At 45.8% G+C, this 121,896-nt stretch overlaps 4 protein-coding genes across 9 annotated transcripts; 3 read left to right on the top strand and 1 right to left on the bottom strand.

Annotated features, from left to right (window-relative positions):
* The first annotated feature begins 252 nt into the window (after positions 1-252).
* On the top strand, positions 253-12,987 carry NEXN (nexilin F-actin binding protein). The gene is made up of 14 exons (XM_086463068.1): positions 253-279; positions 1,340-1,531; positions 1,671-1,752; positions 1,839-1,987; positions 3,306-3,347; positions 4,471-4,665; positions 4,746-4,919; positions 7,219-7,404; positions 8,030-8,227; positions 9,478-9,699; positions 10,793-10,978; positions 11,423-11,783; positions 12,374-12,438; positions 12,889-12,987. Exons 1-14 carry the CDS (start codon positions 253-255, stop codon positions 12,985-12,987), a joined length of 2,178 nt encoding a protein of 725 aa, XP_086319194.1.
* Positions 12,988-13,132: 145 nt separating this feature from the next.
* On the bottom strand, positions 13,133-37,470 carry FUBP1 (far upstream element binding protein 1). Of its 6 annotated transcripts, none has more exons than XM_086463556.1 (22): positions 37,357-37,470; positions 36,216-36,306; positions 35,192-35,254; positions 34,315-34,353; positions 33,948-33,987; positions 33,068-33,117; positions 32,904-32,975; positions 32,561-32,618; positions 30,787-30,949; positions 30,606-30,704; positions 30,421-30,522; positions 29,658-29,760; positions 29,473-29,573; positions 28,850-28,991; positions 27,503-27,663; positions 26,572-26,726; positions 26,399-26,478; positions 23,501-23,629; positions 22,794-22,868; positions 18,183-18,328; positions 15,630-15,677; positions 13,133-13,342 (listed from the first exon to the last, which is right to left on the bottom strand). In XM_086463556.1, exons 1-22 carry the CDS (start codon positions 37,468-37,470, stop codon positions 13,295-13,297), a joined length of 2,079 nt encoding a protein of 692 aa, XP_086319682.1. In that variant the 3' UTR covers positions 13,133-13,294. The 6 variants fall into 6 exon arrangements, with proteins under 6 accessions (XP_086319682.1, XP_086319683.1, XP_086319685.1 ...); XM_086463557.1 differs by lacking the exon at positions 13,133-13,342 and adding an exon at positions 14,237-14,721 and having other exon boundaries at positions 15,639-15,677; XM_086463559.1 differs by lacking the exons at positions 13,133-13,342; positions 35,192-35,254 and adding an exon at positions 14,237-14,721 and having other exon boundaries at positions 15,639-15,677.
* A 408-nt stretch (positions 37,471-37,878) lies between these two features.
* On the top strand, positions 37,879-61,055 carry DNAJB4 (DnaJ heat shock protein family (Hsp40) member B4). Its single transcript, XM_086463563.1, has 4 exons — positions 37,879-37,919; positions 55,383-55,668; positions 58,431-59,005; positions 60,599-61,055. Exons 2-4 carry the CDS (start codon positions 55,458-55,460, stop codon positions 60,830-60,832), a joined length of 1,020 nt encoding a protein of 339 aa, XP_086319689.1. The 5' UTR covers positions 37,879-37,919; positions 55,383-55,457; the 3' UTR covers positions 60,833-61,055.
* A 10,710-nt stretch (positions 61,056-71,765) lies between these two features.
* Positions 71,766-96,289, top strand: GIPC2 (GIPC PDZ domain containing family member 2). Its single transcript, XM_086463072.1, has 6 exons — positions 71,766-72,002; positions 79,882-80,067; positions 83,595-83,775; positions 87,039-87,148; positions 87,867-87,948; positions 96,135-96,289. The coding sequence occupies exons 1-6, from the start codon at positions 71,766-71,768 to the stop codon at positions 96,287-96,289; spliced, it is 951 nt and encodes a 316-aa protein (XP_086319198.1).
* Positions 96,290-121,896: the final 25,607 nt, after the last annotated feature.

Genomic DNA, 121,896 nt, shown 5'->3' with positions numbered 1-121,896 from the left:
CATGAATAGTGAATCATAAGCTTGTTCTTTTAATTACTGTTGCACACTTAGAGCCTATTCATGTCTTCGGAAGCCTCAAAGGACCAGATGAAATTGTGATACGTCGACTTCAGCCTCTGGAAACTTATTTACAGGAAGATGGTTAAAGCATCGTTCAAAAGGAAAGAAAGGAATTTAACTACAACTGTTTCTTTCAGGTAGAAACTGAAAGCAATCTTAAACATACCGGGTGCAGAGCACAGTTCAGCAGCCATGAATGACATTGCACAGAAAACCGAGGTATGTACCGATTTTTAAAGTAATCAAAGTAATTTCCTTTTTCTGCAAGCATCAGTCGTAATTACAGACAATCGTAAAAGACAGACAGTTATACTGGAAGTCTACTGGGATTGCTGCATTTTAAGACAATGGAAGGGCACTTGAAAGTAGCTTAAGGAAACTGATTTGATGGAGACTGTGAAATGTGTTCTTACTGCTATCAAAAAACATGAAGGAGGAAGGCAAAATAAAGGTGACAAAATATGAAGAAACTTTAAATGCTGGGGGGAAATTCAGGGCAAACAGGAACGTAAGCAGGAACAAAACCCCTTGCTTTAGGTAGAAAATATGAAACATGGAATGTTTTCAGCCAGTTTTCTCAGCATTCCTGTATTGAGAGCATTCCTGTAGTCGTTACAGTAAAAGAGAGAAAACTGCACAGTCGTTCTGAGAAGCGAGAACTTCTCCAACTGTTTGGGCACAGCCAGAGTAAGCGTTGGCAAAGAGGTACCCGTGCATCAGCATCAGGCCTGCAAGCCCACTGGTCTTGGCACGTTATAGCATAAAACCCCCGGACTTGAGTTTCTCTAAATATTTGAAATGTAAGTATATCATGTGTTGGAAGTTCTAAATGAACCAATATTACTATTAATTTAAAAGCCATATAGGCTGTTGAAGCGTGGCAGAAGAAGACGTACACCTTGTCTTTTATCCGTTTAAATGCCGGGGGCAGAGGGGCTCTGTGGTGCCCGCTGGGGATGGAAAGCAGCGGCATAAATCTGCACCTAACTTGTAAAGCCGCAGTAACTGAAAAGGGGTGTTCACAGTTTTGTAGCTATCCATTGCACGCACTTACAGCCTAAGTTTAACACGGTGCTAAATGTTGGTTTGCACAGTTTAGTAGTCGTTGCTGTTTACGAGCAAATGCGGTGATGGCTGGTGGCCAGCGGCCCCGGGCTCCTAGTCCCACACGCGCTTCTGTGTTATGTTCTGATGTTCTTTCTGACCCAGTCTTCCAGGATGTTTCCATCTGTTTCAACCTTCTCTTTCTTATCTTCATTTCTCCTATATCTTCACCAAGATTCTGCTTTCTTCATCTAAACCCGTCCAAAAATCCTATGTGCCCAAGCTTCACAAGGGTGATGTGAAGGATAAATTTGAAGCTATGCAGAAAGCAAGGGAAGAAAGAAATCAAAGGAGATCTAGAGATGAAAAGCAAAGAAGAAAAGAACAATATGTTAGAGAGAGAGAATGGAACAGGAGAAAGCAGGAGGTTATTTTCTTTGCAAATATTTTGCGTTATTTTAATATTCAATTATTACATGTGAAAATCTTTTCACATTATTTTAAGACAGTAATACTGGAATTTTATTTATGGAAATTTATATTACTTTCTGTGTTTCATCAACTAGATGAAAGAACTGCTTGGATCCGATGAAGACGATGACGCAAAATCCTGTAAAACAGAAAAAGGCTATGTTCCAAAGCTGATAGGTAAGAGGGGGCCACATCTGGAGGCCCCACGCCTCACTAGGCGAGTGCTGGGTGTCACCGCTGAACTGCGTGCCTCCTCTTCACAGGAACCGTTAAGGGCAAGTTTGCCGAGATGGAGAAGCAAAGGCAAGAAGAAGAAAGAAAAAGAATGGAAGAAGAAAGAAAGCGCAGGATTGAACAAGATATGATTGAGAAAAGAAAAATTCAACGGGAATTGGCGAAAAAGGCGCAGGAGGTATGTTCAGCTGATCAGTGGTCAGGAGGTAGCGGTAAACAAGCCGCGCAAGGAAAAGGCTTTGTACCGCTCAGACCGATTCGCGCTCGAGATGGCTGATAGTGGTGACTCACATGGGAGATGCTCGATGGGGTGGAAGTGGGGAGGCTGTTCAGAGAAGCTTCAGCTTCGCTTCTTTGCAGTATCCGTTTTTTTAAGCACTTGAGTTACAGATGAAACTGGGCAGGCATAGCGCTGGTAGGAATGGGGGTCGGGCACAGGCGTTGGCGTACGAGAGCGTGCAGCACGTACTAAGCTAACTTGAAATTGTTTCTATTTTACCAGCCCTTACTGTAGATGATTTTTGCTTATTCATTAGCAGATGCAGTTCAGTGATAGGTGAACTAAGGCAAGGAGGAAGAAATAAGAAAAGGCCATCAGCAGGTGAAAGTGAGAAGGCACTAATGCAGTAAAAATAGCAAATCATGAAGATCCAGATCATGTTTTATTCCTTTGCCACTTTATGAGTCTTTATTGCATCTGTTTGTGAACAGATTCCCATTTTTGCAGATGCCAATAAGGCAAACTTTGTCTTTTGTAGAATCTTGGGTTAGGTATTGTATTTAATTCCTTTTGTAAGTTTTCTTCAGCGCTGCCCATACTGCAGTGGGAGTGAGCATCTGAATGATAGACGAGAAGCGTAAGCGAATTTTCACTTAACCGAAAGACAGTGGTACTTGAGGCTTGGTTTTGTTGTAAGGAAAGGAAACCAGCGCTCTCGGAAAAGTCAGCTTTCCACAAGGGCTTGGACAGTATTTTCTTCTGAGGCTTCTAACGTTGTTAAAACTGCCCTTTTAACTGGAAATGGATCTGGCACGTGTTTCGCCTGCTGACCGGCAGAAGTACACGCGCTGCAGAGCTTTAGAAGGTGCGTTGGTTTTGGACAGCCGATGAAGCAAGTACCGCAGTCGGCTTTTTGCAGGAGCTGGGGGAAGACAGTGTCACTTGAATTGGAAATGATCAGTGAGCTGGCATTAACGTTTTTCTTTCTGCACAATTCTGGAGTGCTTGACTGAAGAACGGACACCTCAAGTACTTGGTTCCTGGCCGAAGGGCCAGGACCGCTTTAGCAGGCTTTGTGTGGGACATTTGATGGCCCGGCCCCTCTTCCTCCACCAGCGACCCTGTCGGGGTGTTCCAGCAAGGCTCACTCGCTAGCATCTCTGTCGATTTAAGTGCTGCGTACCTGTCACTGATACAAAAAGTTTCCAGTTCTGTGTTTGCAAATCTAAGGCAAAGAGCCAAAGTAATGTAATCATATGAAATTCTCATTTAATAGATTGATGACTTTAACAATACGGGAACTGAATCAGCAGCTGAGGTAATCAGATTTTTTTTTTTTAAAGAAATGTTCACCTGCATTTTTATTCACTTTGTTTGTTGTAATTTGGGCTGGGAAAAGCGAGAAAACAGCACACCAGTACCTAATCAAACCTCAGCCAAGGTGCTAACAGATTTTTAAAGTATACGGATCTGTCTGTCTGTCTGTACTTGAAGTCAATTCACTGAAGTTTGGAACAGAGTCTGCACTGTGAATACTTTGGGGTTAGTTAAAAACGTCTGAAGTGTAAATATTCAAAGCCACCGGAATGATTCGAGGCACACTGACAATGATACTGTAAGTCCTCTGGCTTTGGAACGTATCATCTCAAAAGCTCTTTGCCTTAAGCCTGAAATTAGACGGGGGTTCTGTCAGTGCACGGGTGTGGAACACTTGCCTGCAACTGTTGTGGCTCTTTAAATTGACTGTTTTACCGTACGGGTTTGGATTTTAAGTCTTGCAGATGGATGTTTGCTGCCCCAAAGCTAGGTCCGGAGGCCCTGTTGCCTTCCACTGACACAAGAAAGTCACGCTCCTGCTGCGGTTTTAAAAAGAAAAGAAAAACCGCAACAAAACCCGTTAGTTTTAAGTTATTTGACAGTATCCCTGTTAATCACGGTATTTTGTGAAAACACCTGGGTAAAATCTGTTTTGGGAAGTAAGTTGTGAAAATCGCTTTGTAGCAGCAACATCCTTCAAAAGAACGACTCTGCCTGACGAGCCCCGCGCTGCTGCCCAGAGCCGCCAGCTCGCCGCGGCGCGGCCGGTCCCGCGCACGGCAGCGTGGGGCTGGGAGCAGAGCCCGGCTGCGGGCGCTGGGGCTTGGTTCCACCCGCCCTTCTCCACACCGTGACGGTTTGTAACGGCAGTCGGACGTGTGGAGGACGACGGCAGGCGTTGGCCAGCAGCTGCGGGCGAGGGGTAACTGAGTCGCAAGGCGCTCGGCTGGTAAAGCAGCTCGTGGCTGCCGCAGGCAGGAGGGCTCGTCTCGGGGCGGAGGCTCAGCCCGAGTCATTCTTCCGGCAGCTTTGGTGCACACGGGTGAAACCAGCAGTTTCAGTAAGAAATGAGTCTGTCTAGAAGTCAAGCGTTATGAAAACATGATCGATATCTTTTTGGACAGGAAGGGGACGATTCACTGCTAGTTACAGTAGTGCCTGTAAAGCCCGCCAAAACAGCCGGGAAGATGAAAATAAACTTTGAGAACGCAGGAAAGGAGAGAGCTGAACCCAGAGAGAGACAGGATGAAGAAATGAAGCTAAAATACGAGGAACAAAACCAATTCCTTAAGGAAACCAAGTGCCTTTCATTTGCCATGGTAAACCACTCCTCTGAAAATACCCAAGAAATAGGTAATCTCTTTTTTTAAGATGTAAGTATTTCGTTTTCCTTACACAGGCTGCAAGTGAAGACCGTGAAGCACAAGAGCCTCTGTCTCCTGGCAAGCTGAAAGTAACATTTGAAGAACTTGAAAGGCAGAGGCAGGAAAACCAAAGGCGGCAAGCGGAGGAGGAGGCAAGACAGCGCTTAGAAGAGGAGAAGCGTGCCTTTGAGGAAGCTAGGCAGCGGATGGTAAATACACGTTTGGTTGGGGCTGCTGCAGAGTCCTCACGCAGGACGTGCTTTTACATTCTTTCCTGTGTCCCATTCATCTTTTTTCTTACTCCTTAACTACATTTCAAGCTGTTAAGAGTCTGAAAATTAATTTTTGAAAGATGTATTTTTGACCTTGGCTCTAACTCTGTAACCACACTGGCACAATGCTTTAGACATTCTTTGAGTAAACCCAGGAAATTTATGTGTTAAATTTGCCAGCAATGTTAGCAGGCTTTATAGCTACACTTCGTAGTGCCCTAAGCTGTTAAGTCCTCAGGAAGATAATTAGTTGTCTTAATTTTGTTCTTAAATAGTGCTTCAGATGTTTCAGTAACCAGTTTTTGATGAAAATATTCTGTAGTAACAGAATGCTATTTGTTATTCCCATATTTATTTATAAATATGATAGATAAATACACCAATTGCAACTTTCCCCTTATGAAGAAAGGGCAGGGGGAGAGACAGGTCAGCTCTCTGGTACAACAATATACTAGAAATTACTAGATTAAGCCCCAAACTGTCAGCGATGTAGCTCACAATTCCGATTTTATATTACTCGCAAACCTGGCTCCGTATGTGCTGTCATCAGCCAACCTTATTTCAGACCAGCTGTAGGCAGACCCCGCCATAGCCTGTTCTTTGATCCCACTGAAGGAATTGCACGCTCGGTGTAAACAGAAGACACGCAGCTAGCTTAGCTCTACGTTCCCTCCCTGGACCATACTCCATTTCCAGAAGCATTTTTAAGTTCTGTATTTAAATATTGTCCTGTATGTTAATTCACATACAAAGAAGATTAATGAGAAATGAGATTTTAATCCTCCATGAAATCTTTGAAAATATTATTTCTAGGAATTCGCTGACTTTAATTTAAATGGAGTACCATTATGAACGAACATTCGTGGACAAACAGCTCAAGATCACTGTATTGACTGTATTTCAGAAACATTCAATAAATTTACGTTCTCCAGAAAAACAAACGAACGAAACCCCAAAACCCACAGAACCTCCAGAAAGCTGCAACACTGAAGTTCCCCACTGGTCCAGTGGAGAGGGTTCTAGGGTTAGGCAGACACTCAACCTGTAGTTAGCTCCTCTACCCCAACCTCCAGTTCATCACTTAACCTCTCCGCACCAGTAACCTTGATTTAATTATTGTCAATAACGCACTCTCTTCTTTTGAGTTGGGCTGGGGCAGGGGATACGAGGGAAGGAATGAAGCAGAGAGAACTTCACGGAGCCACCAGCTGCTCTGACTGAAGTTTTGTTCACGTCTCCCACCCTTATGTATTTACTAACCAAGTAATATGAAGGAATTTACAAATTCTCTGCTTCGAAAGAAGTTTTCTAACGCCTGGTTTTATCCGGTATCAGCGGCTGTCGAGATTTGAAGTCAAAAGCTTTCTTCAAGGCAGAGTTCAGCAGTTGGCTTCCTTCAGTTCGTTCTTCTTTCACCCTGAATTCCAAACAAAAGGTTTCTGTAGCTGCCCGAACTGGCTGCCCACGTACGAGCCCAGGGCAGGATGCAGGATCTGGGTTGTCGGTGCTCTGACAGCTCCTGGGCCGTTAGTGCCATGAACGAGTACGGGGCGGCGGGGGGGCCTCTGGAGGTGGTTCGTTCTGTTGCTCTGGGCTGCGGTTTGCAAACCACAGGCTGCTCTGAGCAGACGAGTGGTCACTGGAGACGAGTGATAGCGAAAAGACCAGGGTATCTCGGTTCCCTTTCTTCAGTGTTGATTAAATGTCTAGAAGAAAAGAAACAAAGGTCTCGTTCTGGAGTAATCGCAAAGCGTTATTGACTCAGTTTTGCTATAAAACTCTACGGCATTTTTAACTGGCAAGTGCATCAGTGAAAGACATTTATACGCAAACAAAAAGGCTTGGTGGTATAAAGGTCTATGAAAGTGATGTAAAGAAAGTGAATAGGGAGTGATTTGCAGCAAAGGATCCCACCCCGAGACCGTAAAATATGTACTTGGTGTTCAGCCGTCTCCTGATAACATGTTGGTCTTTGAAGGACACACTCAACAGATTTTTTTTAAAATTATAGAAGCTACGTACAGGGTACTGAGATACGTCTCTCTTCTCCCTCCCCTGGCTAAAACCAAGACGAAAATGTTTCTTACAGGGACCAAACTACTTCCCCCCCGGGAGGAAAAAAAAAAAAAAATTTTCTAAAGATCAGAAAGGAATTAACAGAATATTTATTTACTATAAGGAATATTTTGTGTTTGCATAAGTAATTTCTGTTTTTTCCTCTCCCTCTTCTCTGAAGATAAACGAAGGTGGAGATGAAGAATCTGAAAGTTCTGTTAAAGAATTTCGTCCTGGCAAACTCAGACTCAGTTTTGAGGAGATGGAAAGACAGAGGAGAGAAGAGGAAAAGCGGAAAGCAGAGGAAGATGCAAGACGACGCATAGAAGAGGAGAAGAGAGCATTTGCTGAAGCGAGGAAGAACATGGTAGGGCACTCTTGTTTTGCATATAGTTTAACTTTTACCTGAGCCTCACATGAACCACAAAGGAGGAGCTTGGGGAAAAAGCCTTAAATACAGTTAGCGCAGGAGCTGCAGCAGGCTTCACCTCGCTGCTTACTGGACGGTGGTGGGGTAAACTAACCCAGCTCGCTTGCCAGGAATCATCACAGAAGAATCCCTCCTCGCAGCGAGGCTCGGAAGGGTTTCAAATGATTTACTGACAACCAGGTGCTGTGTCTGAGGGGTGTTACTACACCAGATGCAACCAACTCGGGGAGCAAAATGTTGTCCCGAGGGGGTTTGTTGGGTTTCCGGGGGCAGAGCAATTCCTTCTGCTTCTCCAGGTTTATCTCCCCTCCCCGCAGGGTGTCCACCAGTCAGCTCCTACCGGCTAAGGCACAAGTAGTGGTGTACTCGGACAATGATCGCTGCAAGTACGAACTGTAGTCATCTGCGGCCCTCTAGGAAGGCTGAACTCGGCTAATGGGTGTTTTATTGTGTTTCGTTGCTTGCTCAGAGAAACAGAACAGACTCAGCTCGCTCTGTGCGGAGGTGCCTGTGCAGCACTGCCGCCTCGGCCCCGGGGCCTTAACGCTCTGGTTTCCAGCAGGTGCTGGATGACGAATCGCCGGAGATGTTCAAAACGGTTTCTCAAGAATCTCTCGTCCCTGGTAAACTGGAAATTAATTTTGAGGAGCTGCTGAGACAAAAGATGGAAGAAGAAAAGAGACGCACGGAAGAGGAGCGTCGGCAGAAGCTGGAAATGGAAAAGCAAGAATTTCAGCAGCTGAGACAAGAAATGGGAGAGGTTTGTACACCAGAGATGGTAAGCGTGGTCTGAATAGATCACTTCCGCTAATTACTAAAATCTCAAAGTTTAAGACTGTAATTGAAAATGACTTTAAAGGAATTTTAGGTCAATACTTTCAGTATTAAGTGAAAAGAATGGAAAGTAGGAAAAAAAATGTATTTTTAAAAAATAACATTGTATATAATGTCACATATTTTTATCACTAATCTACCAGGAAAATGCTTTTATCCCTTGGCACCCTTAAATGTGAAATAGTTTTGACTTTGCAGTTTTATCTTGCAGTCACTTCTGAAAACCCTACAGCATTACTAAATCGGCTGTGGCGTATTTATTGTATCGGGGGAACAGAAACGTCTACTTCTCACATGAAAATACTGACTTAGAAGTAGGAAAGAGCAAAATTCCTGTTTTTCCTCAAGGGAAAGCCATGTTAACTAAGTAGGGAAGAACTCAGTGGCCTCAGCTTAGCTCCAGCCGGTGTGTCCAGGGTTTGAAGACCATCACCATTGACTTGCTTTGCGTACCGAGTGCCCGAGACCGCTCCTGAGCGTTGCCTCCAGCTCCAGCTGGCTGCGGGCGGCAGACCTCTGCCCCCTTCTGAGCGCTGGAGCACCGCCTTGATTTATTAGTTATTATGTCGAGCGAGTACTGAGGGCTCAAGCTTGCCAACTGCTGGAGTGACCGTAGTGTCACACCCCGGGGAGCGGGGCGAGACGGGGACACGCAGCTGGAGCGAGCGCCCGCGCAGCGTCACAGCCCCAGCCATGACCGACGGCCGGGTCCAGCACGGCCCGTTCTGTTCCAGGTCTCATTTGCTTTTTACTTCACTCAACAAAAAGTAGTCATTTCCTGTTTAACCGTGTAGCTGTACTTTAAAGAAATTCTCTCCTGGCATAGTGCAAGTGAGGCAGAGGGAGATGATGGCTCCGGGATAACAGGTTTTTGGTGCTGCCAGGCGTCTGGTTCCCGAGCCTGCGAAGGGCCGTTTGTCGACAGCACTCCCCAAACAAAGGGTCGAGTCAAGCAAGATACTGAACAACCTGTTCCTAGTTTAGGTGCCGTGCAGACAGGAATCCTGAGAACTGCCAGGGAAAAAAAAGGAATGGGAGGGAAGAGGTGTCTGTGCTGATGTCAGGTAACCAAGAGAACTGTTCAAGGGTATGAAGTCACACCTACCTGCGGGAGAACAGGCAGTAAAAATAACGAGGGTGTTTTCAGTCTTAATGTGTTCTGTAATTTCTGAACAGCTGGAAGAAGAGTCTGAAACTTTTGAGCTGAGCAAAGAATATGAAGAATTAATAAAGCTGAAAAGGAGTGGTTCTATCCAGGCAAAGAACTTAAAAAGCAAATTTGAAAAAATAGGACAATTGTCTCAAGAAGAAATACAGAAGAAGATTGAAGAGGAGCGAGCCAAGAGAAGGGCAATGGATGAAGAAATAAGAGAAAGGGAAGCTGAAAAATTTCAAGAGGTAAGTTGCGCTCTGTGTTCGTTAACGATACCCTTAACTAGCACGCTAGCGATCCTGCAGCGGGCAATGCTGCTGCTCTGCCCAAAGGCTGCCATATTCAGAAAGCGTCTGCCTGCCTTCTGCCCGTCCCCTCCTTTGGATGCACGAGGAAGTCTCACCTCAGCACCCCCAGGGGAAATGGCACCATTTCCTTATCCGTCACCTGGTCAAGCGAAGAGCTGGTTTTCTGCTCAAAGTCCTCAATTCAGCATCTGAACAACCTGAAACCTGCCAGCCTGAGGGTTTGAAATGTTCCTATTTGAGGTTTGAGCTATCAGTCATCACACAAATTGCTTCTCCTTCTGAGCTGTAATTCATCCCCCCCGTATGGATTAAGGGCAAAACCCCCAACCAGCCCAGCAGTACCAGTTGAAGACCAAGCCCTTTTGTTGTCCTCACCCGTTTCTCAGGGGGGAGCAGGGAAGGGTGCCTGCTTAGCTGTCCTTCAGACCGGAACCCCTCACGGGTTTTCGGAAGGCAAAAGCAAACGAAGCTACCGGTCCAGCCACTGAACCACCACTGTGCTCTGTGACGCACAGCACCGCCGTGAGCGCTCAGGGCACCGTGGTGTGGCAGGGCTGGAAACTCCCAACAGCAGCAAGGCTGGTCCGAGCCTCACGCCGAGGTTCCTGCCCACAGTGGTCAGTCGCTTCAGGATCGGCTCAAAGCCTGTCTTTAATTTTGGGGCTTTTAATTTAATGACTGAAGCTGTACTTCTGTTTCTGGGGGTGGGGGGGTGGGTGTGTGTCAGCCTGTGTCAGGTGCTGAAGCTACCGTAACGTCACAGCTTGAAAGTCAAGCCACTAAGGCTGCACCCCTGCCCCGAGACAGCATCCAACACGACAGTAAGGCTGTAGTACTCTTCTGCCTACTCTTTTTGGCAGTTACTTTTGCAAGTATTTTGCCCTGTCCCTGGGATAAACTATGGTGAGACTTGTCACTGAACAAACCTCTGAGAAAGGAACAGGACTCTGCATGGCTTTGCTCAACATTAAGAATTACTGCTCCACACAAAGTAACAAATGAGTTAAGTGCTGTTTTTCTTCCCCCCAAGGATGATCAGGTGGATGTGAGACCAGCCACGAAGTCCGAGGCTCCCTTTACTCATAAAGTCAACATGAAGGCCCGTTTTGAGCAAATGGCAAGGGCCAGGCAGGAAGAGGAGCAGAGGAGAATTGAAGAACAGAAGTTACTACGCATGCAGTTCGAACAAAAAGAAATCGATGCGGCGCTGCAGAAGGTAGGCGTTACAGAGTACCTTTGCTCCAGCCCTGGGTCGGTTCACTTGGCTTCCGCTCACCGCCACCGGCAGCACTGCCAGCGGTCTAAAAGGACCACTGCGCTTCTCGGCTGCTGGGAATTGCTGTGATGATGTGAAAGTGCTTTTGGTTGTCACACGTTCTTGAAGAACAGGAGGGAGACACTGTGAAGAGCTTTCAGAGTAGTCTGAAAAAGGAACCTGCCTTCATGGCTGTATTTTACCCCAAGATTCATTCCAGCCTCCTCCGAATCCCTTTCACTGCCTGTTCCGTATCCGGGCTCAGGGCACGGGTTACCTAGTGGGGGTGGGGGTGGCTGGTCCCTCCTCAGAAACATGGCACAATTCTGCCATCACATGCCTGTCACTAGCAGTCGTCCTGCTATTGCCCCTTCTAACGTTCTAAACCGACTTGTTTTGAAACAGAAACGGGAAGAGGAGGAGGAAGAGGAGGGAAGCGTTGTTAATGGTTCTACTTGCGAGGATGAGGAGGATCAAGCTCGATCCGGCGCCCCCTGGTTCAAGAGGTCACTGAAGAACACCTCCGTGGTGGACGGCGAGCCCATGAGATTTACTGTTAAAATTACGGGAGAACCAAAACCTGAAGTCACGTGGTGGTTTGAGGGGGACATGCTGCAGGATTCCGAGGACTACCAATATATTGAAAGAGGAGAAACCTACTGCCTTTACTTGCCAGAGACCTTCCCCGAGGACGAAGGGGAATATATGTGTAAAGCTGTCAACAGCAGGGGCACAGCTGCCAGCACCTGCATTCTCACCATTGAAAGTAAGAGATAGCCCTTCCGCTGGCTCCACACTCAGGTGCTCTGCTGCCCTCTCTCCTGTCACACAAACCTAACTGTCTCTTTCTCTCGACCCTTTTCTTTTCTTTTCTAGCTGATGACTACTAATGCTCTGCTTTAGCTGGAACCTTTCTTCCCCTCAAAACTTTCTTACTGCATCATCTCTTTCTCTGACGGGGCCAACTGAAGACAGCAAGGGGTCGCAGTGGTTGTCGTTCCCGTGTCAGACAGAGTACCCTTCCCCCTGCGAGTGGCCAGGTTCCTGGCTCAACACAGAAGCCAGCCGTGAAGGCTCAGCAGAAGGAACCACCGTGTGAGATCAGCTAAAGGAAAATGCCACATCACAGCAGTGCCCCCACGGTGAAGACCAACTGTTGTGCAGCAGCGCAAAGCCGAACAGGCCACCTGGAAACAGGGGCAGCGGTGTCCAGCTGTGGGGGCTCCGGCATGAAGTAGATCAGCTCTTCTACTCTGTCCCAGAGGCAATACTTCCTGACGACTCTCGAACCCCCAGTGTACTGTCTGTAACAAATAAAGGATTACTAACGGCTCCCAGTGTCATTCCCTTTCACAGAGCCCCTCAGAAGGGGCTTGCAGCAGACGGTCACGCTGTTACACCTGCGCAGCAGAACCACCTCAGTAAGGTTGGCAGGCGTCCTTGTAGTGCCAGCCTTTGCTTGTAAGGGGTCTGGTTTTTTCATTGCTTAAATGACCGAGGAACCGTTGGTGACAAAACACGAGCCTGTCGTAGCTAAGCTGGCAGGAAGCAAGCTTTAGGTGATGGGTGTTTTCAGAACGCGCCTCGCTTCATCTTTGTGCTCTCTTGATGCAATAAATCACTGCATCTCCAGCTCCGCCGTCTTAAGGCGACCGTACGACTTTTCTCTCAGACCTCTCGATACCAACAGTGCCGCTACCTGCATGGCACAGCCTCTGTAGGAGTTATACAAACAACAGTCACGTTTTACACGTGACAGAGCACGGGTGTAAGCGCTGGTGTAAAGACAAGCTGCAGCAAATCACGCGTGCTGCAGTCGTTTCAAAAAGCCCTTTTCCCGGGGCTGAATGTGCCGACTGCTCTTTGTACAGCTACCTGCTGAGGTCGCACTTCTGCCCGAGTACGACAACTGCACTTCAGAACCACGTCAGAAGAAAGGCAGGGAGCTGCACGGCGCTGTGAATCTTTAGCCCCACAGCCCTGTAAAGAGGTTCTACTCCCTTTCATGGGGATGAGGTTGCACTGGCTGCACTGTCTTTCCTCTGAAGCTGTTACTTCAAACTAACGAAGGCAGGGATAGGAGCATAAAAAAAGACAAGAACAGTGCTATTATTATCCATCAGTTTACATTTATTGAGAAAAACCATACAAAAGCCATGACACAGTTAACGTGTACCCATGTTACATACAATGTCAATGCAAGCTCAAACCCACAGTGTTGTAAAGCATTCAATTTACCTCAAGTCCAAGCTGCATCTCCCTAAGACACTGTTCCCATCACAGTTGCCTTTTAAAGCCAATCTTCTGTTTACACACGGGTAGTTTCTGCAGAGAACACTTTTCTCAGGACGAAAAGGCATTTCACATGCACGCAAGAGAAAGAGTTGTGCACACGTAGGAGTTTTATCAGCTATTGCTAGGGAAGAGGGAATCCTGTCAACTCTATGCTTTCTGAAAAGCCCAGGCTTCCCTTCCTCCCCCCACTTCCAGAAAAAAAAAGCGCAACAAAAAGCTTTTAGCATGCAATGGAAAACTTAACAGTTCCTTTGGGAGGTAACAGGGAAGCAACAGTTTCTACCATCCAGTGAGACACCCCTAGAGAAAAGAGGGAAAGTCTCCCGCCAGGCTGTGCGAGGCACGGTCGCGTCTGCCGGGACAGCCCAAGCAGATGGATGACCCGGGGCCAGGCTAGACCAAGGATCATCCCCCTGACCTAGGGCAGCACAGGCCGCCAAAAGCCGTACGGAAACGCTTCTCCTGTCTGACCACTATGCTGCTGGTTTAAACCCCTCGCAGGCCTCACCTGCTACTGAACCTGCGGGACTGAGGGGTGCGGGGGGAAGAGCAGGAACCGTTTAAAGGCACCTTTTGGGCAGGTTCGTTACCTTTCTAAGCTCCAATTATCGTTTTGGCTCAGGGCAACTCCAATCATCTGTTTCCTGTTCTCCTAAGTCAGAACTACGCGTTTGGAGACAGAGTTGAACAGCAAGCGCTACGCTGAGCCCCGCCGGCGCAGCGGGAGGCTGGCACACCTCCCGGGCCACACACCCAAACATCCCACCCCCACGCACTAGCGCTGTTCCAACACCCCGGCTTTCTCTGCTCTGCCTCCTCCCACGGGCTGCACTTCCGACTAAAGGCTGCTAAGACAGCTGGAGGCAAGAAGGGCCAGGCCGGAGCAGTGACCGCCTGCCTCGCCGCAGGCCAGGCACGCAGGGCCGAGCCCCGGTACGCGCCTGACCGCCTCTCCTGTCAAACCCCAGTTACACAGGCAGCTACAGAGAAGTATGAAGCGGCTTGAGAACCTGAAGCACAACTACCAATTTACTTCAAAAACTCAGTATAGCTCTAAGCTCGGCTGTTTAGGAGAACAGAAATTAAAATAGATTGTTTATATTATTAAATCACAGTTTAAAAAACTTAACAGATTATGGAACATTTATGGTCAAATAAATAATACTTTAAAAGAATGAAAAGTGAGAAAAACAAAAATTATACCCTACACCGTTAACGTATGGGATACATTTCATATCTGTTACGTTTTTGCCAATTTTACCTTCCACATGGAGCCCCTCTACGGTCCATGCTCATCGGCTCACCAATGGCATACACTCAAAGGATTCCTCTTTACTGGCAGTAACTATCTCAGGACCTGATTCTATGAGCTATGATTTGGTGCTTGCAGCATCTTCAGCACTGTGTGTGAAAATGAAGGCAGTATTTTTGAATATTGTTCTTTGATGTACAGATAAGCAGGACTTTTGAAAGAGGAGCAGCACAGTTTAGAAACAAGATCATCAACAAAAAACCAAACAGATGCTGCTTTACTTTAAGCTAAAAAAACCAAAAAACAACCAACAAAAACCAGAAACAGAAACCTGTACCAGACCATCTGTAAGACATACAAACATTTCAAACTATCAAAATATACAGCAATTCAGTTGGAAGTTCAAGGAACAGGATACACTGACTGCTATACAGGTGACCACGCAGCGCTTGCTGGGCTGTTAACGTGTCAGTGGTGCACACGCTTCTTCAGTTCAAAGGGACTGGGCTCTGAAACGCCAGAATCTGCTCCCCTACCACGGCAAGTACGAATGGGCAAACTAAGTCATCTCAAAGCGCCACTAACGGGTTGTAACTGTAAGACAAGTTATCGAGTTCAGTGGTAACAACGAGAGGTCGTGTTCCTCCTACTCGGGTCTTAGGGGCCTGAGGGGAGTAGCGCCCTATCACAGAGAACATGGGTGAAGGCTGTTGACGTTTCTAACCAAAGCAATTCCTGCATATTTTAAAGGTCTTGATTCTCTAATTGCAACAATTAGCTATTTGAGGAAAAATAACAAAAATTACTTATTCTGATCAAGTTTAATTACGGCAATCTACTCATCTTTTCTTAAAAAAAAAAAGTAATAAAAAATACATATTTACCTAGAAATAGAAACAGTTGTTTAAAAACTTAAAAGACTTTCCACTGAAATGGAACCGTGAGTAACAAAGCATTTGGGGAAGCAGCGGATTGCCCTTCAATACACAACCACAAAGATCTCACAGGGACAACATTAATGTACTGAAATATATTACTTTATATACTTCCTTAGGTTGTGCTTACCTGTTGCTTTTTTGCAGCAGAACCTAAGGTGGAAGGTCTGGGAAGGCACTGTGAAGTATAAATAATTGCACTGTTTGCAATTAATAAAGATTTTATACCTTAAATGAATAAAAATCAACAGCCTCCATTTTGTGAATGATAAAAGAATCCAGTGAATTTAATTTTGCTCAGTTTAGTACATAATAAACGCACCATTCTATAAGGTTATCTACAAAATACCATGCAAAATATCTGAACTATTAAACTTCATACCCTACACTAAAGATAGCAAGTACTGTCCTAGCTTTTTTAAACTACCAGAATAATTCCTAATTTTAAAAGGGATAAAAATAATTCCTTCTATTTCTACAGCGCAATACATACATTGCTAGTTACCTGGATAAACTACTTCAATTTTCAAGCCTTAACTTTTACTCCTCTGTGCAGCCTCCCTAAAAAAAGGTACTCTCAAAGCAACACCGTGGTGTTCCAGGAGATAAAGCAGGTCAGGGTTACAGCATCATTTCCGACATACCACATGGCTAGGGATCTGCGGGCTGTCTGAAGACACAACTAGCTGTCTAACAAGCGGTTCCAAAGGCTTCAATGTTACGATATGCATACGTTAAAACACGCAACGGTACAGCTGTCTCAGGAGTACTAGTGAAAAAAAGCTATTACTCAGATAAACAGAAACACTGTTGTCTTTAGCTATTGCTAAACGTTTCAGGAATACTTACCCACAAAGCTCATGTTATGCGTACGTATAGATCGTACACGCAAACCTGTGTTTCTGAATTGAGAAGCAATCACGATTCCTAAGATATCAGCACTGTATTCCAACATAATAGTCACACAAGTACGGCATTTTCATTATGTGGAACATTGACAAAAAGATACTGTTGCAGTTCATCGATTTGTCATTCTGATGTACTTACAGTGCAATGCTCCTTGAAGGAACAATCAAGGGTGAAACACAGCACAGTCCTCCTCACCCCTACAGAGCTAGCGCTATACTGGCTGGATCAAACCTGCACTTCAACAGACAATGGCAAGACAGACTGTATTGCATGTAGTCTAATATATGCAAAGAGCCAATAAATATGCAAAGAGCAAACACAGGATTTCAAGAGAATCAGGTTTTTAGCATGAGCATCAGAGCAATAAGAAGTTTCAAGTATATAGAAAAAAAAAAATCATCAATTGATTCAAATACTGGAGTATGCACAAGACCAACGTTATCTGCTCTGCAGGAATTCCCCCCACTCCAACAAAACAGCGCTTTAAGGACAGATGCAGGGTTTGTAACTACTATGCATATACCACAGCGACTTTTCTACCCTGCATGCTGGACTACTTCCAGCCGAAGGCTTAAGCACATTACGCTTCAAATGAACTTTGTAACTAGTCTGAAAAAAGCCGTCAGAGAGTTATGCAGGAGCAGTCCTGAAGTACTCAATTAAGAACACAAGTTATCTGTTACAGCAGCTGCACAGGTCTGAAACAGTGGTCACGTGTAAAAGGAAATGTCACTGTTAATGCAATGGAAGTATGCCGAAAGATCACCTTCTTAAACACATGCAGGTTTAATCAAATAGAAAGAAAATTAAGGTATCAAGATTACTGGTGCTAGGCAGCAAAATACAACGAAGGAAAGAGATCCTCCATCTACAACTATTCTGCAAGAGGGGAAAAACATGCTAACGACAAGTTTTTAAACTCAACAAGTTTCATGGGGGAAAAAAAATATCTTATTTGTGTACAGGTACCTTGATTCAGCGTTGCAAATCAATCCTATAATTAATTCTTTCTATACCAACATATCCAACTTACCGACACAGGAGGTTTCATATTATTTATTGTAAAGCACAAAACAGGCATTTTAAAAGTGATAAAGTATACATTGAAAAAGTACATTTATATCACAAAGCATTGACCACATAATTGCAAATACATTTGCTGGAATGTGTACATCTACACTAATACTAAAAACAAACCATTTTTCATTTCTACACAGAAATATTACCTCCTATCAGTAGTGATAGATATTTTGTACATTTTCAAAAACACTATTTTTTTAACCAAACAAAATTAAGATCTTCATCAAGGCGTCTGCATCCATACATTTAACAAAGGTTTTTTCCCCCACACAATGAAGCAAATACTGTATTGTCCACTTCTTATTATTGGCCCTGTGCAGAAGAGATACATAAGAGATACACAAAAAGTTAAAGAAAATCCTTCAAATCGAGCTAACTCAGGAGTGAAGCCTTTAAGAAAGAAAAATTGGTTAATGTAAATGGTGGTGGCTTCTTTCATGGTTTTCAAAACCCTGGGAGGAGAAAGTTTTTCTTTTTTCTTTTTTTTTTTTTAAAAAAAACCATAATCACCAAACATATGGATAGATACAGAACTCAAGTTACCAAGTAAGCAAAGTCATCTATTAATTACTCTGATAGTTATCTCGCTAGAAAAAAGATGCATACTCCAAAGGTAACGAGAAGCAGGAGACATGCAAAAAAATATCTGTAGCCACTGAAAGGGAAGCCAGCCAAAACCACGTAAACTTTATACCTGTGGTGCTGGAGGGTGCTGCGGCATCCCCTGGGGACTCGTCTGGGCGTAGTACGCTGCCTGCTGCCGGTAGTACTCGGCCCACGCCGCGCTGTAATCCGGCTGGCCACCCGGCGGAGCCCCGGTGGGGGCAGGAACCGCTTGACCTACGGGAGGTAAACGGCATCGCTCTGCTGCGGCAGCCAGGGAGGCGACGGCCCAGCCTCGCTGCCAACGATCACACCCGGCTGCTCCTCCCCACTGTTCCTCCCGGGCTTCCGAAGGACCCCGCCGCTGCCCTTCCAACCTCACCTCTGCCCTGCTGTCTGACCGCAGCCATGCCCACGTGGAGCAAAGCTGGGGGACCCCAAGGGCAGTTCCCCACCTCTCCCACCACGCCCCAGAGCAAGGCTGCAGAGCCTGCCGACCCCAACAACTGGTAGCACTGGAACTACAACGCAGGGCAGCAGGCGAGATTCCCGTCCGTAACCCGCCCAGGGCGACCCGCCCGTCACAGACTGCATCTGCTAATGCACCAGCTGCCCGCTCACCCAGCCCCCCATGCTGCCCTCCTCCACCCAACGGCGAGGCTGCTGCAGGCTGCGTCTCTCAAAAGGAGCATTAATTGTTGTCAATGTCTACTCCACCACAGAATACTGTCCTTTTTCAGGACCTTGGTCAGGCAACACGTTCTTCCAAGGAAGGTCTGCCACAGACACCTTAACTTTTTCCCTTATTTCGTTTCAGAAAGATCAAGCACACTCATCGCCCCCATCTCCTTCAACATTCTTTATCTGAAAGGTGCTGCTGCAGCTACCACCACAGGATGGACCTGACTGAGCAGAACGACACTATCCTCTGTCCGACCATCTGTCCTCACGCTTGCACGCACCCAGACAGAAGGGGTTTATATGGAGTGCTTCATTTTAAATTCCTTGAACTTCCAAAGCAGAATAACTGTTACCAATGGGATATGACATTTTTGTGATTTACTTTCTTAAAGGGTTATTTGTGCAAATCAAAGTTCTACAGTCAGAATTAGGATACTACTGAAAACCCACTACCTCAAGTTTCTTCTAGGATACTAGAAAAAAACCCCGAAAACAGAACACCACATCCAATCTCACTACGCCAAATAAATCCAAGCAAAAGGCAAGCCTGCACCCTGTACAATTCCACGTGCGTGCACCTGATCTCCAGAAAAAGGTGCAGCTTCCACAAGATGAGGGCTGGAACTTTTCAGTCCTACCTGAAACCACCTCACCTTTTCTTTGCACACCAGACCTCTGAGCAACCCTCCGGGGAACAAAAGTATCAGACACCCTAAGGAACTGTCTTCTAGGCTATCAAATAGGTTGGGTTTATTTGTTTGTTTTCTACATACTTTTACACATAAAATTCACGTCAACACTAGCTATCCACACTCCTCTACCATGTGTGTATGTTCTCCCCGTCCTCTCAGAAACACTTGGTGTGAGCAGCGAATCTGGTTATCTGGCGAAGCACTATCCCGAGCGTCTTCAGAACAGAATCTTCCATTTTCCAACCCTCTACACAACTTATACAGTTCTTCCACTTACACTGTACATCTATTAAAAACCCCTCCCCATCACTTCTTGGGTTATACAGTAACGCAACTGTTTTCCTAAAAAAAAAACCCAACTTACATTTCTTCAAATCTTAAGAGCCGAAATCACTTTTTAAAATTTCTACTTAAAATTTACCACAATTTCTGATCAATTACTTTAACCAAGATGACCTTTAATATGGTTACAAATTATCCCAGGATACACTTTTTGCAACTCCACTATTAATGTATGAGATAATACTTCTACTTACAAATTATGTAGCTATGTCATAGCTGCCAGCACAGCTGAATTGCAAAGCTAAGGCATTTTTGTGCGTTATGACCCAAGAATCTTCTGGCATTCAGCCAGCTATCCCTGGGCCTAGGAAATGTATCATCTACTCTGAGATGTCAAACTGGACTCCTGTCCTGAAACGGGTCAGTAAAAATTCAAAACATTTTAGCTGTGTCAGTCCCCTACTAAGCACTGGAAGCAATTCTGAACCTGCACGCGGAACCCAGCCATTTAGCCAGCACTTCCCTTCAGTGTACAGAACAGCACTGGAACATGCCCAGTAATGCCGGGATTCAACTGGAACGCTAACAAACAAGCCTGATAAACCACATACAAGGGCAATAAAGGAAACACAGAACACCTCCCCATGAAGGAAGGCTAAGAAAGAAACTGCCAGGTGATTCTACAGTTCCCCTGCTGCTCAAATCACCAAGGGTGACTCTAGGAAGAGAAAACTGTTCTTTGCCCTCTTTCCCACTGCGAAGCCGAGGAATCATTAAAGAACTGTTCCACTGGTTTACTATGGAACCCCTCCCCTGTAAATCAAGCCCACAATATATTAGAAGGACTTAAAACGATAAATTTACAAACTCCTATGGTGACATACACATCACCTCCTAAAATACGACTTTGGGTTAAGAGGAAACTGTTGTCCTTGGGAGATTCTTGGGGCTCAGTTACGCAAATCTTTATTTCAGCTCTTGTAGCGAAAAATAAAAATACTATGTCTCCAACTCAAGGTAATCTGTACGTCTTCAAAAGCTACACTGCTGTCTTGACACCCAGTAATACTAGAGGGAAATGTAAAACAAATTTTCTCAAGTGTGGTACCAAGCAAATAAATGACCTGGGTCACCCACAAGAGCCACGTACAGTAACTTCCCAGTGTGCCCGAGTAATTTTACTGGCTGTTCAGTCTTATTTTTAATTGTATTTGCTACACAAAGCAGTAGTCCCTGGCCAAAACAAGAGTCTGAAAAAGGAGATGGACTCTGCCACTGCATTTGTGAGGTGGAAAACAGGTGGTTTTCAAGTCACTGTGAAAAAAAGGGGCAAGTGTTCCCTGTGACGTGACGAGCCGAGCCATACTGCACCAGTGGGAAGTCACTCTGGAGAACAGCAGTATGGTTTTGATGGGACCATTCAGGAGAGCTTTAGAGTTTTCAGATCACTCTTACTCAAAATACGAAAAAATCCAGAGCCCCAGTGGCAGTATCACACCAGATACTTTGTTTTATTTTTTTAATTTTGCATTTAAAAAGCAATTCTTTACATCTCCCAATGTCTATCTTTTTTGGGTTCACACTCCTCTTCGGACTGCACCCAGAAACACTATCCCAACACCTTGTAACTAGCTATTATTTCGTCAGAGAAAATCCAAGACTAGTGCACCCTAGACTCTGCCTTCCAGATTAGCACTTTGGAAAGACGGCAGAGCCCCTGCCAACAAGTTACACTGTTCTTACACAGGTGGTGGAAAACCCCTGCCATTTTGCACTGAAGGTGAGTTGAACTAAGAGGCAGTACACTGAAAAAAAAAAAAAAAAAGTGAAATGAAACAGGACAAGAAAAAACAGAAAGGCCCATCACATCTTAAAAATCATATGTTTGGGAGTTCTACTGCAGTTTTCTTAGTCTGGTACACAATTCTTGAAGTAAAGCCACATCATTATATATTTTCCATTTCATTTCATCATTTATGCTGTGCCAAAATAAAGAAGAATCAAGCTAGTTATGCCTTGACAAGTAACTGGAGATCAACTGGCAGAAGGCTGGTAAGAGGCACTAAGCATGCTATTAATTTTAACTCCAAATGCTTTTTAATAGGCCATGAAAAAATGGGGTGCAGCAGGAAGAGGGCAAAAAACTCACCCCACCATCCCACCCACCCACCCAAACAGGAACCGCAAACTAGGTGCTGCTCTGTGTCTGGTCAGCCAGAGAAAGCACTGGCACTCCTGAGCCCACTAGTCCTCAGGATACACATCTACAGCAACTCCCACATCCACGGGAGGACACTGTGGACAAAACACTGACCTCCAAGACATTCCCATGATTTAAAAGACAACAGCACCTTCTGCCACTGCATTGAGACCACATATTCTTTCCTTATTCAGTAAATGATGAAATCAAAGTAACAAGCAAATACATTCCAGTTTTATGAGTCAACTCAAGCAAGATTATTCTGAAAAAGCTAGCAACAACGTGTAACCTGCAGTTTAAAAACAGCTCTGCAGTGCTGCGAAGCAAGTACTATGTAAAAAAAGGCATGACCTGAACGAAAGCCAGTTATGATGCTTTAATAACCTGGAACACAGAAAGCAGGTTATGAGGAAAAAAAAATAAATCTGAAATCTTAAGAGCATTAGGAAACAACTACTGACAAGGCAAACAGCAGCTTCACAAAACGATCAAAGTCAAACTCCAAAATTTATGAAATACACTTTAAGGACATACTTAAAGACACCCAGATTGAAGTATTTAAAAGCTGTTGTTTCCCAATGATCAAAACCAGACCCCTCATTAGCGGTGAAGTGTTTCTGCAAAGCTAAGTACTAGCATGAGTACAAGTGAACGCCTTGAACACAACACAAATGCTTAAGTCTGCTTTTCTGCAGGGTTCGGGGCCTCTAGCGGGACATGATTCAGAGGCACATGGATTGTGTGTTTTTATTTTTTGGGGGTAAAAACCCCATCTCATCAAACGCGATCTGTAAGTCTCCTAAAACATTCCACTATGCCACAGCAAAAAAACCCCATGCACACGTACCCATTTTTTTGTAGTACTCCTCCCAGGCCTTGGTATAGTCAACCTGCCCTGCTGGTGCTGGATTTGGCTGATCTCCTGAAGGACATTAAAAACAGTCAAAATAAACCCACTGGGTTTTGTTTCATACATAGAACTATTTATAAATAATCAGCTGAATTTTTCAGTGACAATCCCAAATAACATCACGGAGTCTGACACTATAAACCTATGTGGTACAAGCTACTACAAACATAAAGTTAGTAAATGACGCCAGGAATAAAGAAGGAGCTGTTTAAAGTGTTCAGCATGTTCTCAAGGCTCAGAAACCCACACCATCGCAGTACAAATGCCACCTACACCTGAAGTGGTAAGCCTCACCCAGTCACAACAATTACATTAATACACTCACCACTACAACTGTAATTGTCCCAAAACCACTGAAGTGATGCAACTGCTTAAGCAAATGGCAATCAGCAGTTTGGCTCATACCATTTGACTTCTGACTGGCTGCACTATGTAGACGTAATTACGTCAGCCCAAGCTGCAGCAACGTTCTTTGTGGAGCGTATCACGAGATAAATACATTACCCTTATCACCGCTGAAAGCAAGAAAAACAATCTCGAAGCAAGTTTCCCAGGAAAACCTTACAATAAGTTTACCCACTACACGAAGACAACAACAAAAACCACTGGGGCACCTATGCCCCCAGTGTTTCCGAGGCAGCTACCTTGTCCGTTAGTTTGGGTGGTGGCTGGTCCACCAGGAGGGGCTGCGGGTGGTGGCTGTGCTTGCTGCTGATAGTAGTGAGCATAGTAAGCTGCCCACGCCGCTGAGTTGGGATCCGTTCCTGGCTTACCTATGGAAACAAAGCACAGGCGTTTACAAGAGTACTACGAACAGAACGCTGTCCTCAATTAACCCTGCCCTAATCACTCGTATTTTCCTCCATGGAAAAATCCATCTAAAGCAAATCCCCACGTACGTCCTGTATCTCTTCTATCTCGCAGAAACTTTTGGTCATGTTTCAGACAGGTGTGTTGTACAAAGTATACTTTCATAGGACTGACAAGATAAAATCATTCCAGTACCCACACTACTACAATGTCATTTACTATGTTTTAAATATGATAAACAGAAATAGATTTTCAAGTTTATTTAAACAGTCACGTTACTAAATAGTAGCAGCAACGAATCGTTCTAGCACCAAACAATGTCGGTGGTTTTACTGGTGTTATAACCTCACACTAACGACACTGGCACAGGCGGAGGGATGATGCCAAATACATATTTCTGAAACAGAAGAATACAAGTCTTACTAGGTATTTGCAGCACTTGTCAGTTAAACTTCAAGTTAACAGTAAAACACAGAAACATAGTATTTTAAGAACCTGAATCCCCACATACAGTGTAACAAATGATAGCAACATCTGTGTCTTCCTGAAGCTATCTCCACGCTTCCCTTATTTTTAACTCCACCTAGGCAGGCCAACAGTGCTGCTTCCTAGAGCTTATTTCTCTGTTTTTCACATAGAGCCTTTAGGAATGGCTTATTCTCGCTAAATCAGAGATTGATTACGTTACCAGATTGGCAATCCACAAAACCTGCAAACCTACTGTTAGAGAGCGTAACATTCTACAACACACCCAGCATCCTTAAAGAATAAAAGTGGCTGCAAAGACACGTGGCCAGCTCAGGAGAGAACTTCACAGACACACCTGAGGGAAGTATACCCCCCCAACACAAAATAGGTAAGGCAGAGCCTAACGGGAGAGGAAGCAGCAGTCCCCTGAAGAAGGCGCTCGGGGAGAGGCATCCACACCACAACAGATGCCTTGCAGTGTTTCGTTTAGCATCACAGCCAGGTGTAACCACTGCAAACGCACACAGAAGCATCAGCCTACACACAACAACGTTAACACGCTGCTTCCTTTTCAAATTGCGCTGTTCCAGCAACCACAGTGGATTTAAACTGACATGGGCAGTACTCTAAGGTTACCTGCAAGTATCAAATAAGCCATTGCTTGGTTCCCCCCCTTTCCCCTTAGTAGCTACTTCTCTAGAACAGAAGAACACAGAGCAGGATTCATTAAACCTCCAAACAAATCTGACTGTAGTATCTAGCTCCACTTTCATGTGACAAGAGGCAAGCATGGTTCTGGAGAAAGCACCTCTGAAAAAAATACTAAAATAATCCATTTGTTACACTGAAAAAAGCAACTCAGTAGAAAACTGTACAAAACTCATCCAAGTAAGTGTCAGTCAAAAGAAACACCAACTTCAACTGCACACAGAAAAAATTCATTAAGAGCATTTATCAAGAAAATGGTTATAAAATCATCATCAAGATGACGTCAAGGTGAGCATTTGCCATTTTTCTTGCAGATCTTTATGTAGATACATGACTTTATAAAAGGAAAAGGTGGTGTGAAAAAGGCTGTAACATTATGGCAGCCGTTTTGGATTAAATGACACTTTTGGGATATGCTGAGACTTCCAAGTCACTCTGAATCACTGTAGTTTTAACCAACGACACGAGGCATTTTTAAACACTCCACGGAATGCATGCACAGCTACCATTTACGGCAGCTTGGGAACTGAAACCAGAGGTGGCTCTTTGCCGAGAAAGGATATATAGAAGGACACTGTGGACTGTAGCATCCTCCAAAGCCCTCCCTTTTCACGAAGGGAGCTTGTGTTGGGACCAGTGGCTATCAGAAAATATTTATTCTACTTATAACAAAAATGAAACTGAGATGTTTTGGGTGAAGTTCTGAAGAAGCTCTACCTCACACAAACGAGGTACAAGTGACTCAAGCATCTAGCCTTACCATGCCTTCTGCGACTGCAGTTCCGTTTCCCCATATGCTCTAGTCCAACCAAGGGATGGAACTTAAAGAAAAGCAGGATACTAAAACTTCGGGAAGTTGTCATTAAGTAAAAACTCCCGGTCTTGACAAAGATAAACAGAAATAGAAGAAACATTCTACAAAGACGGGTTTCAGAGGAAAATACAAAACTATCATAAACAAAAGCTCAAAGTACACAATCCTAACTAGTTTTACTGTATTAACAGCAGTTCAATAGAAGTTTTCTCTTTTCTCAAAAAGGACTGAACAAAATACATTCGTATCAGACTCTGAGAAGCAATCCTCATATAGGTCAAAAAAAGCTAGAAATATATGATAGCATAAACTGTGCCAAGTCAGGATCAGTGAGGTTGTTTAAAATAAAATACAAAGTCACTGACTGTTAGAGAAAGAAAACACATCTGCAATAAAGAACTTTATGTAACAACATCCATTATTTAAGAAAAATGAGCTGATTCGCACAATATCATTTAACAAAGAGTCTTGCAAAAAGCATCAGAAATCGGGATGCAGTACCAGCAATGTTCAGGAAAGAAGCATACTCCAACATAACAACGGAATTTCAACATCTCGCAAGCCACACGTGGGAAGCACGACACGGACAAACTGACAGGGGCACAGAAAAGCCTGAAGAGTAGGAGCTCCGTCAGATGTAGCAGCACAACAGGAGGGAACTGCGACAGGCGCCGCCTTCTAAGGACAACATGGATGTCCTCAAGGCACATCCACGCCACAGCACAACAGCAACACTTCTTACCTGGGTCTGGGGGATTTGGTGGCTGCCAGTGCGGGTAGGCGTTCCCCCACCCTTGTGGGGCATACGGGGCTGGAGGACCGCTGCAAAAGACCAAGTCACACACACAGAGTGAACGGCGATGCCAGGCCCGCCCCCCCCGCCCCGAGAAGACAGCTAGCTGAAGCAGTACTTACTGAGGCGCAGGGCCCGGAGGCCCTGGGTTGTAAGGAGCTGGGTTATAGGGTCCCATGGGAGCACCAGGACCTGGTGGCCCAGGAGGTCCATGCGGGCCAGGAACGACACCGTGGGGTCCATGGGGAACAGGGGGACCCAACGGATTTACTGGACCCTGTAACAAGAGCAGCACACAGAGGAAAATAAACCTTGACGTTCTCCAGTTTCCAGCAGTAACTCTGAACACTTTTAAGAATATAATCTAAAAGGTTTGATTGTTTTGTTTTTTTAAAAACAACCCAACAAACACTTCCCTGGAGAAAAGTCTTTTTGAAGATTAGTTAGGCTTATGGCTAGTTAAAGAGAGGGAAAAGCAGCCGTGGCAGCAGTAGCAACCAAAAAGCTGCATTTCTTTCAGTTCTTTCTTGAGGAAATAAAGAATTCTACAAATAAACACAGATTTTTCTGCAAATTGCATTAAAAAAACCCCCCTACAAACTAAAACAAGACTACCAGCGCTTTAAAACTAACCTGATGCATCTACATCTGGCTAATCTGGCTACTTACATCCGTTGGCAAGAGCAGGTATAAAAAACGGGTAGTAAATTTGATTTCACGCATACGTGTGCAAACAGGAAGTGCAGTGAAATCAAGGACTGTAAACTGGGATTAAAATTCCACCTAAACATACTGAAACACCAAACAGTTTAGCAACTTCAAGAATATCAAGGATATATCTGAAGTCGCTCAACTCCATTTCAAGGTTTTGCTTCTTTTGGTGCATCAAGTTATGTTTATATTACTTTAGACCCAGATTTCCATTTATTATTATCAATTTATTATCTGATTAAATAATTTGTAAGTGAAATAGAAGCAAAGTCTCCAAAAAGGAGACTTGCTTCCTATTCTGTTTAGTTGTAACAGTAAACCAAAATATAGTTATACACTCACTCCAATCTTTTCTTCTATAAGTTGTCGTGCATAATCGATTTGCTGGGGTGTTCCACGGATAGTAAACATCTTCATGTTTGGATCCGCGTTAGGTGGAGGATTTCTTTGAAGTTCTATCCTAGCACCAGACTGCTGGCTTATGCTTTTAATAGTTTCACCACCTACAATGCAACACACCACTTTTATGACATGCGCCGAAGGGAAAACACCAAGATGCAAATCAGAGACAGTCAACCCCGCGGAAGCTGCAGACAGAGAAGTGAAGAGGTACCTATCCCTGCGGGCCACACCAGAACGCTGCAACAACCATTTTAAAAACCCCTCTTCAGTGTAGCAGAGACCTCGGATTGCAATAAACTAGTAAAAATAAATCACTTCTCAAATTCGAGACCGCGATATTGTTACTTAGAAAGAACAGCAAACAATTCCTACAATGCTGTCTGCTTCTTGACATTCATGTGAAGGTGTAAGACTAGACATGAGCAACAACTGACACCCACGGCTAACCGAACGTGGCCTTGAAGCCTAACCTCCCGAGAAAGCAGCAGGCAAGCACACATGACAAAAAACCCCAGGAGCTGATCAGGTGGTGAAGTCCCCATGTTTTGCAGTGCACTAAAACCAGAAAGTTAAATTCTCTAACCTAGTTCCTCCTCTTACAGGATCCTTACTTGTATTACTAGTAAGCATAAGCTTTTCAAAACAGAAGTCATTTGGCATTTAAAAGAAAACAAAAATCAAGCAACCTTCCCGGTCAAGAACTGAACTATGTCAGCCTACTTGTTGTGTCTGGAAAACACATCACAAGCAAAAGATTAAGATAACTCAAGCGTTTCATTTAGAAGCATACAGTAAGTTGATTTTTAAAACAAAACTCTTTGAGAAGCAATTATTTTAATAAAACACACAGGTTAAGAAACTGTTACAGAATTCCACTGTAAAAGATCTTCACTGAAATACGTGAAAATCAGTTGTAAGAGTTACAGATGCAGTAACTCTTAGCTAATCAAGCAGTATCAAATGCAAGTTAATTATAAGATACATCATGTAAGAATTTCCCAGATGCTACCAACGTAGCAGCACTTATATTACTTTAAAATAGATGGGTTAGATAAATGGGTTGGTTCTCGACTTTTAACTATCGGGGTTTGTGGTTTGGTGAGGAAAACCTGAGAAAAGTACTAGGAGTGTTATGATTTAGCAGTATGATGGTGCTTCACCATATGTGACACTACTTGCAAAGGCTTCTCTGGAGACACCTCTCTAGTACGGCTCTTTGTACAAACAGGAAAGCTGAGAGGTTTTTTAGCTACGTACAGATATTCATATATATATAAGATACATTGCCTTTGCCAATGATTAATCCAGTTTTGCCAGTAGGAACAATAAAATTGAATTCCTGTAATCCACCAGGAGGCCCCATGTTCCAGTTCCCTTGGCCTCTACCCCTTCCTCGACCACCAGGTCCTGGTCCACCAGGGTTACCAGCCTAGAAGAAAAAGCAACAATTAGCATGTTCTATAAAAATCACTGCAAACACGGTAACTGGTTACACCACATCATGTGTTAAGAAAGGATACAGAAGAAAGCAGGAAGTTTCACACGTACAGAGAGGTAATTATCTGTCTGCCTTTTGCAAATGCAGCAGTGGGGCTCATGTCACAACAAACATGTAAGTCAAACACCAGTTACAGCCAAAAGCAACAGCATCCCAGCTACCAATACAAGACAACAGAAGAAGCAGCTCTAAAATCAGACACATCAAAAACTGCCTCGACTTTGAATCAGTATCATCATCCTGACACTTGCAGAACTGCAACAGCAAACATTCACACTCCAGACTGAACTCTGAAATAAGTTCAAATGGCACCATTAAATTACTTTCTTTAGTTACACACTCATTTTTAGTTTTTAAGCCTTTCCAAAAGTCAGGCAGTAGATTTTAAATTGTAAACAACGTATTACCCAACCTGAACACTTCGAAGGAGATCTGTAATAATTTCTGCAGCATGCTGACATCTGTCAGGAGGCCCTGTGATTTGGGCTATTCTATCTGGAGTTGTCCCATCATCTGGAATAAAAATGAACTATTCCAGTATATGTAATCCAGCAAATTTGCACTTAATTCGCAGAAACTTACGGACATATTACCAACCTGGCTTAAATTGGATCCTAACACCAGCATCGTTCTGTATCTTTTTTATCATCTCTCCGTTTCTTCCAATTACAATACCTACAGCAAATCGTGGTATTGGAACCTTAAAGAGAAAAGAAACATTTCCAGTTATCAATGATGCAAATATTCCTACCAAATTACAGGGTCACATATTAGAATTGTAAACTAGGGCCAGCCCTATGCCATTTCAGGCTTTCTGAAGTACAGATTTTTTAGTATCAAGTCACAAGCCTAGCAAATACTGGACTACAGTATCAAAAAGAGAGAGACCCTAAGCACTACCAGTTCCCACAGTGGCGGCAGTTCCAGTGGGCATTATCCTTCTCACAATCAAAGAACAACAGCTCTAACGGGCCTAAAACGCACATTCTAGCAGACAAACCCTTCAGCATAACCTCCGATGAATAGGTACAAGCTCATGACTTTCGCAACAGGTGGACTTAAATACCCTCCTGTAAAGGCCAAACGCCAATTTCTACGATGACGTTACATACTCAGCCATCAAACTTACTTGCTTGTTTGATGAAAACCTCCAGCTGGCTGACACTGCTCAGAACTGCTGGCAGGGCAAAGCGAATGCCGCACACCGTTTGAAGTCGTAATTTCAGCAAGGATCGAGTAATACTTACATGCCACAACCACTTCTGGGATCTGGTTAAGAGCTTTTGGTAGTGTTACCCAACTCAACATTTTAATGTTAACATCTCAAAATACAGTGAATAATTTTTTCAACCATGCTTACGTCTATCCCTTCATTTCCTCCTATTCTCGAACCATATTCGTTGCGCACCTCTCTAAAGCCACCTTGATCACGAATTAACTCCAGCACCATTTCCTTGGCTTGCTGAAAGAAGGAGGAAAGTTCATTCAGGCACTGCAACATCAGAACAGATGTACGAACGCTCCACGTTCTGAAGGCCTCCTCACCTGAACTTTGTAAGGGTCTCCAGTTATCCTAAGGGGCTTGTCTGCACCAGTGTTCTGTGGACCGTCCTGGATCATGACCATTTTGACACCTGCCCGCTCCTGTTCGGCAAAAGGGAGGTCAACACCCACTCAAATCCAGGTTCGATAGCATCGTGGGTTTAAAAAGAAGATGCACGCATACCTGCAATTGTTTAATTGTCTCTCCACCTTTTCCAATGACTAACCCTGCTTTACTTGCTGGGATCATAATTTCTTGGACTGCATTGCCAGGTCCATCACCGTGATGAAAGCCAGGTGCAGGTCTTCCCTTTTCGACTATCTGATCAAGTAACCTTTTTGCTGATCTGTGAAGGAACACATACCTTTATAAATACACCTATTCCTACAAGGATCACTAGCCCACATGCACTCTGCTTGGAAATTTTTATCTTTTTAAAGTTTCTGCAGAAGAAACATAATTACTATCACCAAGAAGTAAATGTGTAACAGTAGCTGAAGGAACGAACTGAATGTTAATGTGGTAGGCCTAAAACCACCTCAACGTCAGACTACAAAAGGTGGCTCTCTACCAAACACACCTAAGTAAAAGTTACCTCCTCAAACATGACCATCATCCCTGAATACAGCGACATTGATCAAACCTTAATTCAGAACAAAAGATGGAAACCTTGTCCTTTAAAATATTCAAAAAAACAACTCATGTTTATGAGAAGATTTGCAATTGTTACAATTTACCTTTTTTATGGCATTAAACACTCACCAGCCAGAAAGCTTTTTCTAACTTCGCTTAATTTCAGTCGTAATTTAGGTAACCTCTCATTGGACAGTATTTTTTCTTTACTAACAGCCAATCTTAAGGCAGACCTACTTTCTGTTAAGTTCTATAAAAATGCAAAAAAACCCCAGACTGCAAAACAAACCTAGCTCTAATGTCAAGTACCACAGCAGCTGCTACTTCATTTAGCGTGCCAAGTAAGGACATTTGTACCTGTTGCCATCACCAGCGCAGGGGACAAAAGCAGCAGGTAGTCACCACACACCTGAGTCACGTGCCATCAGAATAAACCGCGAATACAGCGCTAACATTGGTGAAACACTCCTCCCTCCAACACGTGAGCAGAACAAAGGGTAATTAGAAAGAAAATTCCCAGGAAGGAACGACTTCAGGGACAGCAGCCTGCTGGGCTGCACCGTAGGAGAATGCCACGCTGCTTCCCAAAGGACATGGCACAGCCACAGGCAGGCCTGGCCTGCAACCAGGGAGTGGGAGCAGCCACGCGAACACGGCGATGCCAAACACGCTACGACACCCAGGACCTTTCCCAGCACAGCCAGGGCAAGCTGGCCTTCAAGCGGTTACAGAGCCTCTGCGCCAGGAACAAAACCCAACACACTGTCACGGCTGTCACCCTCCTCCTGGCACACAGGCTGGCAGAAGCTGACGGTGCTGACAGGTGTTGCCTACAGCCATGTCCGTAACCTCTGGTACACGTCAATTTACAGCACAGACATTGAAGAACTCCGATGCACTGTGCTTTGAGCAACTCCTGCTCTTACACATTAAGGATCTTCCACATTTTCCCTGGGATCTTCCAATTTATGGTTAATAAGGAGTTTCTTTTCAGCACACATTTCTTTTCAGTACACATCCACACATTTCACTCTCAAGCTGAAATCAGTCAATGGTGAGGTAAGTACTCTCTACAAGATTTGGACTTAAAAAAGTTGCAGTTCCATGTTTTTAATCTCAAAATTCCAAGTATGCTGAGGGATCTGACTGCAGGTTCAGGGCCTTTTTTTTTTTTTAATGTATACATTTAATTGTCACCAGACTGCCTCTTCCACAGAAAAAAAACAGAATACTATAAACCTACTATCTAGATATTATATTTAGATCTAAAAAATGAAGTGTATTGCACAGTTAAAGATGAACACACGGAATTTGTTTTACTTACTGAACAGACTCTGGTGTTCCAGTCAGCATACATGACCTTTCAGGCAGGCCTCCACTATCTACGGTCACAAAATAAAACCAATTTAGCAGTAGTGCTAAGTCAGAAAGAGATTCTGAAATTAAACATAGTATGCAAACTACTGGAACTTCATTGAAGTAGAACATTCAAGTGTATCACAATATTTTGCACTTCTTTATAGACAGTGATAACTGCAATTAGCACAAAATATTAAAATATACCTTAAATGAAGCTTCAGGCAGTTAGAAGCCATGATCAGCCTTCGCAACTTTCCACCAAAAAACCCCACCAAAATAAGCGAAGAAAAACCCCCACAAATAGTTACCAGGTGCAATCTGTATTTTACAGCCAGACTCCTGCTGTATGCGTGAGATCTGCTCTCCACCTCTGCCAATTACTTGGAGAAAGAAAATACAGAAATATTACTTGTATTAACAGCCTCTGCTAACATCCCTCGCTATACTACACCACCACATCCATACTACTTACTGAATCCAACCATCCCATCTGGAACTTTGTACTCCTCTGTCATCACAGACCTACAGAGAATGTTAAATCAAACAGAAGGCAACAACCATTCAGAGACCAAACTGGCATTAAATTTACACATAGCCTCCCACTACACTGAAGAAACCTAGTGCCCCCACCATCCTCCCGGCTTACCGGCCTCCCACTAAAGGTCACTACACAAGCACAGTACTAAGTAAACTGGCAACACACAAAAGTGACCACCACAAGTTCAAGTGTAGCATGAATCCAGCTAAGTTTTCCTTCATCCTCTTCACTATTAACAGATGTGGGTTACAGAAAAGGCCAGTGCAGCATTTTAAGTTTCACCTGCACATCCACCAAAGTATGCTGAAAACAGACAAATTTCAGAATCTCATCTACCAAAACCAGCCAAAGCCTAATAGTCGGATGTGGCTGTTCAGGGAAGGAGCGAGCAGAGAAAACCACTAAGTGGGAGCAAACGTAGCTGACGCAGCAATATGCTGTGCTAAGTCTGAATTGTTTTTTCTTTCTTTTTTTAAAACCCACGAGCTTTCTTTTTTTTGTTTACAAGATAGTATCAACTGCTTCCCCTCCAGACCTGCCCCCCGCCCCTGGGCAGCTACCGACGCTCCAGCAGCGACGCATTTCCTCTCGCCAAGCCCGACGCACAGCCTGGGCTGCAAGAGGAAGGACGGGACAGCAGTGCAGGTGCGTGGTAAGCGTGGGCTCGGGGCTGGCGGAAGCTCAGTTCCACCAGAGCACACAAACACACAGCAAGTGCTTTGTGCATTGATACCGCTTCTTCAGCAATATTCCTTGAGACTGCTTGCTTTCAGTGAAAAGGGGAACTCGACGGAAGAGGCAGTGTGGCGCTCACCTTTGCTGCTGATGCATCGGTGGTAGCTGGTTGCCAAAAGCTATAAACAAATATTGTTAAAATTAAATTCAAACAAGCAATGCAAGTTATAACTAAGCTTCTCCTTTGATAATAAAACTTAACCATATCAATTTCTGTGACTTTTTGAGAAGTGTTATCAAGACATTTGAGAACAGCTGGAGAGATTCTCAACTGTTGCTCGCAACAGGGTCAGTTTTACAAAGCAGAGTCGCACTGCTTCAAGAAAATAAGACATAAACCCCCGCCATCCTTTCGTACCACCTACCAGAACACTGTTTCAAATTCTTGTTCTGACAATGTTAACACTGGGTTAGGTTTTTTTGGCAACAAAATAAGAACTACTTACAGTCATTCTGAGGAGCAACTTTCTTAGCATCTGGTTGATCTGCAAAATTAAGATTTTTTAAATTTTTTTTGCCAGGAAATTCAAGAAGCGTTTACACCTTTTACTGTGAATTGTAACTTTCCAGTGTATTTTAGTCCCCCTTTCCTTTTCTTTCTTTTTTTTTCCTCCAATTTCAGGGAGTTGATCATCTGAATAAAAGAAAGAATCTCACGAACACTCAGCACTCGGTTAGTACAGCCGAAAAGATGTTAGGTTTTTCCATGTGTCTATTCAGCAGTTTAACAAAAGGCAGTTTTCAGAACACACTGTAGATTGCTCATAGATACCCAGTCACTGAAACTGAACTAAGACAAGGAACAAAGTTTAGCTGTGTTGGTTGCTCAAGCTAATGATGCTTCTATAGTCAAAAAGAAAAAAAAAAAAAAAAATCAAATTCATACAAAAATCAACAATGACTTAAAGTAAAAAAAAAAATTCTGACAGTGACCACAAATCTAGATCAAACGTCTGAAAATACAACAGTACCACATGGCAATGCAATCTCTATCTGAATGTTGGTATGAAATTCCTACCCAAATATCAAGCATTTCATAGCATAAAACTTCAAAAAAAAGCAGATTCAAAGCAACTACATCACTACTATCCAAATCCTTTCCGTACAGTAAAGGAATAAAAGGCATAATTAACCTATATCCGAACAGATAGACTTCAGATGCTTCCTTCCCACCCCAAAATAAAGGTTATATGAACCACCATAATTTATGTGCAGCAAAAACTCAGACACGTATTCCAAGAAATATTTGTGTCAATCCAGAAAGATCCACTAGTTTATGTCATGTTTACATACTAAACACAGGTAATAAATAAAAATTCCTGCCTTTAAAAGGAGAGGGCATTCCCTCCCAGTGTGTTGTACTGCTCGGACTTGTCCAAGAGCCATCTACACATAAAATAAAAAGAATACATTACATATATCATCTGAAGCATCATTAGCTCATTTTTGTATATTAAAAACCTCACCGTTAATAGAAAAAAAAAAACTTTATTACAGGACACGAGAACTCCTGATATAAAGCCTTAGTTACATTCTGTAGACTGAGTTTCAATCCTCTTACAGAAAAAAAAAGCATTGCTCTTTTGTGAGACCTATGAGAACATTTCAACAAGTTCAGAGATTTCTTTCCACAATTTAGCCAGGATTTTGTGTGTACATTAAATGTATCAAACCCTGTTAAGTTCAAACTGGCTGCTTAGTAAGAGACAGAAGACGACACACACACATTTCAGGAGAAAACTTTACTGCGGTATAAGGCAAATCCAAAAAGCTGCAACAAGTTAGAAGATTTAAGAACGATCATATCAGGCTTAAATATTGACTAACTACAAGTGTCTATGAGGTAGAAAATTCACTTTCCTGTCTTTTTTTAAAGTCCTATGCTTTTACAATGAAATGCATTAATACTTTTATTTGAAACTGTGCAGTAATAAAGTATATAAAACAATCAAATTTAAGGAGTGATCACTTCCTACTCTAACTGTAATTTACAAACTACACAACAACAACAGACTTAGATGACATACCTGTACAAGCGTTTCTCAATCATGAATTTATCTGTCCCCCCCTCCCTGGAACACATTTTTGTCTTCACAGCATTTAAACCTCATTTAAAAAATTTTAAAACAGGCTTACATTCACTTCAGGTTAGAGCACAATGGTTTAAAACAGATTTCCCCATTAAACCGAAAATGAAAAAGCATGTCATGATCTATAAGGGAACAAAACGTTGTCATGCTGCTATGGGGGGAAAAAACACACCCACAAACAAAAAAAAACACCTGCAATCTTTCTGGCACCGTGGCCACACTCAACAAAAACAAATGCAGCAGTAACGAGCGCATACCTCCATCCTCAAGAGGTCTTTTTTGTCCTCCATAACCGTAGTCGTTTGAATTCATTGATGTGCCAGCATCTCCTCCAATTTTTGCTGCAATCTAAACAAAAGGCAGATATTATGACTTGGGGGGGGGGGGGGAAGGGGGAAATCAGTCAGCCCTCATTTATTCCAGGTCTTGTAAACGATTTTGACAATGCATATTAAAACGACCTCAAACAAGTAAACGGAAGATCGCTGCTAGAAACACTTCTGCTCACAGAAATTCTATTTTTTAATGTCTTCAGGGAGACTTCAGCTCCTCCTTCAACGGCAAAGCTTCCTGTATTTTCCTCATCGGCTGAAAAAAAGACCCTGCCCTTCAAACACGAGAAACTTTTTCCTAAAAGGGGCTTTTCCTTTTCTACCCATTCTTCACGAAACACTGCAGTATCTCACAGAGGGCCTGACCGCGAAAACGATTTCAAACCTTAACAGTCCCCACTACACGGGGGTCTTCAAATATTGCCGAAACCGCGACCGGTTATTGTCAGACGAGTCGAAAATGCTGCCCGAGAAATAAGGAAAGCATCGCCCGTGGGGCAAAAGCTACAAATAAAACTTGGGGATAAAGAAGCCCCAAGCGGACAGCCATCGCTCCGCCGGCCGCAGCACGACCCAACCGGTCTGAGCAGGTTAGCGGGCACCGAGGCCGCCCGGGGCAGCACAATACGGGCCGCGGGGCCGCCCGCCCGCCCTCTCTCCCGCCCGAGCGGCCGCCAGTGGCCGGCCGAGATTCCGCCTCCCGCCGCCGGCCGGGCCGGGCCAGGCCCCGCCGCGCCGCTCGCCTCGCCCCCGCGGGTCCCTTGGGGCCGCGCCGCGGCACGGCCAGCGGGCAATGGCGGAGCGGCGGGAGCCGGGGACCGACTGGAAACACCCTGCGCCGCCCGGGCGGCCGCCACGGCGTGCGCGGAGCGGGGGACCAGGGGACGGGACGGAGCTCCCCCGTCGCCACCACACACCGGCGGAGGGAACCCCCTCCTCGGGCCTCCCCGCAGCTCCTCTAACTCCTCCCGCGGCTCAGGCGCCGCGGCCCGGCCAGCGGCTGCCCTCAGGCCGCGGAGCCCGAGGGCCCATTGATTCGGCGGAGCCGCGTTCCGGGCGCACACACCTGCCTAGCCCGCTGCAGCGCGTCTTTAAAGGCATCGTTCACTCCTCCGCCTCCCCCGCCACCTCCCCCGGGCGCGCCCGAGGCAGGAGGGGGCACCGTGGAATAGTCCGCCATGCTCGCTCGGCCGCCGCTTCCTGCCCCGCTCGCTGCCTGCCAAGAAAGAAAGAAAATGGCGGCGGGCGGGAGCCTTTCACATTCCTGCGCGGCATCGTGCTCGGGGGGGGGGGGGGGGGGGGGGCGCGAGCGGCCCAGCCTCGCGAGACCTCGGGCGAGATTTCCCTGCCGCGACGAGGAACGACGGAGAAACCTCGCGGCGTTTCTCTCAGCCCCGCCCACTCGAGGAGAGCGGGGGGGGGGGTGTGCTCTCTGCGGGGGCGGTGCGCTCGCGACGCTTCCGCAGTGGCACGGAGCGGTTAGAGAGGCGCGCTGATAGGGCTGGGGGGCGTCACGTGGTGCGAGGAGGTCAGCGCGGCGGGTGGGTCTCGCGTGGTTTGTTGCGCAGGCGCGGGGGCGCGAGTGGGAGAGAGGTCGGCGCGGGAGGCGCCTGAGGCGGCGTCGGGCGGGTGAGTGCTGAGGGCGGCGGTGGCGGCCCGCGGGCAGCGCTGCGGCTTGGCCGCCCGCCCGCCTCGCCCTGCGCCCGGGGAGGCGTTGGCGGCTCTGTGCCTTCCCGGCCGGTTCCCGGGCTGGTTGAGGGTAGGGCGGTCGGGGTGACAGCGGTAGCGGTTCTGTCCTGAGGGGAGGCTGGGGGCGGGGGGGAGCCGGGCCTTTTCCCGCCTTGGCGGGGCGGTGCCCTGCGGGGGGGCTCCTCGTCGTGTCGTGCTGCTGGGGCGGCCAGGGAACGTAACGGAGGCTCCGTTACCGGGGTGGAAACCGTAGCGTCCGGCGGTAGGCCTGCCCCCGAGCCCCGGGAGAGGCGGAGCTGAGCTCCCCGCCGCACTCTGCCCGTCGGGCCCCTCTAGGCCCGGCCCGCCGCCTCTTCGGGGCGGCTTCTCGGCTGTTCTACTGCCCCGCGGAACGCGGCGGGCTTTTGCCTTTGGCCTTCCAGAGAGCTGCGTTCGCCGCTCCTTAGTTGGAAATGGCCCGCGCTGCTGTACAGCTGTTACAGCTGGGGGCATTTTTTTCTTGGTTGCGCAAGCACGAGCTTGGGTGAAAAACTGGAGCTAGTAATGCTTTATTCTGGGCCCTGTTTAGGTCCTGTGACCTAGTGGGGATGAACTGTCGTGCTGGATGTGGGTGACGGTGTTGCAAAGGCTTCACGTCTAGATAAGGGCATGGAATATCTGCTTAGCTAGGAGAGCAGTGGGCTGGGTAATGCTGAAGGGCAGCTGAGCTCCACAACTGCTTTCTCTACTGTTCTGAGGGGATACTTTGCAATTTTTAAAAAAACTTATTTATGTGGATCGATCAGTAGCTTCTTCATGGGCTCCTTTATTACATAAATATCATGGGTTTTTTTAAACATACATGCTTTTAAACTGAAGTATGGGAATTCTGTTCCAGCCTAAATGAGTCTGTGTTTCTCTGTGGTCTGTACTTTTAATTAAGGAACTGTTGGTTTGTGCTTTGCCTAGCTTTGGGCTATATGCAGGGAGGGAGCAACTCTGTTGAAGTTGTGTAAGAAAACGTATCTTCCTGTCTTTCAGCTAGCCTTGTCGTTCTGCCTTAAGGAGTGCCTGGTTTCTCATCGATCCCTTCAGTTCTGGCTGTTTGTAAATGGGATCATTTTAGTAGGCCTTAAGACACGCTGCTGCTGCTGAGGTCAGGTTAGCCTGCAGCTCCAGATAACACTGCTAAAGGAAGCTGAAAACATGCTAGATTTTTTTTTCCTTCTGTGAAACTTTTGAAGTAGTATAGCTCAAAAGGGTTTTAAGATGAATATATTCCACTAAATTGAAATTACTACATGCTTTTAGGCAGATTGCAGTCTATCATTAGAGCTAGGTGGAACTCGCTTGCTGAGATACTTCTGTGGAAAAAGCCTGTTCAGAAGAATCAGCATATATTCTCCGTTGATATAGCTGTGTTAGCTGGGGGGGAGCGGTGCAGCAAAAAGAGGTTTGGCAAGTGGGAACTTCATTTTTGTACTTGACTCTCTGCTCTTTCTAAACAGTAATTTGACCTTGAACTGTTCTCTTGTTGCCTGTATTTGGGCCGTGCGTGCCGGCCGTGCTGTGCACCTAGAGCAGTGGAGCAGGGGTGGCTGGCTTGTGCCTCGCTGGGAGCTGCGGAGCGCCTGTGCGCTTGCTTGCGGTTGTTAGGAAGTGGGCTAAGGATTCTCTGTGAGGTTCGGAGACGAGCCGGTAGTTGTGCAACACTGATGGTATTTTTAAGGAGTTATAATGCCTTGGGCTAGTGACAACACTCTTGTCTGGTACTGTAAGTGTTCTAGTTGCATTCATAAACAGCTTGGGATAAGTGAATGTTAATTTTGGAACTTTTATCAGCTTTTTGCTACTGTTTAAGGCGGTGCTTCATTTGAAAGCTGAGAGAGATGTTTGAGTATATATGTGATCCCTCAATCTTCCAAATTCTTGAAGTCACTGTCTTTCTTAGGCCTTTCAGATAGTTAGGAGATGAAATTTAGCAAATTACAGAGGGGTAAGATCTTAAATACTATATGCTGTGTAAGTATTACGCTCTTATTTTCCCCATTCCTAAGTTGATCGAATGACCTTTATCAGCAATTACAGTTGCTTCTCGCTATATTTCCCGTGGTGGCACTTAGAACCTGTCGGCTAGAAACCCGTGTCTCTTAAGCACTCTAGCCCCATTTCCCTTTATTAAATGGTACTTTGTGGAGAAAATTATCCTGATGGGATTAATTCCTTCTCTTTAATCTGTTAATGGAGTGGAGCGAGGCTCTAACCCATAACAGTGCTAACTGCGATTTTCTTTCAATGCTTTGCTGCCTTGTGACAGCAGAGTACACTGGGTTGTCCCGCTTTCCCACTTGTAAAAAGTACTTGTTGCCTGTTTTCTCTGATCTGCCATCTAAGAAATTCAATGTAGCAGACTGGTAAGCAAGTGTTTGTGCTGCTGGAGCATGAGAACTTTGGCTTTGCCCTGTAAAATCAGCCTCACTTCTACAGTAACTCATCCTTATGAAAGAAGGATGGATAGTAGAGAAACCGACTGCTTCCGTGCCATCTAATTATTAAAAATCTGAAAGATAACAGAAGAGGAAACAGAATATGGGATTTTAAAATGTCTTTCAGTATTTCTTCTGGAGATTGGAGGAAGGTGTCCCCCTTAACTAAACTTACTAGATAATGACGTCTCTCATGGTTTTCAGGCCATAGTTGTTGGGTTTTTTTCAGTAATCATCAAACTAGAACATTCTGGTAGATGTAGTTACTGAGAAACAGCTAGTTTAAGTGAAAAATCTGACAAATCAGAAAACTTCTGTGTATAGTGTGGATTGTCACAGGCTTAAGTAATGGAGAGTTCTGGGGAAAAAAATCCCCAAACCACATTTGAATACTTTTTTTTTTTTTACCTCAAATACTGTGTATAAGAAGGAATCCTTACCTCTACCAAGAGGTGCTCAGGGTATTTCTAAATTAGGTAGTCCAGCTTTTGCAAACGTGTGGAATGGACCCAGCTCCTCTGCGTAAGCTGAGACCCTTCAGTGCATGCTCGGGCCGAGTTCTGTTCTGCTGTGGGTTGTCTGGGGCTTTTTGCCCTGCAACTTTTCACTTCAGGTTTGGTCTGTGGTGAGCAGACCAAAGGAAAGGGTAAGACAGAAGGAGTTGGCTAGTGCTGGTGAGGAGACCTCCCAGGGTCGTTAACCGAAGGGTTACATTTCTCAGGAGGGCTCTCTGGGGAGTCTGTTTTGTTTGGCTTGGCCCGGGTCACTGCACACCTGTACTGCACACCTGTACGGGAGGGGGATTGCTGTTGGGGAAGGGCAGTCCCTATGACTGCTTTGCATCCGCCCGCTATGCTTTCTGCAAGTCATTGCTGGGGTGGAGATGTTTGCAGTTGGTTTTCGATGATTTCATCACTTTGGGAGATTTAGATCAACTGGTTCAGATTGAGCTGTCAGCTGGTGCTGCTGCACTGGCAAAGGGCGGCCAGGATCTGCAACGCTGCCGGTAGACAGCTCCCTTTGGGAGCTCCTGAGAGGAGGTTCGGCATGTGCTCTGTAACCAACAACTGTCCCCGTGTCGTGAGCTTTCGTACTTACTGCCTGTGCACTGCAGTAGTAACTATGAATTTGGATCTGACAGAGGGTGTATTGGTGGAAAGCCTGTGATATTAAAGCATAACTTAACTGTCTGCACAAAATCTGTGCAATGCTCGTCATTAAGTTGTCTCTTGGGAGAGGTGAGGGTCAAGGGGACCAGTTTTTAGGTTTGAAATAGTGAGATTACTGTGCAGAGTTCACCTGCCCGGGATGATCCAAGTGATAGCCAGCAGCTATCCCTGTTAGCTTGGTTCCAGACAAATGCAAAGGCATGGGTTGCTGCTGAGGAGTTGGAGGGGGTAGGAAGAAGTATTTGTGGGAGAGGACGGGAGTGTTGAAGAGGAAGGGCAGCCTGCTCTGCTGCGGCTGCTGTCACGGCTGCGTCACCCAGTGATGACAACACAGCTCTTGGCTCCTGGGGGAAGGGCAAGAGAGAATTTGCTCCCTAAGCCCCTTTCTGGTTCCCTGTGTGCCAACTTTGAGATAGTAAGGCTCAAAAAACCCGAATCTTTGCCATGCTGCTTTTCTTAACAGAAAAGTTTTACTATATTAAGTATTTGAAGAAAAGCTGTGTAAATATTTTAGATTCTTTAGAGCATGTGTCTTGCGCATTTCACTCCTGGAATCTTACTTCATATGTGTTTGATTTAAAACTTAAAGTGGGTTGGAGCTGCTGAAAGGAAATTTAATAGCAAAACTGAAAAGGGAAGAAGTGGTCTTTGCCCCAGGGTTTCTGTTGAGGTCTACCAGCAGATTTGATTCTGGGCTTAAGGACAGTTGAGCAGCAGAAGACTAGTTAATATGATCTAGCCTCTCAAATTTTGACTAGTTAACAGAAAGCTGTCACATCTCATTAGGCCACCGTTGCGTTAGGGGTGTCACAAATGCAGGAGGAAGAATGGGAGAACGTGCACCTCTGCCTTAAATACAGCTGAAGCGTGCAGTGAGGCAGTGGGGCTTACCCTGCAGAAAGGACGTGGTGCGAAAAGGCAGCTGGGTCGTGTCAGTTGGCGTGGTAGTGTGGTCATCAGCCTTCAGCGTCCAACTTCTCAAGGGGTTGGATGTTTTTTTGCGGGTGTCATGGGAAGGAAAGCTTTGAGAGCCCAGAGAACTTGTTTGCTGTTAACATCTGCAAATCTCCTCCCAGGTGGGGGAGAATGAGGGGAGAGAAGTAGTGTGAAAGGCCTCTCTTGGTTGGTGGAGGTCAGTGTGGAAGTTGCGTATGAATGGGGATTAAGAAAGGCAGAGGTGGGGACCAAGGGACTTTGAAAGGGAGAACAAATAGTTAATGCAGTAGTAGCCGTAGAGGATAGAAGTGTCTGCTGTGTCCCTCTGTCACCAGAGTGCTGAAGAATGTGTGTTCAAGTCCGGTTAACAAGTGTGTAAATGTGTATCTTGTTGAATGAAGGCAGTAACATTCAGAATTCTCATCTCAAAGTGGGAAAAGCTCGATTACTTTGAAGAGATTGGTGTACTTCCCTGTTACATAGGCCTGATGCCCGGTATTCTTTCTAATACTGTTTAATTATAGCTAATTTGTGAGTCAGAGCACCTTATTTTTAAGCAAATTGTGCATATATCATAGTGTTGATTTAAAAAAAACAACAACTGGTATAGAAAGGTAAATCTCTTCTGAGAGTGAGGAAGGAAAAATGGAAGAGATGGTTTGGAAGCTCTAGATAATTAATCCCTTCAGTCCATAAAACCATGATTATGACCAGCTTATTTAAACTGAAAATCCTCTTAAACTTTATTGTAAGGGTTACATGCATGTTTTGGGGAAAAATAGATGTTGGCAGTGAAGTTTGTGAATGTGTAAGGCTATTTTTTCTTTAATACATCAGTGTCCAAAGGCACTGTAGAGAAAACTGTAGTCTTAACTGCTCCTTCAGTGTCTGCTGGTGGTTAAAAGTATCTTGGTGTCGTCATGAAAAACCCAGTGTATTTAAAAATGAGCCCTCAGTAGCAATGCTGCATGGACTTGGAAAGGGATGGATGTTGCTGGGTTAATGTCAGATATCACTCAAAAAAAATCTGTGATGTGGGTGTCGCAGTAGGACTTGATGTGCTGAGCAAGAAAACAGGAGATTCTGTAAGTTTAGCTTAAACAAAACCCAATACACCTGTAAACCTTTTGAGGCTGAAGTGAGGTTTTCTGCAGAGGACACAAAGAGGGGGTGTCTCACTTCCTTTGCACAGGTGGTTGTCTGTGAGGATCCTGTCCTGTGAGCGAACGGATTCTGCGTAACATTGGCATTCCGTGGTCATGGAAGCCATGGATTTTGTTTGCAGGTGTCCTCTAATGCCTCACTGGTTTTTGTTCTGCACTTTTCAGAAGGGGCAGGGAAAAGATTAAAAAGAAAATGTATTGCTTTCTACAGCAAAATGTCTTTTTAGGACTTTCTACCATGCAAAGTTTGAACTTTTACTATGGGTTTGAGGGAAAATTTTGATGAAACTATAGAATTTGTATAGTCTGTTAGTAGAATAGATGCTGAACTTTGCTATCACTTGAAAACATCATTGCTTTAGAACACCTAGGCATTTTTCTGTTTCGTTGTTCATCTTTCCCGTTTGTACCTCCTTTACCTCTTGGCTAGGCATGCACCGTTAGAACTAGAGGAATAAAGTCACTGAAGAGATTAACTGCGAGGTAGGTCTGTTAAACCCCCGTCATCTTTCCCCGGAACTCTTCTAGGATGACTAAGGGGGGGGGGAAACAGTTAAGAAACCTGACTTGAGCTGTGGGATGTGGTTGAAACGTTTGAAAGACTAATGAGCAACTATTTTGACTCCTGTTAGGTTCTGATCTGTATCACATTCTGATAGCTATGACCAGGGCTGCCTGCATTTCTGTCTTCTGTAGGTGAGCAGAAGTACATTCTTAGCGACATCTGTTCTCCTGTCAGGTTAAACAGAGTTGTGCTGGCATCTCCTTTGCCAGTTCCTGCCCTTACACAACAGCTCGGTGCGTGTGTTTCAGCCTCGCACGTAAGTGGAGCAGCGTGAATCAGCGTGGCTGGGTGGGATTCTGACGAGCGCTCTCTGGAAAAAGCAGCTCGTGTGACCGTCTCCTCGTGCTTATGTAAGAGCGGCAGGATCACATGTCCGCAGCAAAAATGTGCATGGTTCCTTGTTTGGGAAGGCTTTAACAACCCCCTGGTCTGAGGGGAGCAGTGGTTAGAGACGACACGGTGTGGCTGAGGCGCTCTTCCGAGTGGATTTATTTGTTTTGCAGTTCCTCTTTTCGAGACTGAGGAAATAGTTAATTTTCTACTGGAAACTGTTAATTTCTGTCACTATGACGGGAAAGAAATAAGATTACAGTGTGGATAGGGATTGTGCAGGCATCTTCCAGCTACCCTTCCCCCTCTTACATGTGACCCATCACTATGCTAAGTGTCATGTTTATTCTGTTTTTTTTTCTCTTAGCTGTTGTGTTTACTGATAGCTTTTTAATTGTCAGGAAAAAAAAATACTTTTGCAAGAAGAAAAAATAACTTGCAGACATGACTTCTGTCTTCCTTAATTATGGAGCATGACTGACGTGGTGATAAAACTGCAGATGAGCCTATCGGTCTTCAGTATAAACTCGTAGAGCGTATGCACCATTAGGAAAACATTTCTATAATGTGTTGTGTTCCTCTAGTGAATGTTCCGAACTGGCAGTGTGGTGGGGCTGTTTTTTTTTTTTTTTTTTTAAATAGAATGAATCTAAATACTTTGTGATATGCTGAGAAACATTGGAAGGAGAGACTTCAGGTTCAGATCAGGTCAAATCTGAGTCATGCTGGTGCCAGCTTCCCAGAGATTTTTAGCAAGGGCTAATCTGTAAGGACTGTCTTTATTCTACAGGTGCCCTGAATTCTCTGCTGCTACCTCTTTGCTGAGACAACAGGTTGTTAATTATATTGTTTGGTGGAAGAAACCCCTTAGGATTCCTTTGCTGTGAATGAAGGAATTGCTGCCGTAGTTACGGTGAACACCAATAAACTGTCACAGTTGGTGGATGCCCTCCCTTTTCTACAGGTGAAAGGCTGTTGCATGTAGGAGGAGCTGTCGTATGCTACTTCGATTGAAATCAGCGTTAGGTGACACAGTCTGTCCATTGTAATGTTTCCTGGGTGATAAGGTAGTTGTGATAACTAACTTTATGTAGGATATTAAAATAAATGCATTTACAAAACCACTTTTTCCGTTCCAGTTTCTTGAAGGAAAGTCAGCAAGGGTTATTGCGGAAACTAGCACAAATTTTCCATTGCCTTTTCCTGTTACTCAGTACCTAGCACTGCTGCTAGGTCATGGAAGTTCTCCTCCACCAGAATTCATTTGGTGGAAGAACTGGTAGGGAGCCAGTCACGGTTCCCAGGGTCTGTGCTGGCTGGCCTGGTGTCCAGTCGCAGCTATCCCAGAGCAAATGTTACTGTGGCTTGTGCCAGCTGGCCCTGGTCCATGGGGTGGAGAATGCTGGACTGCAGAAGGAGCTGGCTATTCTGCCTCTGTGCTTTTAGGGAGATTTCTGCCCCTTCTGTGCTGCAAGCGTGGGGCTGAATCCATTGAATGTTTTTGTAGAATTAAGCCTCACTTCTACTGAAAATAGGAATATTGGAAACATCTTTTCAGGTGTTACTAAATAACTGTTTTAAAAAAGTCTGTTTGTTGTGAACAACACCCCTCAGTTTCACTTATAGATGGAAGACAATACAGGTATGCTTAATATTCCTTGCTTGTTTTCCAAGGTTTGTATAATAAACAGTTCTGCAGGCAGGAAGATGAGGGTAGAGGTCTATGCACCTCTTCCATTTTGTTTTCGGTGCGAGTTGTCTGAGAGCCTGTAGACAGCTGGGACGTTGTTACATAGGAACAGGCGGAGAGGTGGCAGGAGAGAGAGGCAGCAGTGCGGTTGCAGGGGGTACCTTGGGTTGCGACTCCAAGTCAGGTTCAATAACGTGCCTCTAGCGTATGTATCTTTAAAAAAAACAAACCAAACACCCCAACAAAATGCCAACCCCCTGAAAACCCAAACCAAAAGAGCTCCCGCCAGCCCTCCTTGGCAGTACTAATGAATCAGTCGAATGGTTTTTTGAAAATGTACAGAACATGCTTCAGTTAACGACAAGGCAGCTTGCTGGAATAAAGAGTACTCAAACACTTTGCTTCTGTTGGTTGAAGCAGACTGCTAGCACTTGGGGGGACCCTTAGGTTTGGACAGTATTTGGGTGTCGCTGAGGTGGGTTTCTAGTGCCAATGCTCACATTTTAAGCTTCTGTGTTAGAAAGTGTTTGGCCTTTAGAACGGGGAAGTGGCTGAATTGCGTTATATTGAGATTTTAATGAATCTAATGAGGGTTGAGGGTGCTCATCTAGAGAATGCTGAACTGGTTGTCCTTTGAGTAATCTGTTTAGCCTAGTAGTTTGTATTCAAAAGTGGCCACAAGTAGATGCTTCAGGGAAAGTCAGAATAAAGCAAACACTTGGTCCCCTTTTCCGCCTTCGTGGCTTCCAAATGCTGGCAGTTCAGGGAATTCCTGCTCTTGCTTCTATGTCGAGAAACTTGCAGTGGGTCTCTTCTGTAGTATTTTTTTCAGCATCCCATGAAACCATCTTTGAGTTTCCAATGTCCTTTGGCAGGGAGTTACATCTATCACTTGTAGAACTTCTTAATTTTATTGTTGAAACTGTCTTCTGCAAGTTTCATGTTGTGGCTCTGGCTTAGATGGGAGTAAGCCATGAACAGTTCATGCCACCCCCTCCTTTCTCCATCATTTGTAGACCTCTGTGACTGAAGAACTCGAGCATCCTCAGTTGTTTCTCATGCGGAAGCATTTGTATATCTTTGATTGTCTTTCGTGGTCTTTCTATGAATGCTTCTTTAAAAAAAAAATTACACCTAGATGTGGGGAGTTGCAGGGAACACAGCTGCACGTGTATGGTTGGTACTGTCCTGGCCATACGATACTATAGTCATGTTTTCTGGTTTGTTCTCTGTTTCTTTCCTAGTATCTCCTAACACTTCATTTGCTTTTTTCCTGGCTATCGAGCAATCTTGTATTCTTTTTGACATTGATCAGAATTAATTAGTACTTGTGTACCTGGTATAAATGATATCTGTTTTGTTACGTGGTGTACTAGTCATGCTGCGGAAACGGTGTGAGGTGGCATTTGTGTGACCGATAAAATACTCCTGTGTGACGATACTGAAAACGTATTCAGGGTCTGAGCATGTTAGTACTTGAGAATCCGAAAGACTTGCATTGCAGCAGTGTGTTGTTTCTTTAAGCAATTTCTGGAAAGGCTGTAAAACTTTATATAATCAAACAAAAAGCAACTAGCGTTGGAGGGAACCAGTGAACAGTTGCGAAGCCTTAAGCTGCTCGTCATGTTTAGTGTCTTTACTCGTTACATAACCAGCACGGGAGGGCTGGTGGCACGGGAGTCAGAAACCTGACTGGTACAGCGTGATACATGTGTGATTGAGTTTTCACTCCTTGTTTGCGTGTATTTCAGGACAGATTTCCTTGAGTTGTGGAAAAATTCCTGAGTGACAGCAGTGAGAGCCGCAAGTAGCTAGGACAAGAATCCAGGCTTATATGTAAAATTGAAAGGAGAAACCTTAACTACAGTGTTTTTCTGCTTTCTTTGCCCCAGACAGGTAACTTACTAGTAAATTGTGCAGAAGCTGTCAAAACAGAATGTTTTCTTAGCGGAAGCAGAACTTCAGCTTCCTTATGAATTTGTTTTTTTTGGTGGCAGCAGTGGGAAGATCTCTCTCCTTACCAACACAGTATGCTGCTTGGGCAGGTGCTTACAAAAGTGCGTATGGCAGCGGTGGGGTGAACTGCCGGAAGCCTGCAGCAGGGACTGGGGTAAGCAGGCGCAGTCAGTGATGCGAGGGAACCCCTTCAAGGGTTTGCACCATCGGCATTTTTCTTGGCTGACCAGTTGACTTGTTTGGAAGAGTCCTTTTACAGAAATTTATGTGGGTGGGGATTGAAATGGGCACAGAACGGAGGTAAGGAGCTGAAGAGCACTTGTGGAATCTATGCTCTCTCAGAAGAGGGAAGCCTGAATGCGCAGGTGAAAATACTTGGGGTGCGTGCTGCTTCGCTTTGCTTGACTGTGCTTTGCTGCTTCCGTTTCTTTTCCAAAGTGACATCTGCTACTTGGCTGAAGGAGTTAACTCACCGTCCTGAAGTCGGGGGTGTTGGTTGCATTTCCACCAGTGCCATGCCTAGAACTTTGCCAGCTTGAGACAAGATGTTCATTCCCTCTCAGTGGTGGAAAGTTAAATTTGGAAAATTCTCCCAAGCTTATTTTTGCTCTTCAGCTATAGTAGAAGTTGTGACTTGGTAGACAGGAATCAGGTGTGAGAAAGCAGTTCTTTCTGTTAATGACACGTACGTTTGCTATGCTGTGACGCGGGGTCACTGCGGGTGTTACTAGTGCCCTAGTCATGGTTTTGGAGAGTTTAATATAAAACCCGCTTGAGATGTAGATCAGTTTATTTTCTTTTTCTTTTCCCAGTATTGTATGTACTTCTACGTAGATCATAACATGTATAGTGGGAGTGACCATTTTCTGAAGAGAACCACCCAACCTTAAAACTTAATATATAGGAAGTGATAGTGAGTTTGAACGTGAAAATATGCTTGACATTTTTAGTCGTGCGTAACATTTCTAGCTTTTGGTCTATTGTTACAAAAGTAACAACGAAAATGAAACTGATTACAAAAACCCCATAAACTGAAAACAGCACCTGCTGTCTTGGGGTGTAGATTTTCCAAATAAACTCGACGGCTGCATGAATCACAGACTTAAAAACTCATTTTGAAAGTTCAGCAGTGGTAACGGTCTGTCTGGGTGACAGCAGCATGCGTTTTGAGATTTAACATTGGAACTTGAGCTGGAAGTTCATGTCGACTGTGGAATGTGTGTTTAAAGTAAGCTTTCCCACAGAAGACCTTAAAAACATGTCCTTTGGCCTGTTGGCAGAGGTATAACTTCATGTCTATTCCGGTAATATTATGAACATTATTATGATACTGACAATATAAAATAGAAAATATTTTTGTTTGGTGCTAGGGCTGGTGTAGCTTAAATATAATTAATTTAATTTAATTGTCTTGGATCACTTTGTGTCCTGAGGTTTCATTTAATATCTCTTCTTGAAACAAAAATAATCAGCCCAGATCTTTCCGGACAGTACTGTCGGCTTTTAAATATAGAAAGTACAGTAGGTGTGTGTCCTGTAAAGTACTGCTTCACAGGGACTTAGTGGCGTCTCTCATGGAAGCAGATCTGTTTGTAAAGCGTGACTTACAAGTAGGGTGTCTCAAAGACACAATGCATGCAATATGACAACAGAAAATAAGCGTGCCTAGTTAATCAAGTATGCCCTTCAACAGAGTTAGTGTCACTGCCTGTTGTAACTTTATAATTTTATTTTTTAAAAGTTTATTTCACTTTTTATGATCATTTTTTTAGAGGTAAAATCAGCCTCAGAATCCTTATGTACAGTAGTAGCAAGTTTCTGCAGAGAACCGAGGTAGAAATTTGATAAAAGTGTGTAGTTGGGTATGAAGTGTGCAACTAAGTAAAGCTCTGCTTTTAGGGCCATTGCCTGATAAAGAGCTGTTATGCTCTGCAGGTTTCTGTTAGATATAGAAAACAATTTCAACTATTTTGTTGCTTCTGTTGTCAACTCTAAAATTTATTTTAGAGACCACCTACTGAACGTTTCTGTAGTGAACCTCTAATGAATGGCGTTCGCATGCACAAGGTCTTTTTCAGAGCCCGAAAGTATAACCGTAGCTCAGTCAGCAGCTACATACACTTAAAGATGGAGGGGGAGAAAAGCCATTCTCAAAATTTTTCTCCCTCTGAGAATGGGTGATCTTGTAGGAGATTTCACCATTGTATATGGATGTGCTTTCTTCAAAGCACTGTAGACAAATGTCAGTTTATTCCGTTCATTAATGTGGGTTTGCAAATATTATGAAACTTAAATGTGAAAGCTTTTTCTGGGGAGGGATTTGGCTCCTCTGCCTTGACATTTACGTGCACATGTGTATTTATAGTGGTGATCTGTCTGGAATTTGCCTTTGTGGTTTTGTTTGCTCTTCAACTCGTTCTGCGATCCAGCCCTGTCCTTTTCAGTTTTGTTTCTGAGGTTTGATAGTTGAGGGATGCAGAAGAAATGGCTTAATTTAAAGTTAATAACGAGCATTTTTATTCAACTTCAGGTACTCCAGGGAATAACAACACTGTTCTGCTTAGAAGCTTTTCCTTAAAATAGCCTTACACTGGTGCTAATTTGTGATTAATCTAGAATTTGAGTTCAGGGTAACTATTATTGTGAATCTTCCCTTAATTTATTTCAGTTGTTCTTATGACGGCTTCTTTAAAAAAAGCAACTAATTCAAAGTTAATGTCATCAGTGCAGCTATTCTAAGGCCTGGAAGTGATACGACCTTGCTCCCACTGCTCTGCCAAACTTACCATGTGTAGCGCTCATCTCTGTGTGAGTTTGACTGTGGTTGTTCAGAGAGCATGGTGGGGAAGATACTTTAAAGCAACAATAATCTCACTGAAATACTGACTCAAGCTCATGCTGAATACGAGTGGTCCAGCTCAGGCTCAGAAGTGAAGTCTTGGATGATGGCCTTACTGATTTACAGACCCATGGTTCAGTGCCTTGCTCCTGGGAGGCAGCAGTAAGTCGCAGGGTGCACGACTGTTGGCTTGTCCCAGCGAGGCCAGCCGTGGCCACAGAGAGGGTTGCGTGCTGTCAGTGCCCCTAAAGTCACGACACGGCAGCCACCCCTCCCTGCAGGAAAAGGGGACAGGCCAGAGGTGGCCCGGGACATGGCACTGGGAACGGTGCGTGCAGTGCGGGCGCCTCGCGGCACTGGGATGCGAGGTTCCTCTCTGAAGGAAGAGGTGACGGAGGTGCAGGGCTCGGGGATCCCTGACAAAACGCCCCGTGGTGTTTCTGAGCTCTGCTGCGAGAGAGGAAGAGCTCAAGGCAGAGATGGAGAAACTTGCAAAGTACAAAATGATCCCATAACGAGTTCGTCTGTCGCACACTAGGTGATGACTTACCTGGTTTTGCAGGGATGCTTTTTCAGGCTTTTAAACAAAACCCAAGAATCTTATTCAAACATATTGGAAGCAGAATCTTTTCACAGTCTAGAAGAGTTTCTTAAACGCTTCTGCTTCTAGGTGTGTGTGGTAACAGGAAAGATAAGACTAGAGCAGTAAAGTTAAATATGTGCTTCTCTCTTTTTTTTTTTTTTTTTTTAAAGCTGTTTTGCTCTCTGTTTATCTGTGCTTATTTGAAGGGGCAGCAATGCCAGAAGTCCATGTTGTGGAGAGTACATGAAAGATTTTTGTTTCTTTGGGTTTGTTAACTCTGAAGAGGAATGTGGGATAAAATGACAAAATTAATGATAAAGAGTTGCAAAGGTCAGATATTCAGTTATGACAATGAAGCAGCTGTGATTTATTACTTGTCCTTGAAACTGCTCTAAAACTAGAAGACTGGAAGATGTAAAAGCTTAGCACACTTGCCAGATGGATTTCGCTGTCTGAAGAAGTGCTGGTATGATCAGATATGCCCAAGTGATCATTAGCACGATTTCCAGATGTTCATCTTGTGCATGCTAGTCTTTTAATAATAATAATTAAAATGTTTTCACTAATTCTAAGAGAGTCGTATCTCTCGATCTATTACACATTGCTACAGAGCTCAATAAGCATGTGAGAGGATCTGCAGCCTGCTCGTATTGCCAAAAGATCTCTGATTATGTGATGAAAGGAAGTTCTCAGTGTGGAGAAAAAGAAGGAACAAGCGTTGTGGAAGGAGGTGCTCCAGTTATCCCGTGGGCTCCGAGAAGGCAGGAGATTGCAGACTGCAAATGGTAAATTGGTTCTGACATGAAGATCTCATGCAGGGCAGGAAGTCGAAGGAATGTAATCGTTGCTGTACATCTCGCTCAGAATCTCATGAAACTTCATTTTTAGGGAATAACTTCCCTAATTAGGGTATAACTTGGCATTTAGGCCAGAATAGCATGTTCCCCTCTGCAGGGAGAGAAAGGATGCCTGAACACTTACTCACTGTGATTGTCAGCAGAAAGTCCCAGTGTAACTTTTGGTGTTAACAAAATTTGTTCTGTAAGTTTGAGGAGAATAAACTTTTGATTTAAGAAGAAATCCTGACTATTGAGTCTCTTAATGAAACCTGAGAGATTAATTACTGTGCTTTACAAAAGGGGGGGTGGGGTGGGGGAATGCTAACTAAGCCTTGCTAGTTGCAGCTCCTTGAGTGTTCTTTTGATATTTAAAAGGAGAGGTAACTGTTTAATATAATCTTCTCAACAGGAAGAACTTCTTACACCTTGTTTTTTTAAACTAGCATGTATACCTTCTGCCACTTCGATCGACCAGAGGTTTTGAAAAACATGATGAAAAATACAGTCCTGAGACTGGTCTGAGCTATTGCTGTTGTGACCGTTCTGTTGTGTGACAGCACAGTGACATAGCTGTCGAGGGGCCCTGCTCGGACACTCACCGCTGGGAATACTTGAGGGCTGTGGCTGTGACCCTGGCAGAGGTTGCTTGCACCGCTCCGGGAACACAGCTGAGCAGAACAGCTCCTTGTGCTGCTGGTTTTGGTTTTGCAGGAGAATGTCAGGCTGCTCTCAATGTGACTCTGTCACTAGTGATGAAGGTTGTTTGCTGTTATAGTTCAGAGTGGTGTAACTGCTGCATTTGGATGGGGGCTTGTCGTGTTTGCAACCTTTGCTTGAGCGTAGTGAGGTTAAAACTGCCCACTGAAACAGGGCAGGGAAGTAGCTTCTTAGGGAGTGGTGTTACATCTTACGTGAAATCAGTTGAAGCCCTGTTTTAACTCGAAGTATTGTACCTGCTGCTTTCAGGACTCCATAGTGGAGAAAATGCCGGATTTAAGATATGGATCTGCAATAATGTATCTGAAATACTAACTGTAAATTAACAACAGTAGCACTTTTTAAAGAAAGATAGGTAGAAAAGGGTGATAAGTAAGAGACTAGCTTTGTTCCACATGGAGGTCAGCAACAACTTCCTCCTTCAGCTGTAAAGTTCATTGTAACCTTGTGGCTCCCTGTGTTCCAAAAATGCGAGTAAGTCCTGAGGTATTTGCTGGCCAGGGGAGCTGATTCCTACTTGCAATACTCTTTGGCCTCTGTTGCGTTGAAAGAGTAGCTACAGATATGCAAAGGTGGTTCCTGCTTTCTCAAATATTGTGATGAAAGCTCGTCTTTATTCTGTAATGATCTTTCCCACCCTATTCTAAGGGGACTGTGAAAAAAATAGAGCAAATCCTGGATACATTGAGGGAATCTGGTATATTCCATTGCAGAAATTGGAAAAGAATAGATATGATGTGAGGGATAGGGGGATGACACATGTTTTAAACCCACACACACAAAAAAAGTCCTACATCTTTTTCTGGTGCTCTCCGGTTTGGGAGAAATTTTCTATCTCTTCTGATCAGCCCCCTTTTAAGTTAGAGCAGGTTCTGGAAAACAGATATGATGCTTCCTGAATCAGACAGTTGGTGTTCTCCCCTCGGGTTTGGTGGCTCCTTGACTGCTGTATGCCGCCTTTCCTAAACTTTTTTAATCACTAGAAGGAAGGCAGTTGAGCCTAATTGTCTTTGTACAAGCATAATTGAGCCTAGAAATGTCTTCATACAGGCAACTTCTAGAGGTGACCAAAACTGGTGTATTTTAATACTTGGTTCCAGGGAGGAGTTACTTTTCAAGTGATGCTAATCACTGTTGAAGTTTGTGGTTGTACTGAGGAGTAGGGATAATTTCATGACCTATAGCTCTGAACTATGACCTGAAAGAAATCTTGCAGTCTGAAACTTGGTACCGTTCCCTCTGCAGAGCACGAGAAATCCTTCAAAAGCAAAACTTGCACTGTGTGTTGTAAAACAAACACGTAGGAACCAGGTATTTTTCTGTTATTAACATCTCCCCAGATGAAAGCCATGATGTGTTGCCATACTTGTATAATAGTCTTGATGTATCTCCTGGTAGGAGGAGGCCAGGGCAGGGGGTGACAGTTTTGGTCTGCCTTGAGTGGCTCGAGTGGTGGCAAATGGAGTGGTACTTCTTGCTCAGATTTGATTTCTTAATGCTTAATAGTGCAAGGCTGCAGTCAACTGTGGTTGAGGGTGGCTTAATTTTATTTTTAATTATGCTTTCTGAAGCTTTGTAGTTAACTTGGGTGTAAGATACTTCATAGTCTTTGCTGGAAAGAGTGCAAATCTGTGTTGATATATTTGGAAAACGGTTGTGTGTGCAGCTGTCTCTATAGAAACTGTGAAGTAAAACGCTATAATTACTGCTCAGGGGCTGCTGCGTTTCTGTTGGGGCAGTTCTGCCTTCAGAGCTGAGGGGTTCAGCCCTGGTGGGGATAGGCACCGCATCACACTGCCAAACCTTTAACCCTCCTGGTTGCTTGAGAAGGGGGAAGCGGCAGCTCGGCGGGCTCTGCGTGAGTGCACGCAGGCGTGCGGGAGCGAGGGGCAGCGGCGCGGGCTGGGCAGCCGGGGAAGTGACGTCCAGGCTGCTGGTCGTTCTAGAAAGAGCGGAGACACGTCGCGTAGTGGGAGGGCTCTGCAGAGGGCTGTGTCTTGTCCCGTGTGTGTAATTATTTATAAATGAGCAGCGGGGGAGGAATGGAAGACGGAGAAGCTGTCTAGTGTTGCTTTAACGTAGCGGTGTTTGTTGATTCGTAACAGTTCCTTGTTTCGATTCCAAATTTGATTTTTATTTTTCCTTCTCTAGCATCTCTGCGTTGCTAAGACACTGGACACTGCTTTCTTTATAGCGAGGAAGATCTGAATTCCTCCAGCACTCAGGATGGGGAAAGATTACTATTCTATCCTGGGAATTGAAAAGGGGGCTTCCGACGAGGATATCAAAAAGGCTTACAGGAAACAAGCGCTTAAATGGCATCCGGATAAGAACAAATCTCCCCATGCAGAGGAGAAATTCAAAGAGGTTGCAGAAGCCTATGAAGTGCTGAGTGATCCCAAAAAGAGAGACATCTATGATCAGTTTGGGGAGGAAGGTATGTATGTCTCTATTGTACTCCGATCGGGCACTTTCGTTGTGTCGCATGAAGCAAAATAAGCAGAGATGGTGCATGAAATCATGGCATGTGTTGATTTTTAGGCAAGGTATTTGTACGGCTTGGAAGTTTGGCTCATCAGCTTTTTTAATGTAAAGTGTATTGCAGAGTTTTAGTGCTTTTCTAGTTTTAATGTTTTATTTTAACGTGGTTTTATGTTTTTTTTTAAAATCGCAAATACTTGACAGGCAAAAAGTTACTGAATTGAAAAAGTTTGTGTGACCCATAAATAGCTTTCTGGGATCTGTTGCTGCTGTCTTCCCCTGCCGTAGCACCTTTTGGGGTGCAGCTGAAGAGAGATATATTCTTTTCTTAAATCTTTGCTAAAGGGCAGTCTGCTTGATCTAGGCCGGGCAGTTCTTCTGAGCAGAAGCCCAGGTGTCCAGCCTGTAGTTGTCCTTGGCTTCTTGCCTGGAGAGGAAAGAATTTGGCTGATGTCATGAAATACCAGAACAATTTTTTAGCTTTAATTGTAAGCAGTGATAACATGCCAAGAGAATGAGGCCTCAGAAATGTCATATTTATCCTAAAATGGTTATCTGGAGAGGATGACTTTTTTTTATTTTTGACCAATGTGACTTTCAGCCGTATGATTGAGCAACAGAGGAAGTCATTAACATCCCTCCCCTTAATGTATGGTATCAGAAATTCAATGTGAAATAATTACTTCCGTCATGACAAGTAGGTCCATTCACTCATTGCTGTTCTCTCAGGGCCCTGTTTTTTACTGATATAAAGGAGGACACTTAAATAGCAGCAGTTTGGGGAAAATTGTGGGTTCTTATGAATGCATAATAAAATTTGGTCCGTTGTCACCCATAGGACTTAATACGGTTGTTAAAATCTGTAAATTAAGGTAGAAGATCTTCAGCTTCTACAGAGGATGCAGGGCTTTTGGCCTTGTGTTCCAGTGCATGTGTTCAAGGCTTTAGTGCTGTTACTGAAGCATTCTAGGAAAAAAGCGTGTGTGGGGATACCGGAGGCCTTGGGTCTGTTGCCTTCTTGCACTTCTTCCTCCTCCTCCCCCCCCCCCCCCCCCCCACACACACACACTTTGTGTATGTCATTATAAACCTATTTGCTCTGTGGATTCACCTGCGGTTTAGATTCCTGTGTAGCAGCTCATCCTCACTACTTTCCCAAAATAATCATTGTAGTCACTTTTACCAAAGAGCTTCAAGTAGAGCTCATAAAGCAATGCAGCCTTTGGCAGCCTAGTATTGATTACTTGAAGGCAGAGGTTCAAAACAAGGATTTCTGTTCGTTTGGGGCATAATATTAAATGAAAGTGTGAATTTTTAGAATGGTGAATCTGGAAATACCTCCTGATGCTTCTGTGGCTGAGTTCCTCAGTTGTGCTGGAGAGTGTGACTAGTAGTTGTGAGGGAAAGGCAGGGAGTGGGGTGGGAGGAAGGAGAACACCTCGGTGTTTTTACAGCCAAGAGCTTGATATACCTTCAGTAACTTTTGGCTAGCTGTTGCAGGAGGTGTCCTTCTGCTATCACAGATCTGCTTGTTTGACATTGACAGTTCTGTGACAGAAGGATGTGCTACATGCTGCTAAGTACTTGTAATATGGTCCGGTACTGAGATGGGGAAAGCCTTCTCATTCTAGCATCTTGCTTGGTTACTGTTGAAACCAGTGTTAAGCTTGCGTATAGAAGGTCTAAAACGCCGAGACAAAAAAATCCCCAAAACAACCCTCTTTCAAATTTAGGGAATGCGTGCTTTATTAATGTAAGCCTTCACATTCTCCTGGCTATGGAATTTGGATAGCAGCTGTAGTGCTGAGCTGCTCTAAGACTGAAAAAGATAAAATAAAATAACTAAACATCATAAGTTTAGAAATAAAAGTCTCTTAAGAAGACTTTCAGCCTTTCATCTTAAAGGTTTGAGAAGGTATTCTGAAATGGTCAGTGCAGGAGAGCACTAACTGTTAGGAGGAAACACTTGGAGATCACCTGTTGGGAAAGAGGCGTTTAAGAAGTTGATTTTAGCTGGGTTTGGAACAAGAGAGCAGGAAGTATAAGGGGCTGTCCAGTGGGAATTGTAAGTGAAATCATATTAGGGAGAAATGAGATGTAGGTCTCTCCTTGTGGAAGGCAGGAGAGAAAGAACAAAGCTGTTTGAGAACATTCTGACTGTGCACAGAGTCAGTGACAGCCTGTACCAATGGGTCTTAGGAACTTCCAAACTATTTTTATTTGTGGCTGCCTTGAAAAGAGTCCCCAGGATTCTTACCTGCTGTGTGTCATAGCACCACTAGCTGTGGTGAGTTTGGGGTTCTAAACTGAACGTTAAGGAGGCATACGGCTGCTTGACTATTGGCACATTACCTTTTACTCAGACTGAATTGCAGGAAGACAGAGGTAAAGCTAATTAATGCTGAGTTAAAGCTGAGCTATGGCGACCATGAAAAACGCTGCATGTGATACAGCATAATTTTCCCCAGAAGTGATCTTGAAGAGTGATGCAACTCCTGACAGCCTTTGCAGAACAAGAAAAGATCGAATCCAGCAGACCTGTCCTCTAAGATGCTAATTCTGGCTTCATCACATGAAACAAACTTGTCAGAATACTTGTTCTCCTGAAGTAGAAGTCATTCTGGAGCTTCAGAAACTTTGTTGCTGTTTGAGCTATTGAATTACTAGTTGGTAAGAATTTTCAGTCTGGTTTTAACTTGGCTTATTTGCCTTATTTAGGTCTCAAAGGAGGGGCTGGAGGACCTGATGGACAGGGCGGTACCTTCCGGTACTCCTTCCATGGCGACCCACACGCTACGTTTGCAGCTTTCTTTGGCGGCACGAATCCTTTTGAGATCTTCTTTGGAAGGAGGATGCCTGGTGGCAGAGACACTGAAGACATGGAGGTGGATGGTGATCCGTTTGGATCCTTCACCAGTTTCAGTATGAACGGTTTTCCAAGGGAAAGGAATACAGTTGGTAGCCAGTTACGTCGTAAACAAGATCCCCCTGTAATCCATGAACTGAAAGTGTCGTTGGAAGAGATCTATCATGGCTGCACAAAAAGGATGAGGATTTCACGTAAAAGGCTTAACCCAGATGGTAGAAGTGTCCGAACAGAGGACAAAATTCTTACTATCGAGATAAAAAGAGGATGGAAAGAAGGCACCAAAATCACCTTTCCAAAAGAAGGCGACGAAACGCCCAACACAATTCCAGCTGATATTGTTTTTATCATTAAAGATAAACCTCACTCTCACTTCAAGAGAGATGGATCAAATATTATCTATCCTGTTAAGATCAGCTTAAGGGAGGTAAGTTTCTCTTTTGGTATGACTCTAAACGTTTAAACCTGTTACAACATGATAGGATAGCTGCACTGCACAAGCGGTATGGCAGCAGTAAAGCTTTGAGGTTTTTCTTTAAAAATAGTTTCACTCGTGTAAAGTCAACGTGCAGCTGTAGAGCACAGTTCTTTATAGTGCAGGCAATAGCTGCTTTGATAAAAATGGAATGTTTCAGGCTGTTTGCTATAGAGGCAGAAGAGTAAGAGTAAGGGTTGGTATATCTTAAATGTTCGTACCTTACCTTTCTGGCTAAATATCTATTAGGCAGAAGTAACACACACAGATAGAACTAGCAAACACAAACACAGTGAGCAAGTACATCTGATACAGTGTGCTCTGTGCTGCTGTGATATCGCTGCTTCTGTAGGACAAAGTAGAAGCGCCTTAAATATTTTCACTGCCGACAGATCCTGAGTCTGCCTTTTTATGTCATAAGTTATTTCAGTGTGATTTGGAAGTACAGAGAGATTGATTTCATGAGGATAAATTATTGTGAACAGGTGTTACAGAAGCTATATATAACCACAAAAATGGTATAGCTCTTTAAAATTCCATTCCAAGTCAAAACATGTTGACTTTCAAAGGGAAACATCAGAAAGACAACTATGCAGAATTCTTATGGGTCCGAAGCTTTGACATGGTCATCATTGAAAAGATAGCATAGCTGAGTATGTGTGATGGGTTTTTCTGCTTTGTTAGCACTAGATGGAAAAATAAACTCTTGCTTGCATCATAACCTCTGTGTACATTATGTGCTCCCTTCTTAAATGATTCTTAACTACAAATACATCTGAAGTGAAGCCCTTAAAATAGGTGAGGGAGGGAGAAAAGACAGTATTTAATGTTGATGTGGGTAATATAGTTCCTTCGTACACAATAGCATATTTAGACTCATTGTGTTGTTTTGTAGATTGGATGTGGTCAGTATAGACTTAGCATGCTGAATCGGGTGAGGTTGGAGGAATCAAGGTGCTATCGGAGGTCCTAGTAATGAAAAGAAACTATTGGATAAAGCAAGAGGTCTCTGATGTTTAGTGCACCAAAGTGGTCTCTTGCTTTTCTTTGAGCATTGCAAATGCTCACAAACAGCTGAGAAGTTCAGTAGGCCTCTGCTTACGGGCACTTCAGTGGTGTTCTGCAGTTTGGTGTGACACAGATGCTGGTATGTTAGAGTAAACCCCTCTGCATTGTAGACAAAAAATGGAGCAGGACTCTCAATTTCCAGTGGAAACTGAGAAGCTGGACATCTCTAGAGAAGTAGGAGTGAAAAGTTCACTCTGTCCTCAGCTACCGTATGATGTGATGAAGCCTTTGAAGGATATATAAGCTCAGTTACCCTCCAGTGGCCACTGGGTAAGACTGGTAAATTCCCCGGTACTCAGTGACAGATTGAGGCCTTCCCTTTTGAAGAGAGGAGCATGGGTGTGAGTGTTGATGTCTCGGTAGTGCACAGTGGCACTACTGTTCAGTGCTAGCCGTTTCGGAATAGTCCAGATTCAGTTGTAGGTGCGAATAAAGCTCTGACCAATTTCTTTTTCTCATGATACAATCTTTCTTTAGGCTTTGTGCGGCAGCTCTATCAATGTGCCAACGATAGAAGGAAGAACCATACCCATGACAGTAAATGAAGTTGTAAAGCCTGGGATGAGAAGAAGAATTATAGGATATGGTTTGCCATTTCCCAAAAATCCTGACCAACGTGGAGACTTAATTATAGAGTTTGAAGTCATTTTCCCAGATAACATTTCTCCAGCATCAAAAGAAGTACTTAGGCGAAACCTCCCAGTTTCATAAAATGAAGACTCTGTGTCAACAACTTAAATAGGACACTGGAAATGCAGAAGACTGGCAAGTCTGTGCTTTAAAAGTGCAATCTGTAACAACTAGTGGAATACTTGTTTTTTTTGTTTTGTGGGATGGGTGGGGGGAAACACTGTAATGCTGCATGAGAAGACAAGGGTTCAGTACAAGTCACACAGGTGACTTCTGCAGTAAAATTTACAGGGAAAACCACTCATTTTATTTTGCATCTCCTTAATCGGAAAAGTTCATTTGTTATTTTGCCTGATGTAAAATGTAGTCAGTTTTTACAAAGTCAGCACATATTTCTGATACACTACTTCACCCTCCAAGTACTTTGTTTCTTACATCCCTGCCCTGTCTATAACATTACCCGTTTATACAGAAATTGGAGATGGTAGCAGAAATGCACACGTGTATAAATGTTTTAGAGAGCAAACCATGGAAGATCTCATTTTGGTACGTTGCCTTCCACTGCACAAAGCATAGGCCGGGAAAGTCAGCTTGGGCTCCTGAACCACCCCCCAGCGCAACGGGAGCATTGCCGTCACTGCCCCGGCCTGCGTGAGGGCTGGGCTGCCTCCTGAGCCTGGCAGAGGGCCTGGGGCTCGAGGAGCAGAGCAGCCCTTTGCCCGGGGTGGTTCCTCAGCTTTTGGGCAGCACAGCACGAAGGGATCCTGCAAGTCCCTGGAGAGCAAATGGCGGGCCTGCTGTCGAATGGGGCAGGGAAGCTGGGGACAAGTGACATGGAGAAGGCGGAGATACTTGGTGGCTTCTTTCCATCAGTCTCTACCAGTAAAACGAGCCTTCAGGAATTTCAGGCCCCTGAGACCAGAGGGGAGGTCTGGACCCTCTGGTGGAGGACCAGATTAGGGTGCACTTCAACTGGAATGAGCCTGACGGGTTGCACCCCAAAACATTGAGGGAGCTGGCTAGTGCCATTGCAGGGCCACTCTTAACTATCTTCGAATGGTCATGGAGACTGGGAGACATTCTGGTAGGCTGGAAAAGAGCAAATATCACTCCTATCTTCAAGAAAAACAAGAAGGAAGATCTGGGGAGCTGCAGGTCAGTCAGCTTTACCTCAGTCCTTGGGAAGATAGTGGAGAAAATCCTCCTGGGAAGCATTTCCAAACACATGAAGGACAAGAAGGCGATCAGGAGTAGTCGACATAGATTTACAAAGGGGAAATCGTGCTTGGCCAACCTCATTGCTTTCTACAGTGAGGTGACCACCTTTGTGGTTGACAGGAGAATAGTCTACCCTGACTTTAGTAGACAGACTGGTAAAGTACAGGTTAGATAAGTGGCAAGTAGGGTGGATTAAAAACTGGCCAAATGAGTGGGCACAGGGGGGTGCAATCAGCAGCACAAAGTCCAGTTGGAGGCAAGCCAGTAGTGGTGTACCCTGTGGCTCAATATTGGGGCCAATACTGTTCATCCTCTTCATTAATGACCTGGATGATGTGATGGAGTGCATCCTCAGCAAGTTTGCAAATCATAAAACTGGGAGGAGTGGCTGGTAATGCCAAATCACGTGCCACCCTTCAGAGGGACCTCAGCGGGCTGGAGAACTGGACAGAGGACTGGCAAAGCTCAGCGAGAGGCAATGCAAAGTCTTGCTCTGTGAGGAGTAACCCGAGGCAGTAGTACACGCTGGGAGCTGACTGACTGGGACGCAGCTTCGCTGAGACCATGGGGTCCTGGTGGACAACCAACTGACCGTGAGACAGCAATGCACCCTGGTGGCAACAAAGGCCAAAGCTTTGCTCGCAGGCTGAGGGAGGTGATCCTTCCCCTCTGCGCTCAGCCCTGGTGAGGCTGCATCTGGAGTACTGCGTCCAGTTCTGGGCTCCCCAGTACGAGAAAGGTAACTTACTGGAGTAGGTCTGGCACAGGGCCATATATGAGAGGCTGAGAGAGCTGGAGCTCTTCAGCCTGGGGAAGAAAAGGCTTGGGGGATCTTATCACTGCATGTAAATACCTGCTGGGAGGGAATGAAGATGGGGCAGCCAGGCTCTTCTCAGTAGCTCTCAGTGACAGGACTCAGAGGCAGTGGGCACAAGCTAAACCACAGGGGATTCCATCTGAGCACAAGGAAACACCATTTTACTGTGAGGGTGGTCGGCCACTGGAACAGGTGCCCAGAGAGGCTGAGGAGTCACCGTCCCTCGAAGCCCGACTGGACGTGGTCCTGGGCAGCCTGCTGCAGCTGACTGTGCTGGAGCAGGGCTGTTGGACCCCCTGATCCCAAGAGGTTCCTTCCCACCCGAGTGAATTTGGCCTTGGCACTTGTCCCCAGGCAGTGCTGTGGGCCATGCTCTGCAGATGGCAGCTTGAATCCTGAGGGGGTAGGTCTGTGCCTGAGATGAAGCTGCGCAGACGCTGGGTGAGCCTTTGGCTAGTGCAGGTGTTTAAAGACCGTGCTGATTCCAAGGAGTCCTTATTTTCAAAGGCTGGGCTTGTCTCCCACGAAGAAGGAGGAAGAGCCCAGGTCGTAGCTAAATGAAAGCTTGCCTAGGACGCAGCGAGATAGGGGCTGCCCGTAAACTTTCATACTCAAATTGAGTCTTTTTGAGTACAAATATGAGTTACTTGTCTTTAGAGTTAAAAGGTGAATGGGGAAGTGGAGAGCCCTCTGTAATACTCTAGTTTTATAATATAGTGATAGGGCTGGTTCCCTTGATTGCAGCATGATTTTGGTGAAAGAAATGCCTTGCGGGCGTGCTTTATTACTTGAGTTTAAAACCATGATACAGTGCTTTAATAACACTTTCAAAGGTTGTTTTTGTTTGTTTGTTTGTTTTCTTCATAAGAAAATACGTAAGACTTGCTGTCAGCCTTTTGCCTCTGGAAATTTAGTAGTTACCTGCTCTGTTAGGTAGCTTAAGAAATAGCAGTATTATCTTCATAGATATGTGATTTTCTGCAGGAAAGTAAATCATATGGAAGTTGAGATTTAATTCACAGTAACTTTTTGATGAGCACAAGAACAACCCTATTTCTGTTACTCAAAGGAATAGAACTTCTGGGGGATACTGTTTGAGTCAGTATTGCAACTGCAGATCTCTTCATGCATTGTCAGTTAGTTGTAGTCCTAAATCTACAAGGAACTAAACAATTGCTGGAGCAGTATCACAAAGGGAAAAAACTTGCTGCTTAGTGCTTATGCATATTGTTAACACTATATATTTTTTGTTCCAAAAATTCCCATTTCAGTATGTTCCGTATTGCATTTCTTATGTGGTTTTTAAGTAAAAAATGTAAAGTTGGTTTTTAACTTTCTCTTCTCTTTTGTTATGATGGCAGATGCTATAAGCTACATGACTTTAAAAGCATATAATGCTAAAATACCTGTTTGTTGGTTTAAAAGCTAATGGAATTGAGCATTTTGTAATCCAGGATCTTGTAAACATAGTCCGACTTGTTAAAAAAAAAAAAGTGTTACAGCAACTACAACTATTTTTTGTAACCATCTTCAGGTAAGAGGAGTAGTGTTAAATTGCGGAATTGCAGTATCTTGTGTATTTAGAGGTATACATATGTATGTATAGCAAACTAAACTTTTCCAACTGTTTTCATGCTCAAAATACAGAACTATAGGACTGGTATGAAATGCTTGTATTTCTTTTCTTACGGAGAGGTAACAAAGTATGTGTTCCAGAAAACAGCATGTGGAATTACCTCAAAGTATAAGAGGGAGCATTAATATTTATCTAATCCAGGATTCACAAAAATTAGTATTTTTCTAATCAAAAAATGTGCTTAAGTTATGTTTTAAAACCCACTTAATTATTTAATAAAGGCTACTTGGGAGAAGGATGCAAATATGCAGTCACCTGCTATATCTGTAACTGCTGAAATACATGGCAGTAAAAGGGGACCTGCTTGAAGCTGGGGCGAGGAGGATGGTTTGGTCTCCTGAAGGTGTCGAGGTGCCGTAGAAAGCGAAAGTCGTTTGGTTACTTTGGAGGAGGTCACTCAGCAAGTGCACGGAAAACCTCTGCTTCTAAAGAACCTTTTTGATGTCCCCAACATCAAGCTTTAGGGCAGCCTCAGGCTGTTGGAGGAGCAGGGCAAGCTGCGTGGCAAGCGTTTCTCCTTCCTGCCGTGCGGCGGTACTCCGCTTGCTCCAGAGCAGGCTGCCTGGTGTCACGAGGGTGTTGGTGTGCCGCTCTTCCACAAGCCTGTTCGGTGTTACCTGTGCGGCAAACTTGTTGGAGCCTCTTGGTGGTGCCTTGAACAGATGTTGTGGTTTCAGGTGGGTTTTGAGTCCTGACTCGTTTACTCCGTTAGGGCAGACTGTCTCACTGGGGTGGGGTCTCCACTGTTCTTGCCACCTTCATCTTGTAACTGTGTGTACTCCCTTCCCTTTGCCTCTCATAGGGTGGGAGCGTCCCCTTTTGTAGGTCCTCCTCTCATATTCACCCCTGGTTTCAATATGCCCTTCGGTCCAGACCTCGCAAACGGTGCTGCAGAGGAGCAGTCTGTGTTACCGTGGTCAGTCAGATGAGGTTATCAGTGTTCTGACTCTCAGATGTGATAGTTCTGGTGGTTTTAGTTAAATGTTCAAAACAGTATCCATGTCTGATTCCCAAAAATCCGAGCACAGGGAGCAGGCATCCATCAGGCTGACGCATAGTGCGGTAAGTGAAGCTCTTGGACCGGCTGTACCTTCGATGCTAAAGAGCCAAAGCGTGGGTGAGAAGAGGCCTGTAGCTGGCTTGGGCTTAAAGGCCGCGGCTGAGCTGTGCACAGGGATCGGTGTGCCGTGGAACTCCTGACCTTGCACAGTTCTGCTTAGAGACTGGAGGAGGCCGCTGTCTTGGCGGATAATCTGCTGTTAGTTGTGGGGCTTGTTTTTTGGAGGGCCCGTTCCACAATAAATCAGCAGCCCGGAGAGGGAGTTGTATTGGGCCGAGAATCAGTTCTGCTGCTTGGTAAGTGGCACTAGCCCTATGCCTGCATAAACTAAACTTGCCCTGTTAATGAGTCATGCTTTGTGTTAATAAATTTTTTTTGGAGACATGCTGGGTGCAACTGGCTGGTGTTTAGTCTTTGTTGGGAGAGCACTGGGGTTCAACCCGACAGGCAGCCAAACACCACACAGCCGTTGGCTCACTGCCCCAGTGGGATGGGGGAGAGAATCAGAGAAAAGGTAAAAGCCATGGGTTGATGTGGAGACAGTTTAATAGGACAGAAAAGGAAGGGAAAATAATGATAAAAGAATATACAAAACAAGCGATTCGTGATGCAATTGCGCACCACCCACCAGTCCCTGAGCAGCAGGCTGTCACCCCACCACCACCTCCCCCCAGTTTTATTGCTGAGCGTGACGTCCTACAGTCTGCGATGTCCCTTTGGTCAGCTGGGGTCACCTGTCCTGGTGTGTCCCCTCCCAGCTCCTTGTGCCCCCAGCCCGCGCGCTGGTGGGGTGGGGGGAGAAGCTGAAAAGGCCTTGACTTAGTGAGAGCACTGCTCAGTGACAGCTAAACCGTCCCTGTGGCACCGACATCATTCTCATCTTAAATCCAAACCACAGCACTGTACCAGCTACTGGGAAGAAAATTAACTCTATCCCAGCTGAAACCAGGATGGAGAGGAAAACAATAGTGATTTCCAAACTGTGTTTTTCTTGGCCTTCAGTTAAGGCTACATGATCCTAGACACATTTACATCATTTCTTTTTCTATTCTTAGCCTATAACCCTTCAGTCTTAAAATATATTTTAGCCTTAGAAAACACCCAAACCTTTAAGCCCTTAAAGATGCCTTTGCCACTCCTCAATGAGTTGGTCTCACTCACGTGACGATGCAGTCTTAAAACAGGAACTGCCTGTCTGGGGTGCTGCTGAGCTCTGCAGCCTTCGCGAGGGCTCTGCTCTGTCCACGGACAACTGACTGATTCTGGAAAGGGCCAGGCTGGTGAATTGCCATGTCTCACCCTGTTGTGGCAGACTGACGTCACTGCTTTGGGCACTTGCACGCTCGGTGGCGACCTGTGTGTCGGGCTGACAGGGTTATCCAATGGCAAGTGCCTAGATAGGGGTTTGAGAGAATGGTGTGCGTGGCTGAATGGTGCCTGCGGTGTCAGGCGGCAGCAAGGGTGGGGGACAGGCACTAAACTCTGGTGATGTGGAGGAGAACAGAAGTGTGTTGGTGAAGATGGGGTCAGTCTCACGTTTGAAAAGCGCTCCGTGCCCCATGCAGAGGCGCTTCCCCTGACTTCAGTGTCAGTCCATAGGGATCCACTTGCAGAGCTCCCAGTCGCAGGGGTTATGGCAGCTCTCGTGCTCGCCGATTCTCCTGGCCCCCCTCTTGAGTTCATGTGGTGGATGAAGCTTCTGAGAGGGTCTGGAGGTGACCAGGCAACTGGCAAACTGAATGCACTCTGTTCCTTTCTGGCACGTGCTGCTTCTGTGCTAGGCTGGCTCACTGGTAACGTCCTCTGGGGGTAGGACAGGTTTTATCTCACCAGTGAAATCTGCTGTGATTCGGGGTGAAATGCTGTGCACTGGAATTCCTATGCTAGACTTAAAAAATACGGGACATGGACATGCTATTGTAAGTACCAGTAAGAGACAATTTTCCAGTCCATCAATGCTAGTTGTCCTTTGCAGCTGACGTTACTGTTTCTGGCTGTAGTGCTTACAGAACAAACCCCGTAGGACCAGGGTGGTTGTGCATTCACTACTGGATGGTGTGCGAACGGCAGTACCGATCTCCTGGAAGTGCAGAGTCTCGGCTCTTCGTTTGTCGGACTGCTCAGCAATGGACTATTAGGTGGCATGATTTGCTTCCTTCAGGCTCCTCCAGTTAGTTGTTCTGTTATCTAAAGAGTGGGAGTAGAGGTCTACTGTTGCTCCCCTTGGGCCTGTGCTTGTTTTGTTCCCTTGGAATTACTGGCTTACCCAAGGGAGGAGCTGTATAGCCGTGATCTTGTTAAGTCATGCCTGGTTGCTTTATCAAGGACAAATTGTCATCTTCACACTCCTGCTGTGTGAATAATTAAAACCCCAGAATCCCTCTGCAGGCAGCTCCTGAAATCCCCTATAGCGTTTCCCTGAAGAAGCACTTCATGGCGTGTTCCGCCCAAGTGAATTCCTATCCAGTGAAAGGTTGGTGAGCTGGGGTCGGTGAGGAGCAGCCCTTGCCAGACAAGCTGTGGCCAACTGTGCCACTGCTGAGAGCAGCCCAGGAAAACCATGTATCTTTATTTTCCTCGTACACCAGCAAACTGATTTTAAAAGCAATAGGAGCGGGATAAAAATTCCGGGATCCTGCTCCGTTCTCTATCGAGTCACAGTTCCAGCACCAAAGCCGGTGTGCAAAGTGAGCGGCACGGAGTGTCGGCGGGTGGCTTTGCTGCTTGGTGTTTTTCACGTGTCAGGGGCAGAACGTGCGTACTGAGTGAGCATGGCCAGACTCGAGAAGAGCCCTAAGTTTTGGTAAGGGCGCTCGGTTCCCTCTGTCACAGGCAGCCCTGCTTGAGCTCCTGTCTTAACATAGCGGTGGGAATGCAGTCTTACCGAAAGGCCTTGTTTTGCAGTGTCCTCCAGTAGCTTAAAAATTAGTTTTAGACGTTATTTATGAGTAGGAAACTTCAGCTTTATTTTTATCAACATTCTTTTCTTTAGACAGTTTATGTCCATTTAAAGCTATCACAGATACTTACAAACACCAGCTGTGTTTCTTCAGTCATATTTTCATTAGACTAAAGAAGATAAGGTCCGGAAATATCTCACAAGCAGCTCTTTGTGCTCTGGTCATACCAGTAATTCTTTTAAGCAGTTGCTTTGTTTGCAGCATAGTGACCAGAAAGGTACCGTCTGCTGCAGGTAAGAACTGCCAAAGTCATAGATACAGGTAGGTGCGTGTACAGGTATTTTTTTGGAAACAATTTTCTGTCCCGATAGTTGCGGTGTAGCACCGTGCTGTTTCATGCCCGGTAACACGATGTTCTATTCAACACTTTTTGTCACCAACTTCACGGCTGTGGCATGCCACGGTTCACACCTCCCGACTGTGTGGCCAAGAAACCAAAGAACGTGATGAACTGCAGCGTGCAGTGTACTCGTGGGATAAAAGGACTGAAAACCCATTTTTCCTTTTTTTTCTTTTAGCACCTGGTTTCTTTTTCCTTCTAAAACTAAGGCTAATGATGGATTATTATTAACATTTTTATTGACATGGTTAACTCTCTGGCGATGTCACTTACAAAAGTGAAATTTAAGTAGTTTTTGGACCCTAACTATCCTGGATCGCTGGATTCGTGATCTAGTTTGGGTGTGTGCTGATTAACGTTGGCAGATACTTCCCTAGTGGGTGTGCAGTCAAGGAAGCCCGAGAGCGGGGCTGGCTGTGCTTGGAGAAAATGCCGTGTGTCCGTTACAGGCTTTTCTTCTTGGAGGTTCTCGGCAGCCTGACCCGTTTCTAGCTCTGCAGATCACTCCGTCAACACCAGGTTGTGCTGGTGAAATGGAAATGGAGGAAACTAATCCACCATCGGAGCAATATTGTGAACAGTGTTGGTGGCTCAGCAGAAAATCCGTACGTGCAGCAGCGAGGGACAGCTGGACCTGAGCCTTGGACGCTTCTCACGGCTTCTTGCCGGAGCTGGGGGCTGCTCTGGCAGTTCCCTGCAGGCGCTGTCCTGGGTTGGGCTTTCCGGGATGGTTCAGGGTCTGTGCAATGTTACCTTCCTCTGATCCAAACACAGCAAAAAGGTTTAGTTTCACCTGTTGCGTCACGTAAGCAGTGATGGCGTACACACGCCCCGTGCTGTCTGCGCTGAACAGCGCGGTGTGACGGCCAGCTGACTCGGCCAGCTCTGCTGTCTCGGCTTTTTCCTTCCCGTAGTGAAGAGCTGGTGCTGTTGCTCCCAGCCGTAAGCAGGGTCAGCATCGTTCTTGCTCAACTGCGGCTGTCGTTTCCATCCACCTCCACGTGGAACACGGAAACGTTGGCGCTTCTGTGGAAGAAAGTTTTGCAACAGACACCTGAATTCTGGCCATGTCAATGTCCATGAGTTTTTGAAACAGCCCTGCACAACCTCCGTATGTCACGACGTGGAAACGTGAGTGGTTTAATTTACATTATCTAGACTGTTAACATCAATAGTGACTGTAAACGGTATGTATTGTTTGTTAACATGGATTCATCTTCTCTTCAGAAGGTAGTGAGTTGGCAGAGATCGAGATCGGTAGAGCCAAGGCATGAATTCTTGTCACCGTCACCAATTCCTTTGTGCTTTTAGTACATGGGAAAGACATGCTTTAAAAGAAATTGCCCATTTAAAATTGCAAACCAGCAAAAACCCCTAAATATGAGAACGAACATGAACAGTTTGATACTGCTGTGTAACCTGTCTCGTTTCATCTCACCACAATCTTACCCAGCTCTTGCCAAGGTGCCCTCTGAATGGCATCCAGTAAGGGGAACAGGACACACAGTTCCCCAAGTTGAGAGAAATCCTCAGTGCAAGTTCCCTGGTTTCAAACTGGATTGCAAAGTCACCCATTAAAGTGTGATGGTAAGTTTGTTCTGTGGTGCTGGTTTTTATTGGTGGAAATGACTAGAAAATTAATATAAATCTTGAATCCAATTGTCTTAGATTAGACCTGGATAAAAGTTAAGTGGTTTTGAGTATTCAGTTAGATCTGCCACCTGCTAGCTGGAAAGCCTGCAATCCAGCTGGCTTTGAACTACAACACAATCAGTTTAACGGTTGTGTGTATGTTCTGAGATGCCCCAGGAACTCTTGGGTTAGCGGTGCTGAGAACTTCAGACTCTGGGCTGCCTCCTAATAGTTCCCTTCTCTGTGCCTACCTCGTCTGACTCCATCTGCCAGAACACCGTTTCGTTCTGTCCCCTGGGGTTTGTCTCTTTTATTCTGGGAGTCAGAAGGTGCAGTAGGGCCGCGCTGCTTCTCTCTGCAGCCTGACAGCAGATTCCTGGGTGTCGCCTCCTGAGATTTCCCCTCCGCACACCCCGAGTGGGCTCAGTGCCCCGGTGAGAATGGAGCGGTTCCCCCAACGTGAGTGTCATTATGGTGGAGCACGGACGGTGTCTTCTGTGAACATCAACTCACTCTGTGGAACACATTTCTCTGTCTCGGTGAAGGATACATTTTAAATCTACTAAATGTTAGAAAATACGCTTTTCAAATAGTTATATGTTCAAACTCCGTATTTCAAAGCTGTCGGCCAGTTCAACAGGAAGCCTCTTAAACTCTGCTTCCTATGGCTATCGCTTTATTTATCCGTGGGGCTTTACAGGTGCACTGTGTACCGAGGTGGTAAATAATAAGTGAGAGTTGACCGAAGCCCTTGTGTACATCATGTCTTCTTCTGCGTCCCGGTTCTGACCAGTATTTAGTGCTTTGTTATTAGTGGAAATTCCGAACTACCAGTGAGGGGAAAGACGGGTAAGCTTATTACGACGGGGGTTTGTCCAGCGTCTGGGGAAAGCCCTTGAAGGTGCGCGGGTGGGCACGCTGGGCCTGCCGCACGGCCGGGCCGAGGTGGAGGAGAGGCCTCTCCTCGGGTGGGGAAGGGGCCGTGGCAGCCGCGGCGTGGCTGGGGCAGAGCGCCCTTGGCCCCGCTCCGGAGGAAAGCCCCGGGCCCTGTCTGCCCCCGTCCCGAGGGTGACGGGTCCGTTATCGGTCCCTACGAACAGCCGCTCCCCCGCCGGGGCCCTGGCTGCGCCACCGCGCCGGGCTGAGGCCGGAGGGGCGGGGGCCAGGGGCAGGGCCGAGCCGCGGGACCCCCCGGGCTGCCCGGGGAAGCGGGGACGGGGCGGCTGGGCGGGGGCTCGGCGGGGCGGGCCGGGCCGGCCTCGCCTCACCTGCGGGCGGCATGGCCGGGGCGGCGCCGGGGCAGAGTCCGGCGCGGGCGGGCGGTGGCGGGAGCCCGTCTCCGGCGGGCAAGATGCCGCTGGGGCTGAGGGGCAGGAGGAAGGGCAAGGCCAAGGAGACCTCCAAGCTGGTGGAGAGCGAGGCGCCGACCCCGGCCCCCCCGGCCCCGGCGGCGGCCCCGGGCGCGTCGCGGCTGCAGTTCCACACGCAGCTGGCGCACGGCAGCCCCACGGCCCGCGTGGAGGGCTTCGGCAGCGCCCGCCAGCTCTACGCCCGGATCGGGCAGGCCTTCGGCATCGACCCCGACGAGGTAGGGCCCGCCCGCGGGGGGCGCCGGGGCCGGGGCGAGGAGGGGCCGCGGCGGGAGGGGGAGAGCCCCGGGGCCGGGGCCTGGCGGGGCGGCGGCGGGGGGGGGTGGGGGGTGGGGTGTGGGAGCAGCTTTTAGTGGGCTTGGGTGTTCTCCATGGCTTTTGGGGAAAAAAACTCCTTTTGCTGTCTCTGAATGAGCGTTACCAGAGGGGGGAAAGGACACGAGCGTGACCGCCTTTGCCCTTTTCACCGATAAACAACCGCCCTTTTAGCCGAGATGGCCGTGGCCTCTCGGCCGACCCGCCGGCATCCCGCTCCTTCACACCGCCATGGAGCTCGGGGTCGCACCGTCGGTGTGGCAGCGAGTGGGACAGTCGTTGCCGGTGCAGCAGTTTCTGGCCGTGGCGGTTCTGGTTTAAAAAGAAATAAAGATCAATGGATCCGTGAGGGCAAACACCCACAATGGAGGCGGTGGGGTATAAAAGCTTTAAAGCTGACCACATTTTAAAATTCCACCTGAACGTGATGTTTGGAAAGTTTTTTTTCTCTGCCAGGTACTTACTTTTAAAAGGCCCACTGTTCCAGTGAGGTTATTTAAATCTATAACAGGATTTTTTTTTTTTTTTTTTTTTAAACCTGCTGCCTTTTTGGTCTTTTTTTCTGAGCCAAGTTTTAAACATTTATTTGGACAATGATTCATGTGTGTTTGTGAATGCATTGTTTTCTCCTAGTTTAAAGGTAGTGGCCACATCAAGCCCTTCCTACGTGGTTCTGTGAACCTTAACCTCTGAGTGGCAAACGGGGACAAGCACTAACATCGCCCTGTGCCTGCACGGGGCCGTGTGGCTTCCACTGTTCTCCTGCTTGTAGCTGGCTCCTTTGAAGCGCTAAAGACAGCTGCTGCTGCGGACTTTGTTCAGAGAGTTCGCTGCAGCCTGACCTAGCAGCGTTTCCAACAGCAGGCTGGGAAAGAAGAGCAGCGGGAGCAGCGCATACAGCTGAACCAGACACGGTTGCACTGAGTAATGAAGCAGTCCTGGCACCGTTGCCAGCAGGCGCACCCGTCTCCCGGGCCTTCCGAGCTGCTTTCTGACCTTCTGCTTCTCTGTTTTCTTTCCGTACGGAGCTGCTCTTCCCCTTTTGCTCTGTTCCAGTTACACCTCTTACTCTCAGGTTCTCAGAATTGCCAGATTATCTTCTATTTTAATTTTCTGCCTTTTGCCATTGAGCTTTTGTTACCGATCTTTTGGCTCCACTGGCTTGAGAAAGAATGGGAAATTCAGTTTTGTCTGAATGGTGCACTCCCATTTCTCCTGCTAGATGTGTGATCTGACACCCCCAAAGGGTTTAGAGGAAGCACCACGTGTCTCACGGGCATCTGTTGTCAGCCTTGTGCTAAACTAAAGCGGTTTCTTGTTTTCTCTTTGTCTCTCTACTGTCCCATTCCTGTTTGGGGCTTTTTGTGGGTTTTTTGCTTGGTTGGGATTTTTGTGGTTTTGTTTTTGTTTTGTTTTTTTTTTTTTTTTTAAGTGTAGTTTATTGGTAAAAATGGCTGGAGAATTATGCTGGAGGCATTGATCTTAAAATATTTTATCAAGAAATTCAGTTGGCTTTAAGAAACTAAGTTATACAAAATGAGAGTAGTGATCCAAAGTGATCCAATAGGGATCCAAGTACGTCCTGGTGTAACAGTGGCACAGCAGAGCTAAGAACCTGGACCAGAGAGTCTTGCAAAAAAATTTTGGATGGAAAGGTAAAATGGGATACACCAGTGAATAGCAAGGGGGTGCCATGAAACATGGGTTTATTGGCAGCTGCTGAGCTTGCTGGAAGTAAGGAAAGACTAGGCATTTAAAATGGTGTGGTCTGTTAGTGGAAGGTGCCTTTGGACAGGCGGTCTGTGTAAGGAATAGCGCCAGGAGCTGCACCTCGTCCAACTGGAAGCCGCTGGGGTGCTCCAATGCCGTTTGCAGGTGTTACCTGCCTAGGAAGGTTTCCGTGACCTAGCTGTGCGGGAGCCTGTGGGCGGGGTGACCCCCGCCTGCCTTCGGAAACAGGTCCTGTCACCGAGATCTCTGCCCTGTGGGGACCCGGGTGGAAAATAGCGTGGGGGGGCGAGGGGAGGAGCGCTGTGCAGGGAGCGTTTGGATCCCTGGGGCAGGAGTGAACGCCCTGGATGTGACACGCGAGGCGGCTGCAGCGCAGGCAAGGGGACGGGTCCTCGGGGCAGTTCCGGCTCAGGACGGGCTGAAATTTGCCGCTTCTCCTCCCGGCTCTGTGCGGTTACGGCACCGCGCGTCCTCGCCGTGTCGCCTCTCGCAGGACCAGCTGAGTTGAGCTCCTGCTGGGGAGTCCTGTCCAGGATCTGTGCTGCCTGCCAACGGGGGCAGAGGGAAGCTGGTACAGAACAGTGTGTGTTGGGCAGGCTCTGACAAAAACGCCTGTGCAGGCCTGGGTCGTGAGTGGGGCAGGACGGGGCCAGAACAAGACAGGTCTATACCTTCAAAGGGGATGCTCCTTCACTCTGGGTGTTTGCTAGGCATCTATGAAGGGGTGAACCGTAACAGCAGCTTTCTGAGGCTTTTCCTGTACTCATCTTTTCTTGTCTAGGTATTTCATTCTTCATCCGTCATCCTAGGTGAATTTACATCTTGGTTACCTGTTTTGAACCTGACATTCAGCCTGCATTTCTGCCTACCTCTCTGACTTCTACCATGGCCAGCATTTCTTCTTTTCCTGGTCCAACGTGAATGTTCTTTCCACAGGGAAGAGGGTTGAGGATGGCTTTTAGCCATGGATTGCCTGTGTCATTAACATGAGTGCTGTTTGAGGTAGATGGCATTGTTCTTGGCTTTTAACTTGATTTCTTGAACAGGGTTTCAACAAGGAAGCACACAGCTAAAAAATAAATAAGTACAATTCTTAACTGACAACACAACCCATCCACAGTGACCTGTGTGTTTCTACTTGCATAAATAATACAAATATCTCCCCCATTTTCTCTGTAGAGGGTGAAGTAGAAAAAGTAGTTGGAATAAGTATTTGTGTGTGGTCTCGGCCATTTAGGATTACTGCTCCACTGTGACTATTGGGAAATGAAGCAGGGAATGCTAATGTTCCCTGTAAGGGTGAAAGGGCTAATTGCAGCCTGTATGATAAATAAATGAGCACTGACCAAAGGACAATGTGCGTCTGTTGAAGGGTTTGGTGGTGGTGTGCTCCTGTGAGAGCACATGGCAGGGCTTTAAAGTATTCAGAGCAGCTAATCGGGCACTGGGAAGGTGGGTGTTAAAGTCCAACTATGGCAGGGCTATTTCCTGATTAGATGAGAAGGGAATGGTAAACCACGGAACCCGTGTGGACTTTCAGTTTGTGTACGCATAATTTGCACTTTTGATTACTTTGTTTGCTTTGAAAGGTGCCGTGTGGCCGGACTGGTGAGGTCAGGGGGGTGCGCAGCGGGTGTGCCTCTCAAGAGCCCCTGGAGGTTGGGGTTGCTTTCACGGTGGAAGGAATTTTGCTTTGTAAGGGGAATACAGGAAAAGGGAGACCCTCCCGGTCTGTGGCCATAACAAGGGTTCCACTGCTGAGCTTGTGCCTGGGCTGTTCTTCCACAAGCCTTGCCTCCTCACGCTGAACTGTAAGGCATGCTGTAAGGCTGTGCCACATTAAGCTTCCGCAGGAGTATTTGATTTAAACCTGTTCAGTTTAAACTTTTCATAAAAACACTGAAAATAAGCCACTGCTGAAACTTAGATTTCTGAATAAAAGTGACCTTATAACAAGAAGAAGTCTGAAGTGTGTTTTAGGAGGTTGGAGAAAAGGGTCAGCTTGTGAAACCCTCATCACCAAAATGCTCGAAGTTTTAGAGTATGTGCTTATCTGTTCCAAGACATTGTTCACAGTCTCGCCTACAGGTTGAGGACTTTAAGTGAACAAACTCAACACTCCCTACAAACCACCTCCTCCCAGCCCTGTGGCAACAATTGTTTGCTTGCCGTTCCCAAAGCAGTGCTTAAATTTCACACCCGTGTGGCCTGTGATGCTGTGGTAATGGTCTGGTTTTTCAAATACTTTTAAGCTGTATGGAAGAACTTACACTGTCATTCTCGTGTGCTTGAAAAAAGCACAATAAACCGCTGCATGCTTATTTTGTAGTACTTGAATGTGTTGGGGAAGGCAGTGTTGCGTACCTGATAGAGTACCAAAAGCAACAAGAACTTACTTGGAGGACTCCTTGCTCCCCCTGTTGCTGCAGACGGTCCAGTCAAGGCTCCCTCAGGGAGGATAAAGTGTGTGAGGTTCTTAGAAAATGTGTTGGTGATTTCTTGATATAATGATGTCTACGTAGGTAGGGAAATATGTCAGCGGGTGTTACATCTTACACCCAAGTAGAATTCCCATTTCCCCACCTCTGAAATAGAGAGGGTGGTTATGATCTCTGTAAAGTTACCTGAGATCTGCTGATTTTTAAAAGCACTTCTAATAGCTTCTGAGTGTGTAATCTATCAGTCAGCTCATTTTTGAGTTCTTCTCAAGGTATAGGCTTAATATGGAAGATGAGAATGTAGTTAATGTATAGGATATGCAATATGGTGCTGCATGTATACTTCATGTGACATACAGCGTAACCCCTCTTTCTGAGCTAGGACAGTTTCTTTGTGTAACACACCGTGTACCCCTGGTTTTATTGGCTAATGTGGACTCTTCCTATTGAAAATACTGAGGGAGGGAGAGGTCTGTTAGTCATCTGACCCGACAAATCTGTTTCGTGAGGTGGTGCACAAGCCCCCAGTCCCTGCCAACCAAATGGGCTTTCCTTGCTCTGCGTGCCCCGCACAAGGGAGCTCCCTTAGTGAAGGAGGTGTCCTGGATACTTCGGGACTGATGAGGCAGTTATGGTCTATAATATCTTGCTAAAGTTGGCATGAAATGTCACAGCACTGCTATGCCGAGTTAAAGAGCAAATGCATGTGAAGGTTGAGGGTAAGAAGAGACAGAAAAGACTTCATGAAAATTGCATGTTGAATTTTTTTCTTCCTTCATTTCTGGATAAAAAGATTACTGTTAAGTAATGAGTAGATGGAAGGTGTACTATAGTAGGTGTTGTTTAAGTATTTATGCTGTAATACAGGTACCTATATTAAACTTCAGTAAAATCTATGAAAAAGTGTCATTTTTGAATTGACAGGTCTCAGTCATGTACGAATAAAGCTGTGCTGTAACTGATAGGTGGTGTAACTGTATATTATCCCGGGTAGGTACATCTTTAGTACATTACTCTTTGCATATATCTGTTCTGAGAAAAAGCAGTTGTTCACTAAAGAGGATAAAGAGTGATTTAAGTTTTATTTTTGACTGGTGATGCTCTCTCAGCCTTGTGGTCAGCACAGAACTGACTCACAGAAAATTCTGCAGACTTATAGGCTGTAGTAGGAATGCCATCCAGATGAAGGTCTAAAAAGAGAAACTGGATCGAGTTTCTAAATATCACATTTCTGCTCTGTTGCCAATTTTATCTATTCAAAGGTGTGACAGTAGTGACTAGATGATTGTCTGTTTGACAAGGTCAGGTGAAGGATGCTGATGCCTAAAACGTAAAGACATAGCGCTGCTTGTTCGTTGTAAGAACAAGCACTGAGGTGCAGTTGTAAACCAGCCAAGTTGTTGTGTAGCTTGAGGGAGAGCTGAAAGTGGCTATGTAGTCTGTTTGAATTGAACCTTCTTGGTTAAAAAATGCTAATGATTAGAGGTGATTATTTATAAAATAAAATTTAATTTTCTGCTTAAAACCAGCTGAGTTTCTCTAGGCGGTGTTACTGCTTGAGAATTGGTTAACTGGAAAGCCTTGCATTACCCGAGAGAATAAAACTGGTGTCTGCTCAGGGTGTGCTGGTGCGACTCTCACTGTTGAAGTAAGGCCTTAGGTTGCGGTGGGTGTCTGATGGGTTATATGAGAGAAGCGATTGGCCTTTGAATTAGGGCTGGTTGGGTTTTGGGGGGGTGTTGGTTTTTTTTGGTGTTTTGTTTGGTTTGATTTTTTTAAAAACAACAACTAAACAAGACCTCCCTCATCAAGAAGCACCGTCTTACTGCTAAGCTTTCCGTTTTTAAAACCACAACACCCATAGCTATTGAATCTGTGTTCTAGAAAGCTTCAGGAACTTAAATGCTTAAATACATTAGGAAAAGTATTCACCCCTCATTGACCTGGGGTGGATTGAATAGGTTGGTGACTTTCATTTCCATTTTTCTGCTGTCCTCCTGTGGTGTCGGAAGGAAAGAAGAGGCGTTTGAAGTGTTCTGGTGTGGAAAAAAACGTAAAAAAACCCTCCAAGCGTAGCGAAGGAAGCCGGGAGGGCAGGAGGAGACCCTGCGTTTCCAGCGAGGCACCAGGGGGGTCGCAGGTCTGTGCCTGGGTTTTGGGGCAGCTGGCCTGGCCCGCGGCTCCCCAGGGACTGCCACTGGCGCGGCGGTGGCAGGACGAAGGGCACGGCAGGCTGGCGTCCCGCTGGGCTGCGCGGTGTGCGCGCTGCTGCCGCCACCTCCTCGTTTGGAGCTGGCGTGGGCGGTGGGGGCCCTGAAGGAAAGGGCCGTCCGGCAGGTAGAGGCGGGGGTAGGAAAGGGCCTCCCTTCGTCTCTTGTCCTGCCCGAGCCCTGTGCGTGCTGCTGGCGGCAGGGCCTTTGGTGGTTTGCAGCTGCGGCTGGAGGGGCGGACGGGGTGGCAAGACTCTCCCTCTTCCCCTGCTCCCAGCTGCATGCGAAAGGCGGTCTTGAGGGGTGCGCTTTGCCCCCGTGAAGTAGACTTCAGGGATTCTCCAAGTGTCTCTTGGAGCACAGTTTCCCCGCTGTGGCTGCTGCCCCGCGCTCTCCCGTGGTGCCCAGGAGGAGGCTGGGCCCCCCAGCCCTCGCCGCTCCCCGGCCCAGCGCGGGAAGGAGTCGGGAGGCGCGGTGACCGTGGCGCGAGCGGCAGCACGGTTCGTTTGTCTCTCTTACGGCCGGGCTGGTCCGTGCAGCCTGTGCTCCGCGAGCAGAGCGCCCAGAGCCTGCCCGGACTGGCCCCGTGGTGGGCAGCAGCGCCGTCGCTGTCCCCGAGCCGTACGGCGGGGTTAGTCGCACCCTGCCTGTGGCCAGGACAACGAGCCTCCCTGTTAAAAACCCACTAGCGTCCATGTAGGGAGAAAAAGGAGTGCCTAACGCCCAGTGCCGAAGGGAAGTCCCTCAGAAAGGCTGATTTACAAAGAACCAACTTGCCCTTTTCCTTAAGCCTTGCTCTTACGAAGCTGGAGCAGAGATGCCCCCCACTTACGCTGGAGGAAGGGTAGGAAACTAAGCAAACCCGTTGGAGACAATGACCTCTGAGCTAATGGGGGAACACATGGAGCAGCACAAAACATTTCCTGCTCCCTCATGACCCTTTTGATTTGAGAAGCTCTCTTTTTTTCCCATGAAACTGCTTTCAAGCAGTTATGTTTTAAAGCAGTCCCTAGTGATGTTTGAATCCTGTGGAATGTGAGGTGGGTGAATGATGAAGCAAAGGATGGTGGTGGCTCTTCGGTTTGCTCACTCCAGCCTCTGGAGCAAGCTGTTCTGCTCTGGCTCAGGGTGCCTGGTGTCCGAGTGCTGAGCCAGGCCCCGAGATGTCTCTTCCCTTTGCTCCCTGCCAGCTCTTGCCTGCAGAACCTGAGCTGTTGATGCTTCCAGTCGTGTGCATGGATGGAGACTGTCACCTCTCCTGGGGCAGCCGGAGAAGGACAGCTGTCGTCACTTCAGCTCTGGGTCTGTCAGAGGCCAGGACTAGGCTCTCCTTTATCTTCCTGTCAAGCTCGCCACCCCTAATATACCGTTAAACTTAACATGTTTGCTTTCCTCCTGCACAGATCATGTTTTGCACTTTGAACACTCACAAGGCTGATATGGACAAGCTCTTAGGTGCACAAATCGGCCTTGAAGATTTCATATTTGCCCACGTAAAAGGACAACGAAAAGAAGTGGAAATTGTTAAAACTGATGATGTGCTTGGGCTTACCATTACAGACAATGGGACTGGCTGTGCCTTTATAAAGGTAAATTTAATTACCAGTGAAATACTTTGTTCTATAGAAGCTTCTGTTACTATAACAGGTTAAGTGATCCTTTAGAATGATAAAATCTTTTATTATCATATGTACAGTAAGTAAAAAATAAAGTTGCTTTTCTTTAGGTACATCATTCAAAATTAGTTCAGCTATTTCTATACTGCATGTCATTCAAATTCGTTCATTTGTTCATTGCTTCTGTAATGTGTATCAGCTTTACAATGTGACCATTGTGTTTTCTGACCTACCCTGAGGCGGTAGGTGTTAGATACTGCTTGCATCTGCCCCCTCCTTTTTTTTTAAGTGACTTTCTGATGTCATTGATTAGGTGCTTACAGAACTTCTGTCACTCATGTGCTAATGAGATCATGTTCTTTCAGTCTTTATGACTGTTCAGAGGGCAGAAGCCTTTGTGCTGTATAAGAATAGGTGCAAGCACGGTGCTTTTTCAGCATCCAGTGTTGTTCCTTGAGTAGGGTGAGTTAAAAGGTGCTAAGGATATTGGTTAACACCATGTACCACGATTAACTGGAGTAGCAGCTATGGGCAGTAACACGTACAATATATTAATCATAATTGCTTTTCTCCTCGTCTTCCTTATGACCTCCAGGTAGTATGTTTTGAGACAAGTAGAGACTGAGGAAATGATGCTACCCCTCTTGCTAGAGCAGGTATTAGGAACCTTAATCACATTTTCTGCCTTCTTTATTGCTTTGCTCTAATCCACTCTAACTGCCCATTATTAGCGAGGCATTGGCAATTAGCTTTGATTACTTGTGTCCCAGTTGCTGCTCTCGTTGCTCTGTAAACAGAGCTTCTTGTGTGGAGAGGTTGTATTCTCCATTCATTCCTCAGCGACCACGGATATAAAACAAGACGTGCTGTAGAAATAGGTTTGTTTGTCTTTGTTGTGCAAGAATGTGACCGAGATCACGCTCGAGAAGGTCGAGATGCAGCGGAGGTTTCAGTAAGCATTTTGGCAAAACTATAGCCTCCTTTTGTGTTTCTAGGCGCAGAACGCTGAGTTGCCGGTGGCAGCCTCCTCCTGGCAGCCCGTGACACTCGGTTGTGCCGCCGCTGCGGTGGCACGTTAAAGGCGGCGCTGGAAGCAGGGCTTCGTGCGGCGGTTAGAGCTCCGTGCGCGGCGCTGGGCGGCGGTTCTCTCTGTGCTGGGGGGTAACGCGGCGGCGAGCGAGCGAGCAGCCCTCACGTAGATGGCTGCGTAATTGGAGCAGCCTGCAGAGCCCTCACCACATGAGCCAGACAAGCTGTAATTTCCAGTAACTTGTGTCAAACTCGCCTGAACAGATATATCATTGTCCTGCTGGTCTAATAACGAGCGGTGTAATGAAAATGGTGCAGATTTCTTCGTGGGAAACGCGTCAGTCTAGGGGCGTTTCTAGGAGCTTGCTTTGTGGCTGTTGCATATTTAGCTAATGGCTTTTTTAAAACAGCGTGGCAAATACATATGCAAAAGTGAAAGCTGCAGCTTTTCCACGCGTGGTTGTCTGGGTAAATGACTAAGCAGAGACCGCTGTACTTTAAAGTTTGATAGAATTCTTCTCGTTTATATGTTTACTTTCCTTGAAAAACTGTTACTGTGATCCATTTTTAATTAACAGTATTAAATTCACCTATCTGTGGGTTGTTGAAAGCTGTTATGGACTGCAGTAATTTTGCTGTTTTGAATGACAGGGCAGTTTCTGGGTTTGATATGCAAGTTCAGTTTCTCAACCTGACACTCTGAGCTGAAGGTTCTTTTCTTATGAAATCGAACGCCGTTTTGCCTCACTGAGAACAAAACTTGGTGTCGTTCTACTTTCACAAATGTGTTTTCTGGGTATGTGGCCAGATGGGAGGATGAGTTATGGAATCAAATTAGCCATTCAAAGAATAACAGTAGCACTTGAAGCATGACTGACTGGTGTATAAGGAGGCAGTATAACGTGGGGGGGTGCCATCAATTTTGGGCATTGCATAGGAAATACAGATCCTCGCTTGGAAGTACAGGCATTTCAATTGCATCTTAATGACTGTGGCCGTGGAGCTTGACTGCCTCTGGTCAGTTAACTGGAGTGTTGATAAAAGCTAAGTTGTATGAAAAAAGGTGTTTGATAGGACAGAAGTAACATAGCCAGTGAAAATTACCTGATCAGTTTTGGTGTTAGGATCCAAGTGAAGAAGAAAAGCTAAATGCAGATGAATTCAACATGTAGGCTGAGCATGAATTGTAGTCTGGTGGGCATGCTTTTGAATGCTGGCACCTGGTAACAGAAGTGGATTTGGGACCCGGACGATAGCCCCCTCTTCCTTCACCAGGAGGCTTCTTTTGGGTTTTAATCTGGGTTAAAGAAAAAAGTGCAGGAAAGAGTTAAACTCAGCCCGAAGCTAAAAGTAGTTGCAGTATATGCTGGGACACTGAGCACTATCACACTTCCCACCGACTCGCTCAGATGGAGGCACACGTGTGGGCTCAGACATGCGCGCACGAAGCAGAAGCAGGTTTGAGACGGCTGTGCAGCTGGGCTGGGTGTTACAGCAGTAGGTGGCCGTATGTTTGTCTCCCTTGCCTCACTGTTACCTCACTCTGAACAGCCTCAGCCTTTATTGAAAAGTATGTTATTCAGGAAGGTATGAGAATGAATTTCCTCTCTCTTCAAAACAGAAGATATTCTACTATGCCGTAGCTTTTCTGCTACACGGCCGTAGGACAATGGCTCACGTGACTTGGGCGCATGAGAAATGAACATGGCAGCATAGAGCGACAATGAGCAGAGTCACTGGAGGTTTAAGTGTCCTTTAATTGACTTGACACATCATAGAGATCTTGTAAAGGGTTTTTTTTCCTCGCTTTTTAAATTCCAGTTCACAAAAGATATCAATACTAACTTCTGTTGTGTTTTATGACCTTTAGACCATTTGTATTGGTATTCCATGAGATGGTGTTTAGAAGAATTTCTTTATTGTTATTTCAGAGGAAATAGTTTAATATGTGGCTGTATAGCTTGATGAGGAAAATGGTAGTAGTTTTATCACTATAGATGGGTCTTATTAACACTAGCCCTTTGTACTATGTCATTTTTTAGAATATCACACTTTTTTTTTTATGGTTCTGGACCATGCTTGAGAGAAGTTCTGTTCCTGTGCTTGCCAAGCTGTTAAATCAAAATAAAATCTCAAAACTCAATTAAACATTTACATTACTGACATGTTTGGATTCCGTTTTAAAGCATGAAAATATTAGCTTATTCAGCAACCTTAACTTCTGGAGTATGATTGCATTCTTTTTTTCCCTGTTGATTTCATATTCAATGCTTATTAAATTGCTTTGTTTGAAAAATGATGCTTTCCAAAATATGTTTTATGAAAATCTTACAGACAAAACACACTGCTGGTATAATAAACTCAATGGTTACTGATGTTGTCAGCTGATGTCCTTGAAACTCTGTGGTGTCACCTCTTTACCTTGGAAAGAAATGTTTCTAATTTTATTTTATTTTATTTTTAAACAATAGCGAATCAAAGAAGGAAGCCTTATGGACCAAACCAAAATTGTCTGTTTGGGTGATCACATAGAGACTATAAATGGAAAAAATGTGTCACGTTGCCGGCATTATGAAGTTGCCAAAATGCTAAAAGACCTGGAGAGAGGTCGGATGTTCAAGCTGGAGCTGATAGAGCCTGTGAAAGCTTTTGGTGAGTGACTCGCTGCATCACGAAATCCCGGCGTTGCGTTGCACTGTAAGTTAGTTGCGTTCAGGTTGCAGCCCCGTGTCCCCCCAGCGTAACGTAACTGCTACAGGGAAGTACGTTGGTTCTTTTCCTTGGAAGTGGGAGACTTATGAATGGGTTTTCTCCCATCTTGCTTTCCCCAGCAGCCGTCCTGGCGCGGGCTGCCGCAGCCTGACTCTCGGTTGCTCCGTCCCTTTGCCGCTGCGCGCTAAGTGCGGGAATGGTTTCACAGGAGCAGTTCCAGAGCACGGGTCGCTTCCCTGGTGCGCTGGTCCTCGAACCTCCGCTTTTCCTCGGCGGGTACCTGAGGCCTGCCGGTCTGTGCGTCACCTTTCGCTGTTGCTGTGCCCTTCTCTGGGGAGCGCGCGCTCTGGTGCGCAGGGTGCTGCAGAAACGCTGCCTGGGGCTCCCGGGGCAGCTCCTTCGTGGCACGCCTGCCTGCTCTCCCTCTCCCTGCTCGGGTGTGGGTCCCTGGTCCTGCCCCAGGTGTGCAGGGAACTGGGGGGAAGCAGCACGGCGGAGCTCCCTCTCTGCCGGCCTGCGTGAGAAGGTGATGCTTATGTAGGAGGAGCGCCTGCCTCCTGCCCGCCCTGGTGTGTATTGCTCTTATCAGTGTTGTAAACGAACAAACAAAACAGTAGGTTCAGCTCAGGGAGTCCAAATAGAGCCTGAGTTTTCATTTTTATTCTCTCAATTTTTTTCATATCCCCCCATCTATGTAGCATTCTTCTGTGATAAAAACTTAAAAATGCTGCTAAGTTTTAAGTGTATATGAGTCCCTGTGCCCACCTGCGCTGACAGCAAGTCCAAAATCACCGTCTTCACCACAGCAGCAATTTGGGATGTTTATTTTTCAAATCTTTTTTAGTCGTTTACAGCTGCTGTCATACACCAGTCCTGGCACTTGGTGTCAGGATAGCAGCAGAAATGGAAAATGAGAGAAATGTGAAGATTTCTTTTTGCTGTTGGTTCTTCTGTGAAGAATGAGGGCTATGAGTTAACCTCTGGTGCGTTTGGGCGTGAGCTGATACTCCTGTTCAGTGAGCGTGTATGTTCTATGTTGTGCTGAAGTACTATCGCACGTGTGTGTGTATCGCAGTCCATGGTACAGGTGTACCTTTCTAACACGGGTCTGTCTGTTTTCAACGCTAAATGCGTGCTATAGTCTGTTTGGAAAGACCAGGGTAAATCAGCATTTGATTGATGGCTTCAGCCATTATTTAATAGCGATTACTTTAGTCAGGTGTTTAAGATACCTTTTAGCCTGCCTGTGACGTGGAGAAGGAAACTTGCTCATTCCATGGCAGTACCTTTTATCTGACATTGAATTACGAGGCAATCGGCTTTTTGGACTGATGTTTGGAAGATGCACGTTCATTTTTTACCCTACAGAAATTACTGTGCAAGTTGCAGTGCCCAGTAAGTTAGAATATCCCACCTCTAGCCTTGTGCAGTTAGGCTTTAGGCACAGGTTTGTTCAAGATAAATGTTTAAGCTGCTGCATGCTGAGAACAGCCCCAGAGGAGATGACAAACAAGATCCAGATCCTGCTGGACAAGTCGATGTTGAATTCCTGTTGGTTTCAACACAAGTTTGTGAGGGTACAGAAAAACAGAGACAAGCCTCTGTTTGAGGTGACTGACTTCTGTTTTTCTTCCCCTCAGCAGAATGTGAAATAATACGATTTACTGGGTGGATATCCTTCTGCCATGTGCACACAGGCGGCCTCAGCTACTCTAGGCAAGGCTTGCAGCACGGAATTAAAGACTTGTCTGAGTAAGACTGGTCCTTCCCCGTCACAAACTGGCACTCAGTGAACTGGCAGAAAATTGGTAGAAACAAAGTAAAGGCAGCAGAACACAAACGCTTGATTCAAGTTACGTGACTATGACAAATAGTTTCTGCGCTGGCCGGAGAGCTTTGGTCTGAAGTATTGCAAATAAAGGTAATGTCAGACCATGAGCTTTAAGGTGCTAATGGTGACAGAACTAGAAAGAGATGTGTGTTGTGTCAGGAATGAGTTTTTGAGTCAAGCCTAGCAGAAATGGTGACCATCTTAAGGAAGTCTTAAACTGTCCTTGAAGCAGTAACAGGATTAAGAGAAAGTGTTGATCCTGAGTATATAAAGGTGAGAGACTGTGCCATATCTGTTTCTTAAATCAAACAATTAAAATGTACTTTTCAAGACTTGTTCAGCAGAATAATCTGGATTTTTGGCTGCTTATGCAAGAATGATGAGTTGCAATTTACCTGGGCAAAATTAGTGCAGCGTGTTAAATTCTTGCCTTCAAGGAGATCTTATTAGAAAGGCCTGCTGTTAAGAGGAGGAATAATCTGGTAGAGAAAACAGCACAGTTATAAAAAGTTCTGCAGAATTATCTCCTCTCTTCTAGCACTTTCCAGATTAACTATGTAACTCCCATGTCAGTAAGTAACTTAAAGCCTTGCCACTGTCGAATGTAAAATTACATCCTAGAAGAAGAAAGCCAAGTCTTAAATAACTCCGTACTCCATTTACTGACTGGGGTGCCCGTACCCGAGATTAAACAAGGAAAGCTGAATTCAGGTAACGAAAACTGTGGGTGAGCCCAGATGTTCTTGGTAGGGATTTATCAGGTGTGGAAGCGTGACCTCGGTGAAACCAGCAGAAAAACTCGTGCAGACCTGCCTATGGACTGTTCTCCCCTGTGGCTGCTGGTGGTCCAGTTGCTGGCTGGACCAGAGCTCGGCGTGCCCTGTTCGGCAGCAGTGCCTGCACCGCTGCGTCGGTGAAAGGTGGAGACGCTGCGGTGCTGAACCTGCCACATGGTCTGCCTGTGGAGACCGGGATAAGTCAGCGTTTGGCTGATGGCTTCAGCCGTTGTCTGATATTAAGTAATAAATACTTCTACTTTCCTATAGAATAGGGAAATTATACAAAGTGCCTATATGAAGTTGGGTGCAATAGTCCTGCATAGATATACCGGTCAATGGAAGTCCCAGCTTCAGCCCAGTGAAGCAAGTACCAGAGTTTGAAGGCAAGAAATTGTCAGCAAAGCTATACTTGGACTACAGTTAATTTATAATTAAGTTATGTACGTCTAGATCTTGATTAGAGTAAAAGGTACAGGTGTGTAATAGGAAGGAATGTAACAGCTAAAGCAGATACACCGTATTCTGACATACCATGTACTTAGTTTTGTTTGGTGTTCTTTACTTTTTGTTGGTGTTGGTTGTTTTGTCTCTAGAAAAGCTGGAACCGAGGTCCAAAGGTGGAAGTCTGCCAGAGGCTAAAATTTCTAGAGGGAGAGAAACACTTCGGCTGAGAACCAAAGGCCCTGCTACTGTGGAGGAAATGGTATGGTTGTCTTGGGGCCCTTCAGTACTTTAGTCATCCAGCACCTGATTTGTTCCTCCTTGAGGCTGATAAGGTCACGTAGGGAGGAAAAGTCTGGATGTTAGAAAACTTGGGGACTTAAGGGGATGACTGCCTTCTGCCGGGAGGAATGCTTATATACAGTGGCAGGCTGGCAGGGAGAGGATGGGGCTGGGGGATCTGGAAACAGAGAGCCTGGGTTTAGATGTCATGGATCACATGGATGAGTTGAAGGTAGGTTAGACCAAGGAGCGCTGAAAAGAGGGAAGGGGGGGAAAAGGAGCGGGGGGACAGGTGAAGGGTTGGTTCTATTTCTGACACTGCGAAGTGCACTGGGCCGGGGTGAGAACAGGCCGATAACGTACGCTGACGTGAATATGCGTGAAACCGGGATTAGGGTTTGGAGGAAGCAATGTTGTTTATTCTGGGTTCCTCTAAAGCTGATGAGGATGAAGACCTGTGGTGTCAGGAGATGCAAGGCCCCTGTTTAGTGTGAATGTGAGAGCTGTGTGGCTTGATGTCGGGAGGAAGGCTCAGGTTTGTGAGAAGAGGGAAAGGGAGTGGAATAACGTGTAGGTTTTGTTAGTCTGGGTGGCTAGGATGGGAGCAAGGATAATCAGTGGCAAATTGCCGGCTATTTTGAAATCCGCGTGGATATAATCATACTTTTTTTTCTTTTTCTCCCTTTATTTCAACAAAGCCGACTGAAGTTGAAGAAAAAGCAATTAAAAAAGTGGATGAGCTTCTTGAAACGTACATGGGGATCAGAGATCTTGAATTAGGTGAGTTTTGACAGATACATTGCTACAAGATTAAATAATCTCTCATTTTCTGTAGTCTAAAATTTACTGAGTGTTTTAGTCTCTGGATGTAAGTGAAGCAACATTTGTCCAGCATGCAGTCTCAAAAAACGCCTGTTATCTCTGCAAGTGTGTGTGTCTGATAAAAGAATGAATCTCTCACTACAAACCTTATGATGTAATTAATAAATCTTCTAGTCTTCTTGCACATTATCTGTACACTATTGTGTGAGTCATTTAGTTGTTTGCCATTAACTGTCATCTCTGTATTCCTTCTGGCATCTATTTTCTAGTGGAGCTCGTGTGTGCCACATTCAAGGGTTGGTAAGGATATGCGTGTCTGTTTGCTTTTTCGCTCTTTTGCCCCTTGGCTTAGACACATCAAAGTTGCTCACTGAAGTCTGAGTCTGAGATCTTCATCACTGAAAGGGCAGCTATGTAGCAAGGGAACTGACAGACTAATTGCACAGATTTACCACGTTCTCTAAAGCCTGTGTTGAGAAGAACATGGGAAATCTTCCAGGATAGTTACCAGCTATCACAATCATCAGTTTGCAGTGCAAGAAACTGTTCAGTGTCATAAGTTCCTTGAAACGGCACCAAACTTGTCCTTGCAGCTGTTGCTTCTCTCTGTCAATCTGACAACAACTAAATAGGAAGTTCTGCTGGTGTGGGAAGAAGCTGCAGTCTAGGTGGGTACGAAGTGCTGCTGTAGCCCCCCTGTGGCTGGTGTGGTCCTCATGATCTTGTGGAACGGCCGATACTGAGACAAAGAGGAACGTGTTTATTGTTATGGTAATACTAAAAAAATGAGCTAAGAATTGGGAAAGGATAAACTGAATAGGGAGCGGTCTTGAAAAGAAAGCTTTTATGAGAGAGAAGTGGAGAAGGCAAAGCAGAAGAGAAAATAGGTCTGACATGAAGCGAAGGGCGAAGCAGGAGGGTTGGACAGGCAGCAGTTCGCACAGAGGAATGAGAACAATAGGAGGTTGTCTGAATAGCCAAAAGTCCTTTGTTGGCTGCTCCTGCCGGCAGGCATTGGATTGGCAGCTTCTACTAGTTTTCTCACAGGAAAAATTGTGGGTAAGGTATTATTTGTCCCTGACCTAAGGCAGAGGTGGGCTCCCTGGCACGGAAAAGAGAGCAAAGCTGCCCCAAACTTGTGAATTCTGTTTTGTAAGCCATATGTAAACTTTCCAATTCCCAGAAAACGAAGAATTCTCAAAAATCCTGTTCCCAGCAGCTCTGGTGTGTGATGCCCCTGCCATGTAATACGCTCCTGGGAGCCCTGCGTGGTGCTGACCCTCGGTTTAGGTTAGGGAGGGTCCCATGTCCTGGCGCTCTCCTGCAGCCTCTGCTGCTTGGTCCATCTCCGTCTCGGGCTTCAAAGCTCGGAGTCTCGTGCCAGAGTCCCTCTGGGAGCCGTTTTTGTCCTGCAGCTGTTGCAGTCCCCACTCAGGCCGGGCTGCTGGAGGCTGCTGTCCTTGCAGGTCACCCCCAAGGTCCCCTGCCTCCTGGCCCCACAGGAATAAGCGGCTGTGGGTGTTCTGGTTTTGGTGGCCATAGCCCAGAACCCTGAGATCCCAGGCTAGAGTGTGGTTTTATTGGGATGTTGAGGTGTGCTCTGCTCCACTCCAGGACAGGGAAGCAAGTTCCCATGGGAACTGGTGTTCCCTGTGGTGTTGGCTCTCAGTACCACAACAGGATGGCTCTTGCACAGCACCGAGGAGTTGCCAAGCACCTGGCAGCGTTTTCCCATGAATTCCTTCATTATTTTTTTTTTTCCCCAAAAGATCTACTGTCTTTCATCTTTCAATATGTAGTTTGGAAAGTTTCAATGAATACCTTAAGAGAATACTCAAAGAAGGAAGAGGTCTTTCCCAACTGGGTGGTTGTGTTCCCCTTCGCCTCTTCCTTCTCTTCCTCCCCGGAAGGCGGGGAAACAAGGAGGAACTGTCGGGAATCAGAGACTACAGCATTCACGTGGCTTTAGTTTGCAGCCCTGAAGCCATTTACTAAAGTTCAGATCTTAGAGCAGAGAGCCAATGGTGATGATAAAAAAAAAAGTTTTATAATTTTTAAACAATTAAGCAGCCCTCGGACTCTTCAGGAGAGGAGAGCTAATCACCTGTCACAAACCTGTTCAATTAACTCGTGTCAGTTTTTCATGTACTGGATGTGATCAGTCACCCATGAAAATGAAATATGAGGAAAAGATTCATTCAGAGAGTGCCAATCACCACTCGGCTAGAAATTTCAGTCATTACTCAAGCCAGATTAGTTGAAAATGCAAGTCATCACAATGCGACAGCTGACAGGTGATTAAGATCTCAATCATTGCTCGCTCCCATGCAGTTCTGTTTGTCAGAAGCTTTGGATGTCAGTTAATGTTGCTCTTTCATCTCCATTAAAATGACACTCCCATGGTGTGATTGAATTCTAAACCACTGTCCCAGTTTTAAACCAGAAGTTAGAAAGAAAGAAAGAAAGGAAAAAAAAAAGAGTAAAATTACAGACAGAATTACAGATGCGATAAACCCTTAATTCTTGTGTCGTTGGGTAACTTGACAGTTTCAAGAATGACTGAGTGAATCTACACACAAATCCCTAAGTTGGAGCAAAATGCTTGGAAATCATTTAATAGCAATGCGTACACTCCCTTCTTCGGGGGGGCACGGTTTCTTATTTTCAGATCTCAGTGCCGCTGAGATTTACAGACCTGCCTTTTGAATGCACTTCTGCCTTTTAACCTCTGTGCTGTATTTTATTGAAAACTGGGCTTAATCTGCAGAAGGGACACTTGGCTCTGGAAATATATTCCTCAGCCGTTTTTATGGGCACATTAGAAACGGGGCCAAGGCTTTTCTTCAGCCTTTTTTGAAACCTAAATGTGCCACTAGGAGAGGATTCAGGGTATTTTAAACCCTGTCGGTGCTTTCAGGTGAAGGAACGGGAACAGTTGATTAACAGGAGGGAATTCTGGAGCAGTGTTTGTAGAAAATGCGGGAGGCGTTTGGTTTTTTGAATCAGTGAGGCTTGAATTGTTGTGGACTGTATTTGATCCCAAAGATTCTGGGTGGGAGGAAGCCTGGAGCTGTGGGATCCAACCCCAGAACGGAATGATGGAAAAGTGATGGCAAAAAGGGCTTCCTGTCCAGCTGTTTTCTGTCGGCTCCTTTTGGCTAGCTCTTCGTCCACTGATATTTTGTTCTATTTTTGTGCTTTTGGATGATTATTCCCTTTTTATTGTTCCCTATAATATTGTCAGACGTTACGTATCTTTTCATATTCTCAATCTCTGTTTCCAGACTTCTCCACTCTTGACTTTCTTTTTGAAATCTCCCAGCTAGTCAAAACATCCTAACAGGCTTAAACTTTTTGTCACCCAAGCTTCTTTTCTTGGCTCACTAATCTGGCCCAGCAGTATTGGATAGGTGTTTGTATCTGGAAATGCTTTGACTAACGTGATTTTTTTCTGTGAGTCTCCTGGTTTCTGCTCCTTCTGTCACCAGACTTCCTTCCCCAAAGGGTTTTATCGTATACGCTCTGGGGTGTATTGCGTGTGACTCTTCATTTACTCCCAGAGAATAATGGGAGTTTTGTGAAAAGGGGAAAGGTAGCAAGTCTGGTTAAACAAGAATGCTTCTCCACTTCAAGAAGAATTAGTATCTAATAGAAAGAAACAAGAAGAAAGGGTACTTCTAATGGTTCCTTGAGTGCCAGATCTGCCACTGCTGGACATGAAACTACAACTACGTAATGTTAAACACTGGAAACTGCTAAAGTGTCAGGCCACAATAATGGTGATGCTTGTTACCTTTTGATGAGGGCAAAGCTTCTGATAGCATTACAGCTAAATAAATACTGATGTTTCTGTTGAGAGTCACAAAAAAGTTTTTTTGGAAGTCGCAGGATAGGATGTAGGCAGCAGGACTGCTACCGGAGGTGGATAACAACAATGGCAGGCAGAACGTAGCTTTCGTGGCTTGAGCTGCATGTGTCTGTCAGAAGTGAAAATAAGGATTTTGTGAAAGATCTTTGAAGTTATTTTAAAGGTTTAAAAAGCCCAGATGCTCCTGTGTTCATGTTCTGGGAAGCCTGATGCTGAGCTTCTCAGTTAAAGCTGAGAAGATTCTAATTCCTTTCATCACGTTTAAGTTTGCTGAACTTTTCCCATTCTATGTAGAAATTTCTCAGGCATGAGCATTGCCTGAAGTGACATTGGAAGGGAAAAAAAAAAAAAAAAAATCTGAAAAAAATTGGGGCTATCTGGAGTGTGGAGAAATTTCTGTTGGAATAAAATTCCTGTGATCGAGTATTGTGCAGCTGTTTCCAGAGGCGGTGGGGGAAAGGGAGGGGAGCGGAGGCAGCTTGGCACGGAGCTGTCGCCCTCGGAACCGCTGAAATTTCCTTCGGGTTGGCAGGCGTCTGCTCAGCGCCTTGGCCCTCGGGGGTTTGCGGTTTGCCCTGGGACCCCCGCGTTGCCCAGCCGCGGGGCGAGCGTGCCGGTTCCGCGCGGCCGTGCCGGGGCTGCCGTCCCGCCGCCGCCGGGAGGTGCCCAGCTCTGTGCCGCTGGGCCTCTGCACCCAGCGACGCGGGGCTCGGCGGCGCACGTCGGTGCACGTCGGCGGGCCGGGAAGGGTGGCTGGCGTCTGGCGTTGGGGCGTGCCGCACAGCACCGCGGCGCTGCTGGCGCTGGAGGTCAGCACCAAGCTGCGGGGAGCCCGCGCCCCAGCGGGCACCATCCTGCAGTCCTTCCACAGGGGCGTATTTCCTCACATCGGGTGGGTCTGGGAAGGGAAATGTGCTTTAATGGACATAGCACCTTAAACGTGCCCTGCAGTGCTGGTCACAGTTGCTCCGTCAGATGAAAACACCTTCCCTTGAGGCTGCTGCTTTTGCACGTTGGTGACGTTCTGGCCTCTGCTGGACTGGGTTGAAAGTTGTCCTGGTTATCTAAGTCCGGTGCATTTTGTTTTCAAGTTCGGTAAACCTGTCATAAACTATTTTTAAGGTTCTATTTTGTAGTTTGGAAGCTCAGTCTTTAAAGAAAATTGTGTTTGAAGTAACATTTTGTGTTAATGACAGAGTTAATTTCTGTGTAATTCTGAGGTTTCAGCTAGGGCTGTAATACAATGCTGTGTTGTTTTGTCGCTGCTGTCTGTGTCATGTGGCTCTTTCATACATCTTGACCAATTTATCTTAAAACTGGATAAATTCCTTGCTCTTGCTCTTTCTGCTGGAACACTCCTCTAGATCCTCACTCTGTTGATGGAAACTTTTTGGATACCTTGAGTAACCGTACCTAGACACGTTTGCTCACACAAACACGTTGGCTCACACACCTTGCACAGCTCTTCTCCCTCCTACCCTCTCCCAGTGTCTGTGTAGGATAACTTCATATCCTGATCCTGGTTCATATCCGGAAATCTGAAGTTTAAATTACACCCTTCACCTCATTGCCTCCAGGGTTGCTCCTCTGGAAGTACCTTCTGGTGCCAGGGGGCGTAGGGTGGGGTGGATGGGACAGATACTGGTTTTCCACTTGGCAGGAACAGGAGTCCCCCGTTCAATGCCCGTTTCCCATCCAGACTCCTCTGAGTCAGTGTCCCAGGAACTTCACAGGGGGCGTAGAAAGAATCAACGCCACAGGGATAGGGTTTCTTCTGGCAGGGAAAGAGGTCTTCAGAGTCCTTGAGAAGCTCTGCTGGTGCCCGGGAAGCTGGGCTACACTTGGACTGTCTCCATCACAGCAGTTTGTTTGTCAAGATTGATGTAAATCTTCCTTTGTGTAGTTTGGCAAGCTGCGGTTCTGGTTGGAGCCTCACTTCTGAGCGTAGTTAAGAAACTTGACGTTTTGGTTTTCAGAATTACTGTTGCAATGTGGAATATGGCTCAAGTTCACTCACGGCTCATTACAAGTTTGCGTAACAGCAAACGGCGCTTGCCAGAAGTTCATAACTGTCAATAAACTTGAACTGAGTTTCAGGTCAACGAAATAATATTAAATACATTTAATAAAACTTGGGGGCAGGAGGAGTTTCTTTTCTTTTTCTGTCAGAGAGGTTTTGCCATGCCGATACAACGCAGCGCGTGCAGTAGGCAGCGGCCTGTCCTAGTGAAGATGGTCTTCCGTGGCTTCAGAACTTCCTGCCCTTTCTCGGGCACTGTAATACGTGGTGTCCGCTCGGATGTCCCTCTGAGAAAAGGCTGGGAGCCGTCAGGTCCTTTGGTGTGACACTGGAATTTGGGATGCTCATGAGGAAATGGCGGTTACTTGATGTATAAAGCAGGCGGAGGACATCTTGCAGTTGAAGGCAGGTGTGTAAAGTGATCATGAAAGGAAGCTTTGAGGGTTTTGTCTGTTGTGTGCAGTCCCGTCATTTCGTGTGACTGTGCGCAGGGGCCGTGGGGCAGAGCTACAGCTCAGAAAATAAACTGCGTTCACAGTGCTGTTTGTGCCGAGTCTGCTTGACAGAGTGTTCTGCGTCCCTCAGACCGCGGTAGTTCTGCTGGCCTGGCTTAACCAGGAGAAGCTCCCGTGCTGGCACTTTCCATCCTTCAGGGAGGTGCCGGTGCCATGACCAAAAGACGTTTGAGCCCTCCCAGTTTTCATTCGCTCTGATACCCTGGCGTTGCCAGCATCCAGCGTTGCTTGGGGTAGACTTGTAATTTGTCCTGGAATCTGAGAAGGTGCACGGTGGAGAGGGTGAGGGATGGGCACAGCAGCCAAGGACTGAGTCCTCAGCAGCAGCCCCAGCGTAGCCACTTCCAAACTAAAGTCTAAAACTAGATAAATTCCGATACTTGGATGTTAAGTAAGACAAAACGCCAGCAGCGTGGGTGTATGAGATATCACAGCCTACCTCTGTTGTACCCGACCTCTTTGCTTTAACTTCCCTGGGTACCGAGGTGTTCTTAGTGCGGTGGCTCTGGGTCACGGTGCGCAGCAGCAAGGCCCTTCCCTGCTTCGGCACAGTTCGGACCGCCTGGCTGAGACTCCCAGAAACGGCTTTGATCTTTCTCGCTCCTAGTGCTGTAAGCACAGACTTTCCCAGCCTTGAATTAAGGATCTGCTTTTCCGAGCTGGAGGTAACCACAACTGAAGCAGACTCCTGCGCTGAGAGTAGTTGCTCTTCAGTTTGGATGGTATGGAAAGAAATGCAAGTCCAAGCAAAATAATGATGTGACTCATGATAAATGCCTCAGTCTCTTTACTACCTGGAGGTGTTTTTGGGGTTAAAAAATTAACGTTAAGTTAACTAAAATTAAATACAATTAAGCTGAAAAAATAAGCAAATACGTTTGAGGTCACACGGTAGTTTCTTGAGAGCACGACTTCTTTCGGGCAGTTGCGAACGTACCGTGCCCAGAACCTGACAGACCAGGTTTTGGGTTTCTCTGTATTTTACACAACGTGTTAGTTGAGCCTAGCGTTTGGATTCTCATTCCCTGAGGCAGGGTATCCAGGTCTCTCCTCTAGGCCCGTTTGTCAGTGCTCCTTTCTAAGGGCAGCCGTGCTCGACACGCAGCCCCGTAGGAGATGTGTGGGTTGCCGCCAGCAAACCCGTACTAGCTCGGTTGCGTGCGCCTGTTGCGCAGGCTGCGGGTTGCTTCCGCTGTCCAAAGCCGGTGCCTCTTGGCGCTCTGTGAAGAACTTGGCCACTTCAGACTCCGACTTGCTGAGGTCTTGTCTTTGTTGTTTAGAGAAAAACATTCAGGTTTGCCTTTTGATCTGCTGGCTTAGATCGGCAAGCTCGTCTCGAACTCCCTGAAGTTGGCGGTGAACTGGCGGGGGTCTGGCTGTCGCAGAAGAGCTGGGTTTAAGACCCACGCTTCACGTGCCTTCAGTAATGAATACAGAACGTGGTTTAGTAAGAGTAAAATGAAAGTTTGTTGAGTTAAAAGTTAAACCTCTGCCAAACAAACAGAAGGCTCTGTAAGGAGCGCTCCGAGGAAGCTCGCCTGTTTATCAGAGCAGAGTGTAGCTGAGGTGGGGGCACTTCAGTGCGTGATCCCTGGTGAATCCTAGGTCCGGTAGGTAAGCTTTGCATCTCCTTGAGCTGACCTTACCTGGTTTGGAAGGTAGACATTCAAAACTGTCTTGGCCGTGTATGCTGGCTGTCACTCTCAGGGTAGTTACCTTGCTTTGTTTTGCTGCTTTTTAGCTGCAACCATGGTGGAAGCTGGAAGGGACAAGAAGAACCCGGATGAATTTGCAGTGGCACTGGATGAAACTCTCGGAGACTTTGCATTTCCGGATGAATTTGTCTTTGATGTGTGGGGAGCAATCGGTGATGCTAAGCAAGGACGACTGGAATGAGAACTGTGCGGTTTATCCATCCCTATCTGGAGATACAAAATGATTTTCAGATACGTGCATTGGAATTTTAATACTTTCATTGATATGAATTCAGGGTGCTCTGTATAAATATTCTTATCCGAGACTTTCTTTTGCAAAGGAAGGTTTCTAATAGATATGAAGATAACCCCAAAGTTCTGACAACTGCGTGTTTAAAATACTTAATTTACATGTAGAAATCACTGGGAGGAGTGCATCAAGGAGATGTATTTATACAGACGTTTTATGGAAATTAGGTATTTTTTTATTGTACATATGCTTTGATATCAATATTCTGAAGATTGTTAGACATGTGCAACAAAGAGTTTGGATTGTTTTCTCTCTTCTTTAGAAAGGTTTTTAAACTTGTTGAAAACCCGCATCGCTACACGCTGCAGTTCCCTGGTCGTCCCTTGCCCTGAGGTACCCACGTACGCGGAGAGCTGTGGGAAACCTAAAGCCTTTGGCCTGGACATAGTCTTTTCGGTAGCCAGAGCTAGGAAGAGGCTTCCCTGTTTCTGAAGAACCTGAGCTCAGGAAAAAAAATATTCCTCTGAAACGTGAGAACTAAGATCTTTGAATGGAACGGGGTTGCTTTCATTGGAGGCATCAAACACGCTGCCTGGCTGTTCCTCAGGTGAGTCAGTGTCGTAGAAATGCCTAAACCAGGAAGCTGCTGCTTTATTCAGCTGCTGTGCTGTTGCAACGGGAGCTGCACCGGAAGAAACAAACGTTAATTCTGATCGCTGACCATGTCTTTGGAGAGTATCTGTGGTCTGGCACTGGAGACTCTAGCGCGGGACTGACGCTGACTGATCTTGGTGTATGCTGGACCGTTTGCTGAGATCCTATGGAGGTCCCCCCTTGTCTGGCTTTTTCCACCGCAGCAACACAGGAGAGACACTGGAGGTGTTCAGGCCTGGGAGGCGTTACTGTGAAGTTACAAACAATCACAAGACACATGCCTCAACCCCGAAAAATACACTAAACAGATTCTAGATGTTAGAATTTCCAATTATATTGTACATAAACATTTATTTTAGCTGATAATGTTTTACTAATAGATCTCAGATTCTTAAAAATGAACTGTCTCTTTTAACCCATCTGCTATGCCTGCATTCATGCTCCTCTGCTCTGTATTTAATGAAGAGCAATGCAATAAGTTTTGTTTTTCCTCATAACTAGATTCTTTATCAATTTTTACTGTGCTTGGTTTTAATCAAGACAGATACTCGCTCAGTTGTTTAGAAAAAGCTGTTTTCAAATGCTTACTATGGCCAAATAACAGTGTCCTTGAAAAAGAAATTGAGCAAGAACGTGGGGCCTGAGCTGGGAAGGTTTCATAGCTTTCGGTACTTTTATATTTTTATGTATGTCGTAGGTGTTACAACGGTTTTTTCTAAATCACCAAGTTGCTTTTCTTCTGAGGACAATGTCTTTCACTGTTGTGCAGAGATCCCCTTTAAATAAAGACGATGCCAGTGATTTTACACGTTTTGTGTCAATGTTTGTTTTTGTCTAAACCCGTGACGGTGTGAAGTGCCGCTGGGAGAACAGGTCCTCGTTCTCTTGGCACCGTGACTCAGGAAGGCTCCTGAACTCCACCTCAGTCTTTGGCACATGGCACAGTAAGTGCATATTTTTCTAGTTACAAAATACTGCATGGAGTCCTGTAAAGACTGGTCAGTGGTCTTTGGGTGGGGATCATCTCCAGCTTTATAAATGCTGTTGCGAATATTTTGCTCTTGTATCTCTGATTTAAGGACGAGTTTTCACACAGCGTAGACATTCCTTTTTATGAAGAGTAGTACAGAGTCCTGTGTAGGTCATATATTTTGTTGTATTTAAGAAGTTCAGAGGTGTCAAAATGTCTGTTAATTGTACCAGTGCCTTGTATCACCAGTGTGGGATGAAATCGGTATGTATCTTAAAAGAAAAAAATAAATCAGGTGTGTTTGTTATCAATTTGTGTATGTAGAAATACATATAGATACAGAAATTTAGGTTATTCTCAACTTAGGAGAAGTAAAACCATATAATTTTACAAGAAGACTAGAATTTTAGTAGAACTTGAAAATAAAATTAAAGAAACTTTGTAAGGAGGTGGTTAAATTTTATACATCCCGTTGCTCAACTGGGGCCAGGAGGGTGTGTTGTTTTGAGAAAGGGGTGTGATTTCAGGGCAGAGAGCGCTGGGTGGGGAGTGTTTCTCTGCGTTCAGTGGTTGCGGGTCTGGGCCCACGCTGCCGTCAGCGCGCTCCGTCTGGCGCGGGGCTGCTTCAGCGGGGGCACTCCTGGCAGCGAGGGGTTGTGGGCCGGAGCGTTTGCTCCTCGGACTTCCTTTAGGTGGGAAGGAAAGATGAAATGCCAAGAATTCCCTGCCGGTTTTAAGTTGTTTTATGTAAAACTCCGATGTCGAATCCTGCGGAAGTGTTTCTCTACACTAATGTTAGTAACCCACATGCCACTGGTTATGAAATCAGGGCTCAGAATTCCTTCTTACCCAGCCAAAAGAAGGGTGCTGTGGAAGAGCCATGATCTAACCTGACGCACCGAGTGTTACCTGTAGCAGGCAACCCCGCGTGTCTGTTGGCTGTTCTTTTTATTGGAGGAATTAATGTTGTTCCATCAGTTCATCCTCAGAGGATGATTTGCGCGGTTACAGTGATAAAATAGCGAGGTACAAATGATCTCCAAAGCCCTAATTCTGCACAGACCTGTCTCTCCTCGCAGTGGCCTGTCCTCGTGGATTCTGTTCCAGAGCGAAGACTTGGGCAGCGATTGCCGTTTTCCTGGCGTTTACTGCAACGAAGGGTGCCGGCGTGCCCGGGTTTTTCTGCTTGCTCATTTACGCGTGCGCTCTTTCCAGCGCGTGAGACCTAACGGTACCCAGCGTAGTAGGTTATTTGCATTTCCCAGCTGTGCACGAGGAGATTGTCACACAAAAATCACACTTACACTCAAAAATCACACTTACAAAGCGTGATAAATACTTTGATAAATGAGAAACACATTTTGTAATGGTTTGTGTAGCAACTGAATGTGGTTTGAGTGCTGCGCTGCAGCCTGCAGAGCCCTCCAGCAGCTGGTCAGCGATGGCACTAGAGTCTCTGCGTGCTCCCTAGGGTGGAAACGTCCCTCGCTGTCACGGCGGAGGTGTCCCCGGTGCGTTGGAAGTGCGGGTTCCAGTCGGTCGGAGGGCTGCAGCCGCCGGGGTGGCGCGTGTGGCAGGTGGCGGCGGGTGCTGCTGGGTCCGCGCCGGGTGGGAGGCACCGGGCGGGCACAGCCCGGGCCCGCTGCCGGGATAACGGGCGCCTCGGCTCACCGGCGCTGTCGGAGGGGTCGGGGAGACGCCGCCGTGTTCTCTGGAAGTGTTGGTCTTCAGGCGCGGCAAGGGGGTTCGTGAGACGCCGTGTTCGTGGAGCTCTGAGCTCTGGTCTTGAGAAGCTGAGGAGCGATGGGCGGCTCACACTTTCAAAGGAAATACCTTTTCAAATGAAGATACGTCCTTTGTGACACCTTCCGTGTGCCGGGCGTTGCTGCAGCTAAATTTTTGTGCAACCCTGTCCACGGTGCAGCTGTATTCCAACAGCCATTAATGTAATCAGTGTGTTTGGGAAGGTCTCCTCTGCTGTTCAGATTCGCACCTTGATCTGAATAATGCGTATATTCTTATTTCTGGGTATCATTTTCTTCACAATTTTTTTTTTTGTTTGCTTTTTTTTCTTTTTGAGATAAACGTAATATAAAACTTTGAAAATATTGTTCTTTGTGTTTGAGAGGGAGATATTAATCTTAAAGTTTATAAATGTATAATTTTTTTTAAGATGATGCTCTCGGGCAAGATGTAAAGCAGGGTATAAAGTTTTTAAAGTGCTCTCTGTGATGACAAAAAAGCAAATTGTAGACTTCTTTCTGTTTTCTAATGTGAACTTCTGCTACTTTTCAAATTGCATATTGTTTTTCTTGAAAACAGCTCTGAGAATTTCTGTTCCAAAGTCTGAATATTGTAGTAAAATGATGTATTACTCTTCATTTTCTTTCTGCCAGGAGATATTTCAGAACAATTAGAAGTCGGGGTGTTGACTGTTTGCCCTTTTGAAATCGCACGCGTGTTTGCCATGAACTTCAGAACTCAACTTTAGCAATAGGAGCTTAACCTGAAATTTATGTTCAGTATTGTTTTCTGAGGGTGAAAATCCTCAGCATTTCTTGAAGATCCTTGTAAATAGTAACGGTCTTTGACTAAAAATTATGCAGCCTGCGGTACAGTCCCCCTCCTCACAGCAGGTATGTTCGGTGTGTGACATTCAGGGAATGACAACTAAAAAGAAGAAAAAGATTTGAGGCAGCATGAATGTGAAGAAAATACCTCTCTTTTACTGAAACGCGTGCGCTGGCTTTAAATGGAGCACCACGAGGTCTGTGGATGGAACAGATGCAACCTCCTGATGTGACCCTCTCTCTCAGCTCCTGTTGCTTATAAAGAGAGAGGCCGTGAGCAGCTTTTCCAGTTCTCTTTAAATCGTGGCACTCCTCGCCCAAACCTGTGTGGCGCTCTCGGAGCTCTTTCGGAAACCCGGAGCTGCTGGGCTTGTGCCTGAATCGTCGGTCTGCGGGGTCCTCCCAGTTCCCCGAGAAGTAATGGAGGTCTCCAACCACTCCCACTGCTGGTGGGGCGAGCCTGTGGGTCAGAGTGGAGCTGCTCCTAAGGAAATCCCCGGCGCAGGATTGGCGTGGGTGCGGCGTGCTCGGCCCCGGCGGTTTTGGTCAGCAGACCTCCCGAGGCTCCTGGACCCCTGGCCAAGGTGCACCCCGGTCCTGCCCCGTTAATGCGCGCGGGGGATGTGGGCTCAGGAGGGTAGCGTGTTGGTTGGTGCCCAGTGAGGCTTGTGAGCCTGGGTGTTTCGTCCTGGAAATTAACTGTAATTTTTTTCTCTTTGGAGGGAGACAGGTTTGTCTGGACCTAAAGGCTGAAAACAGTCCCCAGAGCTTTTCCGTGGTGTTTCTCCAGCCGTGGCACGGCTGAACTTTTCACAGAGGCAGAGAGAACAAGGACAAGATTCACTATAATATTCAAATTTTTGATTACTAAATATGCTTTATATTGATTTGTTTTTTCCTGTCTTCTTTTGAGATGAATAGTTAAATATTTCATGATTAATGGTTCTTTTTGGAGCAAGAACTGCACTCATTAACTGTGTGAAAGAAATCAGGTATTTGAATTTCAGATGAGCTCTAATTGGAGAAACATATTGCACCACAATACTTGGCAATATCTAAGAACGCAAGTTTCTTTTTACTAAAAAGATTAAGTACTCCCAAATCTTTTTCTTTGTCCTTTTAATAAGGAAATAAGTTTACAGGATGGTGTTCAGCCAGGGAGGAAAACTTTTAGTTTAGTGGAAAAAACTTTTAATGACAGACTTACGGTTACAAGTGGTGCTTGTAACCCAGATGATCTAACAACGATTTGTCTAATCCCTTCACTTGACAACTCTTCCAGTAAAGGCACCGATTTCTTCTTCATACAGAGAGAAACTCTCTCTGGCTTGAAACGGGAAAGAAAGGATGGTAAATTCATTGCAAGTCACATTCTCCAGGCATTCATCATATTGAAACCCCTATCAAAACCCTTCACACATCCTTTCCAAACATCCTTATTTTCACAATGTGGATTTTATTTCCAATGAGTATTTTTACAGATGATTTAAATTGCTGAGCTTAAGTTTTGAAACCAGTGAGCCTTTTTTGAAGTACCTCTAGGTAAGCTAAATTTTTAATTATCAGATACAGAAACTGGTTGACAGAATGACGGGAATTTCACCTCTGCTGGTAAGAATACCTGAAATGCCCAAGGGGTGTTTGTCATCAGCATGGACAAACTTGGCAGTGAACAAATTCTCGTTGTAGGACTACAAAAGTAGAGGCTGACCTTGTCCTTTCTATGTTAGCAAACATCGTGTTGTTTCATGGGGGGCGTGTTTCTGTTTTCTATGAAGTGAACCAGGAAAGAAAGGGCCCAGCTGTGATCAGACAAATGCTCTAAAGTCGCAGGGGTGACCTCTTTCCAGGACCAGAAGCAATGAGAATGGAGGTGAAGCTCTCGATAAACACAATACCAGTACAAATGCTGTCTCATTTGGTAAAGAATAAGGTAATGCTTAGCTTCCGATGCTGAGATGGGTGATGTTGCTTATCTGCTGAAGTACAGCGAGCTGTGTACCAGCTGTCGAATGTGCAGTGGGTCGTGGCTGGAGTGAATTCCCACGAAGGAAAGATCCGTGAAACTCGGCTCAGATTGGTGGTTTGGTCCGTAAGGCCCAAGGCAGCTCAAGCATTGCCTGAGAGGGAAACAGCTGTTCTCTTGTGCTAGTCATCAAACCATTGAGCTTAAGAGTTTACCAGAAGACTTTCTCAAGAATTGATCTTGGGGCTGATTTATTTTCCTTTTCTTTTTTTCTTTTTTTTTTTTTTTTTTTTTTCAAAAAAAAAAAAAAGACAGACCTTGGCATGAAAAATAGGCTTAGGTTAATGAGATTGCTGGTGACACAAACTGGGAAAGACAACATGACTAAAAAGAATAGTGGAATACTATCCAAAGAGATGGCCTTTAAAACTTGACTAATAGAATTTTAATAGTTTAAAATGAAAGGTCATAACTTCAGGGACTAATAACTGAGGGAAGTTCTTCACTGGAGATGGTAGATGAGAAATACCTTGATGCAGTAGTCATTCACAGAATGGCTGTAAGCTGCCAGAGGGCTGCATCTGGGGAGAGTGACTGTGGCGTGCATCACAGGGAGGAGATCCAGGAGAAGCTGGGAGGTGATGTTATCCAGGGCAGTGGTGAGCTTTTTGTCCGCAGCGCTGTGCTCAGTGCAGGCTTCCCCTCTTTGTTCAAACACTGGACAAATTTAGGAAAAAGACCTGGCAAGGTGATCATGAAGATCTTCAAGGATCGAACTGAAGAACCTGCATTCTTTCACACAGTAAAACCAACAAAAACATGTGTTAGAATGGCAAAAATATTGGGGACAGAAGAGTTCTTCAGGCTAACCAACTGCGCTGCCAAAAATACAGGTGTGTATTATGTGGCCGTGAACTGCCTTTGGTCTGGAAACACGAAGGAGGATTTCTAACCACAAATGCAACAGTGCAATGAAGAGTATGGGGACGAAAACCAGGCTGGTTTTAGGGCAGAACTTAACCTGTATGGGGATGAAAACCAGGCTGGTTTAGGGCAGAACTTAACCTGTATGGGGACGAAAACCAGGCTGGTTTTAGGGCAGAAACCTGTATGAAGAGAAGTTATACGATATAGTTGCTGGGGTACCAGCAAACAAGACGTGATCCCCCAGTAGGCTCCTTCCAGTCCAGTCCCAAGGATTGTTTCGGCTGTGTTGCATCACCAGATGTTTTGAACTTTCCCAGGCTCGCTTAAACATGGACAGGTTTGGAAAAGGCGGGTAGGATTATAGGGAGTCTTCTAAGGCTGGAGTGAAGGAACTTGCCTTTTCGACTGAGGTGCAATGCCCAGGTCTGCTTGCGGTCTCTCAGCAGGGTCAGTGATTTTGGATTTTACTGCTCCCAAGGTGTGGGGGGAGATGGCTAAGCCAAGGCTTTCCTGCTGCACCCCAGAAGAGGGGGAGCAGTGCCAGGGAAGGGAAGGAGATGTCCCTGGAGTGTTGAGCTTGCTGCTCCTGCTGCGGCTCGGGACGAATCGCTTCCAGCGATAGCTACTGGTCCTGTTGACTTTTCCTTTGGTGTCAGCAGCTGGATCCCGACTCTTGTACGGATTTGGTGTGCTACGGTCACTTTGCTGCCCTAGACCTAAGTGTAAAGCCAGCTACAACTTTTGAGTGTGGAGGAGGAGTCTGCCGAGGTCCAGCCTATCCCCAGGAACAGCTGAGAAAAGTTCTGGTCCTCAGCAATATTCAGGTGTAGGCACTGAATTGCCCAGGGCATCAGAGGGGCAAGAACTGAGTTCTGCTTGGCTTCCAGCTATGGCTGCGTGAAGAAAGGGTGCAGACAGCATAGCTTTTGTTGGTTGTGCTGCAGGCTGTTGCTTGGGACACTATTTTCTCCATTGTCTAGGTTTCTAGTCCCTAATAAATACAAAAATGTCTGAGATTTGTACCCCGCTGAACTCACTCTTCCCCTGTGTTTCTGGCCTTTCAGATTTGTGGTTGGTCTCTTGAATGATCAGGGGAAAAGGGATTAGTAAGTAGCTTTGGCTGTAATCTGTATTCGGCTCTGTGTTGAAGATCCATTATTTTTATGGCTATAATAAAATGAATAGCAGCGTAACAGCTGCCTTGGGTTTTCAATTAAATGCATTAATACATTTGCAAGAAAATAGCCCGTCTCAGTAGTATTTATAGGGAAGAGAGTATTTTTCAGGATTTGTTGCAAATCATTATTAGGCCTTATTTACGTGGCGTTTGGAAGTGTGAGAGCGGAGCTGCAGGCATGGTGCTTTATTACTTGCAGGTGGGGCGTGCGGTTATCAGCCTGATCACTTTGCAGCATTTCTTAAGGATGGCGGTTTTCGTTGCGTACAAGTACGGCTCTGAGCCTGACGGGCCAGCCGGTAGGCAGTGCTGGTTTGAGCAAGGAGGCGGTTTGTGCTCACGGGAGGCCCGAACGCGCGCTTACAGCCTCGCTGCGATACTGTTGAGAGAAATGTCGATGGCGTGAGCCAAGTGCGTAAATTCCTGGTTTATTCTGGTGGTTTGAGGGTGGGGGGAGGTGCTCTGCTCGTGGTTTCCCACTGCTTTCTCCAACGTGTCTCCTTCGCTTCACCTCTGCCCTTGGCAGTTCCCTTTGCCTCCGTTCTCCTCCCGGCGCCTCCGCGCCCGCCGGCCGGCGCTGGGCGGTGAGGGCCCCGCTTTGCCCGCCCCGCCGGGCTGCCGCCAGACCGGGCGCTGCGGCTCGCCTTCCTCCTCCCGCGGCCACGTCAGTTGCTGGGGCCCCGCTGTTCCTGCCCGGGAGTCTGGAAGGGGGGTCTTGTCGCCCTGCTCGTGCCCGTGTTCCCCGTGTGTGTGACCCGCCGCCTGCCTGGTACCTGATAACCTTTCCACCGTGGCGAACGCGGTGGCAAAAGCCGTCTCGCTACTGGGGCGCCGGGAGTTGGCTGATTAAAAGAATAATAATTCCCACCCTGCTCTGTTATTTGCTTCAGCTCTGAGGCAGGTAGGAGTTCGGGAATTGACTCTTGATTCCCGTACCCACGGTGAGTGATAAGGCCTAGCGGTTAGCAAAAAAGCCGGCTGGGGTGAGTGTGAGACAGGTGGTGCCGTGTGCGTAATTCAGTCATTTTGTCTTGGCCCTAAATGCCTTCTATTGAATTGTTTTACTGCAGAAAGAATTGAATCTTCTACTGCTGAGAGCACTTGAATAAATGAATGAATAAAATAGTGAGTGACCTTGAACCATTTGGACTGTGAACTTGCTAGCGAGGTGGCAATCTTCTTTCTTCCAGTGCCGCTCCATCTCCCATGGTCTCACATCCAAGACCCCGTAGCTTTTCCCTGCACCAAACTGGTGTTTGCTGGTTTACACAGGAACAGAGGTGGGCAACAGAAAGGTATTATAGTCAATTAGGATTTCATACTGTTTCTTTATGCATCTTCTGAAATTGTTACCTTCTTAAATCTCATAATGTAGAAAAAAATGACCAAAAAGTAAGCTAGACTGGAGCGTTGAATTGTTACATGAGATCCTCATCAGTCGTAAGTAGTTCTTCAAACATTATCCTCAAAAGTCACCACAGAAAGCACTTCCAAGTCCATGCCAACTGGCTCAAAAGCATTAACAAACAAACTGAAACTATTTGTACCTGATACTGTCACCGTGCAGTAGAAAACAGGTCCTGTGATACATTAAGTGGGTGGAGAATGCAGATTTATGAATTCGAGAAGTTTATTTTCTACAGCCGATCACCATGAACTATTTATATATGAGGGGGTGGTGACTGATGACAGGGTTAAGTAAGCAGAAAAAAATATTTCTATTTAAACACTTCAGTTTACGGAACAGGAATGCGTTTACTTTATCTGGCAAAAGAATTCTTCTTCATTGTTTGTGGCGTCGCAGACCTGGGTTTTCATATCAGGTTCCCGGTGTCTGAGGAAGTACATAGGTCTGCTCTCCAGCAGCTCTCCCGAGAAGCGTATCGTCCAAGCCAAGACAAGCTATGTATAGACAAAAGCATAATGCAAAGTAAGGAGGGAACTGACAGCTGGAGATTAACGGCGGATTTTTTCCACATGCCTCAGGGTTTTCAACACTTTGCCTGTGTCTCAGAGCATGGACAGGGCGAGCTGCACCACTTGCACTGCCTTCACCCCCAGCGGACTTTCTCCTCGCCCTCTGTTCCATACGGTCAGCATTCCGTCAGTATGACTGACAAGAAATAAAGCATTTTATTTACCTCCAAACGTACGGGAACAAAGACATGAGCTCTGCTTTGTCAGAGCTCAGGGAGATGAAGGTAAGAGAATTTCTCCTGGAGATGTCTCTGTCAAGATTAAAACAACCTTTTCAGCAGTTTCTGGTTCGTGCCTCTTCCCTCCGATTACTTCCAGCCAGCAACTTGTAATTACCCCCTCGTTTGTTCGTGTGGGATGGGAGTTTAGAAGATGACATCACTCAGCCACATATTGTGATATGTATGAGTAATCAGTAGCTAACAATGCAACAATTAATTCCTCTGTGGCATTTTATTTGTCACTTAAAAAATATTCCTTTGACTCACAGAGTAACTCATACCCTGTGGGGAAAAAAATCTCAGCTCATTAGAGCTGATCTGCAGTTATCACTTGGCTAATATCTCCACTGGGCCTCATTTATTTTAACCTCGAGCTGGTATCTAACCTTTTCTTTTTTTTTTCCCCCCACAGTGAAGTAGCTGTCTTGCTTCCAGGCAGAGCAAAATAGTAAAACAACATTATTAAAATAAAAAAAAAAATAAAAAATCGGCCTTTCTTTTTTCAATAAGCCTGTGTGACAAGGCACAGAAATGGCTAAAATAAGGTAAGCCACTGTGTGAATGTTTCCTCTGAGCTCCAGCCTCAGCGCAGGAGGCGTCAGTGTCTTTGCAGTGTCCCGGTTTGCACTTAGCTGCCTTTCCTAGAGATCAGTCCTGCTTCTAGTTCCTCTGTGGATTTACTTGTGTCTTTAAGAGTTCACGCTCACAGCAGTAAAACGTCTTTACCTCTTTGCCTGGGTCTGTTTTAAATGTGGCCGATGAAACTGAAAAGCCCATGGCAGCTGATTTTCTGGAGGAACAAAACCCCCTTGAGCCTTTTATACCAGGCTGATCTGCACAGTAGAGACCTTCTGGGACACACTTTTCACAAGGAAGGTCCCAAGTGACCTGGTTTCAGCTCTCCCATGGTCTGAAAAGCGTGAGGTGGGATCACCAGCCCTTGTCCGAGCGCCCCGGGAGCGGTGCTGGCGTGCGGGTGGGGGGTGGGCACAGCAGCGCTCCCCGGTGTTTCGGGGACCCCGGTGTTTCGGTCAGTTCCAGCGACCTCTCTTGTTAGAGGAGGGGCGAGGAGGGCCAGCTTCTGCTGGAAATGTTCAGCGTGTTCGATTCTCCTCGGTGCTTTTGAGGGAAAATGTTTGTGGGGCAAACCCAGGGTGAGCGTCGGGCTTTGCATCCGTGTGGAGCTCCCTGCCGCCTTTGTGTCGGCCTCCCCGGTGCTCTGGCAGTGCCTCGCGCAGCAGAGGGACAGGATTTTCCAACTTGGGGTCAAAAAATTGGTTTTTGGTGTGGCGGGGGGTGCTTTCTAGTTGCCCTCCCTCAGTGTTGAATGAACGGTCGAGCGTTGGATGTCCCGTGTGCAAACGCATCGCTTAACGCTGGTTGTGCAAATTCACACCCCACATAATTTGCCCACCAAAATGTTCTCTCTGTTAAATCTCAAAGTCCTTTTCTATAGCAAACCTTGCTATATACCGTCATTGTTCTTCACATCATGCAGTGGAGGCAGCGATGGAGTGAACAGCCTACGAACAGTCTCGCAAAGGCAGAGTGAATCAGAGACAAAGCTACTTTTACTCTATGCAGGTAAGACATGAATTTTTACTGCCAAATTCTTAACAAATTGCTAGAAATAGGAAAACAAAATGAGTTATAAATGGATTATAAATGTGAAGGCAGCAGAATATTTAAAATGCAGATAACTACTGTACTGGAAGTGAAGTGCCCCACATTCTTAAGTGGCCATGCCTATTTAGAAAGCTATCTGAAACAGCCTGAAAGTGCTGCTATCTGAAATGATAATGGTTGAGGTGTTTATGGGTAAACTAGGTTTATGCTTTTGATAAATCTGGTCTGATCGACTTTTTTTTAATCTGAAAAATCTGATTTGTCAAAATCAAAACTTCTTGTAAAACCATTTGACTCAGTGACAGCTGAAGATACTCTGTTTGTGGAGTTATGCACTCCCTCAGCCAGAGAACAGCCAGTCACTGCATTGCAAGGTGCACAGTCAAGCTGGTGAAGTAAATATTTTATTACTTGTAAAAAGCAGAATAGCTCGATCTTCCTAGAAGGCCTGACGACTTCAGATGTGCAGTTAACCAAAGCGGAAAGATGAGCTTCAGTTCCCTAATCATGGAAAAGAGAGTCTGGAGGCAGGTTGGTTGTACCCCTAGCAAACACCCCCTGGCCAGCTGGTGGAGTATCTGACTGTCTCCCTTACAGGATCTTGGGGTTGTTTCAATTTAGAGTAGAGACACTATTAAAATTTTGATTTTCTTTCTCTCTTTCTTTTTTTTTGGACACCGTTTCGTACCCAGCTCTGGTTATAAAGCCATGTGAGCAGATACGTGGGCAAAAGCCCAGGAGTACATCAGGACGTCTTCCGAGAAACAGCTCTGGGAACGTGCTGCAGCCAGAGGCTGGGACCCAAACCATTGACAAAGGGGAAAGAGAATAGGAGAAAGATTAGGAAGATAGGAAGCATCAAAAGCACAAAGGTCAATTAGAAAAATATGGTCTGGAAAAAGGACAATCTGCCAAATGTGTGAAAGTGAGCCACGTACAAATGTAATCACGGGGCTGGGTAAGTTGAATAACTGCCACACTCAGGATTCTGCAGTAGCCTCTGAGAGAGAAATGTTCGCAAAAAGGTGTGTTTTTGTATTAGGGCAGAGAGCTTGCCAAAACGTAAAGAAAAAAGAGATGGAAAAAACCCTCCGTTTTCCCGGTTTGGTTCATTGAATGTGCCAACTTAACAGGAATACTACCAAGGATCCAGTCAGAGCAATAAAATGACTTTCAGTCGCTTTTGACAGCTGGGCAATTCCAGCCTCTTGCATAACACCTTGGTACTGGTCCGGTAGTTTGTCTCGTCATTTCTGCCTGAGCTATTTGCACGTCTCTGAATCGCGTGGGTCGTGATGTAAAGGGCTCCAGGGGATGAAGGACCCGCTGTGTTGCCAGGTAAGGGCTTCAAGGGGTCAATTCCCTTCAGTTAAAAAATACCCCTGAACAACAAAAGCGCCATTTCTCGACCCAGCCATCGTAAGCTTCCTGGTGGCTCTTTCTGCTATGAGGAACGCCTTCCCCAGTTTGCTCTCCCTGTGTGAGCTGGTCTAAGTCTCACGATTTAAAGGGAATGGCGCTTCTGTTTTGGTGCCTGAGGCGTAGGTATACCCGCTCCCGAATCCCAGAGGTGCAACTGCAGCTGCTTCCACAGAAGGTGTGGGCTGAACGAGTCTAACTCCGTCTGTGATGGTTATAGCCTTTGCTCTTGGCTGTGTTTGAACAAAACCAGATTGGAGCTGCTACTCAAAACGATCCAAGCCTAAATAGGAACTTGGAAGGAAAACAGCAAAGTGGACCTGATTTGGGCAGATCCTCTTTGGTTATAGCCATTAGTCAGCACATTCCCCCGGCAAAACAGGATTTGTGTCTCTGGAGAGTTACAGCGAACGGATCTCACCTTCTCTCGTGCCGCCTGAGAGATCCCACCCAGGAAGATGACCAGTGCTCCTTCTGGGCATTCCCCGTCATTCCCCCGGCACTGAGGGAGCAGGACGGCCACACTGGTGCTCCGCATGCGAGGGTGTGTGCTGGGAGAGCCCGGGGAGCTGGCGAGCAGCGCGCCGGAGCACCCTGCTGCTCAGCCGCCTGGCGACCGGGAGGCCCGTTGGCTGGAGGAGGTATGTCCAGACCTACATTTGCAAGGCCACAGCTGTTCCCTTCGCTGTGGATATGAATCCCCCTCCCTGCCCTCACAAGAAATACTCACAGAAATGCACATCCCTCCTAGTCTTTCCAAAGACTATATAGGTAAAGCTGGAAATTATTTGAAAGACTGAAGATCTTAAATCTTTTAAAATCTTTTAAATGTTTTCTCGCAGAATCAGCCCTTAAAGAATTTAAAGAACATTAAAAATATTATTAGAGCTGTATTTCTATTTCACAGAACCATTTCTGTTACTTATGCAGAGCGTTTTGGGTCTCAGTATTTGTCAGGCCTTAAAATTATGTTGTGGATACCTACAACAGAATAAATAGATATAAAAGCTAATTTAGATGGCAGTGGAGAGTGAGAGTCTCTTCATGTTCCAGGTGTTTTAATCTGCAGAAATTTCTGGTTACTTTTTAAGCCCATTTTGTATATACTTCCTTTGTGTGTAAAGACAATAACTCCTGTATTTTCTATTTTCAATCTTTTTTCTCTTCTTTTCTAGAGATATGATAATAGGCAAAACCACGTATAAATACATTGACACGTAGTGCAGCTTCACCTTTAACAGCGAGTGTGCTGACCATTAATGAAATGGAAAGATGGTATTTAGTTCTTTCATGAATTTATCAGGACTGTGCATTAATCAGAACACATTTGAAACTCTGAAATAAGTTGAGATTCAGTAAGTAATTAACAAAAATGCCAGCCAGTATGTACTGCAGATCCTTCAATTTCTTTCCAAATCCTTCCTCTCACCCCCCCATAAATTTTCCCGTATTTGCAGAAATGCATTTCAGCTGACTAGTACATTTTGGAGATTGTAATTGTGAAGACAAAGCTTGGTGAGCTCATGCCTTAATTAATTCTTTGGTTTGGCTTCGTCTTTAGCAAATGCTTTGCAGCTGTTTCCAAATCATCTTCTATCAGTACGACGTCGGCGGGACGATAAATTCTGCTCAGGGCGCGTTGTACAAGACGCGAGAGTTGTTCAAAGTGCTGTTTCCAGTCCTGAATTGCGTCCCGTGCCCGTCCCACTCGCCGGAGAGGCTTGCAGCCCCCGGGACTTGCCCTTCTGCCGGCTCACACCGAGCGCTGGGGAAGGGACGGGGAGCAGAGCCGTGACCCATCTGGGCCTGCCGCCTCCCTGTCCCTCCCGCTCCCCAGCCTCCCCTTCCCCAGCCGCCAGCAGACGTGCTCCCCCGGTCGTCGCTGGGGCGTCCCTCGCCTTTCCTGTGCAGCAGCAGCTTCGCACCCCTAAATCTGACCCAGGGAGACCAAACGGAGGACGATCAGCCGCCCTCCCGTGGGAGCGAGAGGAGAGGCCGGGACAGCTCGGGCCCACGTGCTCCTTGGTTCTTCTGGCGCTTGGGGGGTGACGAGGCAGGAGAGGTCACGGAGGCCGAGCAGCCATCACCCAAAGGCAGGCGGTGTGGCGGGGTGCGTGCTGGAGGGGCGGGCGTTTGGGGCGACGTGGGGTGTTCGGTGATGGGGGTTGACCCCCGCGTGGCTTCCCTGGGCAGCGTCTGCAGCCCGGTGCCCCGGGCGCTCCCAGGCGGGGGGTGACGAGGCCGTGGCCGTGCCGCTGGGCCCGTCGCTACCTCGCAGCCCCCCAGCGATCGCCGTTCGCCCGGGCTGTAGCCAAACGGTGTGAGTGCTCATATGGTTAGAGCTACAATCGTGCTGCTGGGAGCAAAACAGGGAAGGGTTTTCTCTCTGAGGGAAGGCAGTCTGGGGAAGCAATGACCCAGAAAAGGACTCTGGGGGACAGGGAGTGTTATAAAGGTGATTTTTTCGCTGCCTGAACAGAGGAGCAGGAAACTGTTCAACCTGTAATTACCCACAGCACAACGGTTACGGAATATCACACGCAGGTCTGGAAGTTTATTAATCAGGGAGGTCTAAGAGAGGAACTCTGAGATTCGGGAACCTGTCTTTGCGGTGGGCTCCAGCGAAGTTTATGGAGGGGAAGACGAAGGAGCAGCTTGACCGTACGCGCAGCAGAGGGTCGGTAACAGCAGCTCTCCTGTCTGTCTGGCGGCGGCGTAACGAGATCTGTGTGATTCAGTTTAAGTCCAGGTGATGCAGATTCCAAGCAGGCACATCTTAAACAGCGTGAGTGATTTGCCAGTGGAATGATTCGATAAAGATTGTAATAAATTCCTGCTTATTGGACATTTTAAAACCTGAACTGGGTGCTCTTCTGAAGGAAATGCTCCAGTTCAAACGAGATGAACACATAAAAGTCTTATGGCCCAATTTATTCAGGAGGTCAGACTGGAAGATTGTAACGATCCAGCCTGTCCTTCTGTTGTGCAAAAAATTGCTCAGCGGTTGGCCTGTGCACTTTTGTCATGCGAAAGGATTATTTCTTTAGCAGACCCAAAGTATATCAGTTCAACAGAGAGCTCTCCAGTCCGCTTTTGTGATTCTAGCTTCTGTACAGACAGGAATGGTGGCCCCAACTCCCTTGTTTTTATTGCATTGAATTAGTTGATAGGGCTAAGAGCTGATAGTGCGTTTAATGCTGCTCGTATATCTCGAGCCAGTATGAGGCAATAACAAAACAGGCAATTACTAGGTTCATCTTGCAATTTTAACAGTCCACGTCAGTGGGAGTATTGCGCTGGTGACTCGAGGCAATACAAACGTGGCTCCATAGGGCCGATTTCTGAGCGACGGTAACGGCTGGTCGGTGAGCTCTGCCCACGCCAGCCGCCGCAGGCGCTGGAGCGACAAGGAGAGCGCAGGGCGTTGCTGAGGGTCAGCGAGCGGAACGGGGACGGGTGCAGGATTTCACCCCTCACGAGAGCAGTGCTGCTCCTCTCTGCTTGGTTCTCTGCCCTGCTGGAATATAAAAACTAGATGGCTGCTGGAAAAAAGCCGTGCTATCGCAGAGTTCTAATGGAGACGATATTAAGAGAAACTTCCTCAAAACAGAAGACCATGGCAAATTTGGAAAAGAGGCGGTTGTGCTAAATAACTGTCTAAACCAGTTTGATTGGAGAAATGTCATTTAGAACAGGTTAATGACACACATAATTTAGTTACTTGAAATATCTTCTGTTCGATACCGCAAGCACAGCACAGTGCAATTCTTAAAGGTTAGCATTATCCTGAGTTGCCTTAAGAACTAATACTTAACCTTAACGACGCTCGCTCATTTGCATACTCCTAGACTTTCTGAAGTAGACTTGTTCCAGCGTGCCGGAGACAGCACTGCACAGCTAGAGGGAATTCTTTCCAGTTCTCCCCCAAGAAAGCTGTGTCCTTCCTGCTCGCTGTTTTGTTGCAGTTTTTAGCACCAAAGGCTGTTGTCTCCTCTGCGCCCTTGAACTCCTTCAGACGAAGACGAGGTTTCCTGCAGCTGCTGGGAATCCTGCTGCTGTCGCTTTCATCGCCAGGGGCTGCCCTGCTGCTTTGTTCCCGACTGCAGGCTTTGTCCTTGGTTGGGTACAGGTACATCCCTCGCCTGCCCCTTCTCTTCCGTAACATTTATTCAGACCTAAAGGTAAACATCGTGTAAAGAACATAGGAATAATCACAGGTGTGACTGTGTAGCAGCCCAGCTATTCCACGCCTGCTCCTGATGGGGTCAGTGCTTTGATCGCCCAGCTTCACGTAGCTGGTTTTGGGACGCACCGAAGCTGGGAGCTGCCTCGGCAGAGGGGCTGACCGCTGGCCCTGGGTGCTGCCGCGCCTCGAGCAGGCTGTGTGACCCCGCTCTTCCCTGCCTGCTCACCCGGCGTCTCTCAGCTTCACAACGTACGATATCCATCTAGCCGTTTATTGATAGGGAATGCGCACAGATTGCTCAGGTCCTTGGCACCGTGGTTGCTGGTACATCCGTGACCTACGAAGGCTACGGAGTGGGAGTGCTCGGCAAGGTGTGTTTTTCACGCGTTTAGTGTAACGCTGCCTGGTTCGATCTAACTGTTCCCGTTACCGCACATCCATGGGTTTTCTGAGAACCAGCTGCATGCACGTGCTGTAGGTCTGCAATTGCAGGCGATGAGAAATTGTTCACTGAATAATTTATTTCTGTTCGAGTAACCTTTAGTTCCTTTTGACAAGAGATGTTAGATTATTAATGGATTACATGTTTGCTTTTCTCAATACTTTAGAGTTTGGCAAATACCTGAGGAGAGAAGAGAGCATCTGTCTTCCTTTGCTCTGTTTGAAAGGTTTAGGAACTACTCAGCAGATCAAAGGGGGAGTGAAGACCCTTTAATCTGATCACAAAGAAAGCAGAGATTTGCTAGTCTGGTTCTGATAAAACATGCATAAAATTTTTTATGAGAGAAGAATAAAGTTAATCAAAGTCAATTCAGATTCAAAGAAAAATGTATCTTGGCAGTTTTGAGGTTAATTAACCACTTATGGCATGAAAAACATTGGTGGAGTCTCCCTTATACATTTTAAAATCAAGATTGGATTTTAAAACTGGTGTTTTAAAAGAAATAATCTGGGTCAAATGAGTAACTGCAGAGACATCTTCCTGTCTCTTTGCAGAGACTGCTTTGCAACTGGTCCGGTAGTTCTTACTAACCAGGGGTTAATATAGCAGCCATAAGGTATGTAAGTCTTAATGTTGATCTTTTGAACCTTCTTCAAACTGTGACTCTAGTTTTCATACTGAAAAGCAGCAGGAATTCAAACTTGGATTTCGAGAAATATATTCAGTTTATTTTAGTTGTGGTGCACGTGAATTAGTTAATAAATCCAATGGATAGCCGTGTTTTTTAACGTTGCTCATACATCTTAAGGCAATTATGTGGCAATAAGGAGGAAAAAACAATTCCTGACCTCTTTTAGCAAGTTTTATAGCCAATGGAAATGACTTTGTGTCTCCTTAGTGAGCTGAGGCAATCTGAAATGTGGATTGAACATCGCCAGTTTTAGAAAGCAAAATGTTCTGGAATTAGGCTGGATCAGCACGTCCGAGTCACTGTTTTAATGGCACCAGGCTGTAGGATCTGCTGCTTGGCCCTTTGCTTAGCAGGTGTGATTGTCGTACCTGTGGTTTGGGTAGAAATCTTCACATTTGCTGATGTCATCCAAGCTAGCTCCAAGGGAAAACAGATGCTGCCAGGAAAAGCACAGCGTTAGAGGTGAGTTTAATGAGAGCTGTTAGACGTTACAACAAACGACAGAAAACATGGAAAGACGAAAGAGTTCAGTAAAATTGTTCCCAGTAATTTGTTCACACGTTGTCGAGGAATGTTGGGTCTCATTTATGTTTCTCACAGATAATAATTTTTTCTTAATTGGAGTGGAGATTTGATGGGAGAAGTTTGGGGTTTGCTTGTTTTTTCTAGACGGAGCAGGCCAGGCAGTGCCGATATCAGAGTTCTGCATATTGCTCCTTTTCAGGCTTCGTACCTCTGATAGAAGAAAAATTTGAAGAGAATTGTGTTATGTTCATTGCAGATTCATACAGTACTGAAAAATAATTTCAATCTGCTGCCAGAAAAGGTCTGGAACTGAAAAGACCAGTTTGAAATCTTCTGTTATTGCTGCTTGTGCTGGAGCTGCAGTTATTGAGCTGTTTGTTTCTGTCCCACGAAGGGAACGGACGCGGCCATGTCTGCGCTGGCTTTCCCGGGGAACTTCCTGACGTGACCAAACTGGCAGAGGCTCTGCTGTGGGAGTGTGTCCTGGGTACGTACCTTCTTTCGGGGGAGCGGAGCAGCAGTCAGCCTGTGACTGAAATTCTTTAAACGGCATTCCCTAGAGGGCTTCTTCCTCCCCCTTGGAACATTGCATTCTCCATCAAGTAGATTTCGAGATAAACAGTGGGAACAACCTTTATTACAGCATTTCTGTAGGTTATTTCCGGGTAGACCCAGGTCGTAGGGACAAACCGAGCAATGCGGTTAGTTAAGCACAAGCTCCAATAGAAGTGTTGGTTTTGAACATGGGTTGAAGTTGCTATTTGTTAGTGGGTGGAAGCAGTCGTGTGAAACATGGTATTGATTGGCCGGATCAAATACCATAGTTCACCCTGGATCTGTTTTTTAAAAGCTATGCATAACCTTTGCACAAGAAAGCAGTAATGAACAGCAGGTGACTGGCTTTTGGGGCAGGGCCGGGGGAAGCCAGCGGTGTCCTTCCAGTCCCCATCAACTAGCGCGGACTCGGCTGTGCTTTGTGCCTTGGTCCCAGTGTCACTGAAATGACGGAGCTCTGTTCATTGCTTTCATGTAGTTTGAACAAGGTCTGAGGGACTGTCTTTTCTGTTTTCCACCCTGTCTTATAGTACTCTGCGTGTTCCTGCACTCCTGGTAAACCTCTGGTCTCTCTGGACCTTGCCAAGACCTGTTTCAAGCACAGAAGTGATCTAGAGAACCTGATCTTCTAATCTGAGCCACCCAGCTTGCTTCTAGATGACAGGGCCTCCTGCTATTTCACATACTGCTGTATATAATTGATAGAACAGGTTTATAGAACAGTACTATAGTATTAAAACCAGTATTTGCTACCTCATTTCTTATGAACCCTACTTTTTTTTGCCTTCTAGACCTAGTCCAAGGTGAGCAGCTACTTCAGTCTGTGCACAGTCCCTACCTCATCTCCTGCCTACGCGCTTGCGATCAGTGTAGAACGTGACTCAGGCAGAAGCAATTGGGTGGATTCCTCCTCACCTACAGATCTCTGCATTTACCGTTATCGACTTTCATTTGTCTTCATGTTGCCTCTCTACCCAGCTGTGCTTAGATTTAGCAGAAGTAATTTTTGTGTGACTGTTTTATTTTGGTATGAGAAATGTTTTGAGCAGAATTCTCTTCTGGCACCAGACCCATCATGTCTTACAGCTCTCTTTTTTTTTTTTTTTTTGTTTTTTTTTTTTTTTTAAAAAACACACACCCCACCCCTGCCTTTGATTTTCGATTGCATGAAGGCATTGAAAATGAATTTTCAAGTTGCTATAAGGGTAACTTATGGAAAGTTGACTGTGCATAAAAAACTTGGAAAAGAATGAAACATCTCATCCTCATGTGTCAAGGAGATGCAGACAGTAGTCTTTAAAAATTGAAGTAGAATCTCTTAAAGTTACCCTCAACGTATTTTTTGAGTGGATTTTTTTCTGAAGAAATCTTTTTTTTTTTATGTCACAAGGTGACTTGTTTTATGAAGAACAAATTGTTGAATTAATTATTTTCTAGACTTTTAAGGAAAAAAAAAAAAAGGAGAGTCTATCTCACTAGTGATTAGGGATGTTGAGAAGGGAGAAGTAGGAGTCCTGGCTTATCTCCTAGGTCTATTTATAAATTTCAAATTGGACACCCAGTAGATAAAATAATTCAAAAACATCCAAGCAGTGCCAGAGGGAATGTACAGTGAACCAACTGCTCCTGCCGTGCAGGTTTCTTTGGACACCGGGCTGAGCAACATTTTTTGCTCTGCTGAGCAAAAGCAGAAACGGTCTCAGGTGACCTCCACAACCCTCCTGCAGAGGTGCTGTCTTCAAATAATCCTCTACCAGCCGTTAGTCCACCTCTTCTGGCCTCTCCCTCCCTCCAAACTACAGCCCATTCTCCTGCAGCGCAAGGGAGTGTTCGTATAGCTTGTGGTTACCCCTTTACGTCGGGGTCTCGGAGGCCTTGCGTTAGGGACGCGCGTTCTGTGAAGAGGTCACAGCCCTCGGGCTCCGCACCCTCCGCCCCTTTAGGCGGTGCTGAATTCTGCGTCGCATCACGTCTTTGCCAACGCGTTGCATGTTATGGAGAAATACCAGGAAACCACTTACTTGTTTAGATTTTCCATTCTTTCCACTTCAAGGTAAGTAGGAATTATGTTTTGAAATGGGTGATTCACAGGCATAATCATTCCGATCTGGCAATGACATTGAATCATAGTGTCACATCCTTTAAATACAGCACAAAATTTGCTAGTATAGAGAAAATGGCCTTGCTTGTATCCCTGAAACTTCCTTGGTCTTATAATAGCTCTTCTTTTCTTAGCTTTCTTAGTTCCCTCTTCCAATGGTGCCACATACTCACGTAGCAACAAAGCCGGTAAGTCAGACCTTCCTATTTAGTCAGGTGTGCAAATACACTTTACTGAGCTGAAGAGGAAATAACAGAATTATTTCTAATATAAATAATTAAAGTGACACAGAGAGGTGGATAGGCTGACTCACTACAATTAGCAGGAAGAGCATTTCTAAATGGAAGGATATAAATTGAGAGGTATAAAATTTTATTTTATAGGTCTGTCAGGCTCTTTTACCCTCACTGGATGGGCCTTACTTCAATGGGATTTTTATCAGTGAGCTTCTTATTTTTCAGCTGAGCCTTGGCAACGCCACATTATTTTTCTTCATTGCTTCAGTGGTTTTAAATGATTTTTGCTTTCAGGAAAAATGAAAAGCATCGTCTTTGCACGGGTGGTTGTCATCTCATTTTATGTAGGTACGGTTTCGAAACTTTCCCAAGGAAGCACAAGGCCATGTAAATCCCCGTCTGGGTACCCGGGTAGGATCTCACTGCGGATTAGTCAAGCCAGCTGGCCGTCCCATTTAGCCCCTCAGCAGTCTGAGCCGGCGCGTGGCGTTGTCGGGGTCGGCGTGACGTGGCTGGCGGCCGTTTCCGTATCTGCCGCGACCCGTGCAGGCGCAGGAGGTCGTTGTCAGGACACCAACCCCCGTGCTTGGGAGGTCCGAGGTCTCCGTTCGGCTGTCTTCGTGGTGCTTCTGCCTTTCGCCCGGGCAGCATCCCCGAGGAGCTGCTGCCGCCGCCGCCACCGGTGTCCCAAGGGGACAGGCCCGAGCGCGCCCCTGCCCGCGCCCGCTGCCGGGGCCGTGGCGGGGCCGTGGCGGGGCCGTGGCGGGGCCGCTGGCGAGGCGTGCTGCCCGCTGGACATTCCCTTCCAGTTCTTCGGCGTGAGGCAGCTGCGAAACAGTGCGGAGTTTGCTGCTGAGCTTGGGAGGGCGCAGGGCGTGCGTGCACGGGCGGCGGGAGCTCTGCAGGAGGGAGGCCGGGGCGGCCTTTCTTCTTGCTGTGGTGCTGAGTGGCGTGGTTCACGCTGGGTCGAAGAAAAAGGTCTGGTTTTGCTATCACTCGTGTACGGCAGTCTCGAGACAGAAGTGACCTCTGCCTTCCAGCCTGGCCATAGTCCAGACCAGAAGTCTCAGCGGCTTGGTAGAAGTGGTGGGACGCGGTCGCTGGAGAATGCTTTGTGTAACAGCCCTTCAGCACCCGCCGGCCTTAGCGAGTCTTCTTCCTTCCGTCTGGAGCTCTGGTCGTTACAACCCACCACACTTCAGACCCTGGAAAAAGCTGTCGACAGCTGCTGTCCTGTCCTGCCTGTGACCTCTCAACTGAGAAGCACGTTGCTTGCCACGTGCAGGCCCAGGGCTGCAGATCCTTCTAGCCCCATTTGGCTCTCATTTACAGTCAGTGGGCTAGTCAGTTGGGTTTTGTTTTTTTTTTTCCCCCATACATGCAGCACTGCAATGGCAGAAGTACCTCTGATTTTATTCCTGCAGGAGCAGAGCATACCCACAAATTATCATCCGATATCCTTCCAAGTTATAATTTTCCCAGTTACATTTTCTTCCTTTATTCCATTCCCCTGATTTATGAATAAGATATAAAGCTGTTACAACTGAAAGCAAAAATTCAGACATGGTTACCTTGGGAGCCTTGACTGCGAAAGGCAGATGAGCCGTTTACCTTCCCGAGAACACCAGCTGCTCTCATTGCTTCACCTGGCACGGCCAGTGAAAAGAGCAGAGCTTGGCAGGTGGCACAACTTTCAAAGGCTTATGTTTTCACTGTAAATGCTTAATGTTATAGTATTTAATTGTTTCTGCCAAGCCTTTTTAAATGAAAAGTAAGATGGATCTCAAAGTGATGGACGGAGACAGGGTCTGATGTGCTTTTCGAGGAGACAAACGTGTTGCTGCTCCACCCTCGCTTGCTCTGCCTCTGCTCTCTGCAGCACTCGGTCAGCTGGGCTGTTCTCAGCCACACGCACCAGATCAACAACGGGCTGATATTCACCCTTCCTGCCTCTTCGGGCTTTGTCTTTGCAGCCTGCAGAGATTTAAATGCCGAAGGTGCAAAGCATTGCTCAAGGCGTGGCCTCATTTGCCCGCTGGAAGGAAAGGAAGGAATTCAAAGTCGCAGCTGCAAAGCAGCGTGGTTTGTGCTCCATCGCAGGGCTGTGTGTTCTGCCCGAAAAACACTTGCCTGACGCTTCAGACCTGTCACTTTTCTGGCAAACCGGAGGGGAAGCAGCCCTCCGAAGCAGGCCCCGGACAGAACTCATGATGTTACCCCTGCGCGCGGAATCATGCTGGGAAGGCAGCTCTTGCACGTCGCGCTTAAAAACCAGATAATGCTGTTTCTCTTCCAGAAACGAGCTAGAATAAATCACCTTAAATAACAGCGTAGATTTCAACTTTAGTTTAAGTCTCTAAATACTCTGATTTTTTTTGGTTGATGTTGGTTTCTTTTTAATAAATAATTTCTTAATTTAGTTTTGAGTTGCCTACTGTACTTGCTCAAATTCCTGTTTGTTTAAATGACTGAAATCACTTTGCAGGCCTGGCTTTTGCTGTTTAACCTTTCTGCTTTCCTTTCTGAATGTGTCTGTCACTGTAAAATGACATCTCTCTCTTTAGAGTGCAGTAAAGGTTATTTCATGAAATGTTTGAAGGCTTTATAATCGAGTAAAGGCACGAAGTAAGATGTTGGAAAAAATATATATAAAACATAATACTGAAGAAATTCTGACAGAAGAGCTATCCATCCTGTGCGGTGCATGAGGTCTGGGGACAAAATGCAATTGCATAGTTAAAACTTGTGTCATAGTACAGAAGCTGCATTAGGCAACCTGAAATCTGGCATTTCTTAACTTCTGAGAATTTGGCTTTGTGACCTCAGTAATGTGTTTTTTTTTTTTTCTCTGTGTGTAGCTCATGTACTGTTGTCACCTAACAAGGAAGGTAGCTGTGGTACAACAGATGTTTGTCCTGAATGAAGTTCAGGGTTCTTTCCAGGAAATCTAAATGAAGTAAAGAACTAATTTACAATAACATCCAGCATAAAATGCTTGTGCTATATTGTCCTTTTTCACACCTGTACTTCATGTTTGCTGGTTTCCTTCCAATGCTCTCGACTAATTTCTGTCTTGATGTTCCTGTTAACAAACATGTTCTGAAGATCAAATGCAAACTGACATGTCTGAACTCTCAGTTGGATGAATTGTTATGTGCGTGTTTGTAAACTAAGCTTTACGTGAATGCCGGTGGAGAACCTGCACGATATCCGAAACTCTCAGACCTTACCGCTGCCTAATCCAAACAAAACGTTGGGGCACTGCCTTGCCCGAGTTGTTTGGCACCTGCAGGAGCGCTGTCGTGCACGGCAGTAC

This window comes from Leptosomus discolor, chromosome 3 (genome assembly GCF_034619465.1).
Source record: "Leptosomus discolor isolate bLepDis1 chromosome 3, bLepDis1.hap2, whole genome shotgun sequence".
NCBI lineage: Eukaryota > Metazoa > Chordata > Aves > Leptosomiformes > Leptosomidae > Leptosomus > Leptosomus discolor.
The sequence above is the reverse complement of the archived record's forward strand: the minus strand, read 5'-3'. Positions and strand labels throughout refer to the sequence as shown.

Bases quoted from the DNA above. Each gene is read 5' to 3' on its own strand.
- NEXN (XM_086463068.1), top strand. From the start codon at position 253: ATGAATGACATTGCACAGAAAACCGAG. The intron at 280-1,339 runs GTATGTACCGAT...ATCTTCACCAAG, and splicing joins ACATTGCACAGAAAACCGAG to ATTCTGCTTTCTTCATCTAA. The intron at 8,228-9,477 runs GTTTGTACACCA...ATTTCTGAACAG, and splicing joins TGAGACAAGAAATGGGAGAG to CTGGAAGAAGAGTCTGAAAC.
- DNAJB4 (XM_086463563.1), top strand. From the start codon at position 55,458: ATGGGGAAAGATTACTATTCTATCCTGGGAATTGAAAAGGGGGCTTCC. The intron at 55,669-58,430 runs GTATGTATGTCT...TGCCTTATTTAG, and splicing joins TGATCAGTTTGGGGAGGAAG to GTCTCAAAGGAGGGGCTGGA. The intron at 59,006-60,598 runs GTAAGTTTCTCT...ATCTTTCTTTAG, and splicing joins TTAAGATCAGCTTAAGGGAG to GCTTTGTGCGGCAGCTCTAT.
- GIPC2 (XM_086463072.1), top strand. From the start codon at position 71,766: ATGCCGCTGGGGCTGAGGGGCAGGAGGAAGGGCAAGGCCAAGGAGACC. The intron at 83,776-87,038 runs GTGAGTGACTCG...TTTTGTCTCTAG, and splicing joins AGAGCCTGTGAAAGCTTTTG to AAAAGCTGGAACCGAGGTCC. The intron at 87,949-96,134 runs GTGAGTTTTGAC...GCTGCTTTTTAG, and splicing joins GATCAGAGATCTTGAATTAG to CTGCAACCATGGTGGAAGCT.
- FUBP1 (XM_086463556.1), bottom strand. From the start codon at position 37,470: ATGGCGGACTATTCCACGGTGCCCCCTCCTGCCTCGGGCGCGCCCGGG. The intron at 36,307-37,356 runs GTGTGTGCGCCC...CCTTTTGTTTAG, and splicing joins CGCTGCAGCGGGCTAGGCAG to ATTGCAGCAAAAATTGGAGG. The intron at 30,705-30,786 runs GTATGCGTGCAT...TTTGCCGAACAG, and splicing joins AGACAATTAAACAATTGCAG to GAGCGGGCAGGTGTCAAAAT.